General features: G+C 42.8%; 9 protein-coding genes and 1 non-coding gene across 14 annotated transcripts; 4 read left to right on the top strand and 6 right to left on the bottom strand.

Annotated features, from left to right (window-relative positions):
* The first annotated feature begins 3,432 nt into the window (after positions 1-3,432).
* On the top strand, positions 3,433-3,505 carry trnar-ccu (transfer RNA arginine (anticodon CCU)). The gene has a single exon. It is a non-coding gene; the product is annotated as a tRNA-Arg (tRNA).
* Positions 3,506-5,507: 2,002 nt separating this feature from the next.
* Positions 5,508-9,621, top strand: plbd1a (phospholipase B domain containing 1a). Of its 2 annotated transcripts, XM_029762721.1 has the most exons (12): positions 5,514-5,617; positions 5,727-5,734; positions 6,237-6,459; positions 6,542-6,625; positions 6,751-6,892; positions 6,995-7,135; positions 7,321-7,465; positions 7,689-7,889; positions 8,003-8,143; positions 8,260-8,445; positions 8,590-8,696; positions 8,774-9,621. In XM_029762721.1, the coding sequence occupies exons 3-12, from the start codon at positions 6,239-6,241 to the stop codon at positions 8,948-8,950; spliced, it is 1,545 nt and encodes a 514-aa protein (XP_029618581.1). In that variant the 5' UTR covers positions 5,514-5,617; positions 5,727-5,734; positions 6,237-6,238; the 3' UTR covers positions 8,951-9,621. The 2 variants fall into 2 exon arrangements, with proteins under 2 accessions (XP_029618572.1, XP_029618581.1); XM_029762712.1 differs by having other exon boundaries at positions 5,508-5,734.
* Positions 9,622-12,163: 2,542 nt separating this feature from the next.
* LOC115200030 (heat-stable enterotoxin receptor) lies at positions 12,164-26,679 on the bottom strand. Its single transcript, XM_029762697.1, has 27 exons — positions 25,895-26,679; positions 25,606-25,718; positions 25,114-25,181; positions 24,665-24,883; positions 24,343-24,461; positions 24,055-24,151; positions 23,853-23,958; positions 23,524-23,680; positions 22,836-22,921; positions 22,602-22,719; positions 20,375-20,456; positions 19,895-19,997; positions 19,613-19,675; positions 18,490-18,561; positions 17,913-18,017; positions 17,575-17,661; positions 17,155-17,287; positions 16,884-17,021; positions 16,519-16,607; positions 16,338-16,429; positions 15,371-15,529; positions 14,774-14,966; positions 14,211-14,385; positions 13,938-14,036; positions 13,684-13,778; positions 13,525-13,601; positions 12,164-13,413 (listed from the first exon to the last, which is right to left on the bottom strand). Exons 1-27 carry the CDS (start codon positions 26,103-26,105, stop codon positions 13,209-13,211), a joined length of 3,261 nt encoding a protein of 1,086 aa, XP_029618557.1. The 5' UTR covers positions 26,106-26,679; the 3' UTR covers positions 12,164-13,208.
* Positions 26,680-34,434: 7,755 nt separating this feature from the next.
* LOC115200024 (phosphomannomutase 1) lies at positions 34,435-43,094 on the top strand. Of its 2 annotated transcripts, none has more exons than XM_029762678.1 (8): positions 34,435-34,888; positions 37,020-37,137; positions 37,940-38,016; positions 38,246-38,337; positions 38,652-38,751; positions 39,147-39,222; positions 41,377-41,492; positions 41,836-43,094. In XM_029762678.1, the coding sequence occupies exons 1-8, from the start codon at positions 34,808-34,810 to the stop codon at positions 41,956-41,958; spliced, it is 783 nt and encodes a 260-aa protein (XP_029618538.1). In that variant the 5' UTR covers positions 34,435-34,807; the 3' UTR covers positions 41,959-43,094. The 2 variants fall into 2 exon arrangements, with proteins under 2 accessions (XP_029618538.1, XP_029618547.1); XM_029762687.1 differs by having other exon boundaries at positions 34,764-34,888; positions 37,064-37,137.
* A 1,296-nt stretch (positions 43,095-44,390) lies between these two features.
* LOC115200017 (cold shock domain-containing protein C2) lies at positions 44,391-48,556 on the bottom strand. The gene is made up of 4 exons (XM_029762664.1): positions 48,423-48,556; positions 46,710-47,048; positions 46,368-46,490; positions 44,391-46,139 (listed from the first exon to the last, which is right to left on the bottom strand). The coding sequence occupies exons 2-4, from the start codon at positions 46,889-46,891 to the stop codon at positions 45,965-45,967; spliced, it is 480 nt and encodes a 159-aa protein (XP_029618524.1). The 5' UTR covers positions 46,892-47,048; positions 48,423-48,556; the 3' UTR covers positions 44,391-45,964.
* A 217-nt stretch (positions 48,557-48,773) lies between these two features.
* Positions 48,774-56,034, bottom strand: LOC115200011 (DNA-directed RNA polymerase III subunit RPC8). Its single transcript, XM_029762650.1, has 7 exons — positions 55,793-56,034; positions 55,407-55,521; positions 55,119-55,215; positions 51,512-51,598; positions 51,050-51,113; positions 50,612-50,828; positions 48,774-49,865 (listed from the first exon to the last, which is right to left on the bottom strand). Exons 2-7 carry the CDS (start codon positions 55,515-55,517, stop codon positions 49,815-49,817), a joined length of 627 nt encoding a protein of 208 aa, XP_029618510.1. The 5' UTR covers positions 55,518-55,521; positions 55,793-56,034; the 3' UTR covers positions 48,774-49,814.
* A 4,372-nt stretch (positions 56,035-60,406) lies between these two features.
* LOC115199987 (aconitate hydratase, mitochondrial) lies at positions 60,407-73,974 on the bottom strand. 3 transcript variants are annotated; one of them, XM_029762610.1, is made up of 16 exons: positions 73,763-73,974; positions 68,905-69,041; positions 68,376-68,634; positions 67,767-67,859; positions 67,344-67,502; positions 67,003-67,153; positions 66,734-66,838; positions 66,492-66,583; positions 66,271-66,376; positions 65,920-66,077; positions 65,635-65,820; positions 65,257-65,535; positions 64,821-65,012; positions 64,564-64,696; positions 64,033-64,154; positions 60,407-63,912 (listed from the first exon to the last, which is right to left on the bottom strand). In XM_029762610.1, the coding sequence occupies exons 1-16, from the start codon at positions 73,817-73,819 to the stop codon at positions 63,781-63,783; spliced, it is 2,361 nt and encodes a 786-aa protein (XP_029618470.1). In that variant the 5' UTR covers positions 73,820-73,974; the 3' UTR covers positions 60,407-63,780. The 3 variants fall into 3 exon arrangements, with proteins under 3 accessions (XP_029618470.1, XP_029618477.1, XP_029618485.1); XM_029762617.1 differs by lacking the exon at positions 73,763-73,974 and adding an exon at positions 70,546-70,665; XM_029762625.1 differs by lacking the exon at positions 73,763-73,974 and adding an exon at positions 70,343-70,372.
* On the top strand, positions 72,170-79,347 carry LOC115200004 (protein Tob2). Its single transcript, XM_029762637.1, has 2 exons — positions 72,170-72,392; positions 74,353-79,347. The coding sequence occupies exon 2, from the start codon at positions 74,627-74,629 to the stop codon at positions 75,833-75,835; it is 1,209 nt and encodes a 402-aa protein (XP_029618497.1). The 5' UTR covers positions 72,170-72,392; positions 74,353-74,626; the 3' UTR covers positions 75,836-79,347.
* Positions 79,348-84,686: 5,339 nt separating this feature from the next.
* Positions 84,687-89,017, bottom strand: LOC115199980 (thyrotroph embryonic factor). Its single transcript, XM_029762597.1, has 4 exons — positions 88,770-89,017; positions 87,668-88,072; positions 87,045-87,262; positions 84,687-86,782 (listed from the first exon to the last, which is right to left on the bottom strand). Exons 1-4 carry the CDS (start codon positions 88,807-88,809, stop codon positions 86,567-86,569), a joined length of 879 nt encoding a protein of 292 aa, XP_029618457.1. The 5' UTR covers positions 88,810-89,017; the 3' UTR covers positions 84,687-86,566.
* An 11,092-nt stretch (positions 89,018-100,109) lies between these two features.
* Positions 100,110-115,414, bottom strand: LOC115199976 (zinc finger CCCH domain-containing protein 7B). The gene is made up of 23 exons (XM_029762584.1): positions 115,236-115,414; positions 114,859-114,926; positions 114,680-114,716; positions 114,201-114,398; positions 113,596-113,754; positions 113,094-113,174; positions 112,803-112,856; positions 112,280-112,322; positions 111,948-112,144; positions 111,431-111,851; positions 111,218-111,279; positions 110,947-111,055; positions 110,120-110,278; positions 109,740-109,942; positions 108,986-109,086; positions 108,727-108,908; positions 108,332-108,408; positions 108,045-108,211; positions 107,290-107,395; positions 106,941-107,049; positions 104,504-104,637; positions 104,117-104,286; positions 100,110-103,916 (listed from the first exon to the last, which is right to left on the bottom strand). The coding sequence occupies exons 2-23, from the start codon at positions 114,915-114,917 to the stop codon at positions 103,736-103,738; spliced, it is 3,009 nt and encodes a 1,002-aa protein (XP_029618444.1). The 5' UTR covers positions 114,918-114,926; positions 115,236-115,414; the 3' UTR covers positions 100,110-103,735.
* Between the last annotated feature and the right edge of the window lie 17,285 nt (positions 115,415-132,699).

Here is a 132,699-nt window from a genome sequence, read left to right as displayed (position 1 = left end):
AATTGATTTTTTGGGGGGGGTTGTATCATTTGACTTAGGCTACATGCCTGCCACTTTGAATATACAAAATATTTTTTACTGTGAAACAAACAACACAAAAAAACAGAATTTGAGCGTGTATAACTATTCACCCCCCCAAAGTCAATACTTTGTAGAGCCACCTTTTGCAGCATTTACAGCTGCAAGTTTCTTGGGGTATGTCTTTATAAGCTTGGCACATCTAGCCACTGGGATTTTTGCCCATTCTTCAAGGCAAAACTGCTCCAGCTCCTTCAAGTTGGATGGATTCCGCTGGTGTACAGCAATCTTTAAGTCGTACTACAGATTCTCAATTGGATTGAGGTCTGGGCTTTGACTAGGCCATTCAAGACATGTAAATGTTTCCCCTTAAACCACTCGAATGTTGCTTTAGCAGTATGCTTAGGGTCATTTCCCTGCTGGAAGGTGAACCTCTGTCCCAGTCTCAAATCTCTGGAAGACTGAAACAGGTCTCCCACAAGAGTTTCCTGTATTTAGCGCCATCCATCATTTCTTCAATTCTGACCAGTTTCCCAGTCCCTGCCGATGGAAAAACATCCCCACAGCACGATGCTGCCAACACACTTCACTGTGGGGATGTTGTTCTCGGGGTGATGAGAGGTGTTGGGTTTGCGCCAGACATAGTGTTTTCCTTGATGGCCAAAAAGCTCAATTTTAGTCTAATCTGACCAGAGTACCTTCTTCCATATGTTTGGAGAGTCTCCTACATGCCTTTTGGCAAACACCAAACATGCTTGCATATTTTTTTTATTTAAGCAATGGCTTTTTTCTGGCCACTCTTCCACAAAGCCCAGCTCTGTGGAGTGTGCGGCTTAAAGTGGTCCTATGGACAGATACTCCAATCTCCGCTGTGGAGCTTTGCAGCTCCTTCAGGGTTATCTTTGGTCTCTTTGTTGCCTCTCTGATTAATGCCCTCCTTGCCTGGTCCATGAGTTTTGGTGAGCAGCCCTCTCTTGGCTGTTGTGGTGTCATATTCTTTACATTTTTTAATAATGGATTTAATGGATGGATTTAATGTTGCTCCGTGGAATGTTCAACCCTGATCTGTACTTCTCCACAACGTTGTCCCTGACCTGTTTGGAGAGCTCCTTGGTCTTCATGGTGCCACTTGCTTGGTGGTGCCCCTTGCTTAGTGGTGTTGCAGACTCTGGGGCCTTTCAGAACAGGTGTATATATACTTAGATCATGTGACAGATCATGTGACACTTAGATTGGACACAGGTGTACTTTATTTAACTAATTCTGTGACTTCTGAAGGTAATTGGTTGCACCAGATCTTATTTAGGGGCTTCATAGCAAGGGGGTGAATACATATGCACGCACCAATTTTCTTCTTTTTTTATTTTTTTTATTTTTTTTAAACAAGTTATTTTTTTCATTTCACTTCACCAATTTGGACTATTTTGTGTATGTCGATTACATGAAATCCAAATAAAAATCTATTTAAATTACAGGTTGTAATGCAACAAAATAGGGAAAACGCCAAGGGGGATGAATACTTTTGCAAGGCACTGTAAACGTGTTAACCCTCGCAAGGCTGCCGGCCCAGACGGCATCCCTAACCGCATCCTCAGAGCATGTGCAGACCAGCTGCCTGGTGTGTTTAAGGGTATATTCAATCTCCCTATCCCAGTCTGTTGTCCCCACATGCTTCAAGATGGCCACCATTGTCCCTATACCCAAGAAGGCAAAGGTAACTGAACTAAATGACTATAGCCCCGTAGCATTCACCTCTGTCATCATGAACTGCTTTGAGACTAGTCACTGATCATATCACCTCTACCTTACCTGCCACCCTAGACCCACTTCAATTTGCTTACCGCCCCAATAGATCCACAGTTGATGCAATCACCATCACTCTGTACACTGCCCTATCCCATCTGGACAAGGGGAATACCTATGTAAGAATGCTGTTTATTGACTACAGCTCAGCATTCAACACCATAGTACCCTCCAAGCTCATCATTAAGCTCGAGGCCCTGGGTCTGGACTTCCTGACGGGCCGCCCCCAGGTGGTGAAGGTAGGAAACATCACCTCCACTCCGCTGATCCTCAACACTGGGGCTCCAAAGAGTGTGTGCTCAGCCCCCTCTGTTCACCCATGACTGCGTGGCCAAGCACCCCTCGAACTCAATCATCAAGTTTGCAGACAACACAACAGTAGTAGGCTTGATTACCAACGATGACGAGACAGCCTACAGGGAGGAGGTGAGGGCTCTGGGAGTGTGGTGCCTAGAAAACAACCTCTCACTCAACGTCAACAAAACAAAGGAGATGATCGTGGACTTCAGGAAACAGCAGAGGGTGCACCCCCTGTCTACATCAATGGGACCGTAGTGGAGAAGGTGGAAAGCTTAAATTTCCTTGGTGTACACATCACTGACAAACTGAAATGGACCGCCCACACAGACAGTGTGGTAAAGGTGGCACAACAGAGCCTCTTCAACCCCAGGAGGCTAAAGAAATTTGGCTTGTCACCTAAAACCCTCACAAACTTTTACAGATGCACAATTGAAAGCATCCTGTTGGGCTGTATCACCGCCTGGTACAGCAACTGCACCGCCCGCAACCGCAAGGCTCTCCAGAGGGTGGTGCGGTCTGCCCAATGCATTACCGGGGGTAATCTACACGCCCTCCAGGACACCTACAGCACCCGATGTCACAGGAAGGCCAAAAAGATCATCAAGGACATCAACTACCCGAGCCACTGCCTGTTCACCCTGCTATCATCAAGAAGGCGAGGTCAGTACAGGTGCATCAAAGCTGGGACCGAGAGACTGAAAAACAGCTCCTATTTGAAGGCCAGCCGACTGTTAAACAGCCATCACTAGCACACTAGAGGCTGATGCCTATAGGCATAGACTAGAAATCACTGGCCACTAAGGAATGGAACACTAGTCACTTTAATAATGTTTACATGTCTGGTATTACTTATCTCATAATTACTGTATTCTATACTATTCTACAGTATCTTAGTCACTTAATAATGTCTGGCATTTCTCATCTCATATGTATATACTGTTTTCTATCCTTCTACGGTATCTTAGTCACTTAATAATGTTTACATATCTTGCATTACTCATCTTATATGTATGTACTATATTCTATACTGTTCTACTGTATCTTAGTCCATTCTGTTCTGACATCGCTCGGCCATCTATGTATATAGTCTTCATTCATTCCTACTTAGATTTGGGTGTATTGGATATATGTTATGTAATTTGTTAGATATTACTTGTTAGATATTACTGCACTGTTGGAGCTAGAAGCGCAAACATGTCGCTGCACCCGCAATAACATCTGCTTATCACGTGTATGTGAACAAAACCTTTTGATTTGATTCTATGTTCTGCAAATTTAAAATGACACCTCCCCGCCTGTTGGTTCGCGTGCGCCCCAGTGGCCTAATGGATAAGGCACTGGCCTCCTAAGCCAGGGATTGTGGGTTCGAGTCCCATCTGGGGTGGTCTATTTTTGTTTTTTTATGTATTTCACCTTTATTTAACCAGGTAGGCCAGTTGAGAACAACTGCGACCTGGCCAAGATTTACAACTGCGACCTGGCCAAGATAAAGCAAAGCAGTGCGACAAAAACAACAACAGAGCTACACATAAACAAACGTACAGTCAATAACACAATAATAAAGTTATGATTCGATCATTAATCGTATTCTGGATGATGTATTTGGTAACGTATGTACATATATTGTAATGACTTCGTAGAGTATACTTGTTTCACTTTGTAGGCTGATACAATGGGATCTTGCATCTGGTGAGAAATCCAAGACGGAGGGTAACCAATCGAGATAAATTCACGTGTGTGTCATGAACAACATTCCCGAGAGCAACAATAGTGGAATCGGCAGGTTCGTCTTTGAAATAAAAGTCCGTCATTGTAACGGATGCAAACGGATAAAAATACTGAAAACATGCCACAAATGGACTAGATAATGCTACACACAGTTGGAATGTTGTTATATAAATTCAACAAAACAATTATTTGTTCATTTGAAGAAGAAAAAAAAAATAGTGGATATATTTGAATTTAGAAATGCATTGAAGGCATAAATACAGTTTATCCACTGTACAGCCTGTCTTGTTTTGTACGCTTTGTACAAAATAATAAAACGTAGAACTACAGGATGTTTCTTAACATAACTTTATTAACTAGCTACAACTACATGTTCGCCTATCTCCAACCACGATCAACTGACGATGCCCTAACCGTCTGGGTGGTCTTAACCAATCACTGAACAGTAGGATACGGCGGTAAAATGCATCCAATTATAATTCAGTATGTATTCACATATGAATATTACACAGCCTAACCTATGGATTGTGCACCCAGACATGGGGTATCAGCCTACTGAGTGAAACTCACAGAACACAACTGTGAAGAGTTTACACACCAAAAATATACACAGTAGGCTGAATAGTGTGGTGAATTCCCACAGTCAAAGACTTGCAATAAGAGCTAAGACGCTAATATTTGTGTAAACTCAACAACAACAACAACAACAACAAATATATATATATATATATATTTGTTGTTTTTATTTAATCTTTATTTAACTATAGTTGTGTTCTGTGAGTGTCACTGAGTAGGCTGATACCCCATTTCATGGGTGCACAAGCCATAGGTTAGGCTGTACAGCAGTGGTGGAAAAGGTACCCAATTGTCATACTTGAGTAAAAGTACAGATACCTTAATAGAAAATGACTCAAGTGAAAGTCACCCAGTAAAATACTACTTGAGTAAAAGTCTAAAAGTATTTGGTTCTAAATATACTTAAGTATCAAAAGTAAAAGTATAATTAATTTGAAATTCCTTATATTATGCAAAGCAGACAGCACCATTTTCTTGTTTAAAAAATGTTCGGATAGCCAGGGGCACCTCCAACACTCAGACATAATTTATAAATTATGCATTTGTGTTTAGTGAGTCTGCCAGATCAGAGAAAGTACAGATGACCATGTGTTGTCTTCATAAGTGTGTGAATTAGAAAATATTCTGTCCTGCTAAGCATTCAAAATGTAACTAGTACTTTTGGGTGTCAGGGAAGATGTATGGAGTAAAAAGTACATTATTTTCTTTAGGAATGTAGTGAAGTAAAAGTTGTAAAAAATATGAATAGTGAAGTAAAGTACAGATACCCCAAAAACTACTTAAAGTAGTACTTTAAAGTATTTCTCCTTAAGTACTTTACACCACTGCTGTACAGTGCATATAAGTATGCCCCCAATGCAATTCTGAATTCAAATACATATGCAGTGCAATTTCAACTAACTTTTTTGTCAAATTAACGAATAATTGTCTTTTGTTGAATTTATATAACAACATTCCAAACTTGTTTGGCACTATCTAATCCAATTGTGGTATGATTCCACTATTTTGATCCGTTTGCATCTTTTATTTTGAAGGCAAATAACTGATTCCACTATTGTTGCTCATGCTAATGTTGCTCAAAACACGTTTGTGATAAATTCCCCACTGGCTCCACCAATAAGGAAACTATAAACTTGAACCAGACTTTCAGTTCCCTACTGTTTTTATTTTGTGAATAGTGTGATTTGTTCAGGTAACATTCATATCTGTAAATCACGCATTTAAGATCTGTATTTACTTCGAACAGAAATGAAGAGGCTGTGTCTTTTGTTTTTTTTCTATGTTGCTGCGTCTTTCGCCAGTGCTGATGGTAGGTGATACATTCATTGTAGCTGAAGTTATTTTGTGAACTGTATTTGGATACACACAGCGAATTCGCTAATCAAAACAGCAAATTAATGTGATGGGTCACAATTTGTTTACCGACATAGAAGAAAGAGATTACATGTGGGCTAAACGAAATAGGCTGACATCTCAGATAGTGAAACTTAACAGTGAAACGTACAGGGTTGTACTGAGGTCGAGACAATTGTTCCATTAAATGCAGAAAGGAATCCATTTAAATCAACGATAAACCCAGGACATTCCAAAGCTCACATCGTGTTTTTTTCTGATTAATTTCATATTTTTTTGTAACTTTTTGGCTATACTGCACAACTGGAGCTAGAAACATAAGCATTTTGCTGCACTTGCGATAACATCTGTAAATCTGTGTACACGACCAATACATTTTTATTTGATAATGCCAATAGAAAAAAATACTCTGTAATGTTTCTGTTGAAATTTGACATGTGTAATTGCCTGCTTTACAGAGATGAAAGCAGCCACAGTGTACTGGGATGCTACACATAAGACTGTACAACTGAAAGAAGGAGTGATAGAAAAAGAGGGGGATGCATATGGATACCTCAATGACACCCTCTCTCAAACGGGATGGAGTGTACTGGAGATCCGTGCAGGGTATGGGGAGACCCTTGAGCATGATGAGGTCACCTACTTCCTTGCGGGATACCTAGAGGGCTTCCTCACTGCACCGTAAGTGCCTTGGGCATTGTTGCATGTCAATTCAATTTCTGATCGACATTGTCATGTTTAATCTTATTTTGTTTTTCATCAGGCAAATGATTAGTCACTACGCCAACATGTATCCCCAGCTGATCAAGGACCCCAAAGTTTTAGGTCCAGTGGAGCGCTTCATGGTGTGAGTGTTTTTTTAAATTTGTATCCTCAGGGATGAAATCCAATAACCATAGTGAAAAGCCAGGTCAGATCCACATCCTGTCCTTTGAGGATTTTGAGATGTGCTCTGCTCTGTGGCTCTATCAGGAAGCAGGACTCGTGGACCAGGGAGCAGGTGAAACTGAACAGGAGCACTGATCCTCTGTGGCACCACACCGGCTTCATAGTTGCCCAGATGGACGGACTTCAGGCGGGGGTCGCACACTGGGCCAAGAAACAAGGGAAAGAGGTGCGCTGATATCTAGAAATGGATCAATAGATTCATGGATCTTTATTCAGTGGCACAATGTGATCTCTAACCTCTTTCTGACTGGTGTCTCCCCCACTTTAGCCTCTGTCCCTGTTTGCTGTCCAGTTCCTGAATGCGGTGGGAGATCTGCTGGACCTGATACCAGCCCTGGTCCCTGGCACTGAGCCTCCTCTCGGACATTTCAAATTACCCGGAATGGGCCACTGCTCTGCCCTCATTAAGGTTAGAGGTCATTCTGCTCTTGCTGTTGAGAGATTTATTCTGGACAGATCATTAGTGATATCAAGTAGTGTGGATCTGTTCTTGACTTACATCAGTCTTGTGTAGAACTCAATATGGTTTTCCCTCTATCCAGTACAATCAATGTTTCTATAGCACTCAAAACCAGTCTTTCTCTCCCCTTCTAGATGCTCCCTGGGTTTGAGAACCTGCTGTTTTCCCACTCTAGCTGGTATACATACGCTGCCACCATGCGCATCTACAAGCACTGGGACTTCCACCTCAGTGAGCCCCACACTGCCACGGGCAAGCTGTCCTTCAGCAGCTACCCAGGTAGGTACAGCAGCTTCCCAGGTAGGTACAGCACCGCATAATGGCCGCTGTGACAGTATAAACACTACTCGTGGCTGAAGAGATACTTCAATATTTTGGAAGCGCTAGATGTAGCCCCTCTACATTTTCATATAAATGTGTATATATTCATGAAAACTGTCAATGTTATTAACACGCTTCAGAATTCATCAGTACAGATACTGTGAGATCACCCTCTACACAGGCTTCCTGGTGTCTCTGGATGACTTCTACCTCCTGGGCAGTGGCCTGATGATGACCCAGACCACCAACAACGTCTTCAACACGTCCCTCTTCTCCCAGGTCACCCCCCACAGCCTGCTGGCCTGGCAGAGGGTGCGTCTGGCCCACACCCTGTCACACACTGGGGAGCAGTGGGCCAAGACCTTCTCCAGATACAACTCTGGTGAGGGAGGTGGATGACACATTAAATCTTGTCCTGGTTTATCCCTCTGATAATGGTCTACAGTACAGAATGCATTTTTTTCACACATTTCTTCACTCTCCCTCCCTCTCTAGGCACCTATAACAACCAGTACATGATAGTGGACATGAGAAAAGTGACCCTGGGCCATAGTATAGAGGATGGGGCTCTGACAGTGGTGGAGCAGATTCCTGGCCTGGTAGAGTTCTCTGACCAAACTCGGGCCCTGCGCAGGGGTGAGGAACACGGATATGGATATAGTACTGCCAATAGATGCACATCTTAATCATAAACTTAGCAGAGATAAAATCCCTGGAGGAGATAGTAATTGAGCAAGATCTTCCTTTCCCAGGTTACTGGCCCTCCTATAACGTGCCTTTCCACCCAAAGATCTACACCCTGAGTGGCTATGGGAAGATGTGGGAGGAGTACGGGGAGGACTTCTCCTATGACCTCTGCCCCCGGGCCAAGATATTTCGTCGGGACCAGGCTGAGGTTAAGGACCTAGACTCCCTCAAACACATCATGAGATACAACGGTGCGCCTACGTTCCTTGCCTTTACCTGTGGCCATTTATTTTTACTCTGGTTAGCTTTTTGTTAGTTCCTTTAGTTAATTTCCTCCCGACATTCTCTCAGCTCTCGCTTTGAGTAGCTGTTAACCGCGTTCCTTTCTCTTTCAGACTACAAAAATGACCCCTACTCCAAGGGTGACCCATGCAAGTCCATCTGTTGCCGTAATGACCTGAGGGAGAAAGACCCCAGCCCAGGAGGATGCTATGACACCAAGGCAGAACTTTTACTAGCGTTCATTCAGTTCGATCTCTAAATCTTTTAAGATCATGTAATGAACATCTCTCTCTGTAGGTGACTGATTTCCACATGGCGCAGGAGTTCAGAGCGGAGGCGGTGAACGGTCCCACGACGCAGGGTGACCTCCCTCCCTTCTCCTGGGAGGACTTCAATAGCACGGCTCACCAGGGTCTGCCAGACCACTACGACTTCCCCTTCATCAGCATGCAGCCTGCACTCTTCATGCCCTGAGAGAGGTGCCATGGGGGAGGAGGGAAAAGGTTGGAAGAGTTGCCTATGGGGTTAGGGTAATGGAGGAGGGAGGTTAATGCAGATAGACTTTAATACTATCACCTTTATTTACAGTCCAATATAGTAAATAAGCCTCGGGGAGAAATGCTGCAATAATGATCAAGCTTCAAGGAATTCTTATTTTTATCTGTGTTTTGTCAATAGCCTACCAACTTTTCTATTCATGCACTCAGTTGACCTATGTCTTGGACATTGACTAAGAGTTGCTGCTGTACTGCTGTCATTTAGACATATTTTGAAAGATGCTGAATCAATGTAGAAAATGATTGAAGCCTGGTTTGTTCGGTGCCAAATACTATTTTTTAAATTCAGGTCAATGACCTAAACCTAGATTAAAATACAGTACCCTTTGTATTATAATCAAATCCTGACCTTGAAACTAATTACAATCATGTTGTCATATGTTGAATTCACTATATGATAATATCAATGCAATTCTCAGGGCTCTTAATCTCATGTTTGTTGCATGGCCTGCTGCTACGGTGTGTGTTTCTATTTTTATACATGGAAGAATATCTTTGAACTTTGTACCTGTTTGATGTCTTGGAAAGCTGCACTTCAGAAATGTATTTTCTATGATCATTGTTAATAAATTTGAACAATGCCCATAACTTTCATATGTTTATTCACTTTTATGTGCACCCTCAGCTGAACACATCTTATCCAGTCAAATATGACTTTTTCTGGTTTAAGTTTGATCTCTCTCTCTCTCTCTCTCTCTCTCTCTCTCTCTCTCTCTTGGGACACATTGGTGATTCATCCTTTCCTACAAAAGGAAGAACTGAAACGTCTGTTGAGAGACTCCTCCCCTCCGTTGGCCTTTCTTTCACCTCGTCTCTCAAATGGTTTCACTGTATGTTATTCTCTGGCTCACACACACAGCTCCATGAGGACAGAGTGAGGCAGCAGGTTTCTCTAGTGCATTAATTATATGACCAGACATCGACATGGCAAAGAAGACCTGTAATCCGGGCACAACGTGGGACAAACTGCTCATCACCTGTGTCCCCTTGACAAGGCTTCAGCCAAAGGCAACCACAGGTGAGTTTCACTGCTCTGGTTTGTCTAAGGGCTCTATTCAATCCATATCGCTGAAATTCAACATTACAGCGTGATTGGAATTTAAAGACAATGTTCCCACGTTAGCAGAGACTGCCTTCACGGTAAACGCTGCAGATGTCGGTGCAATAGGAAATTACCTTTACATTTCTACAGCGATACAGATAGTCCTTACTTATTGTCTGCAAGTTCTTATTTGAAGGAAAAATATTTATTTCACTGGCTTCTCATTAGTATGGCATTGATATGGAGCTATATATCCTCCCCATTGGCTTAGCGATGGATACAGCATCGTCATTGATACAGTATTATGGGGACTTTGTCATCCTTTTCCACCAGAATCCCCACCTGTAAAAGGGAGTAGCGATGTTCCTCCCCAGTACAACCCAGCAGTGAGTCCGGCTGTGTGGATATCAGTGGTAGTCGTAGTGAACGGCTCCATCCTGGCAATGTTTCTATGGTTCATCATATACAAAATGCAGGCAAGGCACAATCACACTGCAGGTAAGGAATGCCATTGAGGTTAATGGACAATGTGTATTTTTATCTTTCACAGCAAATGTCTTGTTCAGTGCTTTCATTTGAGTGAAGTGGGGTTGAAGACAAATGAAGCATGAAGCTCCTCTAGTTTCTGTTCCCCTCTGCTAGGCTCTCTGGGGACGGCCCTACTGTCTATTTTACTCTTAACACGCATCCGTTGGTTTTTGAGGACCAAAAAAGTATTCTTCACACCCAATGACCACACACACACACACACACACACACACACACACACACACACACACACACACACACACACACACACACACACACACACACACACACACACACACACACACACACACACACACACACACACACAAATAAACACCCAAATGGCAACAGTTGCTACTACATGTGAGTACACCACTGAATGGTAATGAGATTACTAGGTTAGCTCCATTACATACAGGGATACATGCCCTGAATACCAGCCCTCATTTACATCCCTCCTGCTCACAGTTCGCTCTGTGTTGAGCTGGATAGAAGACATAGAACAACCATTTAACTTAACAATGTTTGGAATTGAGTGACTGGTAGAGGGCTGGCATTGTTGTATATATTTCTTAATTTTGCTTTTCCGAGAGAACATTCTTCTTAACTTGCTGCCAATTATTCAATGATTCAGATTAGAAGTATAGGTCTTCTTTATCATGTTGATGTAGATTTCTCTTTAGGAAGAATAATGCTGCGTAATGCTTGTTTCTGCTCCAGGTGAACCAGAGGCAGGACTTAACCCTCCAGCTAAAGCCCTGCCACCTGTCGAGGGAGACTGTACAGTAGCTGTGGTACAGAGAGAGGAGGAGGCCCCTCCAGCCTGTCCTCAGCTGAACGGTGGGCCCCAAACATGCTTCAGGCAGGAGGTATCCACCTACAGCGGGGCCTCGTTGTGTGGCTCTCTTGGGGAGGTAGGCAGCATGTTCATGTGCAATGGTCTGAGGGAGCATTGGATCCCACTTCCTGCCACTGAGCTGGGGGATGCTGCTTTGGTGACCACCAAGACTGTGCAATGCTCCGACTGAGAGGATATCATTTTGACATATAAAACCACATGGCCATTGTTAAGCAAACGGACTTGTTCTTTGCAGTATTGTTGGTACAGTATAATCATTTAGATGTACGTTTTTACATTTGTGATGGTGTAGGAGTAAAGACAAACCTGTAAGAGAATACTATGGGAGACAACTATGTACTTGTGTTTCTATACTTATATATTGTCAAGACAATAAGACAAATCTGAGTAGATTGGGTTAACTCCAATAATAACACGGCTGTTATAGGATATTTCTATTTTAACTATTATTCTGTAGTTTTAGAATGAAGGTATTATCTGGCCAATTATATGGCTATATGTCGTGCTGTACATTTGTGTATGATGTGGAAAAACAATAACATGGAATTAATCAAATGCAGTGAAATGATGCAATTTGGCGATATATCTCAATGTAAAACCAGTTGTAAATATTACTTTAAAATGAGCAAAAATTTGGAATAACATTTACATGGACTTTATAATTCACTTTTAGATCATGTAGAAGTAAATGTGACAACTGCTATTAACTTGGGGATATATTTGACACATCACAATCAACAAAACACAAACTTATTATGTCGAAATTTTACCCCGACTCATATACAATACAGTACATTTTGATAAGAAAGAGGTTCTCTAACCTCAGAGATGTAGAGGCAAGGTTTTTGGTTAAACAAAAGTATACTGATCTTTTTACAGAAAGTTATTTTGTTTCAATTCAGTGGACACACTTTACTAATAAAGGTTGGAAACCCTATTTAAAAAATGGTGGGCCTTTAAAAGGACAGCATGTATTAGCATTTCAGACTACTCTATCAGATTTGAGGATAAAAACACATTTTGTACTATGACCCAATAAAATGCCCTGAGATTATAATGAGAAACTATGAACCAATAAAATGCACTGAGATTACAATGAGAAACTATGAACCAATAAAATGCACTGAGATTACAATGAGAATCTATGAACCAATAAAATGCACTGAGATTACAATGAGAATCTATGAACCAATAAAATGCACTGAGATTACAATGAGAATCTATGAACCAATAAAATGCACTGAGATTACAATGAGAAACTATGAACCAACACTGTGTGTATACATCATTTATAAGATGTAATCATCATGTTATTGATGACAATATTAAGCTTTAGTATTATTATTATGCTTCGGTGATAATCAGTGATATTGTTTTGAACAATTGTTCATTGTTGATCGCTGAGAAAATGCAGAAATACTCATATTTGTCTTTTCTTCAGGGGCTTCTTAAAATAGACGAGTACCACCCTGTTCCTTGGTTTACTGGTTCAGGTTTTTCCTACAGCATCTCCATTACAGACTATTTATGGAAAGTCCCCACACATTTTGCTCATGTGACCCAAAATAACCTTTATCTCTAACCAGAAAACCATGTCTTTTACCCAGAAATTCATTAGAAAATAGTCAGGTTTCCTATGTATAAGGCATTACTGTAGCTATTGTAAGACTACTTGACTCCACTGTCACCTTTTGACAGAGTGTAGTAACCCTGTATCTCCACAGGAGGCAGTCTGGTCCTGGGTGGCTACAGGTAGGTGCTGGGAATGTCTGTGATAGCCAGGTGCAGGTACTCTGGCAGGCCGTCCTCCTGGCTCCCATTGGTCTCCCTCCTCCTGACTCTGGTGGAAAGGGTCTTCCTCTTCTCCATGCCGTTGGTCCCCGGCCCTCTGTTCTCCAGGCTGGACACGATCATCTCAGACAGATCCTGCTTTAGCCTCTGGAAGTTCTCCCTGAGGAGACAACCAGGGACAAGATGTTTGGATTATTTGACATACATAATGCTCCATATAGATATGGTTGATGGATACAGTATAAGTTCAGGATGGGTGGTTTCTACTCACGCTGTCGGGGGCGTTGGCAGGTTGTATTCTGTCCCTGTCACCCCTGTTAACCAGTATGTCATCTCATTGCCTTTACCCTATAATACACAAACATAATCATGGCATAATCTGAACTCTATACTCACAACACCATCTCATAGCTTTATGAACCCAGCTTACCTTCAGAAAGGTCTCTCCTCTCTGCTCATACTCAAACTTGCAGTCTGTCCGTTGGAGGATGTTTATGGTGGGCTGGCTGACATGGATTCTTAGTGCTGGAGAGGAAGCATGAGAGGTGTCATCCTATGGTGAACTATGGTGAATATACGCTGCTAGAATGGAGCTGTGCTTGTGATAGCTGAGGAGAATGTATATAAGTGTTCATCCCAGTGGTTATGTTTGATGTGTCGTTGTCTGTGTGTGCTGTCTCTTACGCAGGCCTGTGGACTCCATGCGTGAGGCAGTGTTGACCGTGTCTCCAAACAGACAGTAACGTGGCATCTTGTTCCCCACCACACCAGCCGCACACGGCCCTGTAAATACACCAGACACAGTGAAAGCTAAACACACGGCAGGCAGTGAAAGTGTTGCTAACAGGACTGTATTGGCCCAATGTTATGAACTTAAAATAAAACTAAATTGTGAGAAAAGTTAAGATCTATACAAACTGCTGCATGGGCCAGTTATATTGTGCTGAGATGGGGTACCTGAGTGCACCCCGATGCGGATCCACAGGGGTATGCCCGGTAGGTGTTGGAGCTGGAAGGTCCCTACGAAAGCTAGGATGTCCAGGGCCATGTGGGCGATGTCCACTGCGTGCCGGTTGCCATTGCGCCGCGGCAACCCTGACGCCACCATGTACGCATCACCGATCGTCTCCACCTGGCAGAGAGAGAGGAAGAGACGATAACCCTCTGAAATGTCATCTGAATACAATAATAACATTCATATTTCATATGAAAACTGTTGTCCCCATTCAACTATTCCATCTCAAATGGTATGAATGCTTTCAATTCCATAATACTACAGTAACAACAGTACTGTAGATTCTTCTTTAGTACAGTGGCTTGCGAATTTTTAGACTTTTTTTTTTTTTTTTTCATTTCTCTTCACCAATTTGGACTAATTTGTGTATGTCCATTACATGAAATCCAAATAAAAATCTATTTAAATTACAGGTTGTAATGCAACAAAATAGGAAAAACGCCAAGGGGATGAGTACTTTTACAAGGCACTGTATGTGAACATGTCAAGCCTCAGTCCCAACTACCTTGTATACATCATGGTGGTCCAGGATCCTGTCAAAGTTCTTGTAGATGTCATTGAGCATGTCCACCACCTCCATGGGCGTGCTGTACTGGCACAGGGTGGTGAAGCCCACGATGTCGCTGAAGTAGACCGTCACCTCATCAAACAGCTCTGGCTCCACACTGCCCGTCTCCTTCAGGGAACGCACCACTGGGCTGAGGAGGGAAGCAGGGGGACGGGAGGTTAGGCTGAGCGACTCCTTATCGTTCTGTTGGCTTCCAAAAGCTAAATAGGCTGGCAGGTGTGTTAGGGTTAAGCGTTAAGAGGATTAGGGTTGTTAGGCTTGAACCACGATGTAGACATAAAGCTCAGGTTAGGGTTAAGGTTAGGATGATAGCTAGGGTTAGGGTTGAACCAGGATGTAGACATAAAGCTCAGGTTAGGGTTAAGGTTAGGATGATAGCTAGGGTTAGGGTTGAACCAGGATGTAGACATAAAGCTCAGGTTAGGGTTAAGGTTAGGGTGATAGCTAGGGTTAGGGTTGAGCCAAGATGTGGACATGAAGCTAGTGATAGAGTTAGGGGTAAGGGTTAAGATTGAGCTGGGATGCATGACATACGCTGGCAGGAGCAGGAAGTTGAGCTTGTCAGCCCTGTCCCTCTCAGCCTTGTACAGAGAGGTTCTCTCCTCCACCAGGTGCTCCAGGTTCCTGGAGTACATCTGCAGCCGACGGATCAGGTTGTCCATGTAGCTCTCATTAGCCTGGTTGTGCAGGTTGCTGAATGTTTGTGGAACATGGAAAAAAATGACCAAATCTCTATAATGATAAAAGCCCAATAGCTCAGAAAATCTTTAACAAGAGAAAAATCCAAATTGGAGATTGCCTATCACTCCAACTTTTGCATGAATAACGGTTTGATAGAACTCTAAATTTCTAAGACGTCTGTATGTTAAACACAAAGCAGCTGTCGATATGCAATGGCTTTTGGTTTGTAAAAAGGGTTTTGATTGACTGAGTGTACAAAACATTAATAACACCTGCCTTTTCCATGACATAGCCTGACCAGGTGAATCCAGGTGAGAGCTATGATCCCTTATTGATGTCACTTGTTAAATCGACTTCAGTCAGTGTAGATGAAGGGGAAGAGACACGTTAAAAAAACATTTTTAAGCCTTGAGACAACTGAGACATGGATTGTGTATGTGTTCCATTCAGAGGGTGACAAGTGTTTTGAATGGGGTATGGTAATACCCACTGGTTTGTGTCAAGAACTGCAACACTGCTGGGTTTTTCACAGTCAACAGTTTCCTGTGTGTATCAAGAATGGTCCACCACCCAAAGGACATCCAGCCAACTTGACACAACTGTGGGAAGCATTGGAGTCAACATGGGCCAGCGTCCCTGTGGAACGCTTTCGACACCTTGTTGAGTCCATGTGGGGTGCAACTCAATATTAGGATTGTGTTTTGTACACTCAGTGTAGATATGGAATATCAGGCATTATGTACGTACACACACACACACACAAACTCACACATCATGCACACACACTCACACTCTCACTCTCATAAAGCACTGGGCTTACCTGAATATCTTACCCAGAGATCCCTCTATCTTCTTGAAGTCTGGCCTCCTCTCCGGGTCCTCTTCCCAGCAGTTCTTTATCAGCATGTAAAGCTGCAGGAGACAAGTACAATGACAACCATACATACAAACTAACACGGATATGCATGCGTACGTGAGGAATGCTGTGAGGGACCTTGTACCTCCGCCTCGTTTTCTGCTGCTGTCTCAAAGTTTAGATCTGGCCTGAAGAAGCCAGTTTGACTTGGGTACTGCACCATGGACAGCTTTTCTGGGGGAGGAAGGAAAGGGGAATTCAGTTGACAGCCATGCCCTCATTTACAGTAAAATAATACGAATTTCACACTCCTTTTGCAAAATCCCTAGAATAGTAATTGATAACAGTGATCCCTAGTGAGCAGAAGTTGTATTTACATGTAATGGGCAGCAGGAGCCACTGTTAAATTACCAGTGTGAGGTGCATAGACATAAAAAACGTGATAACTTTTGCTATTGCTGAAAAGTGTTCTGCATGACTCTCTGACTCTAGCCGCCAGACCATTGTTACCTGCGATGTCGGAGCAGGCCTGGGTGAAGAAGGGCTTCTTCCTCAGTATGATCTCCTGAGCGATGATGGCAAAGCTGTAGACGTCCCCCTTCTGGGAGATCCCCTGCTTCCGGAGGTGTTCTGGAGCCGTCCACAAGTCTGACAGAAAGGAGAGGGACCAGAATGGGATATCAAATCACTCTGCTGCTTGAGTTTTTTACTAACTTCATGGCATAATACTTTCAGGTTGAATGATTTACTTGTAAGGGAAAAAGTGGGCAGAGGGCTTCACCTTTGCAGGGGTTGAGGATGGTGTTGCAGCCAAAGTCTGTGATTTTGACCACCATGCGGTTGTCCACCACACAGTTTGAGGACTTCAGTCGGCCATGGACCTCAATGTTGCTGGAGTGGAGGTAGGACATGCCCTGAAACCGTCACCAGGGTGAGCCCCACACAGCTACAGCACGCAACACCAGTGGTTCCCAACCAGGGGTACTAGGACAACTGGGGGTACTTGAGAAGACTCATGAGACCATAGGGTTACTGGTAAAATGCACATGAGGGGGTACTTAAGGGGTACCGCGGCCAGATCAAAATTCAGTTGGTGGTACAGTAAGCAAAACAGGTTGGGGGCACTGGATTACACCATAGTACAATGTCAGTGCATTTACCCACAGTAAACACATAGTACAACCAAACTACATAAGCATACCTTAGCTATGTCATACATGACTGATATCTTGAATTCCAAGTCCATGAAGGTCTTTTCAGGATAGGAGATTGTGTCATTAAGGACATACTGTAAAGACAGTGAATTACAGAGTTTACTGCAGTTCAGTTTATGCTTGAGTGTTTTTGTTTCTGCCTGGTAGGGTATTTGAAAACTGAGTGAATGTAACTGTGATTGTGACCCAGGCTCTGTCGGTAAAGGAGTCCTGTAATCAACGTGTGTAAATGTCATTTGCTTATCATTGCACAATGAAGATATATGGGTGGAAAGTAGGCCACTGATTCCCACCATAAAGTCATGTTCTCTGCCAATCCTCTTACCCTCAGGGATCCCCTCTCACAGAATTCAAACACTCCAAACAGGCCATACTCAAACTTCACTGTCCCATAGAACTTGGTCAGGTTGTAGTAGTCAATACGCAGGAGCTGAGAGAGGCAGAAAGAGAGAGAGGAAGCAGGAGAGAGAGAGAGAGAGAGAGAGAGAGAGAGAGAGAGAGAGAGAGAGAGAGAGAGAGAGAGAGAGAGAGAGAGAGTCAGTGTGAAAGACATCCTCTCATGGCTGGTCTTGACTTCCTCACACTCATTTACACACTCTACTTTTATCACCTAGTTGCTCACATAAGGTCACATTGGCTATCTCCTCTGATTGACAAGGAGATAAAAGATCCTCCATAGGGCCACAAAGCCACAAAACACACACACACAAATCCGCAAACCTCTGTTGTTCACACCACATCATGATAAGCAAATATGTGGTTGACCTTGAGCTCGGGCCACATAGACACTCAAAATGGACACTAGATCATTAGATAGCTGACTGGACTAGTGTTTGAATCAGCAGGTTAGGAGAACCACGATAGCGGCTGAGAGGAAATGACATCATTAGCAAGAACCTTACAGTGTTGAGCTCAATCCTCTGGATCTCACTGAAGTTGCCGTCTGTGTGTTGCAGCTCCTTCAGGATCACGGGCTGAAAATAATAGATCCATAATAATAGACTAGAAGTTATTCTCATTTCAGCCTTTGAGAGTAGTTACTGGTGGTTCGTTCCACCAATTCAGTGCCTTTCAAAAAGTATAACTGTCACGAAGAGCACATATTCAACTTCATGAAAAACACTTTTCCCCCATCTCAAGAGGTTAAATAAAAAACTATAGTAAGTGCCTATTAAGTGTCAAACAAAGTAACAGGGTTGATGATTTCATGTTAAATCAGCCATAATCCCCTTGTGACAGGGGGAATGGAAGCTTGTTGTGTGCAACAGGGGGTGGCAATTGAATGCAAGCTTCACAATTTTTTTTTAATTGTTCAAACATTTCTAGCCTGTCTATCTATGGGTAACAGGGTTGACGTGTTATCCTCGACCTGCTCAGTTTTCCACCACAAAACACAAGAAAATTGCCACAAAGACTAGAACTATTGACTATTAAGGGAAAGGGAAAGGGGATATCTAGTCAGTTGCACAACTGAATGGATTCAACTAAAAATGTTCTTCCGCATTTAACCCAACCCCTCTGAATCAAAGATGTTAATTTTTAAAAACCTGTTTAAAAAGGAATAGTTATAGCATCTTAACGAGAGTTCGGTTCAAGTAACAGGGTTGATCTTAAAATGAGGAACAAACGTAAATGAATCACTATTCACATGAAATAAATAATAACCTTCAGAAATGACTTTGTCAAAGCAACAAAATAACTAGGGCTTTACAATGATGGTGAAATGTGGGGGTTAAGTCGGTTAAAATCTTCCTAGAAGTCAGAGAGGGTGCACAGAGGGACATGTCAAAATGCTGAATTTTTGCACTTTAGCAAGTCTTTATTCATTTGTTGAATTCTCCATGTGGTCTACATTAAATGGCACATCATTTAATATAACAGGCTTTTAAAATGTTATATTGGTGCACAATTTGTCCTTAAAATATAAAATGGACGCAAAAGGATTTTTTTTCACGGAAAGACCCTGGTATGACAACTCACACCACGTGTTTAAGTCAGTTTATGGACCAAAGAGTGTAATGGCACCTTTTTGTCATAGCGAGCCCTGTGAATCTGGTAACAGCTGTCCTTCCTGTTGTCTTCATCGATCTGATATATAGAAAGAAAAAGGGATAAATAATTCGGAATAAATCCCTGGGTATTAGAGAACACAGGGAGTATCAGCATGTAAATGAAAGAATTTAAACCAACATCAGTGTAACACCAGCTTGTGTTGGCCATGCATTATGGGAGTTTGAGAGATGACATACTATAAATAGAAACAGACAGGCAAAAACATCATGACAAGGAGGAGGTGAGGGAGCTCACCTTCAGTGAGACCAGGCTTAACTCTTTCCCATCCAGCGGACCAATCAGGTCTTGGCTGATGTGGGACCACCTCTTTTGGTTTTGACGTTCCTTCATGTTCTGCCTATTGGCCATAAATCAAATCAAATCAGAGTTTATTTGTGACGTGCACAGGATACAGCAAGTGTAAACAGTACAGGGAAATACTTGCTTGCAAGCTCTTCCTCAACAATGCAGTAATACTAAGTAATATAAAAGAAAAATACACACAGGAATATATACTATATACAAGGTCAATATCAGTACCAATCAATGAAACGGATTTTGGTGACAGTTGTGTAATCAGGTTTAAAGTGACTGAGAAGAAGGGTAAATATAATAATAATGTTAATAATAATAATAATAAATAGACAAACACAGAGGTGAGTGAGACATTTCATCAAGTAACAATGTGATTGGACAGAAGTGAGAACACAGAGGTTGATGTGGTGCATATTTGACCTGTAGAAGATCAGAGCAATGGCAGTCACCACCATAACACTGACACTCAGGACGATCACAATGATATCCTCTGTCTTCAGATCTGGAATCACAAACATAGAATAAGTATTCCCCCCACTAATACCTTATCTTCGTACCAAGACGTAACAGAAACCTCAAAAGAGCTTGTGTACTAGAATAAACTTTGTACTGTTACTAGTAGCACTAGTGTTTATATATAAAATCAAATAAAATTGTATTTGTGACATGTGCCGAATACAGCAGATGCAGACCTTGCCATGAAATGCTTACTTACAAGCCCTTAACCAACAATGCAGAGTTTTTAAAAAGTAAATAAACTAAGGAGGAAATAGTAACACAACAAAAAAACTATAACGAGGCTATGTACAAGGGGTAACGGTACCGAATAAATGTGAAGGGGTAATAGAGGTAATATGTAGATAAGGCTAAAGTGACTATGCATAGATAATAAACAAAGAGTAGCAGCAGTGTATGTGAAGAGTGCGAATGAATGTGAATGTGTGTGTGTGTGTGTGTGTGTGTGTGTGTGTGTGTGTGTGTGTGTGTGTGTGTGTGTGTGTGTGTGTGTGTGTGTGTGTGTGTGTGTGTGTGTGCGTGTCGTCAATATGCATGTGTGTGTGGGTGTGTTGGAGTGTCAGTGTAGTATGTGTGAGTGTGTGGTTAGAGTCCAGTGAGTGTACATTGAAATAAATGTATGCACTCACTACTGTAAGTCGCCTTGGATAAGAGTGTCTGCTAAATGCCAATAATTGAAATAAAATAATGGGGTCAATGCAAATAGTCCGGGTAGCCATTTGATTAACTGTTCAGCAGTCTTATCGCTATGGGGTAGAAACTGCTACTGACCTGTTACTAGAGCGTATACAGTGCATTCGGGAAAGTATTCAGACCCTTTGACTTTTCCCACATTTTGTTACGTTACAGCCTTATTCTAAAATGTATTAAATTGTTTTCATTTTCCTCATCAATCTACATACAATACCCCATAATGACAACGCAAAAACAGGTTTTTAGAAATATTTGGAAATGTATTAAAAAGCCACTCCTGCACTCCCGAAGCCACTCCTGCATTGTCTTGGCTGTGTGCTTAGGGTCGTTGTCCTGTTGGAAGGTGAACCTTCACCCCAGTCTGAAGTCATGGGCGCTCTGAAGCAGGTTTTCATCAAGGATCTCTCTGTGCTTTGCTCTGTTCATCTTTCCCTCGATCCTGACTAGTCTCCCAGTCCCGGCTGCTGAAAAACATCCCCACAGCATGATGCTGCCACCACCATGCTTCACCGTAGGGATGGTGCCAGGTTTCCTCCAGACATGATGCTTGGCATTCAGGCCAAAGAGTTCAATGGTTTCATCAGACCAGAGAATCTTTTTCTCATGGTCTGAGAGTCTTTAGGTGCCTTTTGGCAAACTCCAAGCGGGCTATCTTGTGCCTTTTACTGAGGAGTGGCTTCCGTCTGGCCACTCCACCATAAAGGCCTGATTGGTGGAGTGCTGCAGAGATGGTTGTCCTTCTGGAAGGTTCTCCCATCTCCACAGAGGAACTCTGGAGCTCTGTCAGAGTGATCATCAGGTTCCTGGTAACCTCCCTGATCAAGGCCCTTCTCCCCCGATTGCTCAGTTTGGCCAGGCGGCCAGCTCTAGGAAGTGTCTTGGTGGTTCCAAACTTCTTTAATTTAAGAATGATGGAGGCCACTGTGTTCTTGGGGACATTCAATGCTGCAGACATTTTTTGGTACCCTTCCCCAGATCTGTGCATCGACACAATCCTGTCTCGGAGCTCTACGGACAATTCCTTCGACCTCATGGCTTGGTTTTTCTCTGACATGCACTGTCAACTGTGGGACCCTATATAGACAGGTGTGTGCCTTTCCAAATCATGTCCAATCAATTGAATATACCACAGGTGGACTCCAATCAAGTTGTAGGAACATCTCAAGGATGATCATGGGAAATAGGATGCACCTGAGCTCAATTTCGAATCTCATAGCAAAGGGTCTGAATACTTATGTAAATAAGGTATTTCTGTTTTTATTTAGTTTTATAAATTTTCTACAATTTTGAAAAACGTTGCTTTGTCACTATGGGGTATTGTGTGTAGATTGATTAGGATTTTTTTTTTTAATTAATTTTAGAATAAGGCTGTAACGTAACAAAATGTGGAAAAAGTCAAGGGGTCTGAATAATTTCCAAATGCACTGTATGTCATTACCGTTAGGGTTGATTGGCTTGTCATCTGGCAGTTGCGACCCGGGCCAGGGCAGTGAGGGGGTGCTGTCCTCCACTCTGGTCTCATTTATGGACGTATCAAACACAAACAGGGTTTTGTACTGTCGGGGAGGTGCAATGACAGCGTTATTAAGTGATTATTAAATGATGTCCTGCTGCTGTTTAACAGGGGACGGAGATGGTGACCCTTCCAACAGTTACATTGCATGAAGCCTACCTGTTTATCGATGGTGGATGTGTAAATCACAGAGAAGTTCACGTCCCTGTCCCCATTCTCATCCAGCACGTAGTGTCCCCCCATACCTGCACACAGATACTATTATGTCTAACCCTTTAAGAATATCACCATTTATCCTCCTGAGCAGAAAACTGTTGACCGAAACACCTGCCCTTAACAACCAGTTGCTCCCTTATTATAGCACCAATAATCACACCACTGTGAGCAACAATTCCAAAGAAATTGAGGCTACGACCTAGTGCCATTATCAAGGTTCGGGTTGGGAAATGTTGTCTAATACAAGAGGTTGCGGAAGACATATAACCAGCTGAACTACTATGGTCCTCAGCTATAAATGGACAAAATGTGAAACATTGCCCATAAAAGTCAGCCAAGAGAGAACACTCTAATTAGCCATGTACTGCACTGTAAAAAAAAATCTAAGTGAATGGGATTCTGCATAATGTGTGGCCTTACGTTCCTGTGTGGAGAATGACGGAGGTGTGACAAAAATGAAACATTTACTGTTCTGGTTTGCACAAGTTCCCGTTGCACAAGTTCCCGAGCAGCTTTGCCAAGTCCAACAAGTATAGGTTCTCACCATTGCCTGACTTAAAATGTTATGGTGTTTAAATGGAGGACTGAGGACAGGATGGACCGTGGCTCTGGCCATTAGGCCCTCCTATACCTTGAAAAGAGACATTCCTGAAGGGGTTTACATCGGGGAGCTCCGTGGCGGTTGGCTGTGTTGCTCTGCCTCTCAGCTCACGGATCAACCTCTGCCTCAGCACATGGCCAAAGAGCAACACGCCGTCATGGTACCCCGCCATATAGTCATTTAACTCCTGCAACAGGAGAGGAGAAGCCGTCAGGAAGACAGAGAGACAGAGAGACAGAGAGACAGAGAGAGAGAGAGAGAGAGAGAGAGAGAGAGAGAGAGAGATGGTATCTCTGTTCAGACATTAGGAGGTCAGAAGAATTGAGGAATGAAGATAGATGAGTGGAGCAGAGACTAACCGTGTTGTTGTAAAATACTGTGTTGTTGTATTGTCTCTCAGGCAAGGTGAGCACCAGAACATTGTCCATGCTTGGGTTGGCAGTCATGTTAGTGTGATACCCATGGCTAGAAGATAGAAAAGTTACATGGTTTCAACTTTCAATCAGTGTCCCCCAAAAAAATATGGAATGCAGCATAACAAACTGCCAAAACCAGTCTCACTTATAGATATCGATGAGGATGAAGACAATTTCTGGGGGAATCGTTGTTTCGTTCTTTATAGTGGTGATGTCATCTGGGGTTCCACAGAGAATGAATACTGAAAAACATTGTGCAGGGGTGATAAAACTGTGTGATGAAATAACACCTTAAAGCATGTAGCTAGATTACAAAAGTTTTGTTTTTAGTAACCATTGATTTACTTCCTATTCGGGGTGGAAAAAGTGGCTGGTGTGTAAGGCATGGATAAGACTTGAGAATGTATTGTGGAAGACAGAGGAAGGCACACACCGTTACTGTGTCTGTCTTCAGACTGAATAGCTTTCTTTAGCTCTTTGTTGCTGCGTAGCATCTCTCTTGAGATTGACACAGCAAACTGGACTGAAGGTGCCTCCAGAGCATTGATGTACCTATGACGATGGCAAAAGGGAAGTGATGTAACAGTGCACCATGGAGCACCCAACAATAAACGCTTCTCTCCCTGGTATCAAACTTACATATGTATGTTATAGTGTTACAGTCTACCATACACATGCTATGACCATCTCTGTACTGTCTGTATGTGTGTACATGGCGGAAATCCCCTTTCAAATGCACAGGTGTTCCATCTCACCAAAAACAGTCTTCAGTTTGGTCTGCCTTTTTGTAGACATAAGCCCTCCCCCAGTGCATCTTCAGACCATGTCTGGTGAAGTTCCAGAAGTGGACAAAGAAGTTGGAGATCTTGCGTGCCGGGGGCAGCAGGCGGGTCAGGTTGGCCTTGTAGTCACAGGACAGACCGAAGCTCCCGGCGGAGATGATGGGGATAGTCAGGGTCAGGCCTATCTCCACGCTGAGACACACAGACCGAGGGTCACAATCTGTCCTTATCTTACAGGACAGCATATTATAAACCAGCATAACAATAAACGCTATTATCATAATCACCTAGTGGGTCATTTACCACACGTACACATCATCAACTACGAATAATCAGGCAAAACAAATGCTTGTTCAATGGGGATGACAGAGACAGGGATCATTAACATGTGTGTGTGCGTGCAAGACAGAGAGAGTACTTACTCCACCATAAAGAAAGTGGCAAATGTACAGGAGGGTCCCAGCATGGCACATCCCACCTCGCCTTTAGTCTGGAGCACAAACAAATGCCTACGTAAACATAGGCACTCATATTGTTGAGTAATGGGGAAGGGCTTGTCCCTGTCTCTTACTCTTTCTGAAATAATGTCATCTTTACTAATCTTATAGGCCCTCTTCATCAGCCCAATTTTAATCTGACTGAAATTGCTGTTTAGGTTCAGTATAGTCATTGCGGTATACGTCCGTAAGAATGAGAACTTCGCCACCTGATGTCTTAGAACAGTTTCAGTAGCCAAGCGGATCCAAATGATATGCCTACAGTGAATGGTTGAAATTACACTTCAATGGCAATTCATCTTCTCATCTAAATCAGTCTGTCAGTCAACATATAATATCTTCAAGTCGCAATGGTCTGCTGGAAGAGATGGTATCAAGATGAGAATGGACATTACAGTCTAAAAAAGCCTGGCTCACATGCAGGGACTTGAGGATCTCCACTCCCTCACAGGTGCTGCTCCCACAGCCTCTTCGTTTGTACAGCGTGGTGTTGAACCCATTGAAATTAGCCGTTAATTTGGTGTTCAAACCTTGGCAAGGGAGAGAGTGTTGTAGGAGGATGAGATAATAACGGTTATCAAGCATAATGAAATGGCCAATAGGTTTGTGTGATAGGTTACAGCTGAATTTTGTTTATCACTGACATATTCATTTAATGTTGACATTAAAGTAAATTCAAATTAAAAATAAATACATGTTTCCGTACCTGCTGCAATGTTCAGTTGCCAGTCCGCTTCAATTGCTTGCAATACTGCAACCTTTACAAACCTAAGGCTCCAGTCTGAAGTTTGATCCTCCAAAAGTACAATGTTCATGGTGTATTTGGGTTTTGATTTCATACATTTGTCCAGCATTCGGCTCTCAACAAGTGCCACAAATAAGACTCCAATGCACAGAAAAAAATGTGAATTCGGCATTTTGATGCTGTAGAGAACAGGACTTAATTTTTTAAAAGACTGTAAAAAAGGCTCCACTATCTAAATCCAGATGTAGACACCCCCTTAAGGGCTGAAGGCCACTCCAAACCAAAAACAGGTAGAAAAGTTAGAACTAGTTAAAAGTAAAAAGGTTGTCCATTTGAGTAACCTACTTCAATTCTTAGATATAAATATACAATTAAATGAAAAACAATGGTTAGAACTTTAACAAATTAACACTCTAAGTTATTTGCAATCACAGGAGACACACCTACCAGAGCTAAGGTAAAACAAGAAAAAATGGGATAGAAAGAACGTCATTTTTTTTAAGAGGTGAAGTTGTTTATGTCAGCTCAACCAACTCTCTGGATAAAGTAATGGTAAATTAACAAAAAGTAGACAGCCCTTTGATGTTAAAAGTAAAAAGGTTTGAAGGAGTAGCGAAGGCAATAGACCCACCTGAGATAGCACCTGTCAGCCACTCTGTCCCACGCGTTAATGAACAACCAACAGGTGACAGATTGTGCACACAGACGAGGGAGGGCAGCTATGCCTGACACCTACAGTTAATTTATTTATATATCTCAATATGCAATTGAATGATTTAATCATGTTTATAAACATGCTATTTGTTGACCCTGTCAACTTATTGGAAGAATCCTGTAGTATGCAGAACACCCTATAGAAACATTGTAATTGCCCTTATTAACTTATTGTAGGCCCTGCAATAATCTACTTGCCTCTGAGAGTGTATCTCTTTAAACATGGCCTTTATTGAGTCTGTATTGTTTCCTTGTATAGGATACAGGTGAGTAGGCCTAAATCCAATGTTCAACTGATTAGTAGAAGGAATTGGAGGAAACAATGTGTTCCTCCTAATGAGAATTAGGAGGAACAAAAATACAAGAGATGAAAACAAAGACAAAGGAATGTTGACAAGGAGGCATGTGAAAATCAAACAGGTAGATGTGAAATCGTATTGAGGACAATGGAAATTACATAATTATTATATAGCAACACAGTCTAGAATGTCCCAGAAACTCCATGTTCAGTAGAAGGGAGAGTTCTTCCTGGGAGAGGGGCGAAGGTCACAAAAGGCCATAAAATGGATGCCTTGTGTGTTGCAGATAAATTTGTTGGTTATAAAGCAAGTAGATTGCAAGCCTATAAAACGGTTCGCTAGCCCTTTAAATGGGCAATCCGCAGTTGAAACAATAACAAAGTGTACTCCCCGCCACAGTTTAGGTAAAAAGCTGAGTAATGGGGCTGGAGAAATGTAACCACTCTCAAATTCATAGATAAAGCTATGGATACAAGGTCTGACCATACATGATATCAAACGATCGCTTTAACCATGTTTTGAAGCTATGCAATTTTTGTTTACATTTACACTGTTTTCAAACATTTGAGTAAAACAAGCATATATTTGATGGTTCTGACAGTTGAACTAAGCTCATGAGATATTTATGAGTTATTTTCCTCAAGAATCAATGGGTACATATCACTAATATATGTCCAAAAATTGACAACTGCGGATTGCCCCTTTAAAGCATACACACCACAACATTTTGTGAAATATACACATTTTGCAGATACATATCAACTAAACATTTTCATATATTCATAGACTATTACAGTTTTATTTTCAGTTATCCAAAACATGTATAGTTCACATAAAATCATGAGAACGGGTTGCAGAAATGCATAGTCCTTCTCTGTGACAGAACCTGTGTGAAGTCTAGGCTATAAAACATTTTCCAGGCTTGCTTGTGTGTTTGAGTTGCTATATTCCTCTCTTCCTCACTGCCCTCCTCCTAAGACTGTGCCCAATCTCTATGTGTATCATTCATTATCACGCTCATTATTGCTCATGTTTTCACATTACTGTTGTTTTGCTCCTCATTGAACAGGAAATCATGAATGAAGCTCTTGCAGTGTGTGTTTATTGTTTGGGTTGCCTTCGTGTATTTACTCTGAGTGTGCATCTCTTTCTGGCATAAAAACATCTTCGCCCCAATACCTTGATCTCTGACAGTAACTCCATCTTGTTCTGAGGCAATGGGCTGTTAGTTCTGTTTACTCAAGTCATGTACTCTGCACACACTCTTACATGTACACCGATGTGTTCAGGAAGGAGAACTGGGCACCGGTGCTGTAAAAACGGATGTAAACATTACATTGAATGTGTCTGAGTGTAATGACTGGGTTGGTTTGGGAAACCCAGTTATTCTGCCACATGAACACACAGAGAGAGAGAGAGAGCTGAGAATGCTTCCATCTTCAAACACCCCAGTTGATTAGCAAATGGAGTAATAATGTGTTAAAGGAACAAGAGATTGTTTTTATAGTGACTGTAAAGCTCTCTGATTGCCACTGGACTGAGTGGCATGACGCGTGCCTGTTATGAATGTTTTTGTTTCCCTCAGAAATATGGACTTTGCTGAACACTTCAGTGAATCTCTAAAAAGATAGGAAGGCTGTCTATGTAAATGCTTCCTCACATACACACACAAACAAAACCTGTAGGCTTACCATAAATAAGAAATAAGTCATTTTGAATATAAGTACTACTACTTAAAACATGAACACATTTTCAAATATAAATCATAAAGACATTGTGTAATAAGTTAAATCTTGCCTACTGCATAGAGTGATTTGTTTTGCATCACAAAGTGTTTATGAGCAATAAACGCCCACACGTCCAAGCAGAGTATTTCCTGTTCGCTGAAGGGTCTCTCAGTGTTTTTCTCAGTGACTGAGGCTCATAATGAGATACCTATGGCCTGAGCGACCATCTGTCTCCTTTAGCCAACCCTATTTATCTCTGTCCGTCCTGTAAATAAAATATTGAGCAAAAACACAGATAATACAAAGCTCTGGATACTGCAGAAGCAGGCTGTCACCCCGACTAGGACCCTGACACATTTTTAATGAAGGGGAAAGTGAGAGTTGAGTAATGGTAAACTCACTAAGGCATGCTGTAAGTTGTATGTTGTGACTTGTGACTGTGAGTAATCCTATCTCTGTTTCACAGTATCTCCTCTGCTATTCCTGGTCCTGATAGGGCTGCCCCTTATCTATTCATGGCGTTGGAATTAATGGGGCCTTTTAAAATACAGACTTAGTGACTGGCCTCAATATTCATCACGTCATTGATGATATGTTACTAAGACCAAATGAAGCATGTCTTTAAAGTCAAACATAGATGGCTTTTTCTTTAACATCATTCTTATATTCCCCATACATATACATATGCACAGAATTGATATCTTGTTACAAATTAAAGATACAAATAGATTCCAGGCCAAATCAATGACGTGATTTGTTGCTGTTGTGAAATGTGAGAGGTACACTACCGTTCAAAAGTTTGGGGTCACTTAGAAATGTCCTTGTTTTTGAAAGAGAAGCACATTTTTTGTCCATTAAAATAACACCACATTGGTCAGAACTACAGTGTAGACATTGTTAATGTTGTAAATGACTATTGTAGCTGGAAACGGCAGATTTTTTATGGAATATCTACACAGGCGTACAGAGGCCCATTATCAACAACCATCACTCCTGTGTTCCAGTGGCACGTTGTGTTAGCTAATCCAAGTTTATCATTTTAAAAGGCTAATTGATCATTAGAAAACCCTTTTGCAATTATGTTAGCACAGCTGAAAACTGTTGTCCTGATTAAAGAAGCAATAAAACTGGCTTTCTTTAGACTAGTTGAGTATCTGGAGCATCAGTATTTGTGGGTTCAATTACAGGCTCAAAATGGCCAGAAACAAAGACCTTTCTTCTGAAACTCGTCAGTCTATTCTTGTTCTGAGAATTGAAGGCTGTTCCATGCGAGAAATTGCCAAGGAACTGAAGATCTCGTACAACGCTGTGTACTACTCTCTCCACAGAACAGGACAAACTGGCCCTAACCAGAATAGAAGGAGGAGTGGGAGGCCACGGTGCACAACTGAGCAAGAGGACAAGTACATTAGTGTCTAGTTTGAGAAACAGACGCCTCACAAGTCCTCAACTGGCAGTTTCATGAAATAGTACCCGCAAAACACCAGTCTCAACGTCAACAGTGAAGAGGCGACTCTGGGATGCTGGCCTTCTAGGCAGAGTTCCTCTGTCCAGTGTCTGTGTTCTTTTGCCCATCTTAAACTGTTCTTTTTATTGGCCAGTCTGAGATATGGCTTTTTCTTTGCAACTCTGCCTAGAAGGCAAGCATCCCGGAGTCGCCTCTTCACTGTTGATGTTGAGACTGATGTTTTGTGGGTACTATTTCATGAAGCTGCCAGTTGAGGACTTGTGAGACAACATTAATGTCTACACTGTATTTCTGATCAAGTTTATGTTATTTTAATGGACAAAAGAAAAGCTTTTCTTTCAAAAACAAGGAAATTTCTAAGTGACCCCAAACTTTTGAAAGGAAGTGTATATTGGTCATTAATGGTGGCTATTCAAAGCCATTCATCACCTGCTGCAATTCAGCCTTGTATGATCTCCATTTCTGCCCTCAGTTTATTGCCCATTATTCATATTACAACAATCTTATTGATAATAAAAAACAACAGAAGTTCAAAGTCTACCTAACCTAGTCTTAAATGTTGCTCAATGGACAACCCTTTGTGAATTGATCAGATGACCCTTTTACCTGGTATCTCCTTAGCATAGTCTAGTGATAGGCGTATTAATAAAAAACAATCCCAACAGATGCTGTTAGTCTTATTGTGTTCATGACTATGTAGCCATTCTCCTGAAAGTGGTGAATGAGGTTATATAAAACCATTGAATTCAATAACATGTGCTGATATCTATTCCTAGATGAAGGTGTATTGTGCGTATCAGCTAAATATAGAGCAAGGGTATACCAAGATAACTGGTAGATAACTGGTAGATAACTGGTAGATAACTGCTAACAGGATAAAAGACACACAACAGGAGTTTTAATTCATTTAGTTTCAAGTTGTATTAGTCGTATGTACAGGATACACATGGTCCAACTAAATGCTTACTTCCAGGTTCCTTCTCAACAATGCAACAATAAGAAATATTTTTGAAATCTATTTGAAATGCGTAGTTTTCATGTCCATTCAGGTATATCATCTACAATTTCAAAATATGGACTGTTTATTAAGGAGTGACACAGAACAAATGGCCATCTGTGCCAATAGGGACCAGGACTATAATCATGTCTTTATGTAAACATGTTTTTTCCTTTGATGCTGATAGACCTTTCATCTTTATTTGAGTTTCTCACCACCCACAAGACATGTTAGGATTGCAGATACCCTTAACAGACAAATCCATCTAACAGCCCTCAGAACCTCCGGAATACAGCTGTTCTGCCATTTGGCTTTCATAGGGCACAAGCATGCATATTGTTTTAGCCTGCCCTCTAGTGGACAACTAACTTACTGATAATAAAAGCGATAACACAAACGTCCTGGTAATCCTGCACAACAACTCTATCCAGACAGAGCCAAGTGTGAGTGTGTATCTTGGAAGTTGGATCTATCACCATTTTATATAGGTAATTAAAGCAACACTTGATGGAGCTATCAACTAAACGTTATTCATCATACATTTGTCATTGCCCTGGCTGGCCTGATTAATGCCCTGGCTGGCCTGACATGCAGTAAGGAATCATTCCATTGCTCGGGCTGTGAACTTATTATATGATAGCCTACATTGTACAGATCTAGGCAAAGCCTGAGCACTGTCCTCCCCTCTAGGTGAACGTCCAAATGACTGTTGAGATGGGTCTTAATCAGTCTTGATTTGACATGGGAGAGGGCATTGGACTTCTATGCCTGCATCCGTAATGGGTCTGCGATCAAACGACCACCCCTCATCACTGTCAAACGCTCCCTAAAACACTTCTGCGAGCAGGCCTTTCTAATCGACCTGGCCGGGGTATCCTGGAATGACATCGACCTCATCCCGACAGTAGAGGATGCCTGGTTGTTCTTTAAAAGTGCCTTCCTCACCATCTTAAATAAGCATGCTCCATTCAAACAATGTAGAAACAGGAATAGATATAGCCCTTGGTTCACTCCAGACCTGTCTGCCCTTGACCAGCACAAGTTCTGGGACACTGTAAAGTCCATGGAGAATAAGAGCACCTCGTCCCAGCTACCCACTGCTCTGAGGCTAGGAAACACTGTTACAACCGATAAATCCACTATAATTGAGAATTTCAATTAGCATTTCTCTACGGCTGGCCATGCTTTCCACCTGGCTACCCCTACCCTGGTCAACTGCCCGGCACCGTCCACAGCAACCCGCCCAAGCCCCCGCCATTTCGCCTTCACCCATATCCAGATAGCTGATGTTCTGAAAGAGCTGCAAAATCTGGACCCCTACAAATCAGCCGGGCTAGACAATCTGGACCCTCTCTTTTTAAAATTATCTGCCGAAATTGTTGTAACCCCTATTACTAGCCTGTTCAACCTCTCTTTCGTATCGTCTGAGATTCCCAAAGATTGGAAAGCTGCCGCGGTCATCCCCTCTTCAAAGGGGGAGACACTCCAGACCCAAACTGCTACAGACCTATATCTATCCTACCCTGCATCTCTAAGGTCTTCGAAAGCCAAGTTAACAAACAGATTACCAACCATTTTGAATCACACCGTACCTTCTCCGCTATACAATCTGGTTTCAGAGCCGGTCATGGGTGCACCTCAGCCACACTCAAGGTCCTTAACAATATCATAACCGCCATCGATAAGAGACATTACTGTGCAGCTGTATTCATCGACCTGGCCAAGGCTTTCGACTCTGTCAATCACAACATTCTTATTGGCAGACTCGACAGCCTTGGTTTCTCAAATGATTGCCTCGCCTGGTTCACCAACTACTTCTCTGATAGAGTTCAGTGTGTCAAATCGGAGGCCCTGTTGTCCGGACCTCTGGTCTCTATGGGGGTGCCACAGGGTTCAATTCTTGGGCCGACTCTCTTCTCTGTATACATCAATGATGTCGCTCTTACTGCTGGTGATTCTCTGATCCACCTCTACGCAGACGACACCATTCTGTATACTTCTGGCCCTTCTTTGGACACTGTGTTAACTAACCTCCAGACGAGCTTCAATGCCATACAACTCTCCTTCCGTGGCCTCCAACTGCTCTTAAACGCAAATAAAACTAAATGCATGCTATTCAACCGATCATTGCCCTCACCTGCCCGCCCATCCAGCATCACTACTCTGGACGGATCCGACTTAGAATACGTGGATAACTTCAAATACCTGGGTGTCTGGCTAGACTGTAAACTCTCCTTCCAGACTCATATTAAGCATCTCCAATCCAAAATTAAATCTAGAATCGGCTTCCTATTTCGCAACAAAGCATCCTTCACTCATGCTGCCAAACATACCCTCGTAAAACTGACCATCCTACCGATCCTCGACTTCGGCGATGTCATCTATAAAATAGCCTCCAACACTCTACTCAACAAACTGGATGCAGTCTATCACAGTGCCATCCGTTTTGTCACCAAAGCCCCATACACTACACACCATTGCGACCTATACGCTCTCGTTGGCTGGCCCTCACTTCATACTCGTCGCCAAACCCACTGGCTACAGGTTATCTACAAGTCTCTGCTAGGTAAAGCCCCGCCTTATCTCAGCTCGCTGGTCACTATAGCAGCACCCACTCGTAGCACGCGCTCCAGCAGGTATATCTCACTGGTCACCCCCAAAGCCAATTCCTCCTTTGGTCGCCTTTCCTTCCAGTTCTCTGCTGCCAATGACTGGAACGAACTGCAAAAATCTCTGAAGCTGGAGATTCCCATCTCCCTCACTAGCTTTAAGCACCAGCTGTCAGAGCAGCTCACAGATCACTGCACCTGTTCATAGCCCATCTGTATACAGCCCATCTATCTACCTCATCCCCATACTGTATTTATTTATTTATTCTGCTCCTTTTGCACCCCAATATCTCTACTTGCACATTCATCTTTTGCACATCTACCATTCCAGTGTTTAATTGCCATATTGTAATTACTTTGCCACCATGGCCTATTTATTGCCTTAATTCCCTTATTTTACCTAATTTGCACTCACTGTATATAGACTTTTTGTTTTCTTTTTTTCTACTGTATTATTGACTGTATGTTTTGTTCATTCCATGTGTAACTTTGTGTTGTATGTGCTATGCTTTATCTTGGCCAGGTCGCAGTTGCAAATGAGAACTTGTTCTCAACTAGCCTATCTGGTTAAATAAAGGTGAAATAAATAAAAAATATATTTTTTAATATATCTTGCCAACACCCACTTCGCGTCATCAAACATAAAAGCTGCGATTGGCTGTTTGCATGTAGCCTACGAGAGTCGAGACATTGTAGCAAAATAAACCTGAGACGTGTCGAGCTGCCTGTGATGATTAACTGAATTCGATCGAAAACGGTGGCAGAACTATTCTTATGTCTGAGGATAAACTACAGTTCAACAACTATTGGATATGGTTTGTCGTTATCTACTAGACCGCATGGCATAAATGATTCATCCAACTAGTGGTAGGCAATACCTTTTACAGTGTACCGTATTGTAGCCTAGACAGTAGTCTTTGTTTTGCATTGGAGGCAAGATCAGAAAATTGTCACTCTTTCCCAGAAAATTTCTTACACATTGGTAACATTATCATTACTTACACAATAGTAACACTATCACTACTTACACATTAGTAACACTATCATTGCAAAATAAGAAATGGATGAATCAAATGGTTCTTCAAAAAGGACTATTCTGTGTTTATTTGACGTGGACGGCACTCTTACCCCACCGAGAGAGGTAGGCAAAATAACATGTTTTATTATCCCGTTGTATTAATTGTGTTTTGTTTGTCATTTTCTTTCTTCTAATGTTGCTGTCCAATTTGTCAAACCTTTCTATTTTTTTAAGGAATTATAGGGCGCTTTGCCAATTGCCATGCCATCTTGATAGCACAAAACTGTTGCAATAATGTCAATGTCTTATCTACAGCCAGGTCTGGAATGTTCCTGCATGTTATGTAATGATTTACTATTTTCTGTCGATATACTTCCTCATAATGTTGGCAAACACCATCATTTTCTGTCCTTCCAAGTTCTTGTTTTCATATATTATTTAATCCCGTGGTTGTAGCCTACAAATACTGTCGTCCGTCAACTCTTTTGAATGAAAACTGAAATGTCTTCGTTTGCATCTGAAGCTTGTATTTTACTAAAAGTAGCGCGCGCCCCATGGAGCAGAGATATAATTAATTTGGAAGAACGTTATGTCCTCCGTCCGTACAAGAACACGACAGTGGGCTACTGTTGCCTACTTGCACAACACTTATGAAGTCAAGTTTCCTATAGCATCCTGGTGCTGGTCAACCGTAGACCACTGGGACACTGTTTATGCCCATTCAAAATACCCCATAACTGCTGTATCCTGAAAGTTTCATGTCCGTCCATGTGAAGTATCAATTACCTTGCAACTGTTCGCACCAATCCTTAAAGGCCAGTGTTTTATATATATTGCCACACTATTAGGTTGGATACTGTGAAAGTATGAAAATTGTAATAATGCCCTTTTAGTGTAAGAGCTGTTTGAAAAGAATGCTGTTGAATTTCAGCCTGTTTTAGTGGGATGGAGTTTTGTAATGCCTGGTGATATCATTAGTTAATAAACCAATGAGAAAGAGAGTTCCAAACCTCTCTGCCAATAACAGCTCATTTTTTGTTTCCCCCTCCCCACTCAGACCACTCTCAGACAGTCCTAGCAAAGTTCTTGCTTGAGAAATTGCTCTTTGCTCTGAAGCTATTTTTTGTTTCTTTTTGACAATTAACGTACTTCATTGTTACCCAGAAATTATTTGATTTTGAGATAAGAACAGCTGCATTGGAACTTTAACGGACAGATAACTAATAGTAAACAATTTACATGGGAAGAAGAGTCACATGGAGTTCCTACCCTAAAAACGGACTACTTTGATCAAGGATGTTGACATTCATAATGGGGTATCCTATTAGTTATGTCCTCAGCCTCTTTTTTCCCCCCAGATTTGAAATGCAAGATAATCAATGAATAATCAGTGAAACGGCTCTCTAGTGTTTTTCATAATGATTTCAGTAGTTTAACAAAAAATTACTCATTCATATGATGATAAATGGTTAACTCTCTGTTACACAACGCTGCATCAATGAATGTCTTTGCAATTGTCGTGTGAAAACAGGCAGTTCTCCATGTCTTCAAATAATTCAATTAAACAGGAGGATAAAAATGTTGATTATCCCTCTTATCTCTGACCATCATGACAAGATGATGTCTTTGTTGTAATATAGACATAAAAATATCATATTTTGTTTATCTGCATTATTGTCTCATTGTCTGGACCGGTGATGTAAAGAAACGGTCAGTGACCGTCGTGTAGGCAGTGTCCAATTCAGCAGCCATTGGTCGGTCACAGTGACATAAGTGTGCTGAATAAACCCACTGCCCTTATGTTATGTAATGTAATGCAGTTTCCTCATGTGAGGATGAAGCGGTCCCTGCCTGATCCGTCTGCCCAAGTCTCTCTGGCAAGATGGAAAGCTGGTTTAATAGGATTATTTCTGCAGAGGATCAATAGACTACTATTAAAGTTGCTCCGCCTTCAGAGACAGATGGCAATCTCACTCTGTCTATGCTACCTAACCTCACAAACAAACACATTCTCCTGCTTTGTGGTCAGACAACAAAAGCTGTTTTCAGGACTGTAAATGCCTGTCTTGTCAGTTTATATTATAAGTCCCTAAAACTGTGTTTTCAATGATAGACAACACAAACAGGAACAGACTGTGTGTGTGTGTGTGTGTGTGTGTGTGTGTGTGTGTGTGTGTGCGTGTGCGTGTGCGTGTGTGTGTGTGTGTACACTCATTGTGTTTACGTGTCATGCGTGTGTGCTTACACCCTGCAGAAAATTGACCCTAAGCTGGATGAGTTTTTCCAATCTCTGCGCAGGAAAGTGAAGATCGGCATAGTGGGCGGATCAGACTACTCAAAGATCGCAGAACAGCTGGGGGAGGGAGATGAAGGTGAGCGCTCCTCATTCTCACTTTGGTCTCATTTCTGTCTCACATATTCACCCTCAAACCCACATTATTGCCTTTCTCTCACAGGGCTTTGCAAACCCCAAAAGGCTGTCGCTTTCATGGTCATGAAATTATTTAAAGGAAATTCACCAGAGAGACAGTTTAGGGGCTTTCATGTTGGCAGCACACTCTCATTTGACATCAGTCCATAAATAACAGACATAGACGAAAGCAGCTACGTCATAACTGAAGTCTCCACTCCGGGTCGCACATGGACCCAGATGGAGTTACATGTTTGCTCATGTACCTGTGTTACCTTGACACACTGACCCTGTGGTGGAGTTTACACACAGCAGTGGAGACTGGCCACCAACACACTGACAGCTGACAGTTATCACTCAGAGCAGCAACAGAAGTAAAGCAACGAACGATAGAGTAAATATAAGTGGGAGTGCTGCTAGTGCATTCAAGGTTTTGTTTTCAGTGCATTTTTGCATCAACAGTTCTCTATCCTGATCATTATGCAAGACTGATTGAGATGCTCAGTACTTTGATACTCTAGCTATGTGAGATATGTGTACAGTGAATGGACAGAACAGAGATTAAATTGGACTGTTCCAGGTAGTGTTACATAGGTGGTAATCTGCAAAAACCAATAATCCCGCTGCATCAGGTACAACATGCCTGTGTTCCAGTTGGGGGAGTTTTTTTAAGGCTATGTGCTGGTAGCTTGTGTTGTCTATTTACTATGAATGTTTTCACAATAACACACTTTTACCTAATTTGCCCCCTTTTTCTCTTACAGTGATACAGAAGTTTGACTATGTGTTTGCTGAGAATGGCACGGTGCAGTACAAAGATGGGAAGCTCCTTTCCAAACAGGTGGGTGTGTAGTGAGGTGAGGGAAGGAATAACATATATTTTGGCTCACTAACAAGCTATTTAAACCTGATTCCATGTAAACAACATGCAGGGACAACCTTTTTTCTTATAAACTGCTCTCAGCTAAGAAGACTGGAAGGGAAAGTTATGATCATGTCTTTAAGAGAACTGCACTGTGTTAATAAGAAAAGACAGTTCAAATATTTGAACTATGTCCTCTGTCCTACAGGCCATCCAGAACCAGATAGGAGAGGAACTACTACAGGACCTCATTAACTTCTGTCTCAGCTACATGGGGCTGATCAAGCTGCCCAAGAAAAGGTGAGACTCCCTCCCTCTGACCTACTTTCAGCTCCTTTTCTATGTGTCTAGTCATTCAGAGGCCCCATGGCCACAGCAACCTGTCCATCACAGCTGTAGGCATTGGAGAAAGGAATGGTGGCTCGGTCAGCATTCCTAAGGGAGAGACTAAGACAGAAGGATTGATCTGTATCTGGGTGGAAATACTTATTTCCTTGAGAAACAAAGCAATTCTGAATCTAACACTAGAATCTCTAGAGATTTTTGGATGATGGTTGGTAACAAAGCCACACTAAAGTCTCTTCTTACAGATGAATGCCTTATTCTGCCCTCAGGGGCACCTTTATCGAATTCCGCAACGGAATGCTGAACATCTCCCCCATTGGCCGGAGCTGCACACTTGAGGAGCGAATCGAATTCTCTGAAATTGACAAGGTATTACACAGTATAAGAGTGCCTAAATAATGATCCAAACAGCAGTCATTATCTTCTAAGGAAAACGCCTAAACATATAAACTTTAAAACGAATAGTAAACAAACAAAGCATGTGTTATTGATTGAGTCATGTTTTCAACCTCTTATAACCTCAAATCACGGCACAGTGCAAGCAGGCATGATTTTCTCTTATATTCTGTTACGTTGGCTCCTATTAAAAGGGGAAGAGAGTATACAAGTCAAAACAATGCTGAGCTTTCAAGATGGCTGAACAGACAGCCCATTGATGTTTCACAGCCACACATTATGGAGGGTCTAGTGGTCTGATGGGAGATGTGGAGAGGCTTAACCCTTAGTGGCCTGAAGCCTGACCCTTTTGCTTAACCTCTTCAAAGAGAGAGAAAATCCGGGAGAAGTTTGTTGCGGCCCTGCAGGAGGAGTTTGCTGGGAAGGGTCTACGATTTACTAGAGGTAAGCCAACTGCCACAGGATGCGAGCTGGGAATTAATATCAGTGTAACTATTAGCACCTCCAGTCTTGTATTTCAGTATTCTTTTGTATGCCATCTGTGCATGGTGTGATATCTACATTTATCTCTCAGATAGAACCCTGTTATGGCTTGAATGTACTAGCTCCTTTGCTGTCTTTTCCTTGCTGTTGTTTCCTATCTGCCAGTTCACAAAGACGATCTGCCATGCGTAGTCAATCTCCTGGACACATTGTGCCCAACTTCATTAAACATTACTCTCCCCTGCTCCACTCTCTGAGGTTCAGAGATGTTTTTCTCTGGTTAATCAGACAAGGTGTTTTGGTGACTGTAAAGAGGTGTGGGACTTACTTAATGGCCTGTGAAACTGTACACAATTCAGGCAGCTGCACAAACAGCTGGAGATAAGGCTGTTGTCTTCATAAAGCACTCTGTTAAAGCCTTGGGCCAGTAGCAGCAGTAGTTACAAACACACACATTCATCCTTACTTCATCCTAACGGCCTTACTTCACCCTAACTGAGTGACTGCCCTGGGAATCCCTCTGATTGGTTGCTGATGTGGAAGCTGATGCTCATACCACTGGCAGCAGAGCCAGTTGGAGGGCTGTTTGCACTGCAGCCACAGAGCCTGCTAAAACGAGCCAATGAGAAGGCTAGTGGATAAGATTTATGTGTTTGCTCATTGCAATCTGTATCTGCAAGTCTACCCTGCCTTGGTTTGTTCACATTTCACATATGCAATGCTGTTTATGTCAATGCGGCACTGTCTGTTCTTACGCTATACATTTTTGCTCATGTCACTCAGCTCAAAAGGCGACATTGCAGTGTCACTTCAAGTACAGGCACCTTTGTCCTGGCTATGTTTTCTTTTACCTTTATGGTGCATGGCCAGGGGTGGGGAAGGAACGGTGTGGGGGATGGGCTGAGGATGTGGGTGTTTGTGGCCAATACACCCTCTGATTGGCTGAAACCTCCCTAGCTGTTGCGTTTGTGAGCTTTCCCTTCGGGTCAAGCAGCAGTTGCTACATCCATTTTTGGACTAATACATTAATGATATGTATCCATTGATTCTTGAAGAATATAACTTATAAATGCCATATGATCTTGAACTGTCGTACCCTATCAGAACACAAAATATAAGCTAGTTTTCCTCCATTGTTTGTAAACAAAGTTAATGTAAACAAACACTGTATAGCCTAAAAACATGGTTAAAGTTCTAATTTTGATATCATGGATGGTCAGTCCTTGCATTTGAGAGTGCTTACATTTCTCCAGTCCCATCACCACACCTTTTACTGAAATGGTGGTGAGGAGGATGCTTTGTTATTGCTTCAACTGCTGATTGCCGCTTTAAACACTGGGGGGTAATGAAGTAGAATCTGAAGGCAGGGAGGATGGGTGAGAAGCAGAATTTAAACATACTTTTCTGAGGGCTTTTCGTGCACATTCACCGCTCATTGACCTGAATATGTGGCAGAACTTAAAGACTAACTGCTCTGGTTGTAGAATGAAAAGGAAAGAGCGATTTAAAAGAAAGGAGTCAGCCACAGGCTGTGTTTGTGGAACTGAATCCACGTCATGGGGCAGCCTGATGTCTGTCACATACTGTTAGTGACCTCATGGAGGTCAGCCAAGTAGTGAATAATCACCAATAATAAGACTGTCTTCCTGGACACAGACTGTATGTCAAAGCCATCACCACACAGTCGATGCACAGAGCATAAATAAGTCTGTTCTACTGAACTGAGCACAGTGATTGGGGCTTTTAATAACCTTTCATGCTTTTCGAGGGGAGAAGATGTTGGGCTACAAGTCTGTTGCAGAGAAATGTGCAACATTAACCGGTTGAAGTTGCAGTCTTAAAAAATATCTCAAAGCTGCTGTTCCTATAATGGGGGAAATATCACACCTATTTTACATACATTGGGCATCCTCACTCATCAGTGCATTGACCAACCAAAACAAATATCCCTGACATGGCATGAGAGAGCTGGTTTTAATGCGTTAATAATCATCACCAAAAATCATCATTATTTTATGGGAGGGACTAATATTCTGTTCAGTAACATGATGTTAAATTGTAATGTATCAATTGAAATTGACTGAATTATTCCCCCTCGTGTGCCTCTCTATTCAGGCGGTCTCATCAGTTTTGACGTGTTCCCTGAAGGCTGGGACAAGAGGCTCTGTCTGGACGTGCTGGAGGGGGAGGGCCTGGACGCTATCTACTTCTTTGGCAACGAGACGTCGTCTGTAAGTGAAGGGAGGGACCTTGTGGACGTGTCAGTGGTGGGGAATGCTCTGAGGCTAAAGAAAGCAATGAGAGTAGGATTGTGCTGTGGCTTGAATGTTAAAGGTTAAAGTTCAGAGATCATTGTTGTTGTCAATCTAAGTGGAGTTGACCCCTGCCTGAAAGAATGTTGCATGAGCTTTGTGATGGTTGTGTGTTTATTTAACCTCTTTTACTGAGACATAGAGAGAGATAAAGAGTGAATGAGGAAACAAGGAAAGAGGTCGAGAAGGGTGAAAAGGATAGTCGGTGCAAACATATTTGTGAACAAACAGATTCTAAAGCTGTACATTCCTCTCTGTTCAGGGGGGAAACGACTATGAGATCTTCAACGACCCGCGCACCATTGGTTTCACAGTATACTCACCAGAGGACACAGCCAGGCACTGTCGAGAGATTTTCTTCAAAGCTCCCGCCAATGAGTCGTGATAAATCGTGCAGCAGGCACTCTCGCAGTCAGCCTCCCCTGGGCCCCCCCTGTTGTTCAGGGCAGTTACTAAGAGCACCTGAAGGACAAGAGGTGGAAATGGGACGTAAACCACTACAGATTTGTTAAGTAATCAATGCATTGTTGTTGTATAATATTATTCTAACTAGCACTGGACACATAAAGGGATCATCAGTAATTCACATTAGATGGACTCCCATTGAAATTACTATGAGATGTGGACAGATCTGCTTTTTTAAAGGGATGGTAGCTCAAACAATGTGAGGAAGTGTACTTATGTTTTCAGTTTTTTTTTATCATGACTAAGTGTTTCTCTAATGTTTTAATGTAATATCTGACTTTTTAACATCTATCAACCCAATGTTATTTGTAGTGTGTCCCTGTATTTGTATGTAACATCAAATTAACCAAAATGTCTTATAGGACCTCCTGTAAGACAATCCTCTTTTGTGAATATCATGTGAAGATTTATGTACATTTTGAGTATATAATGTAATAATTCACTTATCTTTTGCACTAATATTGATACAGTTATCTGACAAACTGGGTTTTGGATCATTTGTTTTCTTTGTGGATGTAGAAAGTGACTAGTGTTGTCTTTGAACAAAATGGAGCGAGACAGAAGAGAGTTTTTTTGCTCTGTGCCAGTCCACTTTCAGATTAAGTGTCTATAGAAAGTCTGCACCCCCTTGAATTCGTTTCACATTTTGTTGCGTTACAAAATGGGATTGAAATAGATTTATTGTAATTGTTTATCAAGTTTTTTAAAATGGAGAATTTTTTTTTTTATACTAAAATATAATAATTCCTTAAGTATTCACCCCCTTTGTTTAGGCAAGCCTAAATTAGTTCAGAAGTCAAATGTGGCTTAACAAATCACATAATAATTTATATGGACTCCCTGTACTCTGTGTGAAATAATAAGGGTTGACATTATATTTTTTTATGACCACCTCTTCCTCTGTCCTCCCAGGGCTTTTTCGAAAGCTTCAAAAATAAAGGGCAGTGATTGGTAGATGGGTAACAATAACATATCAGACATTGAATATATCTTTAAGCATGGTCAAGTTAAGAATTAAGTTGTGGATGAAGCATTAAACCACCCAGACACATCAAAGATGCAGTCGTCCTTCTGAACTGAGCTGCAGGACAGGAAGGAAACTGATCAGGGACGTCACCATGAGGCCATTGGGGATTTTAAAACAGCTACAGAGTTCAATGGCTGTAATGGGAGAGAACTGAGGATGGATCAGCAACATTGTAGAGTCTCCACAATAATGACCTAAATGACAGAGTGATACAAATAATAAAAATACACAGAATAAAAATATTACAAAACATGCAACAAGGCACTAAAGTAATACTGCAAAAAAAAACGGCAAAGTCTTATGTTTGGGGCAAATCCAACACAACACAATACTGAGTAATTGCCTTCATGGTATGGGTATGCTTGACGGCGGCAAAGACTGGGGAGTTTTTCAGGATGAAAACAAATGGGATGGAGCTAAGCACAGGCAAAAACCTATAGGAAAACCTGCTTCAGTCTGCTTTACACCAGACACCGGGAGAGGAATTCACCTTTCAGCAGGACAATAACCTACAACACAAAGCTGAATATACACTGGAGTAGCTTACCAAGGAGACAGTGAATGTTCCTGAATGGCCAAGTTACAGTTCTGACTTAAATCTGCTTGAAAATCTATGGCAAGACTTGAAAATTGCTATCTAGCCATGATCTCCAACACCTTGACAGAGCTTGAATAATGGGAAAATGTTGCATAATACAGGTGTGCAAAGCTCTTATGAGACTTACCCAAGATGACTCAAAGCTGTAATCGCTGTCAAATGTGTTTCTAACATGTATTGACTCAGGGGGGTGAATACTTATCTAATCAAGGTATATAAAAACAAATGTTCAAATTTTTTCTTTTTCTTTGACAGAGTATTTTGTGTAGATTGTTGACAAAAAAATTACAAATCAATTTTAATTCCACTTTGTAATACAATAAAATGTGAAGAAATCCAAGGAGGGTGTAGACTTTCTACACAAAAGGGTTCTTCAGCTGTCCCCATAGGAGAACCCATTTCGGTTCCAAGTAGAACCCTTTTTTATTCCAGGTAAAACTCTTTTGGGTTCCATGTAGAACCCTTTGTGGAAAGGGTTCAATCTGGAACCAAAAAGGTTTCTTCAAAGGGTTCTCCTATGGGGACAGCCGAAAAACCCTTTTAGAATCTAGATATCACCTTTTTTTCTAAGTGTTTAGACACTGTAGGGAGAAGTCTTACCTCATCTATGCAATTACATATAAATTATTCCTGCTACTTCAGTCTGCACAACTATAAGAAATGGATCTCACAGATGGCTTATACACCCTTTACATTACCGACCCAGTATATTCACAGGTACACATCCTTTAGTTGTATCAAATCAAATCAAATTTTATTAAAAGGTTAATGCCATCTGCTACAAATATAATAATCTGTATGTCTTCACCCTTCTGCCAAAGGCCATTAGACCTTCCTGAATGACAAAGGTCCAGTGGACTCACTTGTACAGTTTGATCGGCATACACTAATTGTAAAATCATCATGTGATTGTTGAGTACTGTATTTTGAACTATGTTCATTGTAATAAATTATTTTATATCATTGTGCCAAGTGTGACTTGTTATTTTTTTGTACAACAGATGGAAAGTATAACTAAGGCATAGGCATGTCATTCTAATGTCACATACTGTGTATACACCCTTATCTCCAAAGATAAATACTAAAGAAAGATAACAGCCACCATAATTGTGAATCATAAAATGTTTTTAGTGCTCTTTCAAGGCTCATATAGAAATGAGGGTAAACTATAGCCACGGTGGCTTGTCTAACAGAAAATGCTCTGAACTGTGACCAATGGAAAACCTAGCATTTTAACAAAAACTAAAATATGAAATAAAACAACCCAAAACAGTAAGAATGAAGGACAGAAAAATGAATAGAAATAGCCTAAATATGGAGAAATGCTAAACATAATGGGCAGACATGAAACAAATACGAATAACTGCTTAGTAACAAACAAATGATCATTTCAGAACTTAAACAAATACATTAAAATGTATTTCAATTCCATTGACAGTGTGTTAGTGTCTCTCAGACAATAGAAAAGTTTCAAATAGTTTCAAAAACCTTACAGTAATTTTCTCATACCATCATGGTGAGTTACAATTTGCAAACAGGACTACAAATTGCCACATGATAAAGCCTAACAGGAGTTGTAGTTGGTTTGGCAGTATTTCGGAATAGAAGTTCAAGTTTTTAAGTGCATTCGTTTGACTACAATACCCAAAACTTAAATCCAGTAACCTCAAAACTAACGGATACAAAAAAATCGAAACAATATGATCAAATAAATATATATAAATAAAAGGCAAAAATACAAAGATGGTTGTGTACCTCGAGAACATATTAATAGTGGCTTTTCCATTCACAGTAAAATATAAATCATTCTTCCAAGCTTTTTTTTTTGTCTTACGCCCATCTCTCCCTCCCTTCTTCTCAATTGCTCTCTCAATCAGACGTTTCCGATTCTGTACCTCTAAACCTTCATCAGTTATTTTCTCTCCAACCTCATTTTGATTTCACACCAATAGTAATGCTTCTCCTCAAAATGGTGTTGGATTTCTCATTCTATTTCCTCCACCACTCCGCTCAGTCCCCTCACCCACTTCCAGTACCTTCAGGTTGAACATATTCTCCTGCTTTTATGACTTACCAATCCAGTCTGTACTAACCACGTCCTAGTTCACGGATGGCCAACTTGTGTCCTGAGGAGCCAGTCAGTGTATCTAGGGTTTTGTTCCAGCCCAGCTCTAGCACACCTGATTTAGACAGACTCTCCAGCACCAGTTGGCCGTCCCTGCCTGCCCTAGCCAGACCCCTCAACTTCCCACCCTAGCCCTCCCTGTAGCCAAGTGTAGATAAACAGGCCAGCGCTGAAGCCTAGCTCTCGTCTAGCTGGCTGATGATCTGGCCAGACCAGGTCTCATGCTTCGTCCCTGGGTTCAGATGAACTATCTTCACCTCCACGGCCTGGATCTTCAGGTTTTTGGGTGGGATCCGGGAGACTTTGTATGTGACCTCATCTCCTTCTACTGGGACATACTCGCCCTCGATACTGAAATAGATTGATTCATGATTTAGATATTCATTTACTGCACAATATGAATATGCAGTCAGTTCCTGCTCTGAACCTTGACACATTTTATCTGACACTGAACACTGATGTTACATTGCTGCTCTGAGATAGAAAGCTGTGAACACAATATTAAAAAACAGGGCATTCTGTTCATTTTAGCAATTTGCCAAGCTAAAAAAGGCTGCTGTAGTGATGAAGGCCACTCACTCAGAGATGTGAACAAAGATGTCATCTCCGCCATTGGTGGGGCGGATGAAGCCATGACCTTGTGACCTGCAGAAGCTCTTGCACACGCCCTTAAACGCTGGCCCTGAGGTGGCCCGCACCGTGCTGAATAGAGACAGGGGAGAGAGCATCATGTCCACTCTCAACAAAACATTACATCAACACACCATATCCCTTCTGCTACTGCTTGTGGAAATAAATTATTCTCTAAGAAGTTAAGGAATGTATATATAAACGTCATATAAGTGAACAATAATAAACATGCACTATCAAACCAATTCTAATACAGAAACGCATTCATGAGCAGCATATCTAGTTGCTTACGCTGAATAGGTGCGGTTGCGTTTGGTGGGCAGTGGGCTGGGCAGTGACCGGGGCTGGGGTGGCACTCCCCTTTCCCACACACGGCTGCCCTCCCTTAAGAAGGGGAAGGAGAGGGAAAGGGGTGAAGCCCGGGGGGAGCGCAGAGGGGCCTCTGAGGGGGACGTCAGGCTGGGGTCTGCCATGGCTGAGGCACGGGTCAAGTCGCTCTTCCTACCACTCTTCTGGTTCTTCACCACCTGGCCTGATGCTGACACTCCAGTTATGTATTTGTCTGCTCACTGTCGCTGCTTTAATATATCTTGCTATTGAGTACACATGTCAGTTTGTTTCAGCAAGTTTCTTAATGAAGAAAGAAAGAGAAGAAAACAAACAAAAGTAAAAAGCAAAAGTTGAAACAGAAGGAACAACTGAAACAAAGACAGATTTCATTAAGTTCATCCCTACTGCAGAGAACATTATGCATCATTCATAACAGCTTCATATTAAGATGGATGTTTGGATTTACATTACTGGACACTTATGGAGCCATTTAGTCGGACTACCCTGGTTAAGAGTATCAGCCTAGTGGCAATGTTTTACCAAAAATGACACTGACAGCCTTTCAATTCATTGCAGAACATTTTTACTTTCAAATCCCATGCATTTCAACTGCCAACCATTCCTAAGTCTGCCCACAAACAATAACAGGCTCAACTTAGATACATGACTGTTGTTTACATTATGTATCAAGTCCTTCAAGCTCAAGAAGAGCACAGTTTTAGGAATAGCTGCAACAAAAGCAGTTAAATAAAGGTTAAATATATATATATATTTAAATAAAGCAGCCATGGTGGTGCATATTGGTGGCATGTGCACGCAATAAGATAGGACACAGCACACACTCCAAGGCCAAGATGGCTTTGCATGGTTTAAGATTGTTACATTCTTTCGCTCTGCCTGCATCATCAAGGTTACAGTAAAACAGACAACTCTGACAGCTTGCATGTTGAGAACGCCGTCGACAGAGCTGCTGGCAAAACGCTAGCCGTGTTTCTGACGTCAGCATGCAATACGGGAAAGCGTTGGATAATGACTGCAAACCAAAACATTAGGGCTGCTACATTGTAACACCAAAATTGTCAAATTAGAAAAGTAGATGATCCTTTCACGAGAATGCAAATTGACTGTTTAAAGAACGATATGAATCCGTTTTTATAAAGTAAAAATGAAAAAAAGAGAGAAACAGTGAAGTCTATCTCTCTGGATACTTTCTCTGGGCTACATCAGAATTAAATATCTGAAATAGTCAATTGACTCGGCTCAACGTGTCTAAATATCGCAAGAAAAATCCCTCTACGTGAGACATTCATAACATTGTATGATTCGTCATGTTGCGGAGGCGTGCATTTCGGGTTAAGTGAATGACCAGTTTGCGTTGCCAAATTATTATGTAATAAACAAGCATATCATCCGACTTTTTCTCATTTCCAGAACATTCGAAAAGTGGGCGCGCGCAAACAGAGACGCTATAGGGATGAGTAGCCTCGTCAAAGGTATTCTATAGCCAACAGTTCTCATTATCAGACATTTCCTTTAGCCTATACTTTGGTCAAAAAGGCTGTCACACGTTAATGAATAGGCGATAAAGATTTTATACAATCCAAACAATAGCTGGCATACCCATACTTGAATATTTGTACAATTATAAAAAAAAGAAAACATCAGTCTACTTACTGCATTGCTAGAGTCCGTTTGTCGGTAGAGGACGGGTGTGTGCCTTGTCAGTTACTATTATATAACATGAATTAAATAAATAACAGTAAATACGCGTAGCCGCGCGGAATACCCTGATCTGCGGTGTGTTGTCGCAGCCGCTGGCTGAGATTACACCGAAGTCGAGAGAATGGGCGTGATGTTTATGATGTGTGTTTGCCGACAAATTTGTTGGCATAACAAGACTGCTATGCTCATACGCGTCGAAGCAGTTATTACATTAAACAATTATGTATTCGTATTGTAAACCATACTGATGTATTCCTTCATGTAATGGTGTAAGTAAAAAAATAACCAAAATCAAGATCAAGATCAGCATATGATACATTCATTTGGCCTGGAAGAATATGGCTTCTATGCTTTATCAAACTGCTTCAAAGTACCAACTTCACACCCACTAAAATACACAAATTGCAGTGCGGTGTAGTGCTTGTGGGTTCATGACAACCCTTCCCAAGGACAGTAATTTCTTAATGATATTTTTGGGATACATGTCCTACACACAATTAGAAACTGGGTGGTTCGAGCCCTGAATACTAATTGGCTGACAGCCGTGGTATCAGCCATATACCACAGATATGACAAAACATTTATTTTTACTGCTCTAATTATGTTGGTAACCAGTTTATAATAGCAATAAGAAACCTCAGGGCTTTGTGATATATGGCCAATACTCTGCGATGCGTCATGCCTGAGATCAGCCCTTAGCCGTGGTATGTTGGCCATTTACCATCACCTCCTCGGGCCTTACTGCTTAAATAACCCAACTCAAAATCATGCAAACAAAAATGATCACTGATGAAACACTATACTGGTCAAAAAGACAACACACAATTGTATATTTAGGTACACTCACTCCATTATTTGTTCAACTGAACACTCACAGACTTACAAGGTGACAATAAATAGGCCAATTGGGGCCCTTTAGTCACTCTTTCTTACGGTCATGTGCACCGGGTGTAAATGCTGGTGCATAACAGTTATGATGGTAGTATTTACAATATACAGGGGGAAGTGGATCTACACCTTTGCAAGTGAGACAGTTCTCCATGTCCCCGGCCTGTGTGCTCTATTAGAAATCCTTCCTACTGGTCCCTTGTCCTTGGGTCTGCCATTATGAAGGCAGATAGAGTAGTTCCTATTATGGGAATCCTGGCTCCTCTACTTGAGCCCGCAGTTCTGTGTCTATTAGCATTGTGGACACTTCACAGGAGGCATGTTTCTCCAGTGTTAAAGTCACAACCTGGGAGGAGTGACTGAGAAGAGTCCAAAAAGAAGGTGCATGTCCAGCAGCTGGGATGAATACTTGACAGCTGTCTCCCCTGTTCTCTACTGTAATGGTCTCTCCTTTCACTAGCTGTTCCACCAGGACAGGAGGCCCAAGCCTGGCTCGCTAATGGTACCCTGATACACAAGAAAGGCAGGGAGGGAAGGAGTGGAATTACAACAAAAAAATATGTGTATATATAAAATGCATGAAATGAAAATTAAATGTATGTATTCACTACTGTAAGTCGCTCTGGATAAGAGCGTCTGCTAAATGACTTAAATTTACAAATTTACAATTATTAGAGAAAACTGACTTATAATATTGAAAAAGACCTTAAAATAGTAATTTGTAATAAGGATGTATGATGTAAAACCTAAAGTACACCTATGTGACGGACGTCACTATGCTGCTAACAGTTTTGCATTCTCGAATGAGTGGTCCTTTGCTTCGCAAGCACAAGTGACCGCCTGCTTGACAAAGTACTAACCAGTTCCACTACCCAAAAGGTACCAATTCGGCAGCAACATCACCATAGACTTAGATAGACAACTCCAGTGCCTCAAAGCTTGTTTTAGCATGGGCAGCGCCATTGAGGACTTTCAAAATGTTTAAGTAGTCAACTGGGTGGGACTTCCTATGGGTTAAGGAAAGATCACATAATTCCACCCAGGTCATCAGGAGAATTCAGCCAATGAATTATACTCCTGAGCAAACATTCCATACTTGCTCACTGGACATTTTGGGTGAGCTTACCGGTACAATTTAACTCAGTCACATATGCTGTATATAGACACTTGAAATTATTAAATTCACAACAATAGTAATTCAATCTTTTGTAGTGTGAAATAAGTCTGTGTTCTATCAGTGAGCGCCTTCTTACTAGCAGTGTGTAAGGGGCCTCTTTCTTCTGGCCACCCTCCTCTGCTCCTGGAGCTGCAGGGGTGTCGGTTGCTGCGGCAGAAGGGCCTGTGGGCGACGTGTCCAGGAAGACTTCATCTGTGACCCGGAAGCGGATGTCCTCACCTTGGTCCATGTAGAGGTCATGGGCCCCTTCGTCCGTCTCATATTCCCACACCCACACCTGCTCCGCTTCATCGCTTAGGCAGCAGTCAAGTAGTGCTTGCTAGATTGCTTTATTTTCAGTAGCTTTTACAGGTAAACTAAAATGTCTATCAGATAGCTATCAACATGAGGAGTTTAATTAACATTTACACAATTGTATTCCAGAGCCATCTACTGCAACTCAGCTTTAAGCAACAAATTGTCAAATGTACACATTGGTAAGAAATACACAAACACACATCACTGGGCAGGATACAATTTCGCAGGCTGCTGTAGGGACTCTGGGGGAATGACGATGTCATCAAAGAATCCTAGGCTGACTGTGAAACAAAATATGGCAGTGTGAACAAATCTATACAGACAGACTGCCACATCAATGTTATACTTCATACTGAGACATTCTCCCTGTTGATCCACTTTATACATTGAGAGAGAGACAGGGTCGGTAAGAAAACCACTGCAGTGTGTACAGACTCCTCTGGGGCTGTGACGGCGGTGTATAAAAAGCATCTGACCCAAATTAGTGTATCAGCAAATCACAGCATGTTCAAGTGTTCTTATTTTCACACAATGAGGCCTACTAGTCCAGAATAGACATAGGTATATGTGTTATGGACAATGCTGTTGCACTGAGTCATATAGGCTATTAGGACTTAACATTCAGATGGGTGGGGAGAAAACTGGAAGGTGGGGGGGAAAGATGAGGAGTTTCTCTCACCATGTACTCCTTCTTGGCTGCAGTATTTGATCTTTCCAACAAGAATCTCATCCAAAAAAGGGTGGAACACAACATACCTGAAGTGTACTAACAAACAGAGTAGGGAAAGATAAGGTCACATCAAAATGGACAGTCAATCCTAAGAGAAAGTCCCTGCCCAGAAACAACCTCCAGGCACTTGTGTAGATCTGATAGTAATATGGTGCAATAGGGTGAAAGTTCCACCTAACCTATCAGAGGGCAAGGTGGAGCTACTTCTATAACATATGGAATGCCGTTTGGGTCTTTGCATTTCAAAAAAGACACGCGTCAATTAAGCTTTTAATTTGACGTGCCAAATAAAATTCTATTATAGAATGTCCTGTGAACTAAATGTGCATGCGCAAGCAGAGCCCCACCACTACAGTCAGTAGCACGGTCAAAGCCGGGGAAAAAAAGTCTGCAAACAATCACACACATCGGCCACAATGTATTTACAATACCGCTTTGGTAATAAGCCAATTTTTGTTTGACTGAATTGGAAAACGTCAGTGTGAGCATTTGAAATAAGATCAGGATCAAACGAGCAGGATCAAAAATGTTAGCTAGGTTGTCCAACATTCTCTCTGGCTGCAACCATTCCAGAGGCAGGGGACAAAGGATGGCGATCCTGCTGCTTCTGACACCTAGCTAGTAACCGAAAGGTTGCTAGATCGAATCCCTGAGCTGACAAGGTAAAAATCTGTTGTTCTGCCCTTGAACAACGCAGTTAACTCACTGTTCCTAGGCCGTCATTGTAAATAAGAACTTGCTCTTAACTGACTTGCCTAGTTAAATAAAAGGTGGAATAAAAAACGTCACTGGTCCAATGAACGTGTTTATTTTCGAACGCTCTGCATGGAATTATTACTTTGTCTTAACCTGTATTTTTTCTACCTTAGATAAGACAAAGTAATAATTCCATGCGGAGCGTTCGAAAATAAACATGTTCGTTGGACCAGTGACGTTTTTAAATGTTATTATTTTGCGGCCTTTTGACCACGTTTATTGCATTAATATTGATTTACAGGTAACAAGTGAATACATTTTTGGGCTCAATCCTAAAACAATGTATTCACTTGTTACCTGCAAATCAATATTCATATGAAACATGTAGGCCTATCAGTGACATTAAGCAGGTTTCCATCCAACCATTTCATGCAGATGAATTACACATAAAAATGTTTTACTCACAGCAGGCCTGATGGAAACAGTACATTTGAGGGCATAATGTCAACAACACAAAATACACTAGACAAGGGTGGACAAATCTTTTGCCTGTGAAAGATTATGCAATAATCGTGGTCGAAACGCCGCAACTATTGATATAATAACCATCATGTCGAGGTTAACTTGGAGTCACGCAATGATATGTTACGTTGCAGCCTACTACCACCATGCCATGGAAAAGCATGAAGAGTTTAAAGGAAGATTAAATAAACGATGATGGTGGTCAAACCTGTGATTTTCCTGTGTTTTATATATATATACACAGTTGAAATCAGAAGTTTACATACACTTAGGTTGGAGTCATTAAGACACATTTTTCAGCCACTCCACAAATTTCTTGTTAATCTTGTTAAACTATAGTTTCGGCAAGCCGGTTAGGACATCTACCTTGTGCATGACAGAAGTAATATTTCCAACAATTGTTTATAGATAGATTTGTTTAACTTATAATTAATTCACTGTATCACAATTCCATTGGGTCAGAAGTTTACATACACTAAGTTGACTGCGTCTTTAAACAGCTTGGAAAATTCCAGAAAATTATGTCATGGCTTTAGAAGCTTCTGATAGGCTAACTGACATCATTTGAGTCAATTGGAGGTGTACCTGTGGATGTATTTCAAGGCCTACCTTCAAACTCAGTACCTCTTTGCTTGACATCATGGGAAAATCAAAAGAAATCAGCCAAGACCTCAGAAAAAAAATTGTAGACCTCCACAAGTCTGGTTCATCCTTGGGAGCAATTTCCAAACGCCTAAAGGTACCACGTTCATCAGTACAAACAATAGTAGGCAAGTATATACACCATGGGACCACGCAGCCGTCATACCGCTCAGGAAGGAGATGCGTTCTGTCACCTAGAGATGAACGTACTTTGGTGCAAAAAGTGCAAATCCCAGAACAAAAGCAAAGGACCTTGTGAAGATGCTGGAGGAAACAGGTACAAAAGTATCTATATCCACAGTAAAAACAAGTCCTATATCGACATAACCTGAAAGGCCGCTCAGCAAGGAAGAAGCCACTGCTCCAAAACCGCCATAAAAAAGCCAGAGTACGGTTTGTAATTGTACATGGGGACAAAGATCGTACTTTTTAGAGAAATGTCCTCTGGTCTGATGAAACAAAAATAGAACTGTTTTGGATATATTGAAGCAACATCTCAAGACATCAGTCAGGAAGTTAAAGCTTGGTCGTAAATGGGTCTTCCAAATGGACAATGACCCCAAGCATACTTCCAAAGTTGTGGCAAAATGGCTTAAGGTCAACAAAGTCAAGGTATTGGACTGGCCATCACAAAGCCCTGACCTCAATCCTATAGAAAATGTGTGGGCAGAACTGAAAAAGCGTGTGCGAGCCAGGAGGCCTACAAACCTGACTCAGTTACACCAGCTCTGTCAGAAGGAATGGGCCAAAATTCACCCAACTTATTGTGGGAAGCTTGTGGAAGGCTACACAAAACATTTGACCCAAGTTAAACAATTTAAAGGCAATGCTACCAAATACTAATTGAGTGTATGTAAACTTCTGACCCACTGGGAATGTGATGAAAGAAATAAAAGCTGAAATAAATCACTCTACCATTATTCTGACATTTCACATTCTTAAAATAAAATTGGTGATCCTAACTGACCTAAGACACAGAATATTTACTAGGATTAAATGTCAGGAATTGTGAAAAACTGAGTTTAAATGTATTTGGCTAAGGTGTATGTACATTTCCGACTTCAACTGTATTTACACACTATGAGGTTGGAATAACACCATGAAATTGAAAATAATGATAATGCCCTTTTATTGTAAGCGCTGTTTGAAAAGACCCCCTAAAATTTCAGCCTGTTTTGGTGGGATGGAGTTTTGGCCTGCCTGGTGAAGTGATTTGATATTAAGATACAAATGGCTGTATTGGGCCTTTAAGTACACTGTAAGCTTGCAAATGTCCAATAAATATTGAGGATTGCTAGTGACATGATCGGTGTTTGGCTTTATCAAATAAAAAGTATCTTGCGCTTATCCACATCTCATCATATAACCTACTCTGTCAACTTTATAAGTTAACTGTTGTCTAGAGAGCATATGCAAAAACCGGATTGAGCACGTTTGCTATTTATTGTAACAGTTTGTGACAAAACCATCGGTCGAGTTTAAAATTCAATGGAAATATTGAACTTCCGTTTTTTATTCGGTACAAAGAAATGTAAGCACAAAAGGGCTTTTTATGTGCACTGTCATCAGACAGCTTTTTATCTGCTACAAGTCAGTTTGATGGAAACCCACCTGTGGTGGGAAAAGGTGCATAATATTCTTATGCTGATTTATAAATATTTCCATGAAAATCTGTAGCAAATTTTAATTTCCTTACCTTTAGTGTGGGAAGCTCCATCACCTGGGAATATGTAGGAATCCTCCAGTTTTGTGATGTCATACAAACAGATACAGAGGCCAACCTGGTAAACCACCTGTGGAGATGCAGGTAAAGAACAGCCAAACATAAATAAAGCAGATAAGTTAACAAGACTACAATGTCACAATCGTGTTAGGCTAAACAAAGCAAACAATAAAAGATTAACTCAGCTGACAATATACAGAACCCCGTCCACTGATGAATAGGGGAGTAGGATACAGTATCTTTGGTACTGCATCCTCTCACCTTATTGGCCAATTTCTTGTTGAGCTCTTCGGCTATGGCTTCATTGAACTGCCGCTGGAAATTCCATGGGGGGATTCTGACAGTGTCAACCATCTCCACTGCCACGAACATGATTCTGGTCCGAGGAAAAACAAGAAACAATATACAGTAGCTATGAAATCACAGAAAAATACCTTTCAGACAGGGTGGTATGACAGTAAGTCTGCCATATGTTAAAGTGCTATAGCACAGGTACATTTACCAGCTACCTTATCATATTCAATTCCATTGTTACAGTGTAATGAAACAATGTAGCTAGTAATGTATAACAATTTCATCATGAAACATGTTATCTCCCTAACTAGCTAACACAGCATCACTGTCCTGAAACTGTTAACGTTACCTACCTTTCCTTTCAATCCTTCAAACTACTCAAATTATTTAAATTCTGACAATGTATCTTCAACTGCAAGGATCAACATCTTATTAGTTTAAATAAATACTGGTATCATAGATAAATTGACACCAAAATCTCTATCTCGTGTCGCTAGCTTCATAAAATCTTCTTTTTTTTACACGTGTTATTGATTTACAACATTATCGTGACCGTTTACGGCAGGTCGCAATCTTAAAGGCACAGAACGCTTTTTTCCCCAGCAATTTTATTTTAGTATTTCGTTCGTCAAAGTTCTTGGCTTCCTCCTCTTGTCTCCTTTCCTTTCCTTATCTGGTCTTTTATTTTAATTTAATTTTTTTAACCTTTTGCAACTACGACCTGGCCAAGATAAAGCATAGCAATTCGACACATACAACAACACAGAGTTACACATGGAATGAACAAAACATACAGTCAATAATACAGTAGAAAAAAAGAAAACAAAAAGTCTATATACAGTGAGTGCAAATGAGGTAAGATAAGGGAGTTAAGGCAATAAATAGGCCATGGTGGCGAAAGTAATTACAATATAGCAATTAAACACTGGGATGGTAGATGTGCAGAAGATGAATGTGCAAGTAGAGATACTGGGGTGCAAAGGAGCAAGATAAATAAATAAATACAGTATGGGGATGAGGTAGATAGATGGGCTGTTTACAGATGGGCTATGTACAGGTGCAGTGATCTGTGAGCTTCTCTGACAGCTGGTGCTTAAAGCTAGTGAGGGAGATATGAGTCTCCAGCTTCAGTGATTTCTGCAGTTCATTCCAGTCATTGGCAGCAGAGAACTGGAAGGAAAGGCGACCAAAGGAGGAATTGGCTTTGGGGGTGACCAGTGAGATATACCTGCTGGAGCGTGTGCTACGAGTGGGTGCTGCTATGGTGACCAGTGAGCTGAGATAAGGCGGGGTTTTACCTAGCAGAGACTTGTAGATAACCTGTAGCCAGTGGGTTTGGCGATGAGTATGAAGCGAGGGCCAACCAACGAGAGCGTACAGGTCGCAGTGGTGGGTAGTGTATGGGGCTTTGGTGACAAAACGGATGGCACTGTGATAGACTGCATCCAATTTGTTGAGTAGAGTGTTGGAGGCTATTTTATAGATGACATCGCCGAAGTCGAGGATTGGTAGGATGGTCAGTTTCACGAGGGTATGTTTGGCAGCATGAGTGAAGGATGCTTTGTTGCGATATAGGAAGCCGATTCTAGACTTAATTTTGGATTGGAGATGCTTAATGTGAGTCTGGAAGGAGAGTTTACAGTCTAACCAGACACCTAGGTAATTGTAGTTGTCCACGTATTCTAAGTCAGAGCTGTCCAGAGTAGTGATGCTGAACGGGCGGGCAGGTGCGGGCAGTGAAAAATTGAATAGCATGCATTTAGTTTTACTTGCATTTAAGAGCAGTTGGAAGCCACGGAAGGAGAGTTGTATGGCATTGAAGCTCGTCTGGAGGTTAGTTAACACAGTGTCCAAAGAGGGGCCAGAAGTATACAGAATGGTGTCGTCTGCGTAGAGGTGGATCAGAGAATCACCAGCAGCAAGAGCGACATCATTGATGTATACAGAGAAGAGAGTCGGCCCGAGAATTGAACCCTGTGGCACCCCCATAGAGACTGCCAGAGGTCCGGACAACAGGCCTCCGATTTGACACACTGAACTCTATCAGAGAAGTAGTTGGTGAACCAGGCGAGGCAATCATTTGAGAAACCAAGGCTGTCGAGTCTGCCAATAAGAATGTGGTGATTGACAGAGTCGAAAGCCTTGGCCAGGTCGATGAATACGGCTGCACAGTAATGTCTCTTATCGATGGCGGTTTTGATGTTGTTTAGGACCTTGAGCGTGGCTGAGGACCTTATAAAGACAGGGTAGGATAGATATATGTCTGTAGCAGTTTGGGTCTAGAGTGTCAACCCCTTTGAAGAGAGGGATGACTGCGGCAGCTTTCCAATCTTTGGGAATCTCAGACGATACGAAAGAGAGGTTGAACAGGCTAGTAATAGGGGTTACAACAATTTCGGCAGATCATTTTAAAAAGAGAGGGTCCAGATTGTCTAGCCCGGCTGATTTGTAGGGGTCCAGATTTTGCAGCTCTTTCAGAACATCAGCTATCTGGATATGGGTGAAGGCGAAATGGCGGGGGCTTGGGCGGGTTGCTGTGGACGGTGCCGGGCAGTTGACCGGGGTAGGGGTAGCCAGGTGGAAAGCATGGCCAGCCGTAGAGAAATGCTAATTGAAATTCTCAATTATAGTGGATTTATCGGTTGTAACAGTGTTTCCTAGCCTCAGAGCAGTGGGTAGCTGGGAGGAGGTGCTCTTATTCTCCATGGACTTTACAGTGTCCCAGAACTTTTTTGCGTTTGTACTGCAGGATGCAAATTTCTGTTTAAAAAAGCTAGCCTTAGCTTTCCTAACTGCCTGTGTATATTGGTTCCTAACTTCCCTGAAAAGTTGCATATCATGGGGGCTATTCAATGCTAATGTAGAACGCCACAGGATGTTTTTGTGCTGGTCAAGGGCAGACAGGTCTGGAGTGAACCAAGGGCTATATCTATTCCTGTTTCTACATTGTTTGAATGGAGCATGCTTATTTAAGATGGTGAGGAAGGCACTTTTAAAGAACAACCAGGCATCCTCTACTGTCGGGATGAGGTCGATGTCATTCCAGGATACCCCGGCCAGGTCGATTAGAAAGGCCTGCTCGCAGAAGTATTTTAGGGAGCGTTTGACAGTGATGAGGGGTGGTCGTTTGGTCGCAGACCCATTACGGATGCAGGTAACGAGGCAGTGATCGCTGAGATCTTGATTGAAAACAGCAGAGGTGTATTTGGAGGGCGAGTTAGTTAGTATGATATCTATAGGGTTCCCGTGTATACGGATTTGGGGTTGTACCTGGTAGGTTCATTGATAATTTGTGTGAGATTGAGGGCATCAAGCTTAGATTGTAGGATGGCCGGGGTGTTAAGCATGTCCCAGTTTAGGTCACCTAGTAGCACGAGCTCAGAAGATAGATGGGTGGCAATCAATTCACATATGGTGTCGAGGGCACAACTGCGGGCAGAGGGTGGTCTATAACAAGCAGCAACAGTGAGTCTACTGATCTGAGAACTCATACATTTGTTCCCACCTGCCCAGTTCTTCAACATAGTGTAGAAAAGGACACACAGAAAGGAAGCCACTTAACACTGTTGAGATACACAGTATTTGTCCTTGCACTCAGTCATGCTTTCTTGCAGTTTCCTCTGTATGATGTACCTGGGAAATACTTACATTTATTTTTTTAACAGAATACAAACACATGAATAGTGAGTTTCCCTTGAGGATTTACCCTGGTTGTATACCCAAAAGACTCAGACTTGTCTGTTTCCATCTACGCAGACCTGCACCGGGTCTCATTGAGCCATGGCTCTGGTTGACCTGGCCTGATTTGGTGCCAAGCCCTGTATACTTTTCAGCTGGCATTTACATAACACTGGCTAACTGTGAACTTCAGCACCTTCTCACAAATCAACCGTCTTGAATGACGCAGAGGTTGTTGATTCTGCTCACCCCGTCTTTAGTGTCACACTCCTGAAGGAAACACAATTACACTAGCGCTTATATTTAACATAAAACACTGGCGACCCACTGGTGTGAGGGTAGAGGTCTTCCAGGGTTCGACTGAACCCGAAATTTGGCTCTAGGTCTGGTTGTCATCGGGCCTATTTCGGGTTCGGGTCCGATTTTTCTCGTGTCCATTCGGGTGCGGGTCACCCTTTAAAAAAATGTGTTTGGGCCTCCCGAGTGGTGCAGCGGTCTAAGGCACTGCATCGCCCGGCTGTATCACAATTGGCCCAGCGTGGTCCGGGTTAGAGGAGGGTTTGGCCGGCCGGGATTTCCTTGTCCCATCGCACTCTAGCGACTCCTTGTGGCGGGCCAGGTGCCTGCAAGCTGATTTCGGTCCCCAGCTGGACGGTGTTTCCTCTGACACATTTGTGCGGCTGGCTTCCGAGTTAAGCGAGCAGTGTGTCAAGAAGCAGTGAGGTTTGGCAGGGTCGTGTTTCAGAGGATGCATGGCTCTCGACCTTCACCTCTCCTGAGTCCGTAGGGGAGTTGCAGCGATGGGACAAGACTAACTACCAATTAGATTTCACAAAATTGGGGAGAAAAAGGGGGAATTGGCCTTGGGTCCAACTTTTAGGACCCGTGAAGATCTCTAGTGTGGGGTTAAGTCTCATTCGAAAAGCACCATAATTGCACATTTCCACTAGTGACTTACCTTAGTGTTTTACCAAAAAGGCTCAGATGTGTGTTTCCAATTCCACAGCCCTGCTCCAAAAAAATAACACTAGAGCCTACATTAACATATTCACTGGCAACACACTGGTGCTGTATGGAAAAACCCAGACACAGGTTTAGCCTAGTCATGGACTGAAAATAGCCATTGAAAGTACTTCTTAGTCCAGGACTAGGCTCAATCTGTGTCCGGGAAACCACCTCTATTATAGCTAAGGGATACTATATTCATAGTGCTGAATTGTGTAGTATTTTAACTGTATTACTGGTACAGTAAGTATAAAAGTGCTCAATTAAATCTAATTAATAAACTTGGGGGGAAAAAACAGATTTTATTTATCTTTATTATTCATTTACCACAGGAAATATCCTAAAATCTCTTTTTAATCTTGTACGCTATGAAACTGCAACCATTGAAATCTCCTAATACAAAACAAACTTTAAAATCAAAACAAATATGGAAATCAGTGAAGCGGAATTCACCACTTGAGATTACATTAAATAATGCCCATCAATGGGTTTCTACATTTAATTGTTTGCAGTGTCTGAACAAAATTAGCATTCGTATGAAGTCAGTCATTGACAGTGTTTCAAAATGGAAAAGAAATAGCTAGGCCAATAAAACAAAGCAGTTCAGGTTTTGGATTTGCTGAGGACAACTTAAAATGAGCTAAACATTTGCTTTGTCACGTTACAGTAGCATTTCAGAAACTCACAGATTTGAACCAGGGATCAACATATTGTATATTACATCACAGTATAAGCAGCCTGCTTCACGGGTGGCTGTTATCCTAATGAATTACAATGTACAAAGGAACGGCTCCATTTAGACACTGCATTAAATACTTGTGAATTTAAGAATGTATGAATTTCTTTATTAAAAGCCACACAATTGACAAACTTAAATGCTGCTGGCATCACACTGGTCATCTTCATACTCAAACATGGGGTTCATTGACATGAAGAAATTAAACAGAATGGCAAACCTTTGTAACAACACTTATGTTTGTTTTAGTATGTAAATGGAGCATTTTCATGAGGCATCTTTGGCGATTAACTGCAGTAGACAGATCAGAGAGAATTCATCAGCAACATGTTAGCAAAGTTTAGGTTGAGAAAATGACCAATTAGTATTGATTATGACAGTGTATAACAAGTTGGTTAATGTTCTCTAAACCGCATACAACATGGGTTAAAGTTGCAACGATCTGGAGCCAATCCTGTTTCAAGTCAGGGGTTCCTTCATCGGCATCAAATCATTTTAAAACAAAACCTAGACATGTCTCACCTGACCAGTCTCTCCCTTTACATTGACAACTCCAACATTCACCAGTGTGCAACATACAAAGATGGACCACTGTACAGCACAGGTCCAAGAGCACCAAAACATTGAGACGTACAGTACAACCCTACTTTAATGCTTCAACAAGAAATTATTTCATTTAAAACCTCCAACCACATGTTTATTGGTTTGACTATTTGTGAAACCCTTAGATTGGGGAGGGGGAATGGATAAACTATTTTAGGCTTCAGTTTAATAAAAGATAATTGATAAGAGATGAAATGATTAGTTTGTTACAGTGGGTTTATCAGAGAACGAAAGGCTCTGCATTCAACCAGGCAGCTACTGCCCACCCTCTCTCCATTTTATATAGTGCATATGTACACCTCTATATTACATGATTTACACATAGGCCCAAACCAAGTTCCTTTAAATACATTTGGGTTTGACAGAGCCATTGCCATTCATCTGAATAGATTGTCAATGAAGACCATATGCTACTGGACAAAAATAGGCATTGCATTTCTACTTTCATTACACCCTACTGCAACTACAAAAACTGAGACCGTTGGCTCTTCAGTTCATCACTGACAAGCGAAATAAACTGACAGGAAAATAAACGTTGACTTGATAGCAACATTAATCATCTTGGCACCATGACCAATGGATTTAATGGAAGTAGCCAATCCAACCTCCAAAGTATTCCCATGAATACTTTGATTATAACTTACTTTAAAGTAAATTAGTACTTAGTGACGAGAAGACAACGAATGCAATGAATAGGTGGTCATGGCCCCCCAAAGCCAACTTAAAACAGTCACACTTTATAAGACTTAGCTGCAATATCCTCAAACACACAATGTACCATTTAAGTGGCAAAATGTAGATACATTTGGCTAAAACTCTTGCCATTTTGTAATAACCTGAATAAGATAATGGTATACATTTGTCAAATTACATTTGTCATTGTATTCTGTTATTTCAAATTAAAATCACACCCTTGCTTTAAGACGCTATGGAGTGCAGCATTTGCGATGTATAAATGAAAGCGTGGCTGAGTGTCTACAATACTACTACATATAGCGCTAGTGTACAGCCGTCTGGACACTAGATTGTGCGTTCATTTTGTAAGAGGAGGTCCCTCAAGCTGTGCGTGGAGCCCTGGAATTAGCAAGGACAGTGGGGCAGCACCAAGCCAGAAAGGGATATGGACAGGCAATGGTCTGATTAGCTAGCTAACATATATGGACACGCACATAGAATGTAATGGCAAGACTAGTACAACACAGCAGTATGTAGCATTTTACTCCCACCTAGAGACACACAGAAAAGGGCTGCTAGGATCTAATATCATTTCATGCAATAGCCCTCAAGTAGAAACAAATAGAGCATGTGGAGAAAGCAGCGGTAGAGTTAGCGTGTGGAATTCAAAGGAGTGACAAACGGTACACCAAATTTCGTGGGTTAAAATTGATTTTGGGTAGAGAAACACCAGAAAAGGAAAACCCTACAAAAAAAAGTCCATGATTACACAACACTCTGTAGAAGAACTAACCTTGTCACTAGAACCTGGTTCTGGGGCCACAGAATCTAATGGTTCCATTGATGCCTTTAATCTACTATATGAACAGTTATTAGGCCTGGGTAAGCAGGTTAGGCCACTTGCTCTCTAATCAAATGACTAAAACGGATCAATTCAGGTCAGTCACAGCAAAAACCTGCAGCTCCTGAGGCCCACTAGAACTATGGTGGACTTAACTAAACAAATATTCACATTAATCTTTACCAGCAGCAATATTGAACTAACAAGAGTTGCAAATCCTGGGAATGAGAGGGATACATTCAGTGAATTAAGATGTGCACCTGGGTTAACCAGCTCTGTCTGTGTTGGAGGAAACAAGTGGAGGTCCAGGTACACAGCTTAACACAACAACTATGACAGGGAAAGGAACGTGAGCAGGATTCAAGCTACAGACCAGATATGGAGAGCTAGCAGTGTGTTTGTGAGGTAAGAGTGAATTGAATACTGCAGCACTACAGTCAATGGCAAGAAGCGTGACAAATGTGATTACACAAACGGAGTACTGCCAACAAGAGCAGTGCTGCCTAGAACGGGAACACTTAAATGCTATGCTGAAACAAAGACATGGGTTCTTGTGTATGTTGTCAGAGCTTGTGTGTGTGTGTGTGTATACAGCTCCTACTGTCTGTGGGGAGAGCTTTGACAGTAATCCTGTATGTGTGTGCGAGCATTTCATCTGTACAGCGGCATGGGGTGTGTGTTTACGCTAGGCAGGCTGCTACCGCCCATTTCCCACCTCTGTGCAGCCCCTCCCCCCTCAGTATCTCCAGGCCCGCCTCCCTCTGTGCTCCTCCGCCCCTGCGGACCCCCCTGGGTCCCTTCAGTTACTGAAGCTCCTTCATCCTGTTGAGGGCGCTGCCGGCGTGGAACCACTCAACCTGGTTCTCGTTGAAGGTGTGGTTCAGGGTGATGATGTCCTGGCTGCCGTCACCGTGCTTCACCACTCCCTTCAGGGGCTAGAGGAGAAAGACAGCTGGCCTGTAAGGCATCCGTGTAAAATACACATACTACCAAGTCCCATCCCCATTATATGGAGGGTGGAAATTTGGGTGGCTGAATGGTCAAATGACGCTCACCTTGCCGGGGGCAAAGGTTGCGAGGCCTGTGATGGAGATCTTGTCATCAGGGCGGATTTTGTCATAGTCGGTGGGGTCGGCAAAGGTCAAGGGCAGCATGCCCTGCTTCTTCAGGTTTGTCTCTGCGAAGAGGACAGAATGGCAATGAGGAGAAAAGAAAGAAAACAAGACAGAAAAAAAGAAAGCTGGGAACAAGAGGGAGCTTGGGGAATTGGCTCATATCGAGCTCCATTGTGTAAACAGAGAGGCCTCCTACCACAGCGGGGCAGATCCATTACATGCCAAGTCAAGGTCATAGAGAACAATGTGCACATTCAAAGTGTGTGGGTGATCTTGTTTCTAACCACGTTTCCCCTCTTGTGCAATGGGTCTCATGATAGCTACATGAGCTCCGTCTCAGCACAGATAGTCTCAAATTGAGTAGGTTCCCACCAAAAGCTTTTCCTCTCATGCTACCCACCCACATGCCCCGCCACACCCCTATACCCTCTCCTCTCTCTTGGTGACTCCACATATAACCTCTAAGCGTACCGTGGATCCTGGCGAAGCTCTTGACGAGGATGACCCTGCCTCCCAGGTGTCTGGGCTCCAGGGCTGCGTGCTCTCTGCTCGAGCCCTCCCCGTAGTTGTCATCCCCCACAACCACCCACGACAGACCGTTAGCCTGGCGGGAGCAGAGAGGGAATATTTCTTAAAATCAGATTCTAATTTAAATATTGTCATTCTGGGACAGCCCAACAGTACACAGCCTCTATAGGTCCTCTCCTGACAGTTACTGTCTGTCACACCTTGTAGTGGCGAGCCACGTCAGGCACGCCCCCGTACTCTCCCGTCAGCCGGTTCTTGATCTTGTTGACCGCATCGTTCTCGATGTTGATTGCTCCAATGAGCATGTTGTTGGAGATGTTGTCGAGGTGACCGCGAAACTTGAGCCAGGGTCCGGCGGCGCTGATGTGGTCTGTGGTGCACTTGCCTTTCACCTGCGGAACAGGAAGGAAGAAAAGAGACCGTAGGGTAAATGGCAATCCAAATGTGGCACCACATGCCTGAACAAACATCTGCCAACACTGTGGTTTCTAAGTCTTTAATAATTATAATGGCACCGTTGAAGGCCTCTCAATTCCAACCATGGTCCTTGGCGGAGGATGGAACTCAGCCAAACAATGAGAAGAGGCCTTCCTCATCATATAGCCGTCTTGACATACACCTCTCCCCTTCCCTCACCTTGATCAGCACTTGCAGGTCCTCAAGGTCCTTGCCGTTCCACTTGTCAAAGGGCTCCAGCAGCTGCAGGCGGGTGCTGGTGGGGCTGACGTCCACCATAACGGAGCCGCTCTCGGCAGGGGGGTGTTGGTAGGTGTCCTGGCCGGGGTCAAAGTCACGGGCAGGCAGCTCGTCACCATTGGGTGGCTCCAACTTGAATTTCTCACCATTGGCAGCAGTGAGGTAGTCAGTCTCAGGATCGAACTTCAGGGTACCAGCGATGGCCATGGCTGTGACAATCTGTATAGGAAGAGAAAGGGTTATTAGGGCAGTTACAGGGGGACCTAGTGTGGATGTCATAATATATGAAGTGTGTGTGTGTGTTGTAATTATTGGTACCTCAGGGGATGTGACGAACGCATGAGTGGCAGGGTTAGCATCATTCCTGGAAGTGAAGTTCCTGTTGTAGGAGGTGACGATAGTGTTCTTCTCCCCCTTCTTCACATCCTTCCTGTCCCACTGGCCAATGCAGGGTCCACAAGCGTTAGCAAGGACCACTCCACCCACATCCCTCAGGATCTTAGACTGAAGGAGAAAAAACAAACATAAGAATGTACCTACAAATAAAGTAAAAGGGCAACTAGTTTGGCAATGGACTTTTTTCCCCAAAAGGTTTGAACTCACAAAGCCATCCCTCTCGATGGTGGCGCGGATCTGCTCAGAGCCGGGGGTGACGGTGAACGCAGCCTTGCACTTCAGGCCTTTGTCTAGGGCCTGCTTGGCCAGGGAAGCAGCGCGGCCCATGTCCTCATAGCTGGAGTTGGTGCAGCTGCCAATCAGACCTATTGGGACCACCAGAAATCAGGTTAATAATAAAGACAGGAGAAACACAGGTGATTTTAATAGTCATGTAAATATGCCTGCAAATATGATAATGAAATGTTACTGTACTTTCCTTGAATATTAACAGAGAGCAAAATGTAGACTTTAAGGGAGTGTTAAAGATACCGTGTGACTGCTGGTGCTGATACTGACCCACTTTGACCTCCAGGGGCCAGCCGTTCTTTTCAGCCACAGCACCAATCTCAGACACTGGGTGGGCCAGGTCAGGAGTGAAGGGCCCGTTGATATGGGGCTTCAGCTGCCAGGGACAGAAGACAGACACACAGTTAGCATTTATAGTGTGTGTTATTGCTTGAGAAGATATTCTATAAATACAGGTAATGGATGTCAGCCTAATAACAGAGTAGACTCACCTCACTCAGGTTGATCTCAATGACCTGGTCGTACTTGCAGCCCTTGTCAGGGATCAAGTCATCCTTATGCTCATCAGCCAGGGCAGCGATGTCTGAAAGTAGATGGAAAAAGTTCAAAAGACAATAAAAAATGCTAAGGGACTATGCTGTATGTGTATCAGTGGCTGCGAGTCTGAAACGGAACGCACTGTGAAATAACGGGCTTTAAAAATATTCCAGAATGTCTTATTGTGAGTACTAACCTGCACGCCCGGTCTTATTCAGGTAAGTCTTCATGCGGTGGTTGTAGGGGAAAACAGAGGTGGTGGCCCCAATTTCAGCTCCCATATTGCAGATAGTTGCCATACCTGCAACCAGGAGGTGGGAAAAGTCACATCCAGTTTATACAAACTAGCACCAAATCAAGACCAAACCACTGGGCAAACTCAACTGAAACAAGCGGTGTTAAAACAAACAGCGTAGAGTAGTTTACTCACTAGTTCAGGTAAACCTTACTATCTTTTGGCCTCACCGGTGCAGGAAATGGAGTCGACGCCTGGGCCATGGTACTCCACAATGGCTCCAGTGCCCCCCTTCACTGTCAGGATCCCAGCCACCTTCAGGATAACATCCTTGGGAGAGGTCCAGCCCGATAGACTACCAGTCAGCTTCACTCCAATCACCTGATCGGGAGGAGGGAATGAATAAATAAATAAATAAATAAATACACACACACACACACACACACACACACACACACACACACACACACACACACACACACACACACACACACACACACGTAGGAAGGAGATAGATACATGAGTGGGTGAAGGGAATGTAGTGAGGTGGTTCACTGTCATAGCAGCTCACATTGGGACACTTGAGCTCCCATGGAATACCAGCCATGACATCCACAGCGTCAGCGCCACCCACTCCGATGCAGATGGAGCCCAGGCCGCCCCCATTAGGTGTGTGGGAGTCTGTGCCAATCAGCAGGACTCCTGGGTAGGCATAGTTCTCTAGAATTATCTGTCAAGGGTAAGTGAAATCTGTTAGCCAATGCACAACAATCCTTTGATGTATTGATCTCAATAACGTCAAGATCTGAATGTATAACAGGTTTGATATCATGAGTGAACAATGCATTCTGCTACTCGCTTCACAGCAGTATTCCTGAGCTCTAATCTAGTTGTTAGTCTAATTTCAGAAGTGGATATTGTTCAAATACAAATTAGTCTCATGGCAGCTCAATCTGACCAGTTATCCTTTATTATACCAGTATAGTTCCAATACCTGATGAATGATTCCAGAGCCTGGTTTCCAGAAGCCAACTCCATATTTGGCTCCAGCTGTCGCCAGGAAGTTGTAAACCTCCTGATTCACTTCCTGGATTAAAAAGGACCAGGGAGAAGAGGTTGGGGTGTCAGTTAAGGAGAATATATTTTCAGCTGGTAGTCCCCTTTATATAACCTTCACAGCACATATTTGGCTGCAGACCTTAATTCCCCTTTAATCCCTGTTCCTCAATTTGACCTCTGTGCAACTGGATGTAGTAAGTGTCACCCATGCTAAATATTCCTCAGGGCTTCGCTTTGTCTAAAGATATAATGTGATGCCGTGTGTGTGTGTGTAGCAGTTAACCAACATTCCCTCTCATTTGGGTCATCTTGGCCCCAACGCAATACTTGTGGCAGGCTGTCATTGTAAATAAGAATTTGCTCTTAACTAACTTGCCTAGTTAAATAAAAAAATAAAGAAACTTTTGGTTACCCCTAGGAACTTGTGATACCATGGAAAAGATGATCCCTCTGTAGAACACCCTAAATCTCAGCCAACAGAAATCATCTGGACAGCCCAAAAACATCTGGACAGGCCCTTGAGTTTCCCCTGCTCCCTACTGACCTTGGCCCTCTTTAGATCCTCGACCCCTCCGATCTGCGCCTCAATCAGGTGGTCACAGTGGATGGTTGAGGGCACGGCCACCTTGGGCAGGCCGCTGCTGATGAACTGTAGCATGGCCATCTGGGCCGTGGCGTCCTGCATGGCCACACGATCTGGACGCAAACGCAGGTAAGTGCGGCCCCTGGCGATGTCCTGCCCCACAGGGTCATCCAGGTGACCGTACACGATCTTCTCCGACAAGGTGAGGGGGCGATTGAGCCTGAGGTGAGAGGAGGGCGGGGATTGGAGGACAGTGTGGTTAGGATTCAACTTCTAAAATACATTTAAAAAAGGTTAACTCACTAGGTGGAATGCTTTGTAATCTAAAGTTAGCTTGGTGTGACCAGTGTTGTTGAACATGAGAAGTCAACACGCTAACATGTCAAAGGATTTAGTGAGCAGTTGTAATGGGCATGTCATAGTAGTAGTGGTTATTAACAGAGGAACACTGAGGAGCGCTGGGTGTGAGGTTGGAAAGGCAGCTACTGACCTCTTGCGCACAATGTCAATGTTCTCATGCAGCTTCTCATAGCTGATGCTGGTGCCAGGCTCAAAGCGGCTCATGGCCACCTTGGCTTTGAAGGCTGACGAAACATGGAGACGCCTTACCCCTTCTCCAAGGACAAGCTAAAGGAAAGGGGGGGTACATTTTTAGTAATGATACATCAAACTTGGAAACATGTTCATTATCATGGAAGAGGATACAGGGGCTTTACAGTTCCTAATCATTGCAAACATAGGACCTAGTCTCCTCAAACTCAACTCTGGACCTCAAAGCCAGTTCCACTGTGTTCTCATTACTGTACCAGGTGGGTGCAATTAATTATCAGGTAGATCAGAAAACCAGCAGGTTCCAGACCTTGTAGGGTAAGAGTTGAATACCCCCAACCTAGTCTGTGGCCTAATGACCCAAAAGTTTAAACAGAGACATATAGAATTCATACTCTCAGAGAACAAGATAAAGTTTCACTTGACACAGTGTTAGGATCTGTTATTATGGGGGTCATTTCAAGTAAGCATGTTGACATTATCAACAGAGGCCCAGACAGAAAACATTATGGATTTTCATGCTGGTTGAAGAATCCCAAAGCCCAATTAAAATGTTTTTGTTTTTTAAAGAACACCATAAAATGACTCATCTACAATCTGCGTGATCTCCATGTGACTTTCATGTTCCATCACCTCAGACACAATGGAGACTGACAGTAAGCCTAATCAAGTAAAGACTAGATCATTGCATTACACTAAGTAAATCTATCAGCCAGCTACTTGTCACTCATTTTCCCAAAATACTCTGCACCTAAAGTTTTGAATGAGTAGCTTAAGTGTTGTGTAAATTAGTGTTTAGCCCTAAAGGAGACACCTAATCCCTACACATTAGCACAGCCAAGTTTGTGACAGCTCAAGTAGCCTAACCTAGCTATGATTTTCAACATTACATCAACACAGCCAATCGTCCTCAATAAGATGTTAATCAGCCTGTCTAACATGAGTTATCAAGAGTGGAAGATGTAAGCAAATGTTATATCACAACCAATTGAGAAAAATCAGTAATGTTAATTTGCCGAATCAAATACAAATCTACCTCATATTAGCAGGCCCTTGGTCAAATATTTTTATACACGTAACAGAACAGTATTGGATAGTGTCCATTCAGATAATTTCATTAGGTTTTTATAAGATCCTATCATATTCAGTTACATTTCTATATTTGGTGCCGCATTGTCCGACACCGTGATTTCACTAAATCTGTTATCAGGCGTAGAAACCAGACAAGTGCGCACTTAACTTCAGTAACCTTGAATCACGTTGCACACTAGTGGACATTTGGTGCAATTTGAAGCTATCAATGTATTGCATTTCGACACCATATTGTATTGTAAACCAGCATTATAGATAAAGCGTTATTGTACACTTCCCAGACTCACTTGTAGCCGTTGCATGGAGCGCTAGTTAGTAACAGTCTAGACCGCGACCAAACGACGTAGCCGCTGAGATGGATTGTTTATAATATTGATGATGTAAAAAAATATCGTTGTGGACAGCAATATCTCTTCATTTTTAACTTAACATTTGTACTTGATGCATAGTGTTGAATATATTTACTAATATAAAATAACGTCCTACTTACCCGAAGCCGAGTGACAGTCATACAATAGGACGCCATTTTGTTCACTGACAAAGATGTGTTGACGTCAGGAACCCTAATTTAAAAGCGTCCATTATTTTTGTCCTGACAGGTATTACAACTGCGTACAAGTCTCTGTGAATCCTTACGACGGACTCTAATAAAGCAATGTCAAAATACAATATTTCCATACAATTGTCAAAGTAGTTCCAATAATGTAAGATATACACAATGATTGAGTTTATGTTTTTGTTTAATACTTATCTGTAAGGTTGTTGTCATCAGCTCCCTATAATGAACTCATGCGCTATCTATAATAAACTATGCACATTGTTTAAAGGGGGCTATTTTATTTTACCTTTATTTAACTAGGCAAGTCAATTAAGAAGAAATTCTTATTTATAATGACGGCCTAGGAACAGTGGGTTAACTGCCTTGTTCAGGGGTAGAATGACAGATTTTTACTTTGTCAGCTCGGGGATTCGAGCCACGAACCTTTCGGTTACTGGCCCAACGCTCTAACAACTAGGCTACCTGCCGGCTATGAATTTTACTGATGCAAATTAATTAATTATTTACATAGTAGCCTATATATAGTCTGACAAAACTACTAAAGACAATGACTGTGATGTGGCACAGCAGTAATATAATGAAGGTCCTGAATAAGGTATTTTGACGGAGAACTTGGACTCTATAAAAAAAATGTATATATAATTACTTTCAAGAACACTCCTTACTCAGTATATTTCTCAGTATATTCCACACCAATGATGTGTCCAAATATTTTCCTTTTTAATCACTCTCCTTATGTGAAATGTGGCTATAGATTGTTGTTGCATATTCAAAAATATAGCATACAAAATAAAATAAAAATACATAAAAAATTATATCAACAGTTAGAAAACAATTCTTAATTCTTAATGTTTGAAAAGTAGGGTTCTCTCTGGGGGAGAAAGTAGAAAAAAGTAGAAACCATGCCAATCTTACATGGTAACTTTACAGCCTTATGTAATTTCACCTGCAGAATGATTTCCCAAAACAAGTCTCAGCGGGAAGTTCAAGCAAATATTGTAAATAACTTGTCTTTCTTTACTCTATATGGTTGGAACGACATTACCCACAACTCCTGCAAAACGTCATATCACTTACTTGCTGACTGGACACCCTTGCAGCCCAATAAAATACGGGTCCTCCCCCTTCTAAGCCAATAGGGAGTCTGTTGCTATCACCGCTTATATTTTTAGCAATGGCACAGTACTTACTTGGAGTTACAAATATCCGTTCGCCAACTAAACTAGGATTTCGCTTTCCGGTTTTGCAGAACCATGGATGTAATTGTGTGGCTCATAGTTGGGGAAAAATAAAGAAAATGCATTTTTTTTATTTCCATCGTTGTTCATACCAATATGTTCAATCATATCTACCAGCATTTACAATCCTCAATAACCCGTAGCCTATTTCATATGATTTACTTATTTTGAAACTATAGGCTTATTACTGAGGGTCGACTATTCTCTCCTAGGTGTGTATGAGTTTATTTGATAGTATACATTATAATAGTATCAAGAAAGTAGTCCCTATTCAGACCAACGTCACAAAATAGGGGGTGTAGGCGAAATGGTCCTGTATAAATGCGCAAGGTTGTTAAACAGTAAAGTTTTCTCGGGCAGTTTTAGTCAACCTGTCTGTTGTGGAAATGGAGACCGTATGAAGAGAGTACATTTCAATACCCATTTAACACACCACATTATATCTGCCTCTAAACAACTACTTTGAAAAGCCACATCACCTTCACATGCAATGTAAAATACGGGAATTAAAAGCGCAGGAACTGAACACAAGCTGCATTAGTAAGTATACACCGCGTCCGCATATAAACATGTATGGCATTGACATACATTTTTATGTAGCTGCCATAACCATACATTTGGCTAGATAGTGCATCATGATTTAATCAAAGAGGCTTTAGGACTCGCCAAAGATGCCCTGCCTTTTGAGAATCGGACTCTGTAATTGGTTCTGTCATCCATTTTAGATTCTGTTTATTTTTAGACAGAACCACTCAAACTCGTATCTGAGAGTCGAGTTGTATTTATTATTCTCATATACTGCTAATCATTTCTTCCTGTATTCGGGCAGGACCAATTTATTATTGCGCTGTTGTAGTCCTGCTCATCGGTCGACATAATGACATGAGACTGCAACATTCACCACTTTATTAGTCTCCTTATAATTTATTTACAGTGCCAATTTGTAAGGTCTTCCAGTTTGTTAGAATAATAGTATCATATGTGTCCTTATTGGTGAAAGGTGGAATTGCCATGTAGAGAAGTAGGTATTGGACCTTTGGCATAGGCTTCACCACGGCACTCAAAGCCATATAGGCTACTCTGTCATTTGCACACCATCACTCTATTGCTTTACTGTATGTAGCCTATTGTTTCGCTTGAGTTAACGAAGTTAGCCTACATATTGTAGACACTGTTTTCACACCCCGTATCAACATCCAGGGTTGCTACTTTTTCTCTTTAATCTATTCTTTATTAATAGGCTACCTGCCCATAAATTATTTAGGGAAATATGTTCTGTTACTGTATACAGGTATAGCATTCACTTGAATAAGCTTGCTACATTATTACAATGAGTGGACAGATGTGTGCTTTATGGTGGTGATGATGCACTGTAAACGGAAGGAAAAAAAATTATGCATTCACTACTGTAAATCGCTCTGGATAAGAGCGTCTGCTAAATGACTAAAATGTAAAATATAAGCAACATGTCAACTATCAGATTAGGTCATGTAACCTACTGTTGGCTTGTGCAGTCTGCTTAGTAGTAGGACACAACTATGACAAACAAACATGTTCATGGTTGAGTAATGCTGCATTAACTAATACAGTATATGCATCATAGGTCAATTGTCAAAATTAACAACTAGGATCCATTTTGATACATGACAGGTTTTACTGTGTAGAAGGGATGACATTGAATCGTATTGGAAAGGACGATGGTGGTTAATGCTTTTCGAAGATGTACTGTTAACTTTATTATCATTGGTTTAAATGTAGTCAAAGGTGAAAGTTTGTTTGCTAAATGCCAAACATCTCCTATTGAATGGTTTCACACCTCTTCAAATGAGTTTCTTCATAGATTGAACACAAGTAAAACACCATCTTAAATAACAAGCGAAGTCAGGTTGTGTATTGTATCTTGTACTTGCCCATCTTCTAGCCATCGATGCAATGTTTTGCCTGCAAACAGAGTAGCTGTATCTCATATCAATAATGATTTTGTTGTTGTTGTTGCTCAACCTAATCTGATTCACAATATAACATTCATCGTCCTTGATGCATACATTATAACCATGTTCTCGTAGATCAAGTATACAGTTGTTAAATTTAGCTTGCTGGGTAATCCTGGCAGCTGGACAACGTTTATGGTGCGTAGGAGGACTATGTATTGCACGTGTTGTGATGACGTTAATAGTGCTGCATGGTGGGAAATGGTGTCCTTTATGCACTGTAGCCAGTACCGTGCCATTTACAGTATGCAAAACATGACTACGTGTGAACTGTACACCCACAGCCTACTCTCACACCTACACATTTTCTCTAATTGTGTAATCCTGAGTAGTGAAGCATCTGGCAGAAGCAGATTATCATGGCTTTCTGCCTCAATCACTGCATCTGTTACACCCCCTCCACATTGGCTGGCTAACCGATTTACTCTCTCATTATCCCTTCTGTTGAACCTATATGGTCTGCCTTTTACCTTCCTAGAACTAACACCATGTCTTTATTTTTCCACCAGTTGGACTCCTCATCTCGTTACCTGGCAAGTCTTGTTACCTGTCAACTGAAAACAACTGGTTGGACTAGTTTTTGTCCTCCTGGCCACCAAGTCTATCCATGTTGATCACCCAGGAAGAGGTTTAAAGATTCTGCTGGATTTCAACTTACCTGCAGTACATGTAGTGAAGTAAACATCAGACTTCTACAAGCCAGAGATAACTGTTCCAGTATTGTCTCATTTTGGGCTTGATTTGAATACTTGGCTATCCAGACTGCATTGGCCAGGTACAGTCATGCACCTAGAGGTAAAGGTAGCTCTGAATTTCATTGTGTCCTACCTGTACAACAAACTTCCTCGTCGTCGTGCTGACCTCTTCGGGGAGGAGTTGGAGCAGATACTGTTGTCGCACTATGAAGGCCACTGGTACCCTGAAGCTCCTCTGCGGGGCTCTGCCTTCCGCTGCCTGCACCTAGGGGCCCCCAGGGACCCAGTGGTGGAGCTAGCTGCCAGGAGAAGTGGACTGGACACAGAGGAAGTGCGTGCCAATGTCCCCCCTGAGCTGAGTGTGTGGATCGACCCCTATGAGGTGTCCTACCAAATCGGGGAGAAGGGAGCCGTTAAGGTTCTGTACTTGGAGGATCCATCTGGCTTAGGTGGGGAAGGCGAAATGGTGGAAGTAGTAAGTGGAGTGAGTAAAGGGGACATGGAGGCAAAGAGCTTAGGGTTCAACCCTGAGGCCCAGGTGTTTGTTCCAATTGGAACTCAGATATCTCCAGTTCTGCTTCCTTCCCTCTCCAACTCACCCACACCCCTCTCGGCCTCATCCTGCCCAGTGATTTTCAGCTATCCCAGCTCCACCACACCCACGAACCCAACGGCCCACTCCTCTAACACATCCACACCTTCCCCTCCAAGTGGGGGACTCCCTTATCTCCCCTCTCAGCAGCCAACGGCTGCCCTGCCCAGCACCCGTCCACCGCTGCAGCCCATCACCTTCACCACGGCCAGTTTCGCCGCCACAAAATTTGGCTCCACCAAGATGAAGAAGTGTGGCGGTTCTGGATCGGCTGGCGGCTCGGGTGTAGGTGTGCCCCCTCCACAGAGGATCCTTTCCCGTTCCCCCACCAACATCTCTCCCCCAGGGCTGCTGAAGCACAAGCCCCCCTCAGTCTCCCTGCACTCCCTGGGGGCTCAGATCCCCAGCCAGCTCTCCCCCAATGCCAAAGAGTTTGTTTACCCGGCATCCCCAGGGCCCCTATACTTTGACAACGATGCTCCGCTCATACTTCCACACTCAAGCCCCTTCCAGCACCCTCACCCCACCCACTCCCACCCCTCCTTTGACCCATTCTCCAGCCCCCCACCTGGTCCAGCTGTTGGAGTCATTGGTGGTAGCGGTGGGATTTCTTACATGGAGAAGCCCTCATTTGTAGAGGGTATAGGGGGGTATAACCTGCAATATCCCAGCCAGGCCTTCCAGCCGGTGGTGCTGGCCAACTAAGCCTTTCTTATGATGAGTATTTCTGTTGCAGCAGTAGGGCAGTAATGCTCAAGTATTTTTTGGGAAAATTGTTCTTACTGATACTACATCGTAGAATTCGTTTTATTACTACAACCTCCACTATGTATTTCAATATGATTATTTCCATATCATCATTAATGTTCAGTTTTTTGTTGTTGCGGATTTTGATTTCAGTTTCTCTAACCAGAGGAGTAACCAGCCTCCTATTGCACAGACATTTTCATTGAATGTTCAGCAGAGTAAAATGCCCTTCAGCTTCGGTCTATTGACAGCAGTATGATAGTTATATTTTGCACTTCACTGTCACGCTGTGAAAAAGGACCAATGTCCTGTAAGATGGCTTTGGAAAGCTTAGTGCTTTGCAATCTGCTCGGCCTTAGTTACCAAAAATGCACAGAGTGGTTTGTGTGGATTTGGTGAGGTCTTATTCATGCTAACAAGTGTTAAATGTGCTCTTCTGTGGCTTATGGTCTTGTGAATATAGTGGGCCTGTTACTAGAGCCTTGAAACATATCACATACCATGTCTGAATCGGTTTGGCGTGAGGTATCAGTATTTGCCATTCATCAGCTCTAAAATGTGTTCATGGACATGCTAAGAAAGGGAGCCTGTGTGTAGTGTCTTGGGAATCGGGAGGGTTTAATGTGCAGGGTATGAGGAAATGGATCTGTCATGACAGGAAGAGTTACTGCCAGGGAGGTCAGCGACCCTTGGTGAACGTGAGGCAAGTTGATCTTTCTTTGGATATAACGACTACTAATCTCCCACACACACACATTCACACAGGCACATAGAATCTGTCAGCAGTGTGTGAAGGTGAACGGGCTTTGTTGGAGGAGAATAGGATGCTGCTAAGCAATGGGGATTGTGATGAATGGCTTAGCGCGACTGACTATGAAGGAGAGGTCTTACTCTGCAGGGAAAAGCGGATGGGGAGGGAGTAAGGAGAGGGAAAATGGATGGCAAGGCAGGGGCATCGATGACGTTTTAACACCTTTTGGCATCTTGGGTGCAATGGTTTTAGACTGACACTTTAAAACCCGAAGCACGTTTCTGTAGAACTTTAGTGGCGTTGCAGCCAAAGGCTCACGCTAGGTCCCCTGCTCTTTAATCCCTTAATTATCTCTGTTCCAGTTGCTGCTCCAGTGGGAGACCAGCATCATATAATGAGATGTTTTCCTTTTCAATTTCCAGGACTATGAATGTTAACTAAACCTGTGTTTTTGTCACTTTATGATGCCATGTCAGATCATTCTCATATTGATGGTGGTGATACCCTGTCTCCATATAGGTAATAGAGGGGGCAGTAATTGTCCCCAGGGTTCAGGCAGCCTCCTAACCCCACCTTTCCTTTTGAGCCATCCAGCACTTCATATTATTGGGCTATAGATGCCATGTGACCCCCCCCCCCCATTATGTTACAGCTGCATCTGCTAAGAAATGTTGGTTCTGTTCCAATGAGATTTGGATAGAAGGGGGAGTGTCCCTAGCCATCGTCTGAATGTTTTCTAGATTGTGCCCGTAAACATCTGTGTATAAGCTAACATAAGTACCCTTAACTTGTGCTCACACTGGTAATTGCTGTGATAGTCGGTCATATGTGTGCCATTCAAACTGTTTATTTTTCTTTACGTCCAGGGGTTGGGAGGGGCGGATGTCTTTATAAATGTAATGCTAGTGAGGGAAGGGGTCATTTTTACATTTGTAATTTATTTTAAATTTTCTATATTTTTCCTATGTTCTTTTTCAAAAGTAATGAAGTACTTTTGCAAAGTTGAGAGGGATGTTATAACAGTAGGAATATGTATATATTTCTTATGTTCAGGTTTCCTTTGTTTAGTTATGTGCTGAAGTTATTCTTACAAAAATAACTAAATATATATGCAAGTTGGGAATAAAAATAAAGATGTATAAAGTATTGAATGTGGATTGTACCTTGTACAGAATTTGTCCAATAAAAGACGGGTAAATGTAATTTGTTAAATTGGATTTTTGAAGAGCTTCAGAGATGAATGTTTACAATGGGTGGATAGTCTGACAACATCATTCTCAGTCTGTGTTTCTAAGGGCAGTCTGATAACTTGTGTAAGATATCTGTTCCTTCATAGTTTGTACACTTAAACCAAAAACTCCACACTTAAACCAAATCCCCTTAGTAGTGCTTGTATCTTACAAATTTTGTCCCTTATTCATTCATATTCCATCTACATATTGTCCAGTGCCATTCATCTTTGCTTTATACCACTAACCTTATTTGTGTGCCTGAACAGTCCTGCTGTGACTGAATTGGCTGCCAATTTCATTCTCGCACAAAGACTGAGGGAAAGCAAAAACCCCGTTCCTGCGGTCTAATTCTTGATGAGTATTCACCTCGCATCCATGTGGTAACATTCCCCTGCTCCCGCTACTATAGCCATAACTTAGACTGTCTTTACTCACACTGACCCTGGTCCAGTGCAATGTGTAACTAACGCCATATTTTAGACCACAATTGTGGGGGGGGGGTCTTAGCCCTTTTCAACCACAAATATTCCAATACATTTCATCAAGTAGGTTTAGGAGGAGGATAGTCATTGAATGTGCTGTGATTATGACCAGTGACTGGTCAATCCTGGTGGTGGACTGCCTAGTGATGGATAGAGCTTTTTTTTTCATTCTTGTTGATTCAGTGGTTTCCAAAATCCCTACAAGCATCCCAAAGTGCGGCCTTCCCCCATTGCTTAAATAATGGTCAGATTACTCTTGGTAATCGGATGTGTGCTGTATTTAATTCCCTGTGCCTGCAAAGCGGGTCTGGAGGTTTGCGTGGTGGCTTGGAGGCCATGTTGCGGTCACTGACCGCCTGCCAATGAGAAGGCCAGAGGACTGTGACGTTTGAGGAATGGGAGCTGCTCTACTTGAAGTTCTGATGATTATAGGAAGACTATAGATATTGTTTCACATTGGCTTTTTGGTCACAGGATGGACAGTGTTTTGTTGCGGTATAGTGGTTGGCTGTTGGTATATGTCTTACGTTTTAAAAAATAAGATTACACTATCCTCCATGCAATTAAAAGTACTGGGTTTATAAATCCACACTAAAAGCAGGCTTTTCTACCACCAGGATTGAATCAAAGTGAGGGAAACAGAGTTTTGTATTCTGTCTTTTGCTTATCTATCTACGTGTGTATTGTATTTAGCACTTTGGACTATTTTGTTGTAATAAAGAAGTATTTTCTATTTAACATTTAAGAATAACTGGATATAATTGAAAAAGTAAGATATATTAATATAGTACTTTCTTTTTTGCCTGTATTTTGTTATCATTTTCCTATTTTGTATCTGATCTGTACACCCTGTAGATGTAAATGAACCTTTCACTACTGAAATGCAATGACCTGTTTTCTGTGCTCCCCTATGGGAATGGGGACTTACTACTGCACTTTCTTATTGTATCAGATTTTTTTTTAAGTTTGTAATAAAACAATTGCAAAAATAAGCATGGGAAATAATACAATTCTCGTCATTTTTGTCTGTTTCAGTTAATCAAATGTGACCAATCCTGGCAAAATAATTATTACAAAATGATTTAGAATAGTGTTTGATGGCCTATTTGTGATCATGAACTCTAGTATTTATGTTCCCCTGTGGTATAAAAAGCCCTCGCAAGGTTGTAGAAAATAAACATGTATTTCATAGCATTGCAATACGTTCTAATATTGATGTAAACAAATTGAAGTCTGCTTAATAATTCAACCCAGATATGAACATCTCATATCTCCTCTCACAAACTCTTCTACTTAGACCCCCGACAAATATTACCTCATTTCATCACCTCGAAATATGGCTGGTGCATTATTTTGACTGTGTTAGTATATCTGTCAGATGTTTGCATGACTCCCTGTTGACTACACTGGGCTCTGCTCTCCTATGGCGTGTTGATGTTTGGCATAAACATGCTTGGTCAGCTACTCCTTGGCTCCCTTTATCTCCTCACCGCCCACTCACCACATCTCATTCCCGTCCTCCATCACCCTCTCATCTTCCCTTTATCTCCGCTCTGTTCTCACCAAATCCCTATTTTTCCCCCTTAACCTTTCTGCTCTCTATCCCATCGCATTTCCCCACTCATCCCTCACCCCTCTCCTCTATTCCCCCTTGTCTTTGAGGCTGTGTTTATGCAACACTGCTCCCCTGTGTGGATGTGATCGTTACGTAACATCTCATACTCCGTTGGAATACTAATGTAGATGAGGTAGGGGGATAGGCAGAGCAGAAACAGAGGACCTCAAATCTGTTTTTGTGTGTCTATGTGCGTGTGTGATAGACAGACAGCGCATGAGGCAAGAAGAGTGATCTGCTCCCTGTTTGTCTCCCAGCATCACAATGTGCATCCTGTCAGCGTTGGTCAAAATCACTGCTGTTCGATTGTTCAGGCAAGGTCAAGGCAAAGGCTCACCTTTCATTGAATTCCACTTCATAAATATGATTGATACGTATCCCATACATTGGTACATACAGATTAAAAAACACAACAGGAAATGCATCTTAATTTAAAAGAGAAGGAAAAAAATGCACTTGGCAGGCAAAGTTTGAAATGTCCTCAAAGTAATGTTTATCCTATCGGGAGTGTTATTGTTGTTAAAAGAGACAGTTATCATTTTTTGACTGTTTTCTACATACAAAGAGGCTATTCTTTTAGGATGACCTTGGTTGTTTGTATTGTGAAGGGCTGTTTCAGCCTGGAGTTGGTATCTTTTATAATGGTTGTCTATGCAGATCTGGTAGGAAGTAACTGTAATTGTATTCATGAACCATGTAAAAAGGAATAATTCAGTCCCCACCACCTCATTGAGAAGACTTCATTATCCTGAAACACGTGTAACATAAGGACCCAAAAACAAACATCTGACATCACAAAAAGCTAAAGTCCAATTAATTTGAAAAAAAATATTTTGTATTTTACAAGATGTTTCAAACTAAAATAAAAGGAATCATTTGTAACCTTGTGACTGCCCAAGGTCAAACGCTACAACAGTAAAGGTGGCACTAAAAATAGGAAGTACACTACATGACCAAAAGTATGTGGACACCGGCTCATCAATCATCTCATTCCAAAATCATAGGCATTAATATGGAGTTGGTCCCCCCTTTGCTGCTATAACAGCCTCCACTCTTCTGGAAAGGCTTTCCACTAGATGTTGGAACATTGCTGCGGGGACTTGCTTCCATTCAGCCACAAGAGCATTAGTGAGGTCGGCACTGATGTTGGGCGATTAGGCCTGGCTTGCGTTCCAATTCATCTCAAAGGTGTTTGATGGAGTTGAGGTCAGGGCTCTGTGCAGGTCAGTCAAGTTCTTCCACACCGATCTCAACAAACCATTTCTGTATGGACTTCGCTTTGTGCGCAGGGACATTGTCATGCTGAAACAGGAAAGGGCCTTCCCCAAGCTGTTGCCGAAAAGTTGGAAGCACAGAATCGTCTAGAATATCATTGTATGCTGTAGCATTAAGATTTCCCTTCACTGGAACTAAGGGGCCTAGCCCGAACCATGAAAAACAGCCCCAGACCATTATTCCTCCTCCACCAAACTTTACAATTGGCACTATGCATTGGGGCAGGTAGCGTTCTCTTAGCATCCGCCAAATCCAGATACGTCCGTCGGACTGCCAGATGGTGAAGCATGATTCATCACTCCAGAGAACACATTTCCCTTGCTCCAGAGTCCAATGGCTGGGTGCTTTACACCACTCCAGCCGACGCATGGTGATCTTAGTCTTGTGTGTGGCTGCTCGGCCATGGAAACCTACTTAATGAAGCTCCTGACGTTGCTTCCAGAGGCAGTTTGGAACTCTGTAGTGAGTGTTGCAACCAAGGACAGACGATTTGTACGCGCTTCAGCACTCTGCAGTCCCGTTCTGTGAGCTTGTGCGGCCTACCACTTCGCGGCTGAGCCGTTGTTGCTTCTAGATGTTTCCACTTCACAATAACAGCAGTTACAGTTGACCAGGGCAGCTCTAGCAGAGAAGAAATTTGACGAGCTGACTTGTTGGAAAGGTGGCATCCTATTACGGTGCCACGTTGAAAGTCACTGAGCTCTTCAGTAAGGCCATTCTACTGCCAATGTTTCACTATGGAGATTGCATGGCTGCATGCTCGATTTTATACACCTGTCAGCAACAGGTGTGGCTGAAATAGCCGAATCCCCTAATTTTAAGGGGTGTCCACATACTTATGCATATACAGTGCATTCGGAAAGTGTTCAAACCCCTTCCCTTTTTCCACATTTTGTTACGTTACAGCCTTATTCTAAAATTGATTTAAAGAAATCCTCATCAGTCTACACACGATACCCAATAATGACAAAGCGAAAAGGTATTTAAAATTAAAAACTGAAATATCACATTTACGTAAGTGTTCTGACCCTTTGCTATGAGTCTCGAAATTGAGCTTAGGTGCATCCTGTTTCCATTGATCATCCTTGAGATGTTTCTACATCTTGATTGGAGTCCACCTGTGGTAAATTCAATTGATTGAAAAGTTTGTGGTCATACGCACATCCTTAAAAACATAGGTGCTGGGCTAATAAAGAATACTAGTATAGAACAAGCACACTGTTAAAGCTCCCAATTCACCGCTTTACTGACAACGTTTACATCCAAAACGGTTCTTCGTCAGGTCAAACAAACAAACTGAGTGCTCATATCCCAAAATATACACATTTCACCTCACGTGACCATTGCAGACATGATGCATGGTGGGTGCAAAAACAATTTGTCTATCTCTAATAATTTAATAACAAGGAGATGGGTACATGTACTAGTTCCAGAAAATAATATATATTTACAAAATGACCAAGTAGGTGACCTGGAAGGCAAGACAAATCAAAGTGACATATTCATGTAAAAAATGGTCTGATATTAAACTCTTGGTTCAGACCTCTATGAGACATGGTACACAAATGGTGAATCCAATACAATTCTCTTCTCAATAATAGATTATCAGTATCAATTCAATTGAATTGGACATGATTTGGAAAGGCACACACATGTCTATATAAGGTCCCACAGTTGACAGTGCATGTCAGAGCAAAAACCAAGCCATGAGGTCGAAGGAATTATCCGTAGAGCTCCGAGACAGGTCCCCAAGAACACAGTGGCCTCCATAATTCTTAAATTGAAGAAATTTGGAACCACCAAGACTCTGGCCGCCCAGCCAAACTGAGCAATCGGGGAAGAAGGGCGTTGATCAGGGAGGTGACCAAGTCCCCGATGGGAACTCTGACAGAGCTCCAGAGTTCCTCTGTGGAGATGGGAGAACCATCTCTGCAGCACTCCACCAATCAGGCCTTTATGATAGAGTGGCCAGATGGAAGCTACTCCTCACTAAAAGGCACATGACAGCCCGCTTGGAGTTTGCCAAAAGGCACTAAAGGACTCTCAGACCATGAGAAATCTGATTCTCTGGTCTGATGAAACCAAGATTGAACTCTTTGGCCTGAATGCCAAGCGTCACGCCTGGAGGAAACCTGGCACCATCCCTACGGTGAAGCATGGTGGTGGCAGCGTCATGCTGTGGGGATGTTTTTCAGCATCAGGGACTGAGAGACTAGTCAGGATCGAGGGAAAAATAAACAGAGCAAAGTACAGAGAGATCCTTGAGGAAAACCTGCTCCAGAGCGCTCAGGACCTCAGACTGGGGCGAAGATTCACCTTCCAACAGGACAATGACCCTAAGCACACAGCCAAGATGTTCAAAGACCCCAGTCACCCAAGTCATGGACTGTTTTCTCTGCTACCGCACGGCAAGCGGTACCTGAGCGCCAAGTCTAGGACCAACAGGCTCCTTAACAGCTTCTACCCCCAAGCCATAAGACTGCTAAACAATTAATCAAATGGACACCGGACTATTTACATTGACACACCCCATCCCTCCATTTGTTTTTTACACTGCTGCTACGCTGTTTATTATAGTCACTTCACCCCTACCTATATGTACAAATTACCTCGTTTAACCTGCACATTGACTCGGTACCCTCTGTATATGGGGTGGCAGGTAGCCTTGTGGTTAGAGTGTTGGGCCAGTAACCGAAAGGTTGCTGGATTGAATCCCCGAGCTAACAATGTAAAAATATGTCGTTCTGCTCTTGAGCAAGTCCGTCAGTTCCCCAGGCGCTGAAAACATGGATGTCGATTAAGGCAGCCCCCCGCACCTCTCTGATTCAGAGGGGTTGGGTTAAATGCAGGAGGAACATTTCAGTTGAAGGCATTCAGTTGTACAATTGGTTTTCCCCCTTTAAGACAACGCAGGAGTGGCAGAGGGACAAGTCTCAGAATGTCCTTGAGTGGCCCAGCCAGAGCCTGGACTTGAACCTGATCAAACATCTCTGGAGAGACCTGAAAATAGCTGTGCAGTGATGCTCCCCCATCCAACCTGAGAGTATTTGCAGAGAAGAATTGGAGAAACTCCCCAAATGCAGGTGTGTGTAGCATCATACCCAAGAAGACGTGAGGCTGTGATTACTGCCAAAGGTGCTTCAACAAAGTACTAAGTAAAGGGTCTGAATACTTATTACATTTTTTATACATGTGCAAACATTTCTAAAAATCGGTTTTTGCTTTGTCATGTAGATTGAAGAGTTATTTCTACAAAGAAAATGAACATAGTTTGGGACAACTTGGAGTTTAATTTCTACATACAAACTGACTATCATACCTAAATGTTGGTCTATCAATCTGACAAGATTCTGCACCAAGCTTAAAATCACTGTTAAAACAACTATATGCCTAAGCATATAACATAAGAATGTCAGTGCAATGCAATGCCTTCCATTGAAGCAAATTCAGTAAATATTTGTTTTGATCCTTTAATTTACAGACATAAGTACATACACTTAGTGTAAAACATACAAACATTACACCATTAACACATTTTCGTGCAGCAGGATTACTGGGAAACTTAATTGGAAGCACACATGAATTTGCACCATTTCAACATTTTGTCTATCATAGTTATTTTATAGAAACAAAGCAGAGTCAAATTAATATTATTGCCACATGTATGATTCTAATATGCATAATAATGAAGATCGGCACAGGAACACAAATTCATCAGACACTTAAGAGATTGAGTCCCTTTACTTAACAGTCTGCTATGTAGTATTTGCAACAATTGAGGCACGGCCACTTTGACAAACAGAACTCTGCATCGACTCTGTGCCTTGACCTATAATTTTTTAATCAAACTTAACCAAAACCACCTTTCTTGTGCTCACAATTCCTGTCAACATGGTCGTAGGCACCCCAACCCTTCAAAATTATTGGTATCCAATAAGATAGGAGTATTAAACAATGGAAGTGTTGGATGAGGTAAATAGGAAATTGTCTTTAGAAAAAAAATATATTTCTGTAAAATTCTGGTTGAAAACCTGTTTAAAAAAAAAAGAATTCTAAAACCACAGTTTGTCCATTGAGATCCCTGCTTAGTCATTGGGTTATTGTTTTCTTTCCTCTAAAGAAATATAAAATCTGACAGATTGTTGCACATCAATCAATAGATGCATTGTTAAAATACAGCATTGATCATAATAGCTATTCAACAAACATAAGGAATAGCAGTAAATTAAGATGAAAAAAAAACAAAACAGGTATTGACAGAATAACTGACTCAATCCCAGACAAACTACAGGAGGCACAAATAGATAGTGCCCTCTACTTGCAGTGTGCAATGAAATAAACCAACAAACATAGTAAATACCCCTACACCAGTGAGGGCCCTTATTAATGCCTGACCTATGAGCAATAAACATACTGAGAAAAGACAGTCCTTGCCATACTACTTTTTAAAACTCCTCTTTCCCCCCTCAAAAGAAATACTGTTTTTTGGGGGAAGATATTAGAAGCATGTGTGGGTCATGTCGTAATAGGAAAAAAGTTCCCGCCCACCCCTATATCTAATCTTCACCTACAAGGTGTTGCTTTGGAAGGGTTGAGTGCAAAACAGGGGTAACACAATCTATGTGGTGCAAGAAGAAGACTACATAGTTCTCTACACACACACACACCTCAGTGTGGTACAAGCAAAGAGACATAGAAGAGCTGTGACCGGACAACACCACCATCTCGCCCTTTCTCTGACCAATATCAATTATTTCCTCTGTGTACGATCACGGCGGTGCAGCCCTCAATCTGTCCTTTCTGTTATTCATCGTTTTCTCCCCTACCTCATTATGAATAAATCAAGAGTTCACATGTCCTTCTTCAGAGCCTCTGCATGAGTACTTGAAACAGAGGTGAGAGACAGTCAGTTACTGCAAACAGTGGGAAGAGGAGGGCAGGGGGACAACTCTCATTATTGACTACTGATCACTGATGATGTTCATGCTTTGGTCCACAAAACAACCCGTTAATACGCTGTATAAATGTGTGTGTAACTTCTCCAGCAGCTGTCTCTGACTCAGTGATAAGACCTGACTAGCAGTAATTGAGTCCCTGTATGTGTAGGAGCCAGTCGCTCTCCACAACCCTTCGTGTCCACCTCTCGCCATGTTGCTGCCTGGCTCACTGACAGTGTGTATCCATGCCTCCACTGTCGTGTTGGAAAGGATCTAGAACTTGACGCAGTGACCGGTGTTCACCATGAAAGCAGTGCAATTCAGATTCTCTTTGTGTCGGCGTTTTGGGGGGCGTTTTTCTTTTTCGGTTCTTTTCTTGAAAGATAAAGTTTGTCCCTTACAATGGTCCGTATTTGGCTTCGTATCGGGACATGATGTTCTTGCAGCGACCACAGTCCTTTCGCAACTCAGCCACTTGTAGCCGCAACGCCGCATTTTCCCTCTCCAGAAACGAAGCGCGCACTGTGATTTGGTTCTCCTTCAGCCGCCGGGCGTCACGTGAACGTTTGGCTGCCACGTTGTTCTTCTTCCTCCTCGACCAGTATTTATCGTCCTGTGGGAGACAGAGGATTGTAATACAAAATAATAGAATCAGTGTTGTGGAAACATCCCTAATCCCAGACAAGCCCCCTTATTTCATGGCTTACTACTCGCTCATTAATTTTGCTGGTGTAACATAGTGATACTACAATCTTCATCAACCAATGATTATTTGTTGCCCAATTGCAGTGGCTACATTCTCATTATCCTACTACAGAACAACCAGTTCCATCATTCATCACCTCCCTGAAACAAATATTCACCGGTCATCTTACCTTCTGCTCAGTGGGCACAAAGACCTTTTTGGCCTTCTTGATCATGGGCTGTGGTTTGAGGTCCTCGTCAGAGAACTTGTGTTTGCGTGGGTTGAACAGCTCACCCCCAGGCACGCTGGACAGCACCAGGTCTGTGGGGTCCGGCTGGAAGTTGATGTCCACCTCAATGTCCTCCGGGTCGATGGGAGTGGGTGTGAGTCGGTCTGCAGACTTCCCCTCTAGAGGGAGACAAAGTGAGTTCAATGAGGAGTATATTTTTATATATTTTGGTGGCTGTTATGTTTTTATAATCTTGAAGGCTATAGTTAATTGAAAATTCACAACTGTTTGCTATATTTTTTCCTTAAGACATACTAAGGTCAGCCCTATATCAATACTGCCATTTGCTAATGCTGTAGAGCTCAGGTTTCACATGTACGTGTGTCCATGTTTGTGCTGGAGGCAAGGTGTCGAGTGCGTCGGATAAGTCTATTTGACATTTGAATACAATATGGGAGTATCTAGGGTCAGCATGTTGCAAGCGTCTATTACAGTGTCAGTATATGTGCATGTTGAGTTCAAAGGTAGAATTTGTTACAGTGGTACCGCGTCTGGGCTTTTAACAATGGGCCCCAACAATGTACCTTTTTTATTTTTAGACACTTCAACCTCCGCTACTTCTAACACAGAATCTTCATCGTCCCCATCTTCTTCTTCCTTCTCTTGTTCAGCTGGCTCTAAGGTGAGTGTGACGGTCTGTGTGTTAGAGATGGTGAAAGGGGGTCTTGTCCCCTTGGTTTCCTCCTGGGCCAGGCTCTTCTGCAGCTCCTCCTCTAGGGTGACTGGGATGCCATTCTCCTGCAGGAACTCATCCAGGTCCATGTACTCCAAGTGGAAGGTCTCCCCGTCATAGGGGATGGTCTTCTCCCAGATGGCAGGGGTAAGGGAGGCGGACACCCCTCCAATGCCTGTACCTCCAGTCCCACCACTGGCCCCTCCAACACCGGCCTCGCCATTATCGGCAGAGCACAACTTCTTCTTCTCTATTTCTGTGGAGATAACCGTGAAGAGCATAATGGGTGACGGTTGCACGGCCATGTGGACACAAACAGGATGGTAAATAAAGGAAAATAGAAGTCCGATGTCATGAAAAGAAGTAGGGGAAAAAAAGTGGTGAAATGACAGAATGAGGTAAAAGAAAGGGGGGGTGCATCAACCCATAAAAAAATGGGGAAGGGAAATCTGGACTTGTCAACACAGCCCCTAAACACAAAAACGAACATGAAAAAAAATATTAATTGCCCTTCAAATGCAAGAAAATTATGTACTCATATTGTATGTGAAAAATGGTTTGACTGCAGTGCTCTAGGACAAGCAGGGAGGTGTGAGAACTTTATGTTCTTTTTCCCTCCCTCACTCAGTTCACTGCCTCAGGGGAAACTGGCACAGCACTCAGAATGTACAAAGGTTTTCCTTCCCCAGTACTGCTCTATACTTGACACATTTGAACAACTATTGTACTAGTTATATATAATTATCAAACATAGCTGATTAAAAAACAATTGTGTCCAGTTGTTTGAGGTAACACAAACGTTCATTAGAAGCACTACTACGTCTCCATACACCAGACAACATGTCCGCGAAGTCAACGATCACATCAGATCTATGCAGTTCACATAAAAAAAATGTGTACATTGGAAAGGATCTCTCCATTCATCCAAAACGAAACCAGTAGGCTAGTCTTACCATCGTCGCCTTCGAGAATATTAGGTGGGGGAATGTCCATAATCTTCTTCAAAACAATAGGAAACGATTTCTGTGGATTCGACCTAGGCTGCAGAGTGTAGTTTCCCAGGCACTGTTAGCAATATCCGTGAATAAATTAAGTCAAATCAGTGTTTCAGTCTGTTGCTTTGAAACCTGTTTCACAAATTAAAACGTTGTCATAACAAACACCACAGATCCCGTCGGTCGAAGCCTACTGCGAGCCCTGTTTCCTTATTCATGAGCTATACGCCTCTTCAGAAAATACTCGGCGCGGATTGGTCACAAATGTATCTTTTAATACTTTTTTAAAATATTATTTTATTTCACCTTTATTTAACCAGGAAGGCTAGTTGAGAACAAGTTCTCATTTGCAACTGCGACCTGGCCAAGATAAAGCATAGCAATTCGACACATACAACACAGAGTTACACATGGAATAAACAAAACAGTCAATAATACAGTAGAAAAAAGAAAACAAAAAGTCTATATACAGTGAGTGCAAATGAGGTAAGTTAAGGCAATAAATAGGCATGGTGGCGAAGTAATTATAATATAGCAATTAAACACTGGAATGGTAGATGTGCAGAAGATGAATGTGCAAGTAGAGATACTGGGGTGCAAAGGAGCAAGATAAATAAATAAATACAGTATGGGGATGAGGTAGGTAGATAGATGGACTTTTTAAGTAGCTGACATAGAAAATTCGCTGGTGAGCCAGTCAACAGAAGCAGTAGAACACACCGAGAGCTCATTGGCTGAAGGACCACTCCGTTTCAATCCTTCGTATGGAAATAACTGTACATTGCGTGCAGAATGTCAACATTGTGTCTCCTGACTCCTATTGTTGCTACATTTAGCTAAACCATATAGATCTAGAACGGTATGACTATGGCCATTCACTGACCCTGGGAACTGGAGGAGACGAGGACGGATGATTCGCGACATTAATGTCAACTACTAGGCTATATCAAATCGTAGGCCAGGCTTCCCCAAACGGCGGCGGTTTTATTTGGCCCCCCAAGTTTTCTGAGAAAATAATTAAAGACATTTTTTGTTTTCATTGTTGGAGATAAAAACACCAGGAAATCAGCTCCAAGTGATTTTAATTTTGTACATCTGTTCCCAAGTATTCCCACTCATAGAGACATATGTGATCATATAATAATAATGAATAACAATTGATTGGGTTTATATAGCACTTTTCTACCAACTGAGGTACTCAAAGCGCTATACATCGTAGGGTGAAACTCACCTCACCCAACATCAATGTGTAGCACCCACCTCAGTGATGCACTGGGACCATTTTTGTACCAGAACTCTCACCACACATTAGCTATCAGTTGGACAGGTGAGGAGTGACATATGCCAATTAGGAATGAGGGGGATGATAGGTGGCCACCCGCCTAATGGTCCAACCCGGACCACTCGCTCAAGAAAAAATTGGCCCGCGGCTGAATCTAGTTGAGGATCCCTGTCGACATGGATACTTACTTAGGTTTTATATGAAGATGCATTGTATCCAGTTTCTCCTCTGCAATACATGGCGACAGGATGCATTATACATTGCTGCATTTGTATCCACACTCCTGGCCAAACAAAACACGTGTGTTCTTTTCTCTCCTTCACGTGCAGAGACAAGCTGTTGAGGGGCGTGGTTATGGCACGTGCAAAAGCAGGGCGGCAGTAGCCCGGGAAGCACGGCCTCGCGCTGTACTGAACAGCTGGCGCGTCCCTATCATGCCTTTTCACCCAGCGCAACCGTTCTACGGTTGGATTGGAAATGTGTTAATAACGTATGAGTCATATCCCCTCACCTTACACCACATCAATAAAATTGTTATATTGATAATGGTTTCCGATATGTTAATAGGCTAGAATTATCACATTCCTACGCGCATCCAAACGGAGCTTCAACAAACATCAGTCAGTTTTTTGTTGTTGCAGGATGTTCAGACAGCATCATGATGTACTGAACACATTCCACCACTGCAAATCAGTCATTCCAAAAATAGTAACAACAATACTTAGTAGCCCATGTTGGCCATACCTGGAACCAATTAAGGGCTTCATTCACTGGGTGAATTAAATCTGATTAGTTTAGTTCTAGTTTTAGTTCACCCATGTCTTATGTATTTAGGTCAGTGTCATATTTTGTATGAAGACAGTTTGTACAGTGGATTTAGGTCTGACCTTCAGACAATATGAATCTTTATGGCAACACAACATATGATGCAATGCAATGTTATTCTAGCAGGTCTCTCTATATGCAACAGCTCAACTGTTCACTCACTGTACAAGATACACAACAGAGTGGTACAGTAACAGTACATCTGAACTTTTACAGAGTAAACAAAAATCTAAGTGGGTACATAAGGGAGGAACTAGCCACAAATAGTTATCTAGGTTAAAATACAGGTGATATGAGCCCATAAAATAGGTCAGTATCTAGATACCTTGTATCTAGACTAGCACCTAAAAAATTCAAAATAAAGTTATATAGACTGACAAGCTTCTACAAATGCAAATCTAATAGACCCGTACAGACAGTACTTGAAGATGGCTATTATTTAGTCAGGTCACAACATTTACGATCAATTTATACTGAACTAAAATATACATGCAACATGTAAAGTGTTGGTCCCATGTTTCATGAGCTGAAATAAAAGATCCCAGAAATGTTCCATACACACATAAATCTTATTTAAAAAAAATGTTGTTCAGAAATGTGTTCACATCTATATTAGTGAGCATTTTTCCTTTGTCAAGAAAATCTGTTGACCTGACAGGTGTGGCATATCAAGAAGCTGATTAAACAGCACGATCCTTACACAGGTGCACCTTGTGCTGGGGACAATAAAAAGGCCACTCTAAAATGTGAAGTTTTGTCACACAATGCCAGGGATGTCTCAAGTTGAGGAAGCAAGCAATTGGCATTTTGTCTGCAGGAATATCCACCAGAGCAGTTCCCAGAGAATATAATGTTCATTTCTCTACCATAAGCTGACTCCAACGTCGTTTTAAAGAATTTGGCAGTATGTCCAACCAGCCACACAACAGCAGACCACGTGTATGATGTCGTGTGAGCGGTTTGCTGATGTCAACAGCCTGATCAACTCTATGCGAAGGAGATGTGTCGCACTGCATGTGGCAAATGGTGGTCACACCAGATACTGACTGGTTTTCTGAACCATGCCACTACTTTTTTTTAAGGTATCTGTGACCAACAGATGCATTTCTGTATTCTCAGTCATGTGAAATCCATAGATTAGGGCCTAATGAATTTATTTAAATTGACTGATTTCCTTATGAACTGTAACTCAGTAAAATCTTTGAAATTGTTGCATTTATATTTTTGTTCAGTATATGATGGCACAAGCAATGCATAGAAACATGGTCCTGATAATTTCACTTTTAGATCAACAGAATTGTATGAAAGCAATATAAATCCTCTCCTACATTCATTTCCTCGGAGGGGAGAATGACCAGAGGGTTCAGCTTTGTGGGAGCAGCACAGTATGGTTTGTTTGCTAATAAACTTGGTGATGTCAGATGCCTCTGGTTCTTGTCTGTATAACAGATGGATATCAATCTATTCAGACTGCATAAGAGTAGCCCTAGTGGAAGTCTACTGTCCACAGCAAGAAGGGCATGAATGTACAATTGTTTAGTGTTAGGAAAATAAGAGACTGAAAGACCATGTATTTGTCTGTATACATATCCCTCTTTAGAGGAATGTAATAATGAACTAATCTCACATATCTTAACATCCACCAACTGGTCTTGGTGTTGACTTGAAAGCGGAGATGCACAGTCTCTGGGACATTCAGTAACTGGAGTGGAGATGCTTTAACCGCTGGGAGCAACAAGGCTATGCAAATCACATTTTATTTGTCACATGCTTTGTAGATAACAGGTGTAGACTAACAGTGAAATGCTTATGGGTCCTTTTCCAACAATGCAGAGTTAAAGATGAAAAATAAAATAAAGATAGTGACACAAGTAATAAATTAAACAATGAATAATGAAAACAAATAACAAGTAAAAATAACATGGCTATAAACACTAAGCATACAAAACATTAAGGACACCTGCTATTTCCATGACATAGACTGACCAGGTGAATTCAGGTGAAAGCTATGATCCCTTATTGATGTCAATTGTTAAATTCACTTCAATCAGTGTGGATGAAGGGGAGTAGACAGATTAATTAATCATTTTTAAGCCTTGAGACAATTGAGACATGGATTGTGTATGTGTGCCATTCAGAGGTTGAATTGGCAATACAAAATATTTAAGTGCCTTTCAACGGGGTAAGGTAGTAGGTGCCAGTTGCGTTGCTGGGTTGTTCATGCTCAACCGTTTCTGTGTGTATCAAGAATGGTCCACCACCCAAAGGACATCCAGCCAACTTGACAAAACTGTGGGAAGCATTGGAGTCAACTTGGGCCAGCATCACTGTGGAACGGTTTCGACAACCTGTAGAGTCCATGCCCCGACAAACTGAGGCTGTTCTGAGGGCAAAATTGGCAGGTGCAACTCAATACTAGGAAGGGGTCCTTAATGTTTTGCACACTCAGTGTATAGGAAGTATAAAATAACATGGCTATATACAGGGAGTACCAGGACTGAGTTGATAATTGAGGTAGCTATGTACTGTACATATTGGTAGGGGTCAAGTGACTAGGCAACAGGATAGATAAAACAGTAGCAGCATCGTATGTGTTGAGTGTGAAAGTGTGTGTGTGTGGATTCAGTATTCATGTGTGTGCATGTTATATGTGTGTAGGCGTATGTGGTGTGTGTGTGTTGGGGTATGGGTAGAGTCCAGTGTGTGTGCATGGTGCAAGAGAATTAGTCCAAAAAAGGGTCAGGTAGCCATTTGATTAGCTCTTTTGTAGTCTTGTTTAGAGGTCTTATGGCTTGTGGGTAGAAGCTGTTCAGGGTCCTGTTGGTTCCAGACTTGGTGCATTGGTATCGCTTGCCATGCAGTAACAGGGAGAACAGTCTGTAGCTTGGGTGGCTGGAGTCAGAATTTTTTGGGGGGCTTCCTCTGACACCGCCTGGTATAGAGGTCCTGGATGGCAGGGAGCTCAGCCCCAGTTTGCTGACAACACGATGGTGGTAAGCTTGATCACAGACGACGATGACACAGCCTACAGGGAGGGGGTCAGTGACCTGGCAGTGTGGTGTCGTGACAACAACCTTTCCCACAACTTCAGTAAGACCAAGGAGCTGAACGTGGACTACAGGAAATGGAAGGGGGGGGGGGGTACGCCCCATCCACATCAACATGGCTGTAGTGGAGCGGTTCAAGAGCTTCAAGATCCTCGGGGTCCAAATCACTAAGGACAAAAATAGTCCACACAGACACCCGCACAGTGGTGAAGGCGTGATAGTTCCTCTTAAATAAAAAAAAGAACACCATTTAGCAAAAGGCTCAGCACACAAACACTCAGGCTGACTGGCTGTCGTTCCGGCAAATGAGAAATAAGACTACTTAGGCTATCCGTTATGCACCTCCCCGAATTTTGTCTTAAACACTCTACAACAAAGCTTTCAGTGTCCAAAAAGCTTTCTCTGCCCTTAACCTTGTTATGAACACCTCCAAAACAAAGGTCATAGTATTCAATCAATCCCTATCCCAGTCTGCTGTCCCCACATGCTTCAAGATGGCCACCATTGTTCCTGTTCCCAAGAAAGCTAAGGTAACTGAACTAAATGACTATCGCCCCGTAGCACTCACTTCTGTCATCATGAAGTGCTTTGAGAGACTAGTGAAGGATCATATCACCTCCACCCGACCTGATACCCTAGATGCACTCCAATTTGCTTACCGCTCCAATAGGTCCACAGACGACGCAATCGCCATCACACTGCACACTGCCCCATCCCATCTGGACAAGAGGAATACCTATGTAAGAATGCTGTTCATTGACTACAGCTCAGCATTTAACACCATAGTACCCTCCAAACTCGCCATTAAGCTTGAGACCCTGGGTCTCGACCCCGCCCTGTGCAACTGGGTCCTGGACTTTCTGACGGGCCGCCCCCAGGTGGTGAGGGTAGGAAGCAACATTTTCACCCCCCTGATCCTCAACACTGGGGCCCCACAAGGGTGCGTTCTCAGCCCTTTTCTATACTCCCTGTTGACCCATGACTGCGTGGCCATGCACGCCTCCAACTCAATCATCAAGTTTGCAGACGACACTACAGTGGTAGGCTTGATTACCATCAACGACGAGATTGCCTACAAGGAGGAGGTGAGGAACCTCAGAGTGTGGTGTCAGGAAAATAACCTCTCACTCAACGTCAACAAAACAAAGGAGATGATCGTGGACTTCAGGAAACAGCAGAGGGAGCATCCCCCCAACTACATTGACGGGACAGTAGTGGAGAAGGTGGAAAGTTTTAAGTTCCTCAGCGTACTCTTCACGGACAAACTGAAATGGTCCACCCACACAGACAGCGTGGTGAAGAAGGCGCAACAGCGCCTCTTCAACCTCAGGAGGCTGAAGAAATTTGACTTGTCACCTAAAACACTCAAACTTTTACAGATGCACAATCGAGAGCATTCTGTCGGGCTGTATCACCGCCTGATACGGCAACTGCTCCGCCCACAACCGCAAGGCTCTCCAGAGGGTAGTGAGGTCTTGCACAACGCATCACCGGGGGCAAACTAGCTGCCTTCCAGCACACCTACACCACCCGATGTCACAGGAAGGCCAAAAATATGATCAAGGACAACAACCACCCGAGCCACTGCCTGTTCATCCCGCTATCATCCAGAAGGCGAGGTCAGTACAGGTGCAGCAAAGCTGGGACCGAAAGACTGAAAAACAGCTTCTATCTCACGGCCATCAGACTGTTAAACAGCCATCACTAACATAGAGTGGATGCTACCAACATACAGACTCAAATCTCTTGCCACTTTTTAATAAATGTAATAAATGGATTTAATAAAGGTATCACTAGTCTCTTTAAATAACGCCACTTTAATAATGTCTACATATTTCTCATCTCATATGTATATACTGTATTCTATACCACCTACTGCATCTTGCCTATGCCGCACGGCCATCGCTCATCCATATATTTATATGTACATATTCTTATTCATCGCTTTACATTTGTGTGTATAAGGTAGTCGTTGTGAATTTGTTAGATTACTTGTTAGATATTACTGCACTGTCGGAACAAGAAGCACAAGCACTTTGCTACACTCTCATTAACATTTGCTAACCATGTGTATGTGACCAATACAATTTGAATTTATTTGATTTGATGTGGATCGGTAAGAAGAATGCCCCCTCTCTCCACCAGTATGATTACTACCTCTGAGGGTTTAGAGCTTGAGGTAGTCACCTCATACAAGTACTTGTGAGTATGGCAAGACGGTACACTGTCCTTCTCTCAGCACATGTCCAAGCTGCAGGCTAAGGTTAAATCTAGACTTTGTTTCCTCTATCGTAATCACTCCTCTTTCACCCCAGCTGCCAAACTAACCCTGATTCAGATGACCATCCAACCCATACTAGATTAGGGTGACGTAATTTATAGATCGGCAGGTAAAGGTGCTCTCAAGCGGCTAGATGTTCTTTTCCATTCGGCCATTAGACCTGCCACCAATGCTCCTTATAGGACACATCACTGCAATCTATACTCCTCTGTAAACTGGTCATCTCTGTATACCCGACGCAAGACCCACTGATTGATGCTTATTTATAAAACCCTATTAGGGCTCACTCCCCCCTATCTGAGATACCTACTGAAACCCTCATCCTTCATATACAACATCCAGTCACATTCTGGTAAAGTACCCGAAGCACACACATCCCTGGGTCACTCCACTTTTCAGTTCGCTGCAGCTAGCGACTGGAACGAGCTGCAAAAAACACTCAAACTGGACAGTTTTATCTATTTATATTTTTCCACATTTTGTTACATTACAACCTTATTCTAAAATGGATAAAATAGTTTTTTTTCCCTCATCAATCTACACACAATAACCCATAAAGACAAAGCAAAAACAGGTTTTTAGAAAGAAAAAACTGAAATATCATACTTACATAAGTATTCAGACCCTTTACTTAGTAATTTGTTGAAGCACCTTTGGCAGCGATAATAGCCTCGAGTCTTCTTGGGTATGACGCAACAAGCTTGGCACACCTGTATTTGGGGAGTGTCTCCCATTCTTCTCTGCAGATCGTCTCAAACTCTGTCAGGTTGGATGGGGAGCGTCGCTGCACAGCTATTTTCAGGTCTCTCCAGAGATGTTTGATCGGGTTCAAGTCCGGGCTGGGCCACTCAAGGACATTCAGAGACTTGTCACGAAGCCACTCCTGCCTTGTCTTGGCTGTGTGCTTAGGGTCGTTGTCCTGTTGGAAGGTGAACCTTCCCCCCAGTCTGAGGTCCTGAGTGCTCTGGAGCAGGTTTTCATCAAGGATCTCTCTGTACTTTGCTCCGATCATCTTTCCCTCGATCCTAACCAGTCTCCCAGTCCCTGCCGCTAAAAAACATCCCCACAGCATGATGCTGCCACCACCATGCTTCACCGTAGGGATGGCATTGGCCAGGTGATGAGCGGTGCCTGGTTTCCTCCAGATGTGACGCTTGGCTTTCAGGCCAAAGAGTTCAATCTTGGTTTCATCAGACCAGAGAATTTTCTTTCCCATGGTCTGAGAGTCCTTTAGGTGCCTCTTGGCAAACTCCAAGCGGGTTGTCATGTGCCTCTTACTGAGGAGTGGCTTCCGTCTGCCCACTCTACCATAAAGGCCTGATTGGGGCGTTTTAAAATGCTAATAGCCAAGGTTGTGCACAACGTGGTTCTCTTACTGGTGTGAGTATGACACTGGTAGGATTGTTTGTTAAATCACACTTTTTCTATGTGTACAAACATTCTAAATTCCGCTCGTAAGTAGTATTTTAGAATAGTTTCTACGCAATATTGATAAATGAGGCCCAAGATGTGCAAAGCTCTTAGAGAGCCAGAGACTCACAGCTGTAATGCTGCCAAAGGTGATTCTAACATGTAATTACTTATGGAAGAGAGAGTTCTGTATTTCATTATCAATACGTTTGCAAACATTTCTAAAAACATGTTTTCACTTTGTCATTATGGGGAATTGTGTGTAGATGGGTGAGACATTTATTTCTTTAATCCATTTTGAATTCAGGCTGTAACACTAAATGTGGAATAAGTCAAGGGGTATGAATACAAGGCACTGTTTTCCAGTCTGTGCTAGCAAAACAGTCCTGTAGCTTAGAATTTGCTTCATCGGACCACTTCTGAATTGAGCGTGTCACTGGTACTTGCTGTTAGATTTTTTCCCCCACTAGATTTATGGAAAGAACAAGCTATGTGTAAACACAGACAGCAAAATGATTACGAGATGGTCACTGTGAATCACCAATGCCATGCCAAATTCATGTGGCACAAAACACTGATGTCTGGGGTGAGAGCTCTGATGTATAGACTGTTTGTGGGTATGTAAGCAAGTCTGATATGAACTCCATCATGGGAGCATGCAAATGAATGTCATTTTGAACACCATACACTGAGAAAGAATAAAATATTTTATTCTGGATTTTCAATTTTCTTTGATATTGAATACTGCATTGTTGAGGAAGACCTTGCAAGTGAACATGTGTATGTGTCAAACTTATTTGATTTGAATGGCTATGGCCTGTGTCCATCACAATTCAGTAAAACATGTCAGACAGAAAAGCAAAGGCACTGGATTTGGGATCTAAATTAAAAATGAGGGTATGATGATGAAGAGTGTGTGAACATACACTAGGACTACATCAAGTAGTGAGGATACCTCTCCGCATAATGAGGGCACGCTGTGTGCACAAATGCCCTACAGCCTACGCAATATTCTGAATATACAAGGCCTGTTAGCAGAGGGGTTAGTTATGTACAATTAAAAGAGTAGGCCTATGTAATGGGAATCTCTCATGTGATTTACAGACTACCCTGTCACTGCTTTGTTAGGCTACACATTTGTGCCAGCCTTAAGCACAGCGGTGCCAAAAATAACAGCATAATGCTGGAAGTGGAAGGGATGCCTACCACGCTTGTGACGCCTTAGTTGGCCAACAAGTTTCTCATCCCAGTTCCTGTTATCAAATAAAATGTTATTGGTCACATACACGTGTTTAGCATATGTTATTGCGGGTGTACCGAAATGCTTGTGCTTCTAGTTCGGACAGTGCAACATATAACCATGGGTGGTCACAAGGCAGTTCAGTCAAATGGACATATAGTCAAATATTCCTAAACTTTTAAGAAAACAAGGAGATGATACATATCTACTTTATTAACGAATGTAACAAAACATGTAGTGACACTGACTAACGTTAGTTTCTTGTGAGACTATCACTTCATAATATGCAAAGTGACATTTGCTGGCAGCAAGTGTGTTACAGTATCAAATCATCCAATGCAGTTTGCCAAGACATGAAAATGTAATGTTTTGTGAAATAGTACATTGACAAGTTTGATAACAAACCCAGGCAGCCAGTAACTAAAGTGTAAGCAATTGAAGATGTTGCACATGCTGCAAAGTTTATATTTCAATGACATTGTATCAGTCCATTTAGTTAGCAACACAAGGAAGTTGCAGGACGCTAATGAAATTTGACTGTTAAAACATTACTGTATGAATGTAGCCAACGTCACTGGCATGAAGTAACCCTCTATCGGGATGTGTCTCTATCGTCACAAATGTGTTAAAGAGAATAGCAAGGGTAAAACAAATTCACACAGATTTCTACTACCGTTGTCAATGGAAAACGAGAATGGAAACTCCATCAGGGCTTTGAAGACTTCAGGAATAAAACTTGAATTGCTTTGTCTGATATACACTTTGCAAGAACTTCTAATTATTACTAACATTATGAATATAGAACGTACTCTGTGAAAGACCAAGGATACTAATCTTTCAATTTATCCAGAGTTTCGGTTTGCTGTATAGGCTGTCAATCATACCCATCAGCCAATTACAAGTTGGGAGCCGGTTTGTGTATTCGACCACAAAGGTGCGAAACCCCCATCTCATCACGCACTCGCAAGCATTCGGGACACTAAACAGCACTTCACGAAGAAGATCTGAAAGTGGAAATCATTTACCCTCTGCTTGAACCTCAATGACATGAACCACACTAACTAGAACACAAAAGATTTTTACACAATATATATAAAAAGTGTCCTTTGATAAGATAAGACCTTAGTCAGTAGTAGTGTTATAGTTGTGTAATAAATTACAATAAGTAACAAAATAATTGTCAATAACAGTAAAAAAAAAGATCATGGATCTATTACCTCTCAAAAATAGTTTTATTTAACATGTCAGATTTGGTCAATAGCTCAAACAATTCATTTTTGTTTTCTCAGGTGCCATGATGTTGGAAATTAAATGCAAACACTGCGGTCTCTAACCATCTGTTCAATCAGTATGGCAGCTACAATTAAATAGAGTGGTCAGGAGAGCAGTGTGAATAGTGTTTGACAAGGGTGCACTTTTATAAAGGGGTCATTTTGATGGCTTTGAGAGGGGGCACTTCAGTTTCAAGAACTGTTTCCAGCCAGCAAGGATTAAACTGCCCGAAAAAAAAGTCCTTAACAAACAACATAGGCAGATATATTGTGGTGCAGTCAGTTCAATGACATAGATGGATGTGATGAAGGTCAATGTGATTCACTCCTTGATTAGAATGATTTAATCGAGGACAAAACCTATGGCAGTTTCCCAAACTTGGTCCTCGGGACCCTAAGAGGTGCATGTTTTGGTTTTTGCCCTAGCACTACACAGCTGATTCAAATAATCAACTAATCATCCAGCTTTGATCATTTTAATCAGCTGTGTAGTGTCAGGGCAAAAACCAAAATGTTCCGAGTTTGGAAAAAGCTGACCTAAGGCAAATCAACAGGATCCAGCTCACTGACTTTGTTTGCATAGTAGGAAACATACCACTTCCCACTCTATAGATTATTTTAGAATATTGTAAATCAAAATCGTTATAGCCATAATTGTCATTGAAATAATAGTATTTAGTAACAAACTTAAACCTTCCATTTGGTTCATTCCGAGAGTATCCATTACCTCTCTATACTGGCTAAAGCTGGTATTAAAACACACTTCCCATGTGCAAAGCTTATGAACTAACACAATTACCAGTGATGTACACAGAACTTTTCAATATTTCAAGAGAACCCCCCCCCCCAAAAAGTGAGCATGTTAACCCCTCCCTTACCCCTCACCCAGCCTGGTCTCATAGACTAGACGTAACATAGTAAATGTATATCCGGGACATTCAAATTAGTATGTTACGTTTGGTATGGTTACATAAGACAGATGGCTACTTAAGACAAAAACTAAAGTAAGGTGGATGGGTTGGCGTATAACATGAATGTCTAGCAACCCAAAAGGTTGCGAGTTCAAATCTCATCATGGACAACTTCAGCAACTTCTGAACTACTTACTACTTTTTAGCTACTTAGCCTACCTCCTAAACTCTAACCCCGAGCCTAGCTAACATTAGACACCTAGCTAGAATTTGTAACATACCATACACGTTTTGCTAATTCGTAACACATTGTACGGGTGATAGAAATCCACAAATGAACACATACCATACAAAATGTAAACATATACTAAATAGCGTGTCTCGGATTTACATACAGAATAAGACAAAATGCTCTGAGACTAGGTATGCTTCACTGCCTTTTTCAGCTTCTAGGGTTACAGGCTAAATGCTCTCATCTGCACAACTCTGAATTATGTATTCTCCCTATCCTTATTTAGAATTACAGTCTTAGCTTTTAGGCCACCGCCATTGCAAAACAGGAATGACACACCCAGAAGCATACTCTGAACCCAACAATACAATGTATGATTTGGTAACAAACTAAGGTATAGAAATCAATAAGATTATTTTACTAGGTTTAACTACCATGTTATTACTTATTGTTTGCCAACATTGATATAATGTATTAATGTGCAGGACTACATATGTGGAGATACATTTATTCACATCTTCAAATTTACTGGGCAGATAATCTTTTCTTCAGCATAACATGAGTGAGTCTATACGCTAGATAGGAACTACTACTACAGGCACATTTGAGGAACTTCCAATCTCTCTTGTATTGGATATTAAATTATGGGTCAATCATCTACCCACAGATAAGGCCTTAGTTAGCATCCTCAATCTATTTAGCCAGTAGTAGTGGTAGGTGTGGTAGAGTCCGACCGCTAATTGTAGACGCCCTCCTTTTGGCCGCAGAGACAAATTTTGTATTTTTTGTTTGTCATGAGGCGGAGAGAAAATGTTACTGTTTTAAAGCTAGTTTCCTGCAATTCCACACAATTTATATCATCGGGCTGAGAGAAAATTAAGTTTAAGTAATTTTTTTTGAATGACCGTGGCAGTCTCATTCCTTTCGTAATTTTTGCTTTATTGAAGAGATAGGGTGAGTCAAGGGGCAGTGGGCCGGTTTCAAATCCACTCCAACTCCGGCATATATATGTGCCGCTGGACCACATAGAAAATGTGCAGTTTTAAAGCAAATTTTCTGAAATTCTACACATTTTGCCATGGCTTACAACATGTTCTTATGCTATTGGAGTGACTTCAAATCAAATTCCATAAAATGTTTTGAATTTGAGATTTTCCCTGACAATCAAGTTTTTATTTTGGTGGTTGTTCTTAAATGATGTTATTTAAAATATATAGCTCCATTATATATTTCTACATACTTTATATCTGGTTTAGTTGTTTATGTTTACACTGAAAACGTTTTACAGCCCGAAAATGTTTAATCATATTTTTTTTGGAGCGGTGGCAACTATTTAGCAGCGGTACTAAATGAATATAGGAAAAACACTGTCCGGTGAGTGCAATTAGCTCCAATGAGTGTAATTTGCTCAATATTAGGAGTTGAGAAATAAAGTTGACATCATTAGAAAATAGATATTACCCTCTTTTATATTGTATGTTTAATTTAAAATTAATTCAGTCTTGTTGCTAGCAATATTGATAAAAACATTGAAATAAAATAATATTTTTATATTTCCATGAACACCCTGCAGTACCCCTGTATTACTGTGATCATATTCTGTAACGTTTTGTCTGTCTACAATGGCAGCAGCAAATTCTTTAAAGATGCAATATGCAGAAATCACTCACCATTTCCTGGTTGCTAAACTTCTAATACTTTGCCTAATTTCAGTTAGTGACAAAACAAGCAATGTAGAGAATCACTGTACTATCTAAATTGTTGTGAAATATCTTTCCAATAACCAAAAATATAGTATTTTCAGCTGTTTGAAGCTGGTGTACAAAAACAAAAGAATCAAAAATAAAACTTAACATTAAGCATAGAAATAGGACACATAGAACAGATCTTTCAATGAGAATGACCACTCTATAACTAACATTTCTATGTGAATTTGCTCAAGTCACCCAAAAAGTTACACATTGCAGCTTTAAATTGGCATAAGACACATAAACAAAGTGAAAGTGAATAACTTTTGCCTTCCAGCAAAACCGGTTTTCATTTGATGGAAGAACAGTTGTGAAAGTTTGAGGGTTGTATAAAGAGTCTCATCAGAACGCAAGCATAAATGAATTCTTAATATCCCCCAATAAGACATATATAGATTAAACAGACTATTAATGGAGATATTTGGTCAGTACTGTTTTGTTAAATGGCAGTGCTAAATTACTTCCCCCCCCCACTGAAATTCGGAACCAAGACCTCATTTGTTAAGCCCTTTAGAAAATATTGGACAAATAAGGCACTTGCAGTCCTAACCAGCTCAAACAGGTATTAACTGTATTAACTGTTAACTAATAAAGAAAATACTCCCCAGGGTTTTCAACAAAACAGACGACTGCTGTCTATTTACAGGTGCAAGTGTCTCACATAGGGGACAGGGGCCTCAGTCCTGCAGGAGAAAGTTGTACTTCCCAAAGTCAAACTCGTCTGGCATGATGAGCATGTCTTTACGGGCCTTGGCCAGCTTCCGCCGCAGGAATTCCCTCCTCTCCTGCCATTCCACCAGCTCCTCAACACTGTGGGCGTAGTCACAGCTCACCCCCTCGGGACAGCCACTCTCCAGCCTGTCAATCACATTGATCTATATTATACATACGTCAATCACTGTGCACCGATAAAATTTGACAGGAACAAATAGGATAAGGGTGTGATAAGTGAACCCTGCCATATCCCAGGTGTTTTCTGTGTGCATATACAGAGCATCTCTTGATGGGTAATGAGAAAGGAACTACAGTATTGAGACCCTCCCCTGGGCGAATGTTACCTGGGGCAAAGGGCAAGGCGGAGTCCGGGGAAGCGGTATGTCCAGGTGAGGCTCTCGTCCTCTCCCTCGCAGCTGAATACACGGTCCTTGTGTTTCTCTGAGGAGATGTGCTGCTGCCACTGGCGCTTGCTGTTACTATGCCTCCCACACAGACGACAATGGAAGCCGCTCTAGAATACACACGCAAAGTAAAACTGTTCTCATAGTACGTTACGCATTCATACACACTGACATACGCACACATTGCATGAAGATGCATGCACACACTATCAAAATACAGAATCCTTCTTGATAGTGGTAGACAGCTTTTACAAATGAGAAAGGTGAATGTATTGTTTGCGTTCTACATCCAACAAACAGGTTTTGTGAGTAAGTGCCTTTACTCACCATTGGCTCGGCATAGTCGGTTGGCATGACAATTTGCTTCTCCTCTACGGGTTGGGTGATCAGGGTGTCATCCGGCGGACGGTTTTGATTCGTCATTGTAAGCCACATGTCGTACATCTGCTGCATATCCTTCACTTCAGGAACAGGTTCAAAGAGGAACGTAAGTAACAACACTAATGCGTATACTTTGATGTATACGCTGACTCAGTGAGCGTGTTTATTAGCGAGTGCATCAGAGATGTCGAACCCACTGTGACTATTAAAACCTTCCCTAACCAGAAACCGTGGATTGATGGTAGCATTCGCACAAAACTGAAAGTTCGAACCACCGCTTTTAATCATGGCAAGGTGACTGGAAACATGACCAAATACAAACAGTGCAGCTATTCCCTCCGCAAGGCAATCAAACAAGCAAAGCGTCAGTAAAGAGATAAAGTAGTCGTAATTCAACGGCTCAAACACTAGACGTATGTGGCAGGGTCTACAGTCAATCACAGATTACAAAAAGAAAACCAGCCCGTCGCAAACGTCGGCGTCGTTCTCCCAGGCAAATTAAACAACTTCTTTGCTCGTTTTGAGGACAATACAGTGCCACTGACACGGCCCGCTACCAAAGCCTGTGGGCTCTCCTTTTCCGTGGCCAACGTGAGTAAAACATTTTAAACGTGTTAACCCTCGCAAGGCTGCCGGCCCAGACAGCATCCCTTAGAGCATGCGCAGACCAGCTGGCTGGTGTGTTTACGGACATATTCAATCAATCCCTATCACAGTCTGCTGTCCCCACATGCTTCAAGACGGCCACCATTGTTCCTGTTCCCAAGAAAGCTAAGGTAACTGAGCTAAATGACTATCGCCCCGTTGCACTCACTTCTGTCATCATGAAGTGCTTTGAGAGACTAGTCAAGGATCATATCACCTCCACCCGACCTGATACCCTAGACCCTCCAATTTGCTTACCGCCCCAATAGGTCCACTGACGATGCAATCACCATCACACTGCACACTGCCTTATCCTATCTGGACAAGAAGAATACCTATGTAAGAATGCCGTTCATTGAATAAAGCTCAGCATTTAATACCATAGTACCCTCCAAACTCGCCATTAAGCTTGAGACCCTGGTTGCAACTGGGTCCTGGACTTTGACGGGCCACCCCCAGGTGGTGAATGTAGGAAACAACATCTTCATCGCACTGATCCTCAACACTGGGGCCCCAAAAGGGTGTGTTCTCAGCCCTCTCCTGTACTCCCTGTTCACCCATGACTGCGTGGCCATGCACACCTCCAACTCAATCATCAAGTTTGCAGACGACACTACAGTGGTAGGCTTGATTACCAACAACGACGAGACGGCCTACAGGGAGAAGGTGAGGGCCCTCGGAGTGTGGTGTCAGGAAAATAACCTCTCACTCAACGTCAACAAAACAGATATGATTGTAGACTTCAGGAAATAGCAGAGGGAGCACCCCCCATCCACATCGACGGGACAGTAGTGGAGAAGGTGGAAAGTTTTAAGTTCCTCGGTGTACACATCACGAACAGACTGAAATGGTCCACCCACACAGACAGCGTGGTGAAGAAGGCGCAACAGCAACAGCGCCTCTTCAACCTCAGGAGGCTGAATAAATTTGGCTTGTCACTTAAAACCCTCACAAACTTTTACAGATGCACAATCGAGAGCATCCTATCGGGCTGTATCACCGCCTGGTACGGCAACTACTCTGCCCTCAACTGCAAGGCTCTCCAGAGGGTAGTGAGGTCTGCACAACGCATCACCGGAGGCAAACTACCTGCCCTCCAGGACACCTACAGCACCCGATGTCACAGGAAGGCCAAAAAGATCATCAAGGACAACAACCACCCGAGCCACTGCCTGTTCACCCCGCTATCATCCAGAAGGCGAGGTCAGACTGAAAAACAGCTTCTATCTCAAGGCCATCAGACTGTTAAACAGCCATCACTAACAGAGGCTGCTGCCAACATACAGACTCAAATCTCTGGCCACTTTAATAAATGGACTTAAAGTTATCACTAGTCACTTTAATAATGTTTACATATCCTACATTACTCATCCCATATGTATATACTATATTCTATACAATCTACTGCATCTTGCCTATGCCGCACGGCCATCGCTCATCCATATATTTATATGTACATATTCTATTCATCGCTTTACATTTGTGTGTATAAGGTAGTTGTTGTCAATTTGTTAGATTACTTGTTAGATATTACTGCATGGTCGGAACAAGAAGCACAAACATTTCACTACACTCGCATTAACATCTGCTAACCATGTGTATGTGACCAATAAAATTTGATGTGTACTGGTGGGGATAATAGGCATCTGAACCAATCCTGCTCATAGATCAAAGTAAACAAAGGCGATAATGTGGAACAAAAGGTTTAATGGATAACGAAAATATAGTGTAAACTTACAGCCATTGTTCTTCATATAAGTCCATACTTGCTTCTCCTCTTCACTGTGGGCAAAGGCACAGTTCCCAATGTAGTGGCACTTCTTCTGCTTCACCACATGTGCACATATCTGAGGGGGACACGTTATGCCGTTACACACAGGCTGCGAGGATGTTTGTGGAAACAAGTTTGCACAGTGTCAATGATTAAGTATTAAATTCAACTGACCAATATATACCGTTACCCATGAGCACACTAACATAATAGTTCATTATAAGTTAAATAGACACAATGATAATATGCTTGGTTGAGTCGATCAAAAATTATTTCTAGTAGGTAGTGCATGAGGAGTAGTGGGGGCAGCACACACGTCATACTGCTGGGGGTAGGTCTTGGCAAAAGGCAACGGCCGCACCATCACCCACTTCTTTCCCTCAAAGAACTTCACCAGCAGCACCCGACGCTCCTTCGTCCAACTACAGGGAGAGAGATGTGAGAGTTATGGTTGACTTTCCAGAAAGATACTATCCTAAATTACATAGGGCTTCGCTGTAAACGCTCCATACACCTTGGCTTGTGTCCCCGAGATGAACATTCTCTATTGTCATTCAAAAAACCGAACACATATCTCAGACTACACATCTAACATACATTGACCATACATTGACCAGTGCTCCCGCACATTGGCTAACCGGGCTATCTGCAATGTGTCCCGCCACCCCCTCCTTTACGCTGCTGCTACTCTCTGTTCATCATATATGCATAGTCACTTTAACCATATCTACATGTACATACTACCTCAATCAGCGTGACAAACCGGTGTCTGTATGTAGCCTCGCTACTTTTATAGCCTCGCTACTGTATATAGCCTGTCTTTTTACTGTTGTTTTATTTCTTTACTTACCGATTGTTCACCTAATACCTTTTTTGCACTGTTGGTTAGAGCCTGTAAGTAAGCACTTCACTGTAAGGTCTACACCTGTTGTATTCAGCGCACATGACAAATACACTTTGATTTGATAGACAATAGTGAATAACAGTGGTCAGTCATATAGAATTGTTGCATACTACAGTGAAGCACTGGTCTCCATCTGGCTAGGGATGCTAGGTAGGGTGCAGCCTCACCTGTGCCTGGCCTTGGCTGTACAGTACTTAAGCGCTTTGTCCGGCTCGCTGACCAGCCCGTCCCTCCAGCACTGACCACAGACAACCTTCCTCTTCAGGTTCAAGTTATAGCCTCCTCCCCCACCTCCACCACTTGAGGATGAAGATGGTGGTGGCATGTACACCGGCTTATAGTCAACGAGTCACAGGGACAAAAACAGAGAGGCAAAAGGTGGAGAATCAGACAAACTACACAGGAGCCATTGCCTCACCATATTATGAGATGTGGCATAGCAGGGATATTATACCTTGGGTTTGTGCGTGGTCTGCTCCTGTTTATGCCAGTGTCGCTTGGATTCCTGAACAATTTCTTCATGAGTGACGCCTAAAGAACAGGCACATACACAGAAAAGTGATGCCTAGTCGAGCCTAGGCATCACTTTTTACAGACAGTATTTACAAACAGTGTTTATCAACTGTGACAAGACTGAACGGCAGTGTCTACTGACACCTACTGGACTTTGTTGAAATTTTCCTGACTTTTAATATAGAAACTAACATTTACAAATAAAGATGTTTTATTGTAGATCGGCCTCTACATTTAAAAATGTTTTCACATTTATTAGACAGGAATAAATATGTCTCTCTGTGTCTGAGACCGGGTACAATGTTCATGAGTGTGTGTGCATCAATCTGACTGTACCAGAGTCTTGCTGAAGCCTCCAGCACTTGAGCTCTATGACGGAGTGGGCAAAGGAGCAGCTGTCCTCTCGCTGGCAGCCGTAGCGCTGGGCATGGCGGCACACGTCCAACTGGCACTGGGTGTACAGCGGGCGGATCTTAGTGTAGTGCACGCTGCTGGACCTCACCGCATGCACCAGGCACCTGCAGGGCACAGGGGGGGAAGAGTGAGGGTGTGTGAGGGAGGGAGGGAGGGAGGGAGGGGAGCAAACGTGACTCACTTGTTTTTGTTGAATGGGTGTCGGGCGCAGGGGTTGGAGCAGGTGGACGGCACCTCCTTACTGCACTTACTGATGATCCTGGGCTTACTGTCATAGCACCGCTGAGTAGAGAGAAGGGGGGGGAGAATGAGGGGGAAAGTTGAGGTAAACAGACACAAGAAGTAGGGGGGAGTATGAGTAAGGTTGAACGGCATGTTTTAGAGGTCTGCGCACGACTGATTTTTTTAATCCCATTTTTATTGCACCTCATCTCATGTTGGTTGAGCGCCCTCCACTTCTTTCCATTATCAATATGTATTTATACACACTGTGGTAAGCTACAGTCTAATCATATTTAAGCTAACTGCCACGTGATTCTCCGCCAATGTAGGCAGCCTACTCTATTTCAATGAGACCACACATACTAGGCACACTTGAACTCTCACTCCCAACTAGGAGAGGAGAGGTAGGCTACTGAAGTTGAAGCAGAGTGTGTGAATAATGCGAAAATTGTGCTTTCAAGCATACAAAGCAGAAAGACGACCGTTTACAAATAATCTGCGGGACAACAAAAATATTTTCATCCCAAAGTCATCTGTCTGACTGCACGCTCGCGCCCGCAGCATGAAAAATGACGACCGCTCTGCAGCGATCTCTGTCGGGACTCACAGCCCTCTACCATGTTTCACTGGTAAAGTTTGAACATATGGAGGTGTGTCTGTGTAAGGGCACACGTGTGTGTGTGTGTGTGTGTGTGTGTGTGTGTGTGTCCTACCTCACAGAGGTACATGAACATGCCGTTGTGGAGCTGCAGCAGGCATGTGATGCTGAGCCTGTCATTGTTGGGGCTCTGCGGGTCAAACAGCAGCTCTCTGTTCAGGGCTCCCTTCCTCTCCAGGGTCCACACATCTACCTCCTCCTGGCAGTAGGCAAACGTACAGCCCTCCCTATACTTACACTTCTGAGTCTCCAGCACCTCTGCACAGAGGGAAGGAACTTAGATTACAACATATACAAACTCAGACCAAAGCTAACCTTTAGGACCCTTTTTCCACAGATTAAAACGACTGGGTATTTTGACCTATGACACACACACACATTATCTTCATCTAAACAGAGCCTCTTTCCCGCACCAGTGACTGTTGTTTTCCGTACCCTTGCAGAGCACAAACGGCCCAGTAAAATTGTGCGTGGGGCGGGGTCGCACCCTGTTCCAGACAGGGTGCTCTGAAGCCCTGATCCTGCACAGAAGAATGTCCCGCTTACAACGGTGGGCCAATTCTGCCTGGTGCTGGTAGCCAAGGACCCCTGGACCTGAGAGAGACAGAGAAAGGGAGAGACAGAGAGAGAAAGGGGAGTTAAGGGGGACCTAGAATGATAACAATAGAGGTGAACCTCAGTGCTATGATGGCCTTGAAAATGTCTGTCTTATTAGTTAGAAGTAGGGTGCCTCCCGAGTGACGCAGCGGTCTAAGGCACTGCATTGCAGTGCTGGAGGCTTCACTACAGACCTGGGTTCGATTCCAGGCTGTGTGGCAGCCGGCAGGAACCGGGAGACCCATGAGGCGGTGCACAATTGGCCCAGCATCGTCTGGGTTAAGAGAGGGTTTGGCCGGCCAGGATGTACTTGTCCCATTGTGCTCTAACGACTCCTTGTGGCGGGCCGGGCGCATGCATGCTGACTTCGGTCGCCAGCTGTACAGTTTCCTCCGACACATTGGTGCGGTTGGCTTCCAGGTTAAGTGAACAGTGTGTCAAAAAGCAGCGTGGCTTGGCGGGGTCGTGTTTGGGAGAATGCATGGCTCTCGAGCTTCGCCTCTCGAGTCCATACGGGAGTTGCAGCAATGGACAAGACTAACTACCAATTGGGGAGAAAAAGTACACACACACACACACACAAAAAAAAAATGACATTAAGAAGTAAACTGGGGAGGGACACTGGCTGAGAGCTGAGAGGGAGTTTATCATGTACACTACTGTACCTATCCATCTGTAGCACGTGGCACAGGCCTGCATGAAGTCATGGGTGGCTGCTAGGGGGTTCTTGGTCAGCTGAGACAGCTTGGAGGAGACCTGGCCATTCTTTACCACCTACATCGCCATGGAAATTCATTTAGGTTAATATGTCAAGGCGAACTCCAAAGACAAAGTTGTATGTGACCTAAACGTTGCATAATAAATGTTTACATTTAAATGTACACAATGTACGGGAGGGAGTCCAACAAATTCTGCTGACAGAAATAAATGGCTTACTGTGTTGTTGGACTTCTTGGGCGAACGTGTTGCAGAGAGAACATTGTGGGAGATTCTTGCACCTTAAGATAGCGTGAGAACAAAAAACAGAACAATCAATTATAACACCTAAATTAGGTTCATAACTTTCTTGGTGTTAAACATTAAAAGAAAAATGAACCATGTATACATTGCTAAAAGCTAACAAGACATTACCACCCTCAATTGACTCACCAGGCAGGTTGAACTCAGAGAGGGAGTCCAGCCCCCCTCCCCCCACCACCACTGGTTTGGCTGCTATTGCGCCCCCAAGTGGGTAGAAACTGTCAAGGGCATCTAAGGCATCAAGTGAATAGAGTGGTGTTGTGGGAGCCAGGGCATCCCCACCACCAAGGCCTGAAAGGGTGTCCAGGTTGTTTAAAGTATCTAGAGAGTCTAGAGCATCAAGGCCATCTAAAGAGTTCAGAGCACCCAGGGCATCCCCCCCACCCATGCCTGGGAAGGTGTCCAGAGAGTTGAGCTGGCTGATGGCTGAGTTGAAAAAGGCTGGGGGGAGCCGGGGCGAGGGGGCGGGCAGACGTGAGGGAAATGGGAGCTGGATGGGGACACAAGCTGAGCTGGGGAGGATGGTGGGAAAGGCACGTTGGGGGGGAATCTGAATGACAACGAGAGGGAGAGAATGAAAAGTTGCATTGACAGATTCAGGTTAGATATATCAGAATACTACGTCAACCAGTAGACACAAACTCACACAGTCCAGCAGGCTGTCTAGATCATCTCCCATCAGCTCACTGTCACCCAGGTGCTCCGACTCAGGCACAGAGATGGGCAACCCCCGGGGACCTTGGACAGGGCTACCCAGAAGTTTGGAGTAGACCAGAGGACCAGAGGGAGAGGATTCATCACTAACTGGGATAGCGGCAGATAGAGCCTTGCAGGAGAAACCAACTGAAAGACAGGGAGAGAGAACAGGTGAGTTTTATTTTCTAGAAGTTATTCAATTGTTTTGACAAATCTTCTTCGATAGTTTTTACATTACAATGTGATAGGTAATTCAACATTTCAGGTCAGGAGAATTACTACCTGATGAGATGTCACTTAAGGAATCCAGACCACTGCCATACATCTTGAGGTGAAAAGAGAAAGACAACAGCTTCTGTTTAAGTGACAATAAATCAACAGGTAAACCAAAGTACATTCCAAATCTCAACCAGTTTAAGTGGAAATATGTAACTTATTGGGCACCCCAACTAAATTCACATAGAAATGTGGTTATAGATGTATCATTCTACTTGAAAGCAAGTCTAAAAAGCGATATATCTTTCTATGTGCTCTATTTATATGCTTCATATTCTTATGTTTTGTTTTTGTGTCTATTACTTTTGGTTTTGTACACCAGTTTCAAACAGCTGAAAAAAATATTTTTGGTTATGGAAATTATATTTCAGAGCAGTTTAGCTGGTTCAATGATTCTCTAAACTATAATAGCTTATAATTAATTAACTTATAATTAGGCAAACTATTAGTTTCAGCAACCAGGAAATGAAAGAGCGATTTCTGCGTAGTGCCAACCTTAAAGTGTAATGGTGAAAGTTGTTGTACTTGCCTCTCCTGCAAAAGGAGCTGTGTTCCCATTACTTTTCTCAGAAGTGGCCGACTCCTGCAAAGGAAACAAATACTAACTCCATAAAGAGGCAACCTAAAGAAAATGACAAATTTAATGACTTCCAATTGTTATGAATCCAAATTGAGATTTAAACCAGGGCATAAACAGCTCATGGCAGATTTGATCAGAGAATTGCATATTGAGAACAATTGAATCCAAGTCACTTATCACGGAAGGTAATTTGCCATGCTGTTTGAATCTAGACCTTCTGCTTTGGAAAGGGATTCTCACCTGTGTGCTAATGTAGGCTTTGCGTATCTTCAGGCCCAGTTTGTTAGCTAGCTCCTGTGCCAACTCATACACATGTTTGTCCTATGAAAAGTACAAAAGAATATATATATATATATATATTTTTACATTTAAATAAGCTTTTTATTAAATGAATTTCACAAACACTTCTTCTGAGCAACACGGTACTGCAAAAGTATGGTGTGAGGTCTCCCCCCTCGCCGCTTCTTCTCACATTCTTTTGAAAAACATCAAAGGTATTCGAAGGAGAGAAGGAAATGTGGAAACAAATCGACTTGTATGAAATGAAACTCCCCTTCTCCACTAGCGGATCATCATGAGGAATCCCAAATTACACATGTCAAGTGGTAAAAAGAAATGTGAGCTGTGCTAGACATTTTATAGATAAAAACAATATGCTACTTAACCTTTTAAAGGTGTGCATACTTTTCTACTCCAAGAAAAGAGCCTCTGATGTGAAGGGGTAATTCATAATGTTACTCACGTTAGGCGTAGTGAGCAGGCAGCCCGTGCTGCAGTTGTAGGCCTCTCTGAAACGGCCCAGCTCCCGCAGGCATAGAGCCTTCCTGTAGAGTGCCCTGGAACTGTCTTTGCACAGAGCCAGCGCACTGTCACAGTCCTGCACACCCTGCTCATACTCCCCCTGAGAGAGATGGAGAGAAAGAGATGACAGGTAATGTGTGGGTTCTGCCACAGAGTGAAAGACTAAGGCCATACAGTGGTTAATACAGGCTAATGAGAATGGGGTAATTGGGGTAATGATAGATGATACAGGCTCTGTAACTTCAAGGGGATGTTGAGGAAGTGTCTGACTTTTGGCATGATGGCAACAGTTCAATGATGAGGCTGAAACATGTTGCACATGATGCAATAGAACAATGTGATGCAACAACACGAAATACTGAAATAGAGAGAGTGCGATGGGTATTCACCATTGGTTCAATATTTTCCCACTACAGCACATTTGCTATTAAATATTATACTTAAAAGATGACTTCATACCTTTTGGATACAGAATTGAACCTCATTCAATCATCAATATTGTGGATCAAAGATGCATAATCCTGGTGACACACCACTCTGACTCACCATGCTGTGGTAGGCTGCTGCCCTGTTGAAATACAGACTCTCCAGCAGGGCTGAGGGAATTTCCAGAGACTCAGCCTGGGCATAGTGGGCCACGTTAACACCCTCACTGAAGTCCTTTATGGCCTGCTGCCACTCACACTCCCTGAACATTGCATTCCCCTCATCCAGCAGGTTACACACCAACTGGGTCAGAAACCCCTGGAGGGACATTCAGGGAAGAGGAGAGGAATATGGCATGGGAGTGAAATAAAGACAGTACACAGGAAAAGCCATAAAGGACATGGATGTGTCTAATCAGCATTATGGCTGGTTTTGGTACTTTTTCCCATGGTAATAATGAACCAAATGTAAAACATCTCTGCAAAGGGCAAGCTGCAAGACTGTGAGCACACATGTTCTTTGGAACAGTATAGGGGGGTGTAGACATGCCTAGACTAAGGTCAAGAGAGAAGACAGTCATCGCATTCATTAATCCCTACCTTATAGCCTTCAGGCTTTGGATAAGGCAAAGAAGACCTAGGACAGAGGAAAAGATAACCTATCTTAATTTTGACATGTGAACTAGTTTGTGGGTATAGGATCAATGACAAGTAAGAGAGCAACTGGCTACAATTTATTGACAACTTGTGGGAATTGCAGGGGAATGTTTATTTCTCACTGTATGAATCCCAGGGCGTTCTGTATGCCCTCCTGGCGCTTTTGACGGTCCAAGTCCATCTCTGCACACTGTAAAAAGAGAATAGCCCATATCAACATAATTTTGACGTCTATTATAGAATTAACGTTACCTAGCCAGAATAAATAAGCTAGGTTCAAGAGCTCGTGCGAAGTATACAGCAACGAGAAAATAATACGTGGCCAGTTTAGCCAAATATTTGTTTTGTTTAGTTAACTTGAGGCATGGGTAACTATTTATCTAGCTTTCGTGCTAGCTAGCTAGCTAACGTTAACTAGATAAATAGTTAACCATGCCTCAAGTTTTCGTGCTAGCTAGCTAACGTTAGCTGGGCATGATTCGAGGAAGTTACAACCCACCTGGTGATAAAACACATAAGTCGACGTTTACTACTGTGGACAGCGGGAAATCTCGGCACAGATAATTCAGAGCTGTACAGCTACCAGTCATCCAGTATAATTCTTTGCAAGGGTATTTTTTTCGTGGACAGTTCACATTTGAGTTTCACTTCCAATTCCTCAGCTGAACAATGAACACCCACTCCCTCCCTCCCTAGCTTGTTTTTGAGTTGCTTGGCTCCCACAAGGTCCTAGTGAGATTATTTCAAGGGTAGGGTGAGGTGTGCTCTGAATAAAATGTTTCTTGTTTAGACATGTCATAAGGAAGTAATCAATTATACGCGAAATTAAAAAGTTTGCATTTGTATTTTATTTGAGAAATTAATCGAGCTAGGATAGCTTTCACTTTTGTTTGTGTTGATTCTCTCTGCAGTTCTACCGCAAAGGCCGGCAGATGGCGATATTGAGTAGTTTGATCTCATTTGACCTCTTAATTAAAGCGAGACCTTTGTATTATTTCTAGCGCAATACCGGCAAAGATCAAATCAAATCAAATTGTATTGGTCACATTCACATGGTTAGCAGATGTTAATGCGAGTGTAGCGAAATGCTTGTGCTTCTAGTTCCGACAGTGCAGTAACATCTAACAAGTAATCTAACAAATTCACAACGACTACGTTATACACACAAATGTAAAGGGATGAATAAGAATATGTACATATAAATATATGGATGAGAGATGGCCGAACGGCATAGGCGAGATGCAATAGATGGTACAGAATACAGTATATGCATATGAGATGAGTAATGTAGGATATGTAGACATTATTAAAATGGCGTTATTTAAAGTGACTAGTGATACCTTTATTAAATCAATTTATTAAAGTGGCAAGAGATTTAAGTCTGTATGTTGGCAGCAGCCACTCTGTTAGTGATGGTTGTTTAACAGTTTGATGGCCTTGAGATAGAAGCTGTTTTTCAGTCTCTCGGTCCAAGCTTTGCTGCACCTGTACTGACCTCGCGGGATGAACAGGCAGTGGCTCGGGTGGTTGTTGTCCTTGATGATCTTTTTGGCCTTCCTGTGACATCAGGTGCTGTAGGTGTCCTGGAGGGCTGATAGTTTGCCCCCGGTGATGCGTTGTGCAGACCGCACTACCCTCTGGAAAGCCTTGCGATTGTGAGCAGAGGAGTTGCCGTACCAGGCGGTGATACAGCCCGATAGGATACTCTCGATTGTGCATCTGTAAATGTTTGAGTGTTTTAGGTGACAAGCCAAATTTGTTCAGCCTCCTGAGGTTGAAGAGGCGCTGTTGCTGTTGCGCCTTCTTCACCACCCTGTCTGTGTGGGTGGACCATTTCAGTTTGACCGTAATGTGTACACCGAGGAACTTAAAACGTTCCACCTTCTCCACTACTGTCCCGTCGATGTGATACCAGTGTCTATTTATGTGAAAACGGCACATATCTACGTTTTATAGAAGACACCTTATTTAATTGTTCTATTTTTATTTGTATTATTATTATATAACAACAAATCAATACAAAAAGTACACGGGGAACACAAGTATATATAAAGAATATACAAAGGACATTTAGGCTAGGGGGTACAATATGACATTACACAAGAATAAATAACATTTTTTGGGCCACGGACCGGTTTAATGTCAGACAATATTTTCAAGGACCGGCCTTTAAGGTGTGGCGGATAAATACACAAAATAAAATGATACGACCGGCATAAAAACGGTGGTATTTTTAAAATAATAATAAACGTGAATCCACTGTGTACTCGTATGCAACTTTCTTAGCAGCGTCCTCGTAACATCGCACCAACAACATAACATGAGTAACATCCTCTCTGCCCCTAACGCTCTCTGGTCGCTATGGTAACGTTTAAACATGCCTTAAAAATAAGATACAACACAAAAAAATATATAAAATGCATGAAAAATACAACTCACTATAACGCTAAATCAGTGGGAGCTCTGAGCTTGTTTCTCTGCAACGAGACGGTCCCATCTAGGGGTAATGAGGGACAATGACACCCGAAGTGTGTTGCTTATGTCCAGTCTACTCCGTAATTTTGTTTTGGTTGCTGTCACTGCAGAAAATCCCGCTTCACACAAATAGGATGTCGGAAATGGCAACAGGGTTTTCAGTGCTGTTGTGGCGATCTCAGGGTATTCTGCCGTGACTTTAATCCAGAACACCGGCAGAGTTGTTGTCTCGAACATACTTTTAAGGCCGCAGTCATTTGCGATCTCCAGCAGTTGATCTTCTTCTTGCATAGACATGCTGGATTCACCTGGTTTGTTGACAAATGGGTCGCGAATCCATTCCTTGGCAGTTCGTGGGTCTTTTGTGGTTGGGAAGTAGCGCTCAAACTCTTTTAAAAGCAAAGACATGTGATCGTGCACCAGCTGGGACAATGAAGGCTCGGGCTCAGTCTCTTCCAAAATCCCCGCGAATGTTTGAAACATGTCAAATATACCTCTGTTCACGCAACGTCCCCACAAATCCAGTTTGGCTTTAAATGCAGCTACTTTATCTGCCAACTTGAAGACAGTTGTCATTTTCCCCTGGAGTGACCGACTGAGTTCATTTAGCAGGTTGAATATGTCGCACAAGTAAGCGAGTTTTGCGACCCATTCCTTGTCACTGAAATGTGCTGCCAGCGGTGACTTTTTTTTCTGAGAAATCTCTGCAGCGGCTCTCGTAATTCAAACACTCTGGCCAGCGATCTCCCTCGGGATAACCATCTTATTTCTGTGTATAAGAGAAGGTGTCTGTGCTCCGCGTTCATCTCCTCACAAAGCTGCTCGAACAGGCGCGAGTTAAGGGCGTGTGCTTTGATGTGGTTAATAATTTTAACGACATCATTCAATACGCTGATAAGTTCCGTTGGTCTTTTTCGGCTAGCCAGCATTTCCCTGTGAATGACACAAGTGAGTCATAGACGGATGTAACAGAGGGAATCCGGTCATTTTTCTAAATAAAACATCGTTCAGACTCAGATAATAAATAAAAAAAAATAAAAAACAGAAATAATGTAAGTTATTTATTCTTTCTCTGCGGCCCGGTACCAAATGACCCACGGACCGGTACCGGTCCGCAGCCCGGGGGTTGAGGACCGCTGCTCTAGGAGACAGAACGCTCTCCTTCCTGAGCTGTATGACAGCTGCGTGGTCCCATGGTGTTTACACTTGCTTACTATTGTTTGTACAGATGAACGTGGTACCTTCAGGCATTTGGAAATTGCTGCCAAGGATGAACCAGACTTGTGGTCTACCATTTTCTTTCTGAGGTCTTGGCTGATTTCTTTTGATTTTCCCATGATGTCAGGCAAAGAGGCACTGCGTTTGAAGGTAGGTCTTGAAATACACTGCTCCAAAAAATAAAGGTAACACTTAAACAACACAATGTAACTCCAAGTCAATCACACTTCTGTGAAATCAAACTGTCCACTTAGGAAGCAACACTGATTGACAATAAATTTCACATGCTGTTGTGCAAATGGAATAGACAACAGGTGGAAATTATAGGCAATTAGCAAGACACCCCCAATAAAGGAGTGGTTCTGCAGGTGGTGACCACAGACCACTTCTCAGTTCCTATGCTTCCTGGCTGATGTTTTGGTCACTTTTGAATGCTGGTGGTGCTTTCACTCTAGTGGTAGCATGAGACGGTGTCTACAACCCACACAAATGGCTCAGGTAGTGCAGCTCATCCAGGCACATCAATGCGAGCTGTGGCAAGAAGGTTTGCTGTGTCTGTCAGCGTAGTGTCCAGAGCATGGAGGCGCTACCAGGAGACAGGCCAGTACATCAGGAGACATGGAGGAGGCCGTAGGAGGGCAACAACCCAGCAGCAGGACCGCTACCTCCGCCTTTGTGCAAGGAGGAGCAGGAGGAGCACTGCCAGAGCCCTGCAAAATGACCTCCAGCAGGCCACAAATGTGCATGTGTCTGTTCAAACGGTCAGAAACAGACTCCATGAGGGTGGTATGAGGGCCCGACATCCACAGGTGGGGGTTGTGCTTACAGCCCAACACCGTGCAGGACGTTTGGCATTTGCCAGAGAACACCAAGATTGGCAAATTCGCCACTGGCGCCCTGTGCTCTTCACAGATGAAATCAGGTTCACACTGAGCACGTGACAGACGTGACAGAGTCTGGAGAGGGGGGGCCGCACAGCCCTCCATGTGCTCGCCAGAGGTAGCCTGACTGCCATTAGGTACCGAGATGAGATCCTCAGACCCCTTGTGAGACCATATGCTGGTGCGGTTGGCCCTGGGTTCCTCCTAATGCAAGACAATGCTAGACCTCATGTGGCTGGAGTGTGTCAGCAGTTCCTGCAAGAGGAAGGCATTGATGCTATGGACTGGCCCGCCCGTTCCCCAGACCTGAATCCAATTGAGCACATCTGGGACATCATGTCTCGCTCCATCCACCAACGCCACGTTGCACCACAGACTGTCCAGGAGTTGGCGGATGCTTTAGTCCAGGTCTGGGAGGAGATCCCTCAGGAGACCATCCGCCACCTCATCAGGAGCATGCCCAGGCGTTGTAGGGAGGTCATACAGGCACGTGGAGGCCACACACACTGCTGAGCCTCATTTTGACTTGTTTTAAGGACATTACATCAAAGTTGGATCAGCCTGTAGTGTGGTTTTCCACTTTAATTTTGAGTGTGACTCCAAATCCAGACCTCCATGCGTTGATAAATTGGATTTCCATTGATTATTTTTGTGTGATTTTGTTGTCAGCACATTCAACTATGTAAAAAAAAAGTATTTAATAAGATTATTTCATTCATTCAGATCTAGGATGTGTTATTTTAGTGTTCCCTTTATTTTTTGAGCAGTGTACATTCACAGGTACACCTCCAATTGACTCAAATTATGTCAATTAGCCTGTCAACTTCTAAAGCCATGGCATAATTTTCTGGAATTTTCCAAGCTGTTTAAAGGCACAGTCAACTTAGTGTATGTAAACTTCTGACCCACTGAAATTGTGATAGATTATTTCACTTATAAATCACTGTGTCTGTAAACAATTGTTGGAAAAATGACTTGTGTCATGCACAAAGTAGATGTCCTAAACGACTTGCCAAACTATAGTTTGTTAACAAGAAATTTGTGGAGTGGTTTTAATGACTCCAACCTAAGTGTATGTAAACTTCCAACTTCAACTGTATGTAAGAATGCTGTTCATTGACTACAGCTCAACATTGAACACCATAGTACCCTCCAAACTCGTCATGATAGTGATTGCTACCAGCTTATGAATGGGAATGCTGTTACCATGCACATAACGTTTAAACTCGTTGTAAATGTCTTCACCTCTTAATGGTAAAAGGGTGAGAAAAGACTCCTTAATTGTTGAATCCTTAAAAGCCATGAGAACAAACACCATCAGCTGTGCAGTGTCTGTCATATCCTGGGATTCGTCAAACTGCTGCGAAAAGCACTCATAAAGTGATAAATCCTTGAGCACTTGTTGATTCACATCCTCCGATAATGACTCTACCCTTCTTGTCACAGTGGCTGGGCCAAGTGGCATACTACCGATAGCATTTTTTATGTCCTCTTTGTTTTTGAATAACGTCTGGGTGGCAACGGCCCTTGCCTCCTTGTATAGCTCTCCATCCGTGAACGATTTCTTGTGTTTAGCCAAGAGATGGCTGACACGGAAGGATGTCTCTGTTGCAGCCTTACTTTTAGCTGTCGGTTTGGTAAAAAGCAACTTCTGTGCTTTATTTTTTTTTAATAATATGTTTATTACTTTCAAATAAAAAATAAATGAAAGAAGACAGCAATACAAACATTGACATTCATTGTACTGTTGAATGGGATGGCCAGTTTAGAGGACAAAACAAAACTTAACTCACACATACACAAAATAAAACAAAATCCTATTAGGTGGTACATGTATAAATCAGCATATAGTCATTACAAGCAGTGTAGTTAAGCCAAAAATAAACATTGAGTGGAGTGCAGCACAGAGTAGCAGCAGATCATCAAACCAGTTATGAAGGGGGAATAGACCATTTATCCAGTATCGGCTGTCATATTTTGTAAAACAATGGACTTCTATTGGAGGTACTGTATCGTATCTTTTCCATATGTATTACATTCCCTAAATCCCGTAACCACATTTCAAAGGTAGGTACAGTCTTCAAATTTCCAAAATTGCAATATGAGCCTTTTGGCTAATAGAGTACAAAGAGAGACAGCCTTCCCCTCCTGGTTATTCCCATCAACTGTAACCAAACAGAGCGATCAATGGGTCTGGGGCTATAAGTCTATCGAAGGCTTTAGATAAGTAATCAAAAATGAGAGCCCAGTAAGCATGTAACTTAGGACATGTCCAAAATAAGTGGGTCAACGTCCCCTCATCCTGCTTGCACCTCTCACACAGTGGTAAGGTGTCCGGGAATATTTTATGCAGTTTCACTTTTGAGTAATGTAACCTGTGTATCACCTTAAACTGTACAAGGTTGTGTCTGGCATTCACTGAACTGTGGTTTATATTCCTGAGAGCTTCTACCCAGGCCTCATCTGAGATTTCTGAACCAAGTTCTTGTTCCCAAGCCCTTTTAATAGTGTCTGTGGATACCTCTATGTGGGCCTGTAGCACATCATACAGTCTAGAGACCGACCCTTTTGAATGGGGTTTGACAAGGATCAGGCTATCTAATGTAGGATTATTTGGTTTAATGCCATACTGTAGGATATGTGTCTTTAAGACATTCCTGATTTGGAGGTATCTGAAAAAATGTGTTGTTGGCATGTTGAACTTTCCCTGTAATTGTTGAAATGAAGCTAACTGACCATCCATGTATAAATTATCAATTGTTGTGAGCCCCTTCTCCCTCCACTGTGAAAACACCATATCATCTAATGCAGGGTGGAAAGCATGATTCAGGCAAATCGGGGTGTCAATGTATACAGTTGGTATGTTAAGAAAAAAAAATGCCTAATCTGTTTCCAGATCCTAAGAGTATGACAAATGACTGGATTAGAGTCATAAGTGGCTTTTTTCACATATGATGGACTATTAACAAGTGTAGGGAGTGAGGAACATTGACAGGTCTGCTCAATCAAAAGCCATGAAGGCATATCATTCTGTCGCATCTCAGGTAAACTTTTCCTCCAGAAAGACACAATGTTCAGATTAGCAGCCCAATAATACAGTTTAAAGTGAGGAAGGCCAAAGCCCCCTCTATCTTGTACTTGCACAAATGCTTCTTTGAAATTCTGGCTGCCTTGTTATCCCGTAAAAATTGAATTACTATTGAATCCAGTTTCTTAAAATAGCTTTGTGGTATGAAATTGGGTAGACATTGGAAGAGGTAAAGAAACCTGGGTAGGACAACCATTTTAATAGCGTTTATAGGACCAACCAAGGAGATAGGCAGAGTTTTCCAAAAATCTATATTTTGTTTAAGCTGATAAATTTTCATGTCCCAATTCGCTTTCAATAGCTGATCAAGGTCTCTTGTCACTACAATGCCAAGGCTTGTGAACGTGTCCATCACTGTTCTAAATTGGGTAGATTGCAGAAATTGCATATCCACAGGCCGTGATATTGGCATCAATTCGCTTTTTTGCCAGTTTATCTTGTAGCCAGAGAAGGAGCCGAATGTATTTATCAAGTTAAGTAAGGGGGAATAGAAGTTTTAGGCTTGGATAAAAACAAAAGAACATCGTCTGCATATAGGGAAATTTTGAGCTGCGTGTCTTTTATTTTAACAGAGGCTATATCGGCACATGCCCGAATGCAAGTAGCGAGGGGTTCCATGGTCATCGCGAAGAGAGCAGGCGAAATAGGGCACCCCTGTCGGCAGCCCTTGAACAGGCGGAATGACTGCGACATTTCTTGATTGGTTACCACGGACGTCATTGGGTGTTCATAAATAATTCTTATCCAATTAATAAATTCCTTTCCAAACCCGAAATGCTCCAGAACCGACATCATATACTTCCACTCAATCTGACCAAATGCCTTCTAAGCGTCAAGAGCTATTACCACTGCCTCAACTTTATGATCCTGATACATTACGTTGAAAAGACGTCTCAAATTGTAGTATATATGTCGGCCCGGGATAAAACCTGTCTGGTCAGAGTGTATGATGTCAGAAATATATTTTTTCAATTGGTTTGCCAATATCTTTGTCAACACCTTATTTTCTATGGGGAGTAACGACATAAGACGACATCTCCATGGAATCTCTATCTTTTTTCAAGATCAGTGCTATTGTAGTCTCATACAGGGTTTGCGGGAGTTTGGCATTTTCTTTGGATTGTTTAAACATTCGCAACATAAGTGGAGCTAGACTGGTGCAGTACTTCTTATAGAATTCTATTACATATCCATCGGGCCCAGGGGCCTTGCTGTTTGGAAATTGTGCTATCGCTGTGTTCATTTCCTCTAAAGTTATCCCAGCATCGAGTGCAGCAGCTGCCCCCCTGTCTAGTTTAGGAAGTTCACATTCAGTGAGAAAGTGTTCCATAGTTTGTGGATCAGTAGCATCGCATTTTGATTGATATAGCTCTGAGTAAAACTGCGCAAAGCATTTATTAATATCCTGCGGATCTGTTACTATTTTACCCTTATGTCTTTTATTTTATGAATAGCTCTAGATGCCTGTACATGCCTTAGCTGTCTTGCTAATAATTTATGTGGTTTGTCACCCAGTTAAAAATAACTTTGTTGCGTTCTAACAAGTAAAGAGCCCACCCGTTTCTAAAGGATTGTATTGTATTCATATTTCAACTTTGTGATCTTCTCAAGGACTGTATTCGAGGAATTCATCCTAAAAACGTTCCCCTGTTCCCCTAACTCTCTTTTAATTTCTCTCAGCCTAGTATTGGCGCGTTTCTTCCTCTCTGATGTATAAGAAATAATGTAACCTCTAATCACAGCCTTCAGAGATTCCCAAAGGGTGGAGTCGTCAACATCCCCCGTGTCGTTAGCTCCGAGGAAAAGGGCAATCTGCTCCTTCAAATACTGACAAAAAGCCTCATCTTTCAACAGGTATGCGTCTAAGCGCCACGGTCGCCGACCTGTCGACATATTATCGAGTTTCAGCACACCATGGACAGAGAGTGGTCCGTAATAAGAATAGGGTGATAGGTAATAGCTGCTGAAATTAGTTTGGAGTCCAACAAAAAATAGTCAATTCTGGAATATGATTTATGAACTGATGAAAAGAAAGAATAATCCCTATCTGTTGGGTGCGTCAGCCTCCAAATATCAATGTTAAGGTTTGTCATCAATGTATTTAGACAGACACTGGAATTTGATTGTTGAAGTGACCTTTAACTGTTCATCTAAAAGAGGATCTAATGTACAGTTAAAGTCACCTCCAACAATAACACTTGTATGCGAGATTTTTGGTATGGCCTTAAATACCCTTTGAAAAAAGAATGGATCATCGAAGTTGGATCCATATAAATTGACCAAGGTTATTGGTTTCGAATTCAGTGTACCAGCCACAATAATATACCGACCATTAGAATCTGAAATCGAGGATGAGTAAACAAAAGGAATGTTTTTCCTTATCAGGATTGCTACACCTCTTGCTTTTGCATCGAAGTTAGACTGGTATATCTGACCGATCCAGCCGACTTGTCAAGGGTGTGTACGTGAGGCGAAGTCAGGTGCAGGAGAGCACAGTGTAGTAGACAGGTGCACTTTAATTCCGTACCACAAATGACAGCACATAAAAACAATAACGTGCCAAAAACACAGAACATAGCAAAGTAAAGCGCCTGACAATAATCCACATAACAAACAAACAATTACATTCAAAGACATGGAGGGGAACAGAGGATTAAATACATGCAGTAATTATGGGATGAAAACCAGGTGTGTAATGGAACAAGACAAAACCAATGGAATATGAGAAATGGAGCGGCGATGGCTAGAAAGCCGGTGACGTCGATCGCCGAACGCCGCCCGAACAAGGAGAGGAGCCGATTTAGGTGGAAATCGTGACAGTGCCCCCCCCCCCTTGACGCATGGCTCCAGCGGTGCGCCGACACCGGCCTCAGCGACGGTGAAACTCCCGCAGCAGTTCGGGGTCCAAAACATCTGCAACCGGAACCCAACACCTCTCCTCCGGACCATACCCCTCCCACTCCACGAGGACCTGAAGGCCCCCTACCCGACGCCTCGAATCCAGGATGGAACGAATGGAGTACGCCAGGGCCCCCTCGATGTCCAGAGGAGGCGGAGGGACCTCCCGCACCTCAGATTCCTGGAGCGGACCAGCCACCACCAGCCTGAGGAGAGACGCATGATACGAGAGGTTAATACAGTAATCAGAGGGAAACTAATCTGTAACACACCTCGTTCACCCTCCTCAGTACTTTGAATGGCCCCACAAACCGCGGACCCAGCTTCCGGCAGGGCAGGCGGAGGGGCAGGTTTCGGGTCGAGAGCCAGACCCGGTCCCCTGGTGCGAACACCGGGGTCTCACTGCGGGGAAGGTCCGCGCTGTTCTTCTGGCGAAGCGCAGCTCGCTGGAGGTGAACATGGGCGGCCTCCCATGTCTCCTCCTCGCGCCTGAACCAGTCGTCAACCGCAGGAGCCTCGGTCTGACCCTGATGCCATGGCGCCAGAACCGGCTGGTACCCCAATACACACTGAAAGGGGGAGAGGTTAGTGGAGGAGTGGCGAAGCAAGTTCTGTGCCATCTCGGCCCAAGGCACGAACGCCGCCCACTCCCCCGGCCGGTCCTGGCAATAGACCGCAGAAACCTGCCCACATCCTGGTTGACTCTCTCTACCTGCCCGTTACTCTAGGGGTGAAAACCTGAGGTAAGGCTGATCGAGACCCCCAGACGTTCCATGAACGCCTTCCAAACTCTCGATATGAATTGGGGACCCCGATCAGACACTATATCCTCAGGCACCCTCGTAGTGCTGGAAGACGTGAGTAAACAGGGCTTCCGCAGTCTGTAGGGCTGTAGGAAGACCGGGCAGAGGGAGGAGACGACAGGACTTAGAGAAACAATCCACAACGACCAAGATAGTAGTGTTTCCCTGTGAAAGAGGTAGATCGGTTAAAAAATCTACAGACAGGTGTGACCAAGGTCGTTGTGGAACGGGTAAGGGGTGTAGCTTACCTCTGGGCAGGTGTCTCGGAGCCTTACACTGGGCACACACCGAGCAGGAGGAAACATAAACCCTCACGTCCTTAGCCAAGGTGGGCCACCAGTACTTCCCAGTCAGACAGCGCACCGTCCGGCCGATCCCTGGATGACCAGAGGAGGGTGATGTGTGGGCCCAATAGATCAACTGGTCATGGACAGCAGATGGAACGAACATACGCCCGACTGGACACTGGAGGGGAGCAGACTCTGTACGCAACGCCTGCTCAATGTCCGCGTCCAGCTCCCACACGACCGGCGCTACAAGGCAAGAGGCCGGGAGTATGGGAGTCTGATCCATGGGCCACTACTCTGTGTCATACAGCCGGGACAGTGCGTCTGCCTTCATATTCTGGGAACCTGGTCTGTAGGAAAGGGTAAACACAAAACGGGTAAAGAACATGGCCCACCTTGCCTGACGAGGATTCAGTCTTCTCGCTGCCCGGATGTACTCCAGGTTGCGGTAGTCAGTCCAGATGAGAAAAGGGTGTTTAGCCCCCTCAAGCCAATGTCTCCACGCCTTCAACGCTTTAACCACAGCCAACAGCTCCCGGTCCCCCACATCATAGTTACGCTCCGCTGGGCTGAGCTTCTTCGAGAAGAAAACACAGGAGCGGAGTTTTGGTGGCGTACCCGAGCGCTATGAGAGCACGGCTCCTATCCCAGCCTCGGACACGTCCACCTCCACTATGAACGCCAAAGAGGGATCCGGATGGGCCAGCACGGGAGCCGAAGTAAACAGAGCTCTTAGCTGCCTAAAATCCCTGTCCGCCTCATCTGACCACTGCAACCTTACGGGACCCCCCTTTAGCAGTGAGGTAATGGGAGCAGCCACCTGGCCAAAACCCCAGATAAATCTCCAGTAGTAATTGGCAAACCCTAAAAATCTCTGCACCTCCTTTACCGTGGTGGGAGTCGGCCAATTACGCACGGCTGCAATGCGGTCACTCTCCAGCTCCACCCCTGATGTGGAAATGCGATACCCTAGGAAGGAGACAACCTGCTGAAAGAACTGGCATTTCTCGGCCTTGACGTACAGGTCATGCTCCAACAGTCGTCCAAGTACCTTGCGTACCAAGGACACATGCTCGGCACATGTAGCGGAGTATATCAGAATGTCATCGATATACACCACTACACCCTGCTCGTGCAGGTCCCTGAAAATCTCGTCTACAAAGCTGATGGAGCATTCATCAACCCGTACGGCATGACTAAGTACTCATAATGCACAGAGGTGGTACTAAACACTGTCTTCCACTCGTCCCCCTCCCAGATACGCACCAGGTTATACGCACTCCTGAGATCCAGTTTCGTGAAGAAGCGCGACCCATGAATTGATTCAATCGCCGTGGCGATAAGAGGTAGCGGGTAACTGTTCCTCACTGTGATTTGATTTAGACCTCTATAATCAATGCACGGGCGTAGACCTCCATCCTTCTTCTTCACAAAAAATAAACTTGAGGATGCGGGTGAAGTGGATGACCGAATGTACCCCTGATGGAGGGATTCAGAGACATATGTCTCCATAGCCATCATCTCCGCTTGCGACAGGGGATACACGTGACTCCTGGGAAGCGCAGCGTCTACCAGGAGATTTATCGCACAATCCCCCCGTCGATGAAGTGGTAATTGAGTCGCCTTCTTTTTTACAGAAGGCGAGAGCCAAATCGGCATATTCTGGGGGGATGCGCACGGTGGAGACCTGGTCTGGACTTTCCACCGTGGTAGCACCAACGGAAACCCCTACACACCTCCCCGAGCACTCTCGCGACCACCCCTTGAGAGCCCTCTGTTGCCAGGGGTTATGCTGAGCTAACCAGGGAAGGCCTAGTACCACGGGAAACGCAGGAGAGTCAATGAGGAAGAGACTGATTCTCTCCTCGTGACCCCCCTGCGTCACCATGCCCAAGGAGATGGTGACTTCCCTGATTAGCCCGGACCCTAATGGTCAACTATCCAGAGCGTGAACCGGGAAAGGTCTAACTACAGGAATAATGGGGATCCCTAAACTAAGGGCTAACGCTCTGTCGATAAAATTCCCAGCTGCGCCTGAATCGACGAGCGCCTTATGCTGGGAATGTGGGGGAAAATCAGGGAAACAAACAGGTACAAACAGGTGGTCAACAGAGGACTCTGGATGAGTGTAGTGCAGACTCACCTGGGGTGACGTCAGAGTGCCCTGCCTGTTGCCTCTACTCCCAGAGGAACCGACACGACACCGACCAGCAGTGTGCCCTCTGCAGCCACAGATGGTGCACGTGATGGCTCCTCCTCCAGTCTCCCTACGCACAGCCCCTCCCAACTCCATGGGCACCAGAGCGGATGGCACCGACAGAGCCCCCTCTGGACGTCCGCGGGTGACCAGCAGGTTATCCAACCGTATGGACAAATCCACCAGTTGGTCGAAGGAGATGGTGGCATCCCTGCAGGCCAGCTCACGTCGGACATCCTCGCACAGGCTGCACCGATAGTGGTCGATGAGGGCCCTGTCATTCCAGCCTGCTCCGGCGGCCAAGGTCCGGAATTCCAGGGCGAATTCCATGGCGCTCCTCATCCCCTGCCTCAAATGAAAGAGCCATTCCCCCGCCGCTCTACCTTCAGGTGGACGGTCAAAGACGGCCCGGAAGCGACGGGTGAACTCCCCGGAGTGGTCCAACGCCGCGTCTTCTTCTCCCCACACGGTGTTTGCCCACTCCAGAGCTCTCCCCGAGAGGCATGAGACGAGGGCAGACACTCTCTCCCTTTCCGAAGGAGCTGGGTGCACAGTGGCCAGGTAGAGGTCCAGTTGTAGCAGGATCCCTGGCACTGTGCTTCCGTCCCATCATATTCCCTGGGAAGGGAGAGACGCATCCCACTGGGACTGGTTCCGGACAGGACGGGTAGAGGTAACCCCGGTTGCGCTGGTCGAGGCACTGGGGAGACTTCCTGTCTCTCCCAGCGGTCCATAGTCTGGACAACGCGATCCATCATGGCACCAAGATGATGTAACATAGCAGAATGTTCCTGGACGCGCTCCTCGACTCCTCTAACCGGGGTCCTTGCTCCTGCTGACTCCATAGTTTGGTGTGTAATTCTGTCAAGGGTGTGTACGTGAGGCGAAGTCAGGTGCAGGAGAGCACAGTGTAGCGGACAGGCGCACTTTAATTCCGTACCACAAATGACAGCACATAAAAACAATAACGTGCCAAAAACACAGAACATAGCAAAAGTAAAGCGCCCAACAATAATCCACATAACAAACAAACAATTACACACAAAGACATGGAGGGGAACAGAGGACTAAATACATGCAGTAATTATGGGATGAAAACCAGGTGTGTAATGGAACAAGACAAAACCAATGGAATATGAGAAATGGAGCGGCGATGGCAAGAAAGCCAGGGACGTCGATCGCCGAACGCCGCCCGAACAAGGAGAGGAGCCGACTTCGGTGGAAGTCGTGACACGACTCGTATCTTGGCCTGAACGGAGCGTTTAATATGAGTTTCTTGAAGAAGCACTATGTCAGCCCCCAGTGATTTAAGATGAGAAAAAACCTTAACTCGTTTCACGACATGCCCTAAGCCATTACAGTTCCAGCTGACTATCTTTATTCCAGTAGGTCTACTCTGTGCTCGGTCACTATGTGGCATATCTTATTTTAGAGCAAATTGTTGCTGTCATACAAAGCCCAAAAGAAAAACGTCCCGCCGTGCGGGAGCTTGTCATGCCACCTGTATTAATAAATGTGAACATAAAACACAGACCCCATCCCCCCCCCCCGTCCCTTTATTGAGTGACTTCCCCAAACGAAGCACTCCTTGACTAACTCACAAACTTTAGGGTGTCTAGACATACAGCTTGAACTAACTCGTCATTTATAGATGCTCTGCATATAAACTAATATTAAATAACAATTAACTCTCACATTAGGGGGTGAGTGGCGCTAAAACATGATAGGCTAAATAATGCTATATAAGCCACAACATCTCACCCATCATATAAGTCCCAATTTCTGATCTTCTGATCGAAAAGATATAGGCAGGAAATTCAAACACATTCCTGGCCTGTATTTGGTCATTTAGCCGGTTGACACAGCCGTTCTGTATCCTCAGCCAGGGAACTTGCTTGACAAGAACAGATCGGCCTCTTTTGGGTTGTCAAACGTACGTGTTGATCCCTCGACTGTCACCTTAAACCGGGCTGGGAAGAGGAATCCATATCGGATGTTGGCCAGCCTGCATTTGTTGCGTAGCTCATCATACTCTTTCCGTTGGTTCCTCACCTCCAAAGTAAGATCTGGGTAGAAAGACACCCTGGCTCCGTTGTAGTTAAGGGGGAACTTTTGACTAGCCAGCTTGAGGATGAGATCCCTGGTCTGGGGATAGTGCAGCCGTACAATGAATGGCCTTGGTGGCGCGCCCTTCGCCGGCTTCGTTGCCTGTGATCTGTGTGCGCAGTCGATCAGGATGGCCGTTTTGAAGTGTTCACTCCCCAGCAATGCCAGTATCAGCTCCGAGACGAATTCAGTGGGTTTCCCTTTTTCAGTGTCCTCCTGGATCCCAAATATTTGGATGTTCTGGCGTCTTGAATGCAACTGAAGCATTTCCAATCGGGCTTTCAGGGTTTTGTTGTAATTTTTGAATGTTGCGCACTGTTTCTCTATGTTCTGTAGCCTGGCCTCGTGATCGACTGTCGTCTGCTCAACCTCATGCACCCTTCCATTAGTTGCCTTCACAGTTTCAGTCAAAGTCCCAATACTCTTTGAGATTTCAGCAAACCTTATGTCCACCTTCTTGCTTAGTGAGTTTATGGCAGCCAGTATGTCACATTGAGTAGGATCTGTGGGGAACTCTTGGGAGCTAGCATCTTCAGCTAACTCCTCGTGGGTCGGCGATGTTGAAATTGGTTCGTTGTCTATCTCCTTCAAATTATCTTGTTTAGCGCCCCCCTTTTTTGGTGCCTTTTCCCTTTGTCATTTTGCCAGACAATGTTTGAAGTTATAGGTTGTGAGAGGTTAAGATAAATATTAATTTGTTTCAAAATAGAGCTCCGCTCTAGCCAAGCACGTCTACTCCATAGCACGCTCTCTAGCTCCCTCGACTTCTGTGCTTTCAATACAGACTTGAGCTCATCAACTTTCTTTGAACGAAGTGTGCTCTTTAGCGGGTAGGTTTCTTTGAACTTAAGTTGGATGGTGTAGTGGTGCCGCTCCACGTTATCCCTTTTGGCAAGCTCTACAGCCTGGTGACAAATCAGGCAAATCCTTTTGTCCTTAATTACGGTGAACAGAAAATCGTGCTCCCATTCTACATGAAAATTATATGTTTTTTGCTTTTTCCGTTGTGCCTCCGCCATCATTTCGTTAGCTTGCATATCGTTAGTTTGATAGCTTGTGAGCGTTACAACAAGTGCCTGGCTAGTTAAGGCGGGAGTCAGGGACGTAATTTGTCAGATGTTAAACCTAGAAACTGTATTTGATTGGCCAGATAAACCCCGCCCCCCGCCCCTCGACCCCAACACTACACACAGGGCTCACACATGGCGCATTTGAAATTCATAAATAATAATCAATAAATTAAAACATTTAGACATTTCAGATATTTTTTTCTCTGATTTTGAAAACTCCTCGCGATCGACTTGGAATGCTGGTGACGCCTGATTTAGAACAACAAAAAGTAAGCAAAAATACACACAATCATCAAGCTAGGTGAGAGATCATTATTAAATATGTTTAAGTTATTGATAGTTAGCTTAAGTTAAGACTGAACTAGATCAATGATAATGAAATAATCAATATTGTGTTGCAGCTTTAACCAATAGCCTAACTAATGAACAACTCTTACGAATAAAGTAAAGACTTAACTTTTGATTGACTTTATTAAGACCTCCTCTATCACATTTCAGCCAGACCGCCCAGCTAGCCCGAGCCGCCTGCACGCCCGACCCCCACCAGTCTAGTCAATAACTAAATTCTGTCCCCAACACAACTTCCTTCCCCTCTTCTGTTTATGTCTCAAGGGAAAGGTTTGGAAACAAAAGTTTAATAAAATACAATTTTTTGGGGGGGGTGTGCCTGTTTTGCATGTTATTTTGCCATTAATACGTGTCACATATCAGTTTGCAAACAATGATATAAAAAATAGAGTTAATTAAGATGCATACAAACATGATCTCTTTTTTGCTTCTTGAGTAAGGCTCCAAAATGCAGGTATTTCAGCCTAGCTCAGTGCTTTCTGTGGGGTTGGGGAAGCCAGCGGAAAATACAGGATTGTAGGGGTTGGTAATGTTCTCTAGTTGCGCCGTGATTGGCTCAGTGTTCTGTAACTCACGGGGACACCATGTCACC

The sequence above is a fragment of the Salmo trutta genome, chromosome 1, assembly GCF_901001165.1.
Source record: "Salmo trutta chromosome 1, fSalTru1.1, whole genome shotgun sequence".
In the NCBI taxonomy this organism is placed as follows: Eukaryota; Metazoa; Chordata; class Actinopteri; order Salmoniformes; family Salmonidae; genus Salmo; species Salmo trutta.
Note: the sequence above shows the minus strand (reverse complement) of the source record. Positions and strands in the feature narration are given on the sequence as shown.

Bases quoted from the DNA above. Each gene is read 5' to 3' on its own strand.
- plbd1a (XM_029762712.1), top strand. From the start codon at position 5,674: ATGAAGAGGCTGTGTCTTTTGTTTTTTTTCTATGTTGCTGCGTCTTTC. The intron at 5,735-6,236 runs GTAGGTGATACA...CCTGCTTTACAG, and splicing joins GTCTTTCGCCAGTGCTGATG to AGATGAAAGCAGCCACAGTG. The intron at 7,890-8,002 runs GTGAGGGAGGTG...CTCCCTCTCTAG, and splicing joins CTTCTCCAGATACAACTCTG to GCACCTATAACAACCAGTAC.
- LOC115200030 (XM_029762697.1), bottom strand. From the start codon at position 26,105: ATGCCGAATTCACATTTTTTTCTGTGCATTGGAGTCTTATTTGTGGCA. The intron at 24,152-24,342 runs GTGTGTGCCTTC...AATGTTTTTCAG, and splicing joins TGAAGACAGACACAGTAACG to TATTCATTCTCTGTGGAACC. The intron at 22,720-22,835 runs GTAGGCTTCATG...CCTCCCCGACAG, and splicing joins CATCCACCATCGATAAACAG to TACAAAACCCTGTTTGTGTT.
- LOC115200024 (XM_029762678.1), top strand. From the start codon at position 34,808: ATGGATGAATCAAATGGTTCTTCAAAAAGGACTATTCTGTGTTTATTT. The intron at 34,889-37,019 runs GTAGGCAAAATA...TACACCCTGCAG, and splicing joins CTCTTACCCCACCGAGAGAG to AAAATTGACCCTAAGCTGGA. The intron at 38,017-38,245 runs GTGGGTGTGTAG...TCTGTCCTACAG, and splicing joins GGAAGCTCCTTTCCAAACAG to GCCATCCAGAACCAGATAGG.
- LOC115200017 (XM_029762664.1), bottom strand. From the start codon at position 46,891: ATGGCAGACCCCAGCCTGACGTCCCCCTCAGAGGCCCCTCTGCGCTCC. The intron at 46,491-46,709 runs GTAAGCAACTAG...GTCTCTATTCAG, and splicing joins CGCAACCGCACCTATTCAGC to CACGGTGCGGGCCACCTCAG. The intron at 46,140-46,367 runs GTGAGTGGCCTT...AATCTATTTCAG, and splicing joins ATCTTTGTTCACATCTCTGA to TATCGAGGGCGAGTATGTCC.
- LOC115200011 (XM_029762650.1), bottom strand. From the start codon at position 55,517: ATGTTCGTGGCAGTGGAGATGGTTGACACTGTCAGAATCCCCCCATGG. The intron at 55,216-55,406 runs GTGAGAGGATGC...GCATCTCCACAG, and splicing joins ACAAGAAATTGGCCAATAAG to GTGGTTTACCAGGTTGGCCT. The intron at 51,599-55,118 runs GTAAGGAAATTA...TCTGTTTGTTAG, and splicing joins TGGAGCTTCCCACACTAAAG to TACACTTCAGGTATGTTGTG.
- LOC115199987 (XM_029762610.1), bottom strand. From the start codon at position 73,819: ATGAGATACAGCTACTCTGTTTGCAGGCAAAACATTGCATCGATGGCT. The intron at 68,635-68,904 runs GTCAGTAGCTGC...CTCTCACCTCAG, and splicing joins ATTGACATTGTGCGCAAGAG to GCTCAATCGCCCCCTCACCT. The intron at 66,078-66,270 runs GTCAGTATCAGC...TGGTCCCAATAG, and splicing joins GCCCCTGGAGGTCAAAGTGG to GTCTGATTGGCAGCTGCACC.
- LOC115200004 (XM_029762637.1), top strand. From the start codon at position 74,627: ATGCACCTAGAGGTAAAGGTAGCTCTGAATTTCATTGTGTCCTACCTG.
- LOC115199980 (XM_029762597.1), bottom strand. From the start codon at position 88,809: ATGGACATTCCCCCACCTAATATTCTCGAAGGCGACGATG. The intron at 87,263-87,667 runs GTACATTGTTGG...GTCTCCCTCTAG, and splicing joins AGTGTCTAAAAATAAAAAAG to AGGGGAAGTCTGCAGACCGA. The intron at 86,783-87,044 runs GTAAGATGACCG...TGTCTCCCACAG, and splicing joins TTGTGCCCACTGAGCAGAAG to GACGATAAATACTGGTCGAG.
- LOC115199976 (XM_029762584.1), bottom strand. From the start codon at position 114,917: ATGGACTTGGACCGTCAAAAGCGCCAGGAGGGCATACAGAACGCCCTG. The intron at 114,717-114,858 runs GTGAGAAATAAA...CCTCTGTCCTAG, and splicing joins AACGCCCTGGGATTCATACA to GTCTTCTTTGCCTTATCCAA. The intron at 113,175-113,595 runs GTGAGTAACATT...TACTTTTCATAG, and splicing joins GCCTGCTCACTACGCCTAAC to GACAAACATGTGTATGAGTT.